The sequence below is a fragment of the Labrus mixtus genome, chromosome 18 (genome assembly GCF_963584025.1).
Source record: "Labrus mixtus chromosome 18, fLabMix1.1, whole genome shotgun sequence".
NCBI lineage: Eukaryota > Metazoa > Chordata > Actinopteri > Labriformes > Labridae > Labrus > Labrus mixtus.
Window position 1 is genome coordinate 19,923,001 of NC_083629.1, and position 144,179 is coordinate 20,067,179.

Sequence of the window (144,179 nt, forward strand, 5' to 3'; positions counted from 1 at the left end):
TGCTGTTCAGCAAACAGTTTGGTTTTCTTTAGTGAGTGATTTATCGATGTAATGAATTATTATTGTTTATTGTTCTTTATATCTGTTAAAAAACATTAGAATTTAGAGTTGCAAAAATAACGTAACCAAAGAAAAACATTGTAATTACGACTAAAAGCCTTCATTGTATCACAGAATAGGAGTAAAGCCTAAATTAAGTGTTAATAGCCAGACCTATTTTAAACACCAGACAAATAAGGACTAAACAGGAAGACCGGTTGAGGTTAGTGGTTACCATTAGAAAAGAATTCAAACTAAAATGTCAAGCTTTATACTTTATTTTGAATTAAAACGATTTCATTGAGATAAGTCACACAAGAAGGAGCGGAGAGAACGTGTCGATAACACATCTATGACCAAATATAGCTGCATCCACCCTCAGTTTATGATGTAAGGTAGAAAAAGGTCACAGAGAGAGCAGCTCTAATCAGAAATGATCCTGTTCACCCCCCTGCAGGGCGACTCAGAGGGCACTGAGTGACGCAGGTGAGAGTCAGCTGTCCACTCGGCCTGCGGACCGCACCTCTCTTATCTGCCGACGGAGCGGAGGAGGAAGGAGTGACAAAGGCCAGGGCTTTGGGTGTGATAAGGAAGGCCTCTATGTCCTGCTTTGGCCCCGGCTCTCACCCTGGCTGTCCGCAGCGAGGGGGCCATCCAGGGGCCAAGAGCTGACCGCGACCAGGAAAGGCTGCGGGGGGGCGGGGGGGGGGTGTTTTCTTTGCACACAGGTATGAATCTGAGCCTGTGCTGTCAGATATACAGCAGCGCCGGTGTGTATTTGCATGCGGTGGCTTTGAGGCAGTGAAAAGAGAGAGAGGGAGGATGAACAGACACAGACAGAGGGTCAGGTGGAGTTCAGGGCAGATCTTTTGCCGGGAGTCTCACTCTGCAGGAAAGGCAAATTGCTTCCGGATCTCGGTATCCACCCTTGTTCTTACCCTCCCCACCTCCTTGCCTTCCTCTCTCTTTCCTGCCATGTTCAACGTTTTTTTTCCCCTCACTCTTTTTGTCTTTACTCTGACTCCTGTGGCGGTGGGTCCGGCTGGGCAGCATGGCACAGGGTGACAATGTCTGTAGGGAAGCGGTCTTTGAGCAGGATACCTCTGTCTCTCTGGCAGTCCAGCTCTCCTATGAAACCGTACCAGTAGATCACAAGGCCTGGACCGAACCTGAGGAGCAGAACAAAAGACACAAAGTGGAGCCTTTGTTAGTACATCATCACTGTCATCCAAAATGAGTTCTTAGGTAGCTATGACTGAGTTACCTGGTGCTTTTTAAAATCGCCTACAGCTGTTGACTTTGGATTTGAAAGGCAAAACAAAAAGCAAGAAGAAGTGAAGAGATGGGATGATGGGACAGAAGTGTGATTGATCTGTGAGAGATAAGGTCGCGTAGGTATTTTCCTTTGATCACAGTCCAGGAAACATGTGCAGAATCAAAAAAAAAAAAAAAAGCCGCCGGGAAGATTAAGATCTGTCTGACAGGGTGATACACACTCGATCACATTACAATGGCAGTGAAATAACAATAATCTGTGAAATAACAAAGCTCTAAACCAAAGCCTCGGCATCCTGTCATTGGAAGCCTTTGGCACATCACCGAGTTCAACAAAAAGTCTGAGACTAAACACTCTGCATCTGGTGGTTGATGTTAGCCAATGCTGCAGCGTCCAGCTGTTTCTTTCTCTTTAAAAGCTAAAGCAACTTCGCCTTAGTTGGCAGACACCGCAGCTCCTAAAATCTATAAATAATAGAGTGCCAAGGATGTCTGTTACCCAGTTCAGGCCATTTAAATAAAGAGATATTTTTTTTTTTTTATCTTTTGTTCTCTCCCTTTGCTCATTTTTCTGCTATTGTGTTTTATAGACTGTAGCTACTGTACACCTCGAGGTCTGCTGGAAGGTGCAGAAACTATTTAAAAGAAAGGAGCTCTTCACGGGGAATATGCTACGTTTCGTTCCTTCCCCTCTCCAAGACGATAAATCATCTTTCCAGCTATTTATTATGCCCCAAAGAGCCACCGGTGGCCCCTCTCTGCCTCATATAGATCATACCTATTCTTTGAACATTAGCTGCCATGCATAAAGACATGTCACAGTTGAACTCTGAACGAAGAGCACCGAAAGCCCCCACATGCGAGACCAGATTCGAGGGGGGTTTGACGGCGCTCCGGTCCCAGACACTCTATATCCTCAGACAGTTAACAATGTTGTGGGGGGCCTCCAGGGACCCAGACAGGAAGCCAGCCAAAGGGCCACGGCGAGCTTCAGAAGTTCAGCGCCAAGGTAAAGTGCATAAACTGCTGAACCTGTGATCAATCATTTCACATTCAAATATGGACTCAAACACATGAAGGTGTTATTTTAATTACAATTATGGAAATCTTTAGTCTTCTTTTTATGAGCATCATTTATGGGTTTGTACCTAGATTGACGACCTTACAAGTTTGACAAGGTATTCTAACCACATAAATTATGAAGTGCAAGAATGAGCTGTCGTGACATCGCCGGCTATATGTGTCTTCTGTGCTGTGTTGATTAGGCCTTGAGGCAGTGCATGTTCTACATATAGAACCTGTAAGGTTCACACACATGCACAAAATCATGTGTATCTACACACACAGACACACACGCCCCTCCCTCTCTCTGTGAGAGGCCCTTGCAGCCGTACATGCTTCTGCACCCCATCCGCGCATTCTGCGTTTTACAGTGTGTGATTTACGGTGCTGTATCTGTGAGCAAACAGGCCAAAGCTAACAGCCCTGGAGAAAGCCCGCAGATGCACGCTGAAAGTTCACCGCAAAGTCACACACACACAGCTCAGTCTTCGTCGCTGCTCAAGCCCCCCCAAAGTCTCATCGTTTCCACGGTCCACTGCTGCACACAGCCGCCAATTCTTAATATGGAAATGTTATGGAAACAAAACCTAAACATTTACATTAGATGACTTTGGAAAAGGGGGTTATGCGCTTCTTTTTATTCAGCCGCAGAGCTGTATGTATTTCCTGTGCTGTGCAAGGGGGCTGAAAAGGGATGAAGTAAAAAAAACAAAAAAAACTTGTCTGCACAGAGTGGAGAGAGGCAACCTTCTGAAAAAGGTTAAAACTGTACATCAACAGATAAGGCGGCGGTGCACGATACATCATGTCTCGGGGTCTGTCTGGGGAGGCCAAGCACAAATTGAAACAAGCAAAATTATAAACACAGGGGAGCCATGTCACCAAGGTCTTTCCATACCGTAAAGAAAATAAATGGACTTTGAATCCTACTCAGAATTAATACAAGTCAATAGTACAGGGACCTTGAGCTAAAAATCCGAGACTGGGAACAATAACAGTGAGGGGGGGAGGGAGCGGTCAGGGGGCCAAGACTGAGCCTACAGTGGAGATTCTGAAGAGAAGTAAAAATATACAGTATATGACCCCTTATATTGCACCATGCAGTCACTCTGAAGTTTAAACACCGGAGGAGGCGAATGGAAGTTCATTTTCAAATTTGTAGCCAAATTATGGTTTATTATGTGGGCTGGCTCATCTTAACCTGGCGTGTGCGCTAACAACACACATAACCTCAACGAGCCGGAGTCAGCCATCTTCCAATAAACACCTAACAACGTAACGAGTCGGTGAAATTGTTTGTGAAATGTAGCTAATTTCAGCCAAGAGGCCACTTGACGAGCCTGGGCGTGGATCGCGGCTGCCAGCCACGCTTTCGTTAGCGTTAATGAGCGGTTGGTGGTCGCGTTTTTTTTTAAAGCAGGTGCCAAGCAGCTCGCAACGGCGGCTTAATGAGAGCAAGGCACTCAGCTGCACACAAAAAAAAAAAACCTCGAATGGAGAAGAGGGAGTGTTATTAGTGTCTGCCTGCACTGCACACACACACACACACACACACACACACACACACACACACACACACACACACACACACACACACACACACACACACACACACACACACACACACGCACACACACACACACAGAGTGCTGCAGCCGAGTGAGTCACAATTTAAACAAATGCAGAACACAAGGGAAGAAAATGGACTGCAAAAGCTAATAAAAACACAATAAAGCACACAGGGTGAATGTAGTTTTTTCTGTGTGTCTCTCTGATTTGCTGAGAATTCTGAGGTTGCTGAAGGTCACACAGCACCCCCCCCCCTACCCCCCCCCCCCCCCCCCACACACCCCACAAAAAAAGTCAGCATTTTACCTTTGTACCGAACACACACATCAAGGCTAATTTGATCTGCCACATTTGGTGAGAAAAAGCTTAAGGAAAACTGGGGGCCGCGCACTTCTGCCAAAACACATTACACTACATGATGGATTATCAATAAAATCAAGACAAATTTACGCTCCACCCTTAAAACACCGTCACTTCATTTTTACATAGCAACGCTGGCCCGTTTTAAACAAACGCTCGGGCAATGATTTAGACAGCATAAGCCTCTACCTGAGGGTGAACTCTGTGTCTCCGAGGTCTCCCTACAAAGACCTCTTTGTTTCCAGCATCCATACATCAGGTCACAAGGTAGGAACACTGAAGCACTGCCAACATTAGCTCCAGTCAGTCTTTTCTCTGCGCTCCGAAATGCAGGTATGGAATCTGCTCAACTTCTTTTTTTTGTTTGTTTTTTGACAGAAAGTATCCAGAGTGATCCGGGCGAGAGGTACAGTGGGATAAAAAGTGTCTGTGTTATACAAAAAAAAGGTTTGTACACAGCCAATAGTCGTTCTCTGCAAAAATCAATTTTTTTTTTTTTTTGGTATGTTGCAACCAAAACGCATGATCAGCTCAAAACAACACAACGCATACTGTGATGTTTAGTGGCTTTTTGGTAATGAATTTGCCTACTGTGAAAACAATTGGAATGGTGGAGTGTTCTTAGTAACATTACCAAAAAGGTCGCTAGTTTACAAACTCTTCTCTTACAAAATACACTTTGAGAAAAGATAAAGAAGTGCACATGTGAGCTATTCTTCAACAGCATCATCTTTTTGAAGCTACAAAATGCCCTGATGAGAATCTACAGTACGTATAATTACTAAAATGACATCTGCTAGTTATCGACGGCTGCTTTGCTAATGTACAACTTTTGATCAAAGAACGGGGGTGATTTAAGTCTAGCTGCGAAATGCCTCAGTGCTGTCACACACATCAGTACCAGAGCCTCTGATTGGTCATAGGGACTCAATAAAAGGCCATCATGGGATGACTAACATTTTCCAAAACATTGATGAATGGATTAGAAAGTCCCTGAAGAGAGCTGATCTTATAGAACTCGTTAGAGCAGAACAGCTCCCTGCTTCACCTCCCAAACAATGAAAGCCTCTAGCATGCACGTTACAAAGACATCACAAATACAGTAAATGATTCACTATGATACTTTCTTAGAAAATCACACAATCTAAAAGGATTATTGAGAGAGAGAGTTGAACAGTGTAAATGACGACACATGCCGTGTCAATGGGTTGATCGGTCAAACTGGTGGAACAGTTGCGTTGACTTGAAAAAACTCCAATGTCAGAGATGTTCTGAAGGCACTGACGAGTTTATTTACAGGCTCAGATAATGGTAGTGTGATGGGATTGTACATGTGTTTAAAAAGAGGGGTGGGCAATGACAGAAAGCCTGCATGCTAAGTGATACAGCGCTGCAGCTAATCACTGTGCAACCAGCTTTTATTTTTTATTTTAGTGGCATTGCAGGAGCAGCCACCCTGATAACAAAGACACCCTGACAGCACAAGCTTCAACACAACACAAACGGTATCTTTAAAGTCGGACTGTCTGGTGGGACGCCGATGAACAGGGAGGTAAATCCAAACTGTACACCCTCCTGTCCTTATTTAAAAAAGGAGCTGAATGAAAGAGTTCACCTCCCACAAGTTATTAACATGACTAGAGCTAAGAATAGAACACCGCCGTTTCTCTTCTTGCCTTTGTCTTTGTGGGCACGGTAAAGTTAAATTCTGCTCAGGTATGTAAAACACAAATACAAGGCAGACGTAGCATCATAATTAAGGTTGAATAGAGGGCAATAAAAATCAAACAACATCTTCCGCCAGCTGTAATTCACCCTGACGTTTTTATGTTTTCTGTGGCTGAGGTATGGAACTGGAACGTGGCGGGGATGTAGTTCGTCTTTGTTTCTGTTTGATGTAGAGAGAGTGTTTTTTCTTCTTCTCATGTGTACGTCTGTTTGTGTAGTGTAGTGGACGGTTTAACGTAGAGGTGTGGAGATGTAATGTGTGTGTATGAAGGGTGTGGGAGGTCAGGTCGAGTCGCCGCGCCGCGAGTCTCATGTTGCACTAGGAGCTAATTTGCGCTCACTGATGCGAGATAACAGATAGCAGAGCAGAGACTACGGGATCCCATTGCTTTATCTGGTAACCATAGCAACTACGCATACCCTCTGTGGCAGGACAAGCCCTCGGCTCTCTGACCTCCCAGAAAAAAAAAAGAAGAAGTGAACGCTCAACAGAGTAGGAACACTGATACACACACACACACACATACAGCACCTTACATATCTGCACGAGGAGACAGAAGACATGTTTTATGCAACAGTAGGGATGATTTATTTTTAATTTAAATATGACAGAAAAAAAGTGCGCGTTACATCGACAAAATGTCGTTCAGAATGATCTATTTTTTTTGTGCATCTTTAAGTTAAAAAGATTTGTGATCTGACAATCAGTGTTTTCATGTTTAAAAAGTGAAACTGAAAAGATAAATCAGTTGGATTTGTTGAAAAATAAAAGTATTAAATGTTACGCACACTTCCCTATTACAGTCAAATGATTTCACAAACCTGAATGCCTTGAAAAATCTAAATTTGAAATTGTTGTTACTTCAACTTATTATTGGTATTTCTATCTAGTGTCAAATGATGAGTCATTTGGGGCTAGGACCAGTACATTAGCCAACACATAAATTACTTATTATTCCCATGAACTTTGTGTTTAAGAGCAGCACTCCATATTTATTTAAAGATCAGTACATTTTTTAATCCACTTTATCTGACGCCATTCTTCCTCACAACCCCCTTATCACCTTGGTCAACTTCTCACATTAACCTAGCCTTATCACCTTTCTCACACACACACACACACTCTGAGCAACTCTATACCTCATCAACTGATTGATAAAAGGGCTAACACCTGATTGGGTGAACGAATAAGCATCAGCCTTATTCCTATTTTAGCGGCGTCATGTACAGGATATAGAAACCAGAGACCTCCCGATGCCATTTGGTCCTGGTTAGGATCTTTTTGTTCAAGTATCATGCTTCCCAAACGTCCTCCATCTGAAGAAAGACGTTACAATCAGTGTGTTGGAACACACCGAGTCCCTAAGCTGAGCATGTGGCACACCACATTAGCAACACGTATCTGAGGGACACGTGTGTTTTTTTGCGCCGGTCCCCTCTCAGATCTGCGTGGTCACGGTCGAACGCGCAGTGACACACTCTGGTCTGCTTCGGGTGTAGAGTGAAACCAAACTAAAAGGTATGGGTCTGTCTTTGTCTGGTTCGCTGTTCAGAAGTTCTTCCAAACTGCATCGAGGACACTGCATGTGACAGGACAGCTAATGCGCTCTATGATGACATCTTTGTTGAAAGTAGATTTCAGCTGGATGGCATATATCTAAAACAGAAAAAGAAGGTTCTCTGAGTCAGTCTTCGTTTACAAAGCGTATCCCTTTTGAATGTGGCCTTTGTCATAGAAACGTTATAATAAGATCTGCTCTGTGTGTTTCTCTCCGGCTGTGTGAGGGTTAACATTCAGACGGTCAGAGCTCACCTGATCTCCTCTCAGATATCGACTCCCCATCCTCCCATAATGACCCTCTACATCATGAGAACGGCCTGATCTCTTCAGTTATGACACTCTGAGTGGGTATTCATTAACACTTGATGCGGATATTATTAAATTCTATTATGGCAATGGCTGCAAATTATGTCTCCTAGTTCTGTGCAAGTACTGTCCTGAAATCACGAGTCGGCAATAACGGTATCAGTGACTCTGGATGTGTGTGAATACATTTTAAAAAAGGCACACACTGGGCCAGGATTGAGATGACCTTTACTAAATCTGATACAGAAAGTAAAAAAAATCATAATACAAGATAAATCTTTTTTGAGCTTGTCGCTGTTTTGAGATTAATCCCATTAGTCTCCAAAGACAAACGTCAGCCAAAGGCCTCATTTAGAGACGTGTCCAGAGAGTCCCTCCGGCCTTTGACGAGTCCCTGTGTTTACAAGATCTGCTTGAAGACAGGAAGCGCCCCGTGGTGGCGGGCAAGCAAGCTCGGGGGCCGGGAGTCTGTGCAGACCGAGAAGACCACAGCGTCAGGGGGATACATGCTCCTTTAACCTGTTATTGTGAACTCCCAGCAGCCCTGGCCGATAATTGCCGCGCGTCTCTGGGGAAGCGCAGTCACGGGCAGGCAGAGGGACAGCCATTTTGTGTCTGTCGCTGGCTCCTCGCCTCACACACCGCCCTGGTCCTAGTCCTGCCCTTAAACCCTGGCGGCTAATGTGTTTTCAATTTAGGATGATCCCCCCCCCCCCCCACCACCCCCACCACCCCACTACAGGCGCAGCCCTAATCAACAACAGTTTGTACTGTAACCCTATCTGCCCCCGCGAGGGCAGCGTCAGCCTGACCCGGCGCCTGCAAACCTGGTGTGTCCAGCGGAGGAACGGTGTTATGTGTGTGTATATGTATGGATGATATCATGTTTATACGTGAGGTCATGGGATGTGAGCTTGATACCTGACTGTTTTTCTTAATTATCTTGTTTATGCTATTGCAACAAACCTACCTTCATGTCTACAAACAGTGGTCTTCAGTCGACACACAACAAGAGGCCTTGAGTCACCTCCAAGGCTAAACATGCCTTTAATGATGAAAGAACACACACACAATGAAAGTCTGTTCTCCACTAAAACATAAATGGTTTGAGGGAAATCTTACTCAATGGCAACAGAAGAATGGAAATATTCTGTTGGCTATAATTTTTTTCAGGTGGCTTTCTTAAAAACATGACTTATGCGTCCAATGTGTCTCTATTTTTGCAAAGGAAATATCCACTAGGTCATCCTTGCATCACGTTCAGAAATAATTCTTAAATCCTACTTCATTGACGGCGTAATCAGAAGTAAGCCATGGAAAGGCAGGTGTGAATGTTTGTTCCTGGCCTTAGCGTCCACGAGTAAGAACGCCGGCCCAAAATTAGAGTGTGGCCTCTAATGTCTCCCTGGGAGGAAAAAAAAACGAGGCCTGGCTTTCGTCCAAGTCAGCACCTTTTGGAAGTGCAGTCGTGTTACCACCACTAAATCAACATGTCAGCGCCCGGCCCGGTGAACTTCTTCACCCAGACTCCATCGCTTACAGCTACCCCGCACACCTAATGAATTGGTGTGAATGCCCATCTGTCCGCCACAATGAAAAAGGAGAAAGGAGACACGGGGAGAAATAAGAAAACATTTTAGCTTTTCGGCTGTTGCATAAAACATTTGAAGCCGTTCAGTCTGGAGATAATCACCAGACACAAAATTCACTTTAGAAGTTCTGTTACACTTCTGGAAAAAAAAGGCCAAAGAAGCCAAAGCCAGGTTAATGTTTTCTCGCCATCAACCTTGGCCTCTGAGTCCAAAATGGAACTGTCCCACTTTTTTGAGGGGGGGGGGGGGACTTGGGCGAGAAGGCCACAGAAAGCCGTGTGCTTACTCGGCAGTCTGTTTACATTCCTAAGGGTAATTTTAGCCCTGGGGGGGGGGGGGGAGAGAGCAGAGCAGGGGGGTCAAAATGTCGTTGGGGCTTGTCAGTGGTCGACGGGCCAGCCAGCGCAGTGGCGGCACCTGGACATGTGGGTGGTACATAAAAACACACACAGTCATGGACCTCCAGCACACAAGTCACTGGGACTGTGATTTTGCTAATCAATGATTCAGCAGGATTGGTGGGTAGAGATGTAAAAAAAAAAAAAAAAGCCAAATAACATCTTCAAACTAATATCAATAGCTACTCTGTCCAAGACTGGATAAAAGACTGAGTCATGAGGAGGCCTAGATCCACAGAAGTGAGGGGGAAGTCTTGCTACTGAGGCCCACTACTGAGAAGCATTAGCTTTGGACAACACAGGATATCCCCAGTGTTTTCACTGATGATCTGGGGTGCAAATCTAATTTCATTGTAGTTTTTAAAATTTGCTATGCAAACAAAACAATAATCCTAGCTCAAGAATCGCCCAAGGGCTCCTGTGTGCGTGTTGGGATTTGTCTTTTTATTACTCCCAGCCCAGAGTGTCCCTTCAAAAGGCAAGAAAACCAAAATGTCCATGTGTGTTTAGCTGTGTGTGTGTGTGTGTGTGTGTGTGTGTGTGTGTGTCAGGGCACATGTAAGAGAGAAGGAGAGCGAGATAGAGAGGGAAGAAGGGAAGGGAGAGAGAGAGAGAGAGAGAGAGAGACTGCAAGCTTATCGAAACTAATTAGGCGAGGGATCAGGATGGAAGTTAAATACTGGGCTACATGTAATGAAAGAAGCAAGAGTGGGGGACATCCAGGGGTCAGGCCCACACCAAACAGTGGTCCTCGGGCAATCTGGTATTGATTTTCACTCGTTTGGGGATGAAGGTGGACAAGGGGGAGGGAGAGAGAGAGCGAGAGAGATGGGGAGCAGCAGTAGTGCAGAGTCTAAGGGTCTTGCGAGTTGTCAACTTGACAGTTTAACCCCTTTTGGAGGCGAACAAACAAACAGAGGGATCTCCTGGGCTGACAGCGTTGATCTGTCATGGCGATGACACTGCAAAGCCCCACACAATGCCCACACGGGAGAGGAGAGCGGGGCGGGAAGAGGAGGGAGGTTAGATACAGATATGCAGAGGCACATTCCTTAAGCCGTGGAAGATAGGAGTGTGCTCTGCTTAAGATCTGGTAAGCCTGATGTATGAATACCTGCACCTTAAACCAATAAGTAATCAGACTTTATTTCCACTTGAGTTGTTCTGACACTGACCTCAGGATTGGTACCGGGGCTGTTCTGAGACTCGTATCTGTATCAGTACCAGCGTTGTTACGACACGGATACCAGCAACGATTCAAGCGCTGTCCCGATATCAGAGTCCATATCGATACCCGGGTCGTTCTGATGCCAATACCTGTATTAATACTTGGGATGTACCAAGACAAACATCCATATCGATTCTAATGTTGTTTTCCGTAAGGACACAGGTATTGATACCAGAGATTCCCCATTAGCGACGATACGCTACAAGTGTCGCTAAACCTCGTAGCTAGCTTTTAAGATGAGTTTACCATTATCGACTTTTGACTTTTACTAATACCCGCTCGGATACCAGAGTTATTCTGATACCAATACCAGTATCAATAGCACTATTGCTCTTTTTCGTTACCTGTTTGGACATTAGTTACTTCCATTAATTTGTTATTGGATATCGTTTAGTATGCCGGTTGATGCATTAATCAGAATGTTAGTGAAAGTCAGCAAAATGTTGATATCACTCGGCTGTTTTTCCAATAATATTATGTACGTTTCTGTATCAAACTAGTATCAGTGGGGTCCTTCGTATCGGCCAAACTCAAGTCTAGCAGAATCCAATAAAGAATGTTATCGGAAAATTACTTATTCCACCGAAAATGAAGAAAAAACATGGACCAGATATGACAACAGTATGCGTATGACCTTTTTGATCATGTTATTCTGTAACTGTCTTGAATGCCAATTTTTGAACTCCACTAAAGAGGTCAACCAATCATATATGTTTTGGTATTTCCCCCCATGTCCAAAAAGTTTTGATCGTCTTTGGTGATGCGGCGTGGCTGACTGTCCACGCAGACACACAGATGTCAGCGCTCTCCTCTTGTCACTCAATCTGTGAAGACCCCCCCCCCCCCCCCCCCCCCCCCCCCGAGCGCCTTCCCTCTCATGTCCTTAAACACTTGAAGACCCCCTTTTCACTTTTCCCCTCAGACTGCCTCATCGCTTTGTCACATTGCCAAAGGGGACTCCATTAGCCTGGCCATGCACAGAGCCCCCCCAGCTCTCACTTAAACTTCAGACACACACAGACACACAGCCAAACACTCATGGAGGGAGGGAGTCTGATCCGCGCCGTTGAGGCTGTCCACATCAAATTAGAGTGGCCCCTATTGTCCCTATTACGACCTGGGAATGCGCCATCATGACGGATGCTACGGGGTCCCTCACTTGTCAGGAGTTGTCAGACAGATCTGGAGTCTGGATACACACAGCTGACAGGTAATCTTAATGTCTTCAATTAGCCCAATTAGGCCTGTCATAAACAATTCGATAAGTGCTCGACCAACACAAACAGATAAACGCACGCACGGGCTCGCACGGGCTCACACACTCTCACCGCGAGGTATTAATGAGAAGGGTAATGGGTATATCAGCGGACGCTTGACTTGTCTTTTGTTTCAAGCAGGGGTGTGTGTGTGTGTGTGTGTGTGTGTGTCCCCACCCCTTGCTCTCAGCTGTGCACCGCTGCCTGCTACCTGGTCACTTCAAATTGTACTATCTCCTTTCATTAGCGCATCGCCGGCTGAGAATCTGAAAGGCCGTGACAAAATTCATTTGAGACGAGGGGGAGCAGATTGCCTGAAGCAGGTGCTATAAGGGAGATAAAACAAAAAAGCAGCACCTCTGAGAAGCTCTCTGTGTGTGTGCATGCCTGTGTGTCTTTTCTACCCGTGTGTGTGTGTGTGTGTGTGTGTGTGTGTGTGTGCAGGAGAGGCATTTTATCCTGGTCTTCACATTCTGTTCTCTTCCCTGCTATGGTAAATCGGTAATGACACGAAAGTGCTTTGGAAAAAAAAAAAAAGAAAAAGACAGAAAGACAGAACAGGGACCAGGGAGGACTCAGCCCGGTGCACACTTGGAGCGCTCACAAAGCCGTGGCGAAATCTAAATATTGTTTCTAGCGTGACTAAACAGGCCAACACCTTCTCTGTGCAGAGAATGTGTGATAGCTAACAATGTTTGATTTTGTCCGTCCTTTATTATCTTATCGCATGGCAACTGCGACACCCACACTACATCTCCTTCTTTTGTCCTCTTAACTGTTTCTTAAAATCTGTTATTTGCATCCGTTATCAATTTTTTTTTTGGGTGTGTCAGGTATGCAAAGCACGTTTCAGCAACCCTGAAGCACCAGCTAATGGTTAAAGCAGAGATTGCACAGTTTGCAAACACACCTACGACCTAAGCAAGTTAGCATCAATATTTGAACAAGAACTTCACCTCACCGCTGCTATCTTATGCACAGAGGCCCCTTAAATGCCCCTGCATTAAGAAACAATGCTGACAATGTCAATGTGAGGCTTATACACTCGTCTCCGGGCATGAGAAATGCACACACATACTAGGAAAAAGCAACAACAATCAAATAAGAGTAATTCAGTTAAAAAAAAAAACTAAGGCAATGTGATGACTAGTGAAATATATTTTCATTCAAGGAATCCCCAGAAAAGAGAAGAAGCGACTGATATCAGCCAGATCTGTGATGGACATCTAACACTCCCTCTGATCTTTACCTCAAGTGACGGCTGGAATGCCATCTGAGGAAGGGGGGGGGGGGAAGGAAAGAAAGAGAAAAGCCGTCACCGGGAAGTTGTAATAGGAAATTGCTCTTGGCAACTATTTGTTCAAGCACCAGATTTTTTTCATCTTTATGCCAACCCAGCGAGCCCCCATTGGAAAACAGGGCAGGTCCCCCTAATGAGTAATCTATTTCAAAGCAGTCGTGTCTGGGCATGACAGTTTACTGAGAGGCTTGAAGAACTGGTAATTACCAGTGTTACGGGGCAATTAATGCATATTACACTGCGGCACTCATGGCGGTGACTGTCAGCTCCCCAATAAAAATGAGCACTCTTCAGCTAAAGGGTGACATTAATTGGGCCCTTAATGACTATGCAGAGGAACCAAGCCAAATAGGAACAAAACAGGGGACTCGCTCCGACTCCAGCAGAGGGCTGGAAATTGGACTAAAAATGAGATTAATTGCTGTTTGGGAAAAAAAAAGAAGGGAAAAAATGTGGTGAGGGGAAGGGAGGGGGGGGGGGGAGAGGTCGGAATTATAGGGTGCAGAGAGCAAGAGCTGCTCATACAAATGACAATTCAATTAAATATTTCATACTGTATTTTCTATACCTTAAAGAGCGCAGACAGGTCTCAGGGCCGTTTTGAGTTCTTTGTCTGAGTATGAACATGTACGAGCGCCCACACACAGCTTCATGATCTTCTTAATGAATACATCTAAAGTGAAAAGAAGCTTTCCCACTAAATGCAAAGTAGGTATAAATATAGCATTAATGTATGTAAAGGAGATCAGGTAATAAGGTCTCCATAATGTGCAGGAGAGGAAATGATCTTTCAAAGCCGTTATTGAGAGTTTCTGGGTTACACACTCTCTCTCTGAAGCCTGAGGCCTTGAATATGTCTTTCCACTTGAAACAGCCTATAGAAAAAGAAAAAAAAAATGAAGCAAAGCTTAGAAGTAAATCTGCCAAATTGCAGGCCTTCCACCCCCAGAAATGTTTGTTTATAGGGAGATCAAGGTTGTGCAGAAGATATGAAGTAATTCTGCTTAATGTTGCTAAAGCTAGGCACGGATGCTGAACACCACCTGAATATGCAAGACCCCCAATCACAAAAATATCAGCATGCGAAACATGCCGTCATTTGCATATATTTTTGATTTTGGATTTCCGTCCTATTTAAATATGCAGTTAGAAATAGTCCAGCACTGCCTCTTGCGCTGTCACGCTGCACACTCACACTGTCATTGGGCCTGATAGAACTCTTCCGCTTCAAAGGGAGCTTTGCAATGGAGAGGAGAATGAGCAAATATTTGAATTGCAAAAACGCATCATCTTGCAAGGGGAGAGAATTCAAGACAACTTTTTAGAGTTAAAGACACCCCCAACCCCCGACGAGCTAACCCTCTGCACACAGCACAAAAAAAAAAGAAAAAAAAAGAAAGTCAACATATTCATAGCAGTAAGTAGGCTCCCCGCTAATTTACCATATCCACATTTGTGTAATGGGATATGACACATTTTAGAGGGGATTGCGGAAAGAAACTTTAATTTGAAGAGAGAACCATAAAATGTTTAAGCTGTCCCTGTATTTAACTGGAATCTAGCACACAAATCCAGGTTCTCAGACAGCCTGACATGGGTTTGATTACAGACTGAAGTGTAATTAGCTACTTAAGTTATCCTCCGGTAGCTGGGAGTGAGCAGTACCACCATTGGAGCTCGCTTTTTCAGCATAACTAAAAGAGACCTTTATATTCCACAGGAATACCGCTCCCCTCAGGATGCAGCACAGCCAGTTTACAGTCATTTACATGCAATCAATCAGGGAGAATCTCTGACAGCCTACAGCTTTTGCAGAAGTTGGTGAAAAATAAGTGCAATAAATTTCCTTCCTGACAGATCAATAATATGACTCATAGCGTATTTGAAAGAAGGAGCTCCCAAATTTGATGCCAGGATAAATAGACCCTTTAAGCCAACAGTCTAGCCACGAAGGCCATGAACAACATGAACAGCAATAAATACCCATCTTCAGACATCTGAGAAAATACCCCTGCACAAGGGGAAAACTGTGTTTATGATTGTACATTTATTTACCGCTGGCCGAGAAAGCACCTTGAATTTTAAACCGTGGAAAAAGTGAGCGTCTCGAACACACGCCGAATGTCTAGAATATGTGGAGAATTACGGTGATTTGCAAAATAAACAGTGGGAAGACGGGCAATCAGCTACTGGTGGAAAAAACAAGAATCGAGGCTTAATTATTCACGGGCATGTCAAAGCTTTAAACGCAAGACAAATAGTTTGTGGATTTTGTACGGTAATTAGAGGATCACATTAAGTCTTATTCTAAATCTTTCTCAATGAGAGTTAACCTGTAAAAACAGCTCAATACTCGTATTCTCTGAACACACACAGAGAGCATTATGAAGCCAGAGCTCCTCAGTACACCGTCCAAGCCTCCTGCGGCCTCTCCTCCATGTGACTCGCCTACGTGTAGACAACCTGGAGACAGGTCTGAGCAGAAATCAAACCTGAATGATGGATGGCTTTACTGCACAATGACCTCTGTCACTGGGTTCTTGCCCTAAATCAATGCTAGCGATAAGGGGCCCTGCGCCAGCGCTTACCTTGGTATGTTCACCGGCAGACCTTATCTATGGCAGGAGGAAGTGTGAGTAATAACTAAAGACAAGCCACGACAAAACCACTAACCCCACCTTGTCAAACATAATTTACTATGTATATCCCTCGAACCCCACCCCCCCCCCCCCCCCGCCCCCATTGCTGCTGTTAAAAAAAGTAATTATGAGAACCCGAAGAGATTTGGGTGTTATGTAAGATTTACCTGTTGTAGAAAGAATGGAGAGTTTTTCAAGGAAATGTTTCCCCTAGTCGTGTTCACAACTTATTCACAAAAACTACAGTTTGGCCATAAGGAGACCAAACTTAGTCAGAAGTAGAAGCAAAGACTTCATGAGGAACTTTCAGTAGTTTTCTGGTTTTGTCTGTGTGTGTGTGTGTGTGTGTGTGTGTGTGTGTGTGTGTGTGTGTGTGTGTGTGTGTGTGTGTGTGTGTGTGTGTGTGTGTGAGATACCAGAGAGACACTTAAGAGTCGAGCGAGAGAGAGCGAACACGCTTCACATCAGACTGGAGAGAGAGACCAAACATGACATCAAACGTTGCAATTAGTTGACCCCTTTCTCCCAGAGTCACAGTTTGCCTTTAAAACCCTGATTAAAATATGTTTGCTTTCTCATTCAAAATGACATTTGACAAGGTTAGTAATATTTCAACTAACTGCGAAAACATTCTTGTGGCCGTAATCCTTGTTTTTTTCCACCACTTTGCAGGGGCGCAGGTAACCTCGGAGTGAGTTTCCCATGAACTCGGCGCTACAATTTGCAAACAAAACGGCTGAGAGGAGGGGGTGGGTGGGGTGGGGTGGGGGGGGGGGGGGGGGAAGAAAAAGGGAAGAGTAGTTCAAAGTTTCACTTGAGCGGGTTTAGTTTCAGCCGGGGCAGCTGAAGCTAAAAGTTTCAGGATCATTATTGAGAGAATTGATCCCATTTCGGATTCAAACCACAGAGAATATTTCAAACAGAGGCGGTAGTCTTTCCTTAAACCACAACCTCCGTCCTCAGCAGGGACTCAGGGGGGCTGAGGACTGTCAGCAGCTCTGCGGATAGAGTTCCTCAAAGTGTTAAACCCCCTCATCACCAAATTAGGGAAGGTGTAGTCTGTAGTCAAATGACTTTCCAATCCAAACTCAGAATAAAAAGTCAAGTAAGATGTTTTTTTCATGGTGTATCACATTAAGAACATGTAATTATATATTTTTGAAGGGAGTCGTCCAGTATAAAGTTTGTTTTAAAACGAGCTGAGTCCAAGTTTGAAGAACAAGTCTTCAAAGAGAGTCAAACAAACTTGAATAACCAAAATGTAAATGGTGTCCGAGACGGTCTTTGTCAGCGTGTATTCCTGACACAACAAGCCGCAGATAAGCTACGAAGGAGGGGACGAGAGATCAGAACTCGTCAGGCTAAAACTCGCTCTAAAGTGAACAGTTTTCACATCTTTTCCAGAAGCAGGAGAAGAGAATGCGACGTGTCGGGGGGCCCGGACAGCGAGCCCGGCACCGGGTTCAGCTGCAGCTGTGCTCAAATTGAAGTGGCACTTTCTATCAAGAGGCCTTTTTCGCCAGACAGCTCCACTCTGCCCTTTCACTTGTAACCTCCATGACACACAAGACACCCATTACAAAAAAATAAGAGTGGTCATTTTAAAAACAGAGCCGTCATTGAAGAGACAGATTCCAGGGTTTAACATGGAGCAGCGGGTGGAGGAAGAGATACATGGCGCGAACGTGCCAGCTGATAGAGATATCAGTCAAAATGAGGAATACATTTTACGACGTTTCCGTGGCGGAGGTTCAAAGGGTGGGGGCGGCGGCGGCTCTAAGCCCCAAACTCTGCGCAGAGTTTATATTTCACTTGTAGGAAATGTACGCCGCTGTTATCTCGCATCAGTCCGAGGAAGAAGGGCCGGGTATCGCGTGTTTCAACTTCCCGCCTATGATGAAACGTTACGTCGACAGCGGACGGAGTTGGAATTTGGATCATATCATAACCCCGCTAACTCTGAGAGCCCCTTGATAAAAAAGTTGGTTTATAGCACTCATTGAAAATACACAAAGAACAAAGAAAACATATTAGCATCATTAGCACAAAGGGAGTGGAAAGGATGTATTAGATGTCACATTGAGTGCACATTTGTTCGGAGAAGTTTTAATAGGGTTCAGCGGCCAAATGCTTTTTTTTCCCCGTAATCATTTACAGACCTGACAGAGCTCGCAGAGACAAATCTTTTGACCCGATAGATCCTCGTACATTAACCCCCAGAATTGATGAGCAAAATCAGAAGGTCACCGCTTGGACACGGGCTCCTCATGTGTCTTTGATTACACACTCGGGCTCAGGGATAGGCAGGCAGAGATGTTTAAGCTATCAGGCAATCAGACCGCCGCGAGACGTGAAACTCAAACCAGAGGGGAGAGAGGGCTGCCTGGGAACAAAGATGGAGGGGGGAAAAGAGGGTCCCGATGAAGTTCTTTAACAAATGCCAGGCCGGTGAGGAGAGGCTTAGATGGGCTTGTATCTCTCTCAGTGTTTTTTTTTTCTTCTGGCAACAATGCGATGAAGTGAATTAATAGTGAAACTTAAAGTAAAGTTCCTAAAAACAAATGCCTCTTCATCTGGTGTTTAACCTCAGCTCATTACGGAACATCAGTCAAAATGACTGCTGTGAGGTGCAATCAGATATAAGTCTTACATAGTGAAACAAACAATTCAGACCACATATACATGTTCTTTTGGGAGATGGATGAGGTCACATGGTGAAAGGAAAAATCACTTTTTAACAAAATGGAGAGTGATGGGTGCAAATGAGGAACAGAGAATCTGCTTCAGACGTCATTTGTTGTGGATGGGATACAGAAGCTGATTGGTGTTTTTGTTAATGCCTGACCGATTTGGTATTTTAGGGCCGATACCGATATTTAGGAGCAAAAATGCAGATCCCGATACATCGACCGATATATTTATTACATCTTGATCTTTAGAGATTGATTGATATATATAGAAACACACACACATATTGCTATGATCCCTCAAAGGCTGTTATCAAACACAAGCTTTTAAGACAAGATTGTTTTTTTTTTTTCAATTGAACAAAAGCCTTTGTTGGCCAGAACATTGCACTGAAACACTTTTTTAGAATTTGACAAATTTAAAATATAAATGATAAACCTAGTTATATCTGCACATATCCGAGAGAAAAATAGCCACTAGGATAATCTCAAGATATGTTAATATCGGCTGATATTATCGGCCGGCCGATTCATTTGTCGGGATCTAGGTGTGAGTGTGTGTGTGTAGACGTGTAGCTGTACCTGCAGTAGTTCATCACTGTTCTTAATGATCACATATTTATGGTTTTAGTTATTAAATATTTCTCACCGGGACAATAAAGTTCATTTTATGTCCCTATCATGTGTATGATCATTTTAATATTTATATTATCCTTTATAAGTCCTTTACATAATGTAAATGTATTCACTTTAAATACACATAGCGTGTGTTTTAATTAGATTTTTAAATAATTAAGTGGCTCAGCTATATCATATTTTATTTGTAAAGGGACTACTGACAAAATCAAACATAAATGTTGCCATTTGATGCGTTGTACCAGAGTTAGCTTTGAGCTAGTTTACATCTCGGCAGATCGAAATGATACGTTACTTTTTGTTGTGTTCCAGTTGTTGTCTCTCTTTATACCTTACACTGCATTTCATATCACTGTATGAACCACTGCACTCTTTGTATGTTATAAAATCTTAAACGAAGTTGTTCAAAAAAATTGTTCAACTTTGTTTTTTCTTTAGTGAATACACAGAGGTCATGAAGTTTAAGGATGGAAATGAAAACAACATTAGCACAAGTTTAAGTGCATGTGCTTATTAAATGTGTCAATCTCTTCAGTATTGTTTTTTCCCATTCTATACAAAGAAATTAATTTAGTACTTGTTAGGATTTACAAGACAAGGGAAGGTGTTACTGTGCTGAGATGGTAAACAAGAAGGTGAAATCACTGGAAAAGAAGGAGGAAAGTAAGCAGGGGCGGTATGAAAAACACAACAACAAGGTTATGTGAGGGACAGTGGGCCTATAAAAAGAAGCCTACTGTCTAGATTATCTATAAGGAACCACTTATCACGAGCGACCAGCCCCACACAGTGACTGATGGGCCTCCACAGACCATGAGTACCAGCACATTATCTGGTGCACACAGAGCTGCTCTTTAAACACAGAGGCAGAAATATGAAGCATTGTTTCCTTGGCTGTCATTGGGGCAACAAAAAAAAAAAAAATCTATTTATTTTGGGTCTGAAATAGAAAGAGGGTATACTACCAGCCTTTGTGCACAGAAATCCACGAGACAATGCTGACGGACATATAAATAAAAACAAGGATACGATCAGCTTAACTAAATCATGAATCATGTAATCAAGCTCTGATATAAAGCCAAGCAGCCGGCTCAATCTTCAAATACATCTTGAAGTAGACTTTTAAAACGAAGCACATGTAAACTACATCATACACGGAACATTGCAACTTACAGTGAGGTAAGTCTGCGTCTGTCTAGACCATGCAGATCACCAGCATGAAGATTTTTTACTTTTCCTTTAAGCACTCTCTATACTCTGCATTTGTCCCAATTCTATGCTTTACTTTGCACAAATTGCTATTTTAAGACAAGAGAAGCATTTTTTTCTATTCTTTTCTATTTCTATATTTATGTATTGCTTTGTTTTGTTGGTTAATGCAGCAACATGATCAATGTACATACAGTATGAATATGTAGAGTAATATCATATTTCATATTGCTAAAATTTAAATAAAAAAACAAAACAGTGAGGTAAGTCAACCACACAAAAATAATCGACCAAGAAATAGGGAGGAGAATCTTATCCCTACAAAAAGCTGCTTAGTACTTGCCATGTCATGCAGGCATACACCTGAACTGAAATATGCATTTCTCCTCCATCCATACAAAGTCTGATGCCTCAATACCTAATGCCATTCCTTAAAACACAACGACAGGACGGCGTTGGTTGACGATGACGCACAAACAAATGAAGAATCAGAACAAATCAGAATTTTCAATCGACTTGGATTTTACATGTATATGTTTCTTTGATCTCCTTGGAAACGCCACAGAAGGATTCATTAATGCCCCTCGGCCTCCCTCATCCCCCTCGTCGAAGAGGTTAAGATGAATGTAAGCCCTTTAGCTGGTCAGTGTTCAGAAGTGTTTAAAGCAGCTGTGGAGGTGCATGAAATAAAATACTTAAGAAGGCATCAAGAATCAAAGGTCCTTGAAAGCATTAAATATTAGTGTTGGAGCTTTGGGTCTACTAAGCTCTAATGTGTGTGTATATAGGGAGAGAATCTGTTTTTTTAGAAGCATTTTAAACTCCATTTAGTCAGCCATATATTCCAGATTCAGATACATTTAAAATGCACAACCTTTATGTGATAACAAACATATCTATAATAATCTTCTTTTCTTGTTCCTGCTCTGTAAATGTCTGCAGATGTGAAGATATCCAGCAGCATTTCTGTAGGTGAGCACACAGGATTCTATGTAATACAAAGTACAGCACCATCTATTGTGGGGGCTAGGTCCATCTGCCAAGGCTAGCTTCAGAAAGGAAAATATGACTGCATGTTTTGAAACACTGGTTGTAATAAAGACCTGAAGATTTTAGGGGTCAGGGTACCATCAAAGATTGACTTTTACAAAGTGCCGTTCTAAGCCTTGCCCCTTACTCACTGTGCTTTTGACAAATACTGCTGACTTCTTCCCTGAATGAAACCCAGGAGGTCACTGTGTAGGAAAAAAAAAACACAGAGGAAGAAAACGCCAGCGAGAGCAAGAAAATGAGGAAAAAAAATGTGTCCATGTTGTTTTGACGACATACACCGTGAAAGCTGACAAAGAATGTACGTAAATCTTTTTCAAAAAGTTCCGTGGCAGAACAGGAATTCATGGGGAAGACATGCTTGCACCTCATTTGACTCGAGGCTTCCTTCTCCATCTCACGGTGTCACATGTAAACGGGACGACAGGAGGAGGGACACGAATCGCTGGGGTGCCGCTTTCTGTCCCGCTCCTCGTTTATGCACACAGCGGCCGTGTCAAAGCGGCTCTCACACTCAATGGCAAATGACAAATTTGGATAATGCACACATACAAACCCCGCGAAAAAATAAATAGGAGACATGGAGGCTTAACCCGAGCTAAATCCTGAGGCTGCTGCAGACCTGAGAGTGAGGATTACACCCCTGACGCCTTAAACAATGCGCCCAAATGTGCATCCTTAAAAGCATGAAATCCTTGAAGCATCAGAGACGACGTGTCATTCGCCATTAATATTCCAAGGTGCTCGCGCTTTGGGGGCCTGCATTGCACTTCTGTGTGCTGATGTGCCCTAAAACAAACACTTGCAAAGCCCTAAAGGCACCGCCATTGTGGGTAGCTATTTTTCTAGCTGTGGAATATTCTGCGAGAGGATGTCATAACAAAGGAAACAATAAAAGAGGCCACGTTCCTGCACCGCATGGGGTATCCATGACTATAAATAGGAAGGAGGCGATGTCAGAGGCGCTTGTGCTTAACCAGGAAAGCTGATTTTTTTTTGCTCTTAAAAAAAAAAAAAAGAGGAAATTCATCCTTAGCTAGAATTTTCCATGCAGGTATAGTAAATATAACTCCACACCTGTTAAACCCAGCAAAGCCACTTAAACTGCATCACAAAAAAACATGAGAAACCCTGCTGAAAGGAGTTGCAGCTCTGCATATATCGGCTCACTCTTTTTTTTTTTTTTTTTTTTTTTTTACTGTTCCTTTCCTTCCTCTTTTGTTGTGCACATCTCTGACAGGAAGGTAGGTAAAGCTTGGCAGGGCACAGGTCTGTGGAGGTGTCACATTGTCACCCCAGAAGCGCCAGCACCTGTCCTCAGGGATGGCCCTGTAATGTCCAGCTTCATTGGATCAGCAGCAGCGACGACCTGCGGGCGCCCTCTCTCAGGTGACATCCCCTATCTGCTCTGGCTTTATGATGGCCCTGCTGCGGCTGCTGAGGCTTGTATTACTCAACGGGACACTGTGTATGCACAAGCAAGCATTTCTTAAATGCGTGTCTTCTTAGATAACCAGTCATTTATAAATATATTTCTTTAAAAAGGACTATCTAGATGCACATTTAGATCCAGCATCAAATGCATCTTAAAGATAAAGGTATCATCAGCTCAAACCAATAAGGGCTGTCTGTGACACGTTAATTACACTGCTCTAATTAAGAATTCCTGTCTTTAAGAAAATTAATGGACATGTCATGAAAAAGTAAGCCAACGCACAATATCCTGACTCAAAAATTCATTTCATGCCGCAGATTGGTTGACGTTTCTGAGAAAGAAAAAAAACCACACAATCACCACGTGATTGTAAACTCTATAGCATACTGATCCAGACACACAAAGTTCACAAAAGGCCTCGAGACGTCTAATTGCAGCTGTGTCAACGAATATATAACATCACATAAATCAGGTTTTTGTCTTTTCATTAGCCAACATGTCAGCGATTAGTTTAGTGACGATGCTAGAGGAAGAGTCTGGTGTGACTCTTCAGAGTTACGACTTTTCACTAATTGTAGTTCGCTTTCCATTATGTGCATCAAAGACGTGTTACAACAAAGCACAAGCTCTAATCTAATTTGTGCAGAAATAAATGGAATGGACATCAGCATGCACTGTTGGATCATGGGAATATCCTGTTGGTAATTATGGGAGGACGTAAATTATCCACACAACAAGGCACAGCTTTCAGAATTACTGCAACAAAAGAGCCAGAAGAAAACATAATGCATGTGTGTGCATTGGAGTCACAACAAATTTCTAAGTGGTCAAGCCAGATGATGTATTACGGCAAACCCAAAAGTCTTAACCCCCAATCCATACGAGGGAGAAATGAGGCATACTGTCCCATTATGTTGCCATAAATCATTTTTTTTTGTGTGTGGACGGCTGACAGCTTTTTATCAGATCTAACCTTTTCAAGCCTCCATTAAGAGAGCTAACATTTTCAACTCTGACACATTTGCAGTTTACGAATCTCACAGCTGATTTGCCGTGGGAGGGGGGGCGCGGTGGCGTTTCCACACAGGCTGTCCATTGTGTTGGACGTAGGGGGGGGGAATGGGGGAGGGAAATCGGACAGACTCAGAATCTTTTTCCAAATGTTACATTTTCGGTTTTAATCTGGTGTATTGTAGATCAAAGTCATTGTAATGCTGTAAATCTAGTATTTGGCAGGATATACTGCATGTTCTGATTTGCTCTATTGATTCTCTCATTGAGCACAATGGATGCATGGACGGAAAAACAATTCTTTATCATCTACTAAATGAATAGTGGACTTACTCAAAAGAACAGATGCAGTCTAGATTAGACAAATAAAAACACAAAACAAGGTATTAAATCAATTCTAGAGGAGCCATGTCGTCTGAAGTTTGCTTTGATGTTGAAATGTTTTGACTGATTTTGGTTGAGTATTTTTTGTCCAAACCATAGAAAAGACTCTACAGACAATAAAGACCTGCCATTGGTCCAAATAAAATAGAAAAAATAGAAATAGAAAAAAGTCTTCTTTTGTATGTAGAGGCAGAAATTTGTCTTTGACTTGCATGTGCAAATGTACGCCATTAAAAACAAGGTAAATACTGAAGGGGTGTTAATATTATACAACATGGCTGTGTTAAATACTCGATTCTGATTGGCTAATTTGGCATAGCAACAGTGCTATTTCTTGCGAAACTGTTGCTAAGAAGAACAAACCGTTACTAGGAAAAGCAGACGGTTGCAAGGAACGCAGCGTCTGAACCACTAAGAAGGAAAGAGTCTGAAGGACTAACTGTGATAATAATGTGCAGGAAGAATTCCAGATCATTTGACGCTGGTCTTTTTACTCTGGGTACAGAAGAAAGGAGACGAAAAACAGCGGCCGAAAGCGGTTAAAAGATGCTAAAACTGAAGGAGAAATCTGCTAAACTGAAGACAGATAGATCTTTATTATCATTGTATACAAGGACACAACGACACTTTGTTAGCAGCAATCTTCAACAGCAGCGTTTACAAAAACAACAAAAATATATTTGTGGTGATATGAGAGAGAAGTATGCAAAAAGTGGCCAGAGCAATTGCTGTTCAGTGAATGAATGATAATAATAAATAAATAAATAGACAGTTGTGGTGACTGAAAGAATATATACAGTTATTATTTTGTAGTGACTGATTAATTAAACAAATTTCAATATAGAGATATAGTGCAAATAAGTGAAGTTATAGTGCAGTGAAAGAGTATATACAGTTATTATTGTGCAGTGACTGAATGAATGAATAATAAATAGAAAGTTAAAGTGCAGTGACTGAGTAAATAAATAGACAATTTAAAGCAGTGAGTTACAAAGTTATTAACAAGTAATATTGAACAGTCAGCAGCAGTTAGGTAATTATTGCACATTGTATGCAATCTACACATTGTAGATGGCACTCGAAGTAAACACATCATGCAATGTGGTTTACGACATGGTGGTGGATGAAGTGGTGTTTTAAAGACTGCTGCACGGAAATGAAAATTTCAACGGACTCAGACAGAAACAAGTCAGGAAAAAAAAAAATCATGCAGGTGCTCCTCTTATTCATGCGGACTTGTTCACCTTGTCTCACTTTACCATTGTTTGAAATGTTCAGTTAAAATCTGAGTAATAACAGCTAGCTGAGCTCATTTAAAAAAAAAAAAAAAAAGGCTACAAAGTTAACCATTGCTATGGACGTATTAGATTCCAACGCGGTTTGTTTAGCAGGGAAAATATATAATTTCTAAATCAATAAAACCATATACAAATCAATCATTTGTATCAAATTATGGGTTTCCACTCTGCTACCTGCTACTATACGTTCTCTCTTACATAATAATAAGATAAAGTCCAAAATGTTGGCACATGCATCAGAATTATGAAGTCGTTCCTATCAGGAAGTAACTACAGTGTCTGATGTTTTCTGAAATAAGTATTCAATAAAACACACTAATTAGATAAGTAGAAGGGCAGTACTTGGCTTGCTGCAAAGGGAGTTGTGGGGAGAACTTTGCCAACCATAATTGATTTAAAAACACCGTAATCAAGGAGGGGCAGTTAAGGTGGCACCACATATCTCATTACATGCTGTGTTTAACCTTACCCACTCCTCCTAAAACACACAAGAGGCTCATTATGTGTTTAATATTCACCAGCAGGTGAATAATTTTTATGCAACTCTGATAGTTGGGCGAGATGGATAACTCAATTATGTGAACATCCGTCAGAGCAGAGGGCTCGCTGCCTCTGGAACGCCACCAGCTAAGATTGATGGCTGGAAGACGCCAATAGCTGCTGCTTCACCATCTCATCCAGGCACCGGGCCTGAACACGCCGTTTGATTCTGCACAAGACCGTTTTTCTTCCCATTTTCCCCCCCCCCTTGCTTTTTTCTTGGGAGCATTGTAGGTGAAGCGTCATTACCCCTCACTCCACTGAAGAGAGGTTCATTATGGGGTTAGCGTGTTGGCAAGACTATTGTTTGGATGATAGATGCAGTTGGTGAGGGCGTCGGAGGGAAAATTAGTTATGTTTTTTCTTCTCGTCTACTAAAAAGAATGTGTCCCCATAGCTCGCTCCGCAGCGCTTGAGGGCAAAACCCCGAACAATTAACACAAGCAATGGGGGAAGCAGCTCAGTTAAAGCAAAGAGGGAATTCATGAAAAATAAGCAAATCACTGCAAATGTCAATCAGGGGCGATGAAGTAATTACAACCATTGCTTTGTGATTCCAAGGGCAGGCAGAGGGAACCGAAAGATTTGGAGTCAAGCGCTGCAATGTGAGTTTGAGGAATGAAGGAATGGACAAACATCCTAAAAATCAGCGCTTTAGGGCTCGTCTCAGGAACCGACTCCGCCTAATGAGAAGTGAAAGCAGGGTGATGTCACCCCATCACTCTCTTGTCCCCCATTTCTCTCTCGGTTTATGTTTTTGGGACTACAAAGCACTGACCCCAAATTCACTCCCTTCACTTAACGAACACACACACACAAACACGCTCACGAGCGCACACACACACACACGTGTACCTCAGACGATAAAGAGAAAAGATGAGGTGCATTTTCAAATGTCAGCAGTAAATGTCAATTAAAAATTACAGGGGTGCTGGAAAAGGTAGCGTCTGAAGGGACTGACATTTTGTCTTTTTTGACACAACAATGTTTATCTGACCGGGCTTCTGGCTGACATGATGGGATCTGCTTTGTCAGTTCCTTAATACACTCGGACATGGCCGCCCCAGTGAATATCAATGAAAGACAGCCGTGGGCAAATATGTGAGGCTCAATCTAACCCCAACTGTCCACTCAGCCTGTTAGTATTCAGATATTTTGACCTACTGTAAACTAATGCCACGAGCACCAAAGAGGGAGACATGGGACAGATCAATGCCACTGTCTTCAATCCAAACCAAGAAAGAACGTTGACTTACACGGTGAAATATTTATGAAGACGTCTGATGCCAGTTGTTAAAGTGAAATGAGCTTTTTTTTTATTATTATTTTAAGTCTCACTCTCTTAGACAGCAATCATTTAATGGTTCCTTATTAAACATCGTCTAGGAATGTTCTGGAGCTCCAGCAAAGCTTTTTTATTGTCACTAACTTTCTTAAGAGCGTTAAATGAGGCCTCTCAAAGATGGTTACCATCAAAGATGAGCTTTTTTTTTTTTTACAACCTGACAGCGCTTTCTTCTGGAGGCAAGGCCCTTTTCCAAATAAAACTGTTCCTCAAAGAAAATAAAACACACCATTGATTACGACCTTGACCTCATCTCCTGCTACTTTAATGGCTCGATGATATTGAAGGAGTCATCTGCACTCAAAATCTCACGATTGTTCTGCTGGCAGCTTTTTGAGTGGAATCAGGAGGTCAGTCTCTTAGCAGTGGTGACAGTTATTGAAGGTGAATCCATTCATTAAATGAGAGAAAATAATGTCTCTATATATAATTTTAAACTTTCTTACAAGTTATCGCCTAAAATACTAATTCTAAATGATTTGTAAAAAAAAAAAAAGTTTCTCAACTAACAACTACTTTTGTTTTTATCAAGAGAGCACCTGTTTTTGTTTTTTTTAAGATTTATTTTGGGCCTTTTATTGTAGAGATAGGACAGTGGATAGAGTAGGAAATCAGGGACAGAGATTGGGGAATTAAATTGAGGAAAGGAGCCACAGGTCGGATTCGAACCTTGTCAGCCTACTTGGAGGACTACAGCCTCTGTACATGGGGCGTGCGCGCTGTATCCACTTGAGAGAGCATGTGTTTAAATAAATACTTGTATTTTTAATCAAATCTGATTGTTTCTGAGGTTGTGGAACAACACCTTCAAAATTTTCCTGCGTTGTTAAAGCGAACAAAAAAAAAAAAAAAAGGGTTCTTGATGTGTTACTACAAGACCACCAAAACGGCAAAGAACCAAAGAGAGGAAGAGAGCCCGGCTGTGCCTGGGGGTCTGGAAACCTCCTGGCACTCCGGCAGAATGTCACAACATGTCAGCTGGCCGTCACAGCTGAGGGGGGCCGAGGCCGTAGCGGGGGGCGGAGGAGGCTGTGTGGGCGACTCTTCAAATTGGTGACTGGAACCTCTTGCCAAGGGAGGCGGGGATGTAAAGACCATGTGTGAGCGACCCGACCCCCCCCCCCCCCTACTCCATTCTGTGTGTGCCTAAACACAGAAGTCGATCTACCTGATGGATTTCGTTTGAAATTCAGCCTTTATATCAATTTATAGTGTGCTTTAAGTTTCTAGACAGCTGACTTTGTTTGACAAGTGATCATGCCCAATATGTACCGGTATTGGTGACATAAAACCGGGACACTATGGGGCATTTTTCAGCCTTTGAACTAAAAACTAGCATACTGATGACAAATACAAGAGCCATAATCTTAAAGCTCCCTCGTTAGCCTCTTATTTTTGAGTAAGAAGAGAAAAAAATATATATATTAGGTCATAGAAAATGTCCTCTAAAGTATGTTTTTTGAGGATCTTATTCATTGCTAGCATTGAAACAAATATCTAAATGTATGAACGCCTCAGTTTCCCCAAAGTCACACAAAAAGGTGACACATGACACAAACACATGTATTGGGATTAATCACCCATTTCCCAGTTTTCCTTCCAAAACAATATGAGCAGGAAAAACAATCCGGCTCGCTGGCAGACCCTTCAGGCTGTGAAAGGCTCCAGTGACATGAGTGGAAGTGGAAGTATTGTGTTGTATAGATACAGCAACTGTGACTGTAGGATAAGGGTGAACCATGTAACAGGGGAAGTTACAAAGAAATATTGGTTGCCTTTATTACACTGACAATGGTGATGGTGGTTAGTGGTCAAAAAGGAGAAGTTATAAACAAAATGCAAAGTAGTCAGAACGGAGTTTCAGCATTTTATGGCGAATTTCAGAGAAGGCCAAATAGAAGATGAAGAGGTGAGAATACAAAACTCACCTGTTCCAGTAGCTCCAGAACTGCTCGTTGAGATAGGTGCGATGACTGTGATCGTCTCCGAATGAGGCTTTGCTCTCTATCCAGTGCACAATGTGTCCTTCTACAGCTTTACACACACACACAGAAACATTCAGAAAACCAGAGACAAAAGGCCACACAGGCAAGATCCAGAGGGGACAAGTGACATTTTCTTAGGTTTTTTTTTTTTTGCTGTCAGTCTTCAGAAAAATCAAAGACGATCTGGCATTAATTTGACAAGGTTTTGACAATTGCACAATCCTGTTTGAAACAAGGTAGCTAAGGTTAAGAGGCAGTTATTTCAGATGAAATATTGACATTTGCAATGTGAGTACTAACCTATGGGAACCTCCAAGATGATGTCAGGTGTTTTGTCGTAGCCCATAGCTCTCAGTTGGTTTTCGTCTGCAGGAGATAAAGTGCAGAATTTTAACACCTGACTTTTACTTTGCTGTTAGTTTTACTCTTCACTGAAGTTCTGCCGCAGCAGGTAACCTAACAACCTTCACTGGTAACGGAACCATTTAGTGTTAGCAAAGCAGAAATAACAGTGGAGGACAGCAAGCGCAGTAAAACCATTAACTCCACCTGCCACATATTCGCTGTCGTGGCACAAAAACCTGTAAAACACAGTTACAGGGATTCTTTCCACTTTGCCAGAGCTTTATAAAATATACAGCAAGGGGACAAGGTTGGCATTATAGACTGTGTGAGCCTGACCCCTGCCTGCGCAAGCTGCAGCCATTGTCCTTGACTTCTGGTGCGCTTCGGCCATTATCCCTCCAACACCTGATTTCTCCATTAAATCTCAGGCTGACCAGGTCATTCAGTTCCAAGGGCCTGCCTCTTTGTCTCCAGCCAAGCTCAACTAATGGGGCATGGAGGGGAATTGAGGAGAGATGGAGGGTGGCGGTGTCAGTGGTGAAGAGGAGGTAGCATCAGCCAGGGGGGGGGGGGGGAGCCGAGGGAGGTCAGTGAGGCTGCCAGAGGCCTTTGGAACAGAGGGGCATCCTCGGTGTGGTAATGTGTGTGTGAACAGGAGCCTCTATTCATACCTACTGGACTGTTGACATTGTCATGTGGCTCTGATCGCCTTTTTTACATCACCTTTGATTAAAATTAATGGGCCATCCCCGCTGTTGGGTAGCTTATTTCCAATCCATTTATCAGACGGGGTGAGGCGGCCTCAGTGGCCCTAATGTCGCCCGAACTCTGACAGTTTTAGAACAGCCCTCTGTGCAGCTCGGAGGAAAGGTCAGCACTCCAGGTCCAAATAAATGATATGGTCTTAATGGCAGAGGGAATGACTTTTATCCTTCATCACTCATATGACCTAGGGGATGATGATGAGATGGGGGTCCAAGGTAGGAAGGGGGTGTTTGAATCTGTTTTTTACAATTTCACACCCGGGAACACTACCTTTTAATATCATAAGAACAAGATACTTCTGTAGATAGTAATAGAAGATTTTAAGAGAACAATCGATATCACTCATGATTGGTTAAAAATAGATACAGAAGTCACCCTCAAAGATCCTTTTTTTGTACTAACATTAGAGTTATGATCATGTAAATATAAAACTGAACTTTCTGATTCAATTTTGAAAAAAAAAAAGGACAGAAACCTTCCAATGAAACGTTAAAACCTTTTAAGGCTTCTGTTCTATAAATATGAACTGAACGGTGCATTTACATCCAAAGATATTTGATAGCAGCTCCTGTTGTTAGCAAATCAATACAAGATAACATCCAGTGCATCGCTCATGTCCAGGTCTCCCTTTACCTAGCTTTCCAAAAGGCCACAGTGCAGTGAACAGAGCGACTAAAGAAATGTGAGGAGAAGGTCAAAGGATGGCTTACCCAGAAAGGAAAGGTTCCTCTCCTGCAGTTTGTCACGAAGCAGCACCTCATGCTCCTGACCGATCGCGCTGAGAACACCGAGTCAAGGATTGCAACATTTATATTACACGTGCACTGAAACAAAGATCATTACAAGTGCAAAAAATGTACAATGACATAAAAATTCAGAACCACAAAATATTCTGCAAACGTGGGGATGTGAGCTCGACTGTGCATGCTCACTGTCTGGCAACACTTCCAGTTAATAATCTAGACTTTGGTCTCGCACTTCTCTTTTCAGCAATGAGTACGAGAGGACAGTCAGACTTTTCAGGTCAACTTTATTCTGCCTCCACTGGAAATCTCCAAAGTGCATTACCTAAATGAGGAACATGAAGCAAATGCCAATTCTGCAAAACGCACAGTCAGAGCGCCTGGACAAGTGGCTTCACTCATTTCCTCTAAAACCCTTTAAGAAAAAAGCTAGAAGAATAAATGCCCTATTGCATTAGGAAGTATTGTGCTTGATGCCACAGACAGGCATCCTGCATTTAAGGTCAAATGTCATATTTGATATTTGCCTTTTTTGATAGCGTTATACTGCCCTTAGCAAAAAGAACTGTAATGAACACATACGCATCCAAAATTCATTAAGAGCTTTACGTCTCATGTGAGGATGGAACACATGGTGATGGGGCGGTTACTATAAACTCAAGAGGGGAATCAAGTGACTTGAAGTTGACTCACACAAGAGGACAGCCAAAGAAAGTTAAAAAGGGGGGCTGAGGAAGGAGGGCGGGGTGGGACAGGGTTGACTGGCTATGAACAGAAGAACCCGGCCCCACCACACACACGAAAGCTCGGACGAATACAATAAGATGCAGATTGACACATGTCCACTCATTCAAATAAGGAAACACTCCCAAAGGAAACACTTGGCCTGCTAGCCAGCTGTTTGCCACTTAGCAGCCAGGTCTCAACTCTTGCCCCTTTAGAACAAGGCCAAGCCCTCTCCCTCAACGAGGAGATGGGGATATTAGAGGTGGGCAAAGAAGTAGATGGAACAGAAATGATAGAAATATAAGCAGTACCAATTAACGATGAGTTAATCAAACTTAAAGTGCAATTGAAATTTTGACATGTAAGAGCTCTCCATGGTGCTGAACATAATCAAATCTAATTCAAGATTTATTTAAATGTTATTTTCAGTTATAAACATTAAAATAAAAATCAAATGGGTTACATAAAGATCAGAGCGAATGACTGATTCTTTTCTTGTATTATAACATTGGGTCTAACCCGCTGTGTGCACAAGAAGATTCAGTTAGATCACCCATCCTCCTCCTCCTCCTCCGTCTCCTCCCTCCATCACCTTCCAGCCCCTGTATGGCTGGATGCTGGATATTCCAGGCAGGATGGAACACTTCCTCTGTGAAGCAGAACTTTTATGTCAGGTGAAGCCAGACACCATCTCATCCCCTTCAATAGCTCCTCGTCAATTTCAGGCTTAAAATTTTATGGGATAGGATACTGTTTGATGCAGTCTACCAGCGGTCCATAACAGCAGTCATTTATTGTGCACTGAAAAAGAGGGGGAAGAAATATTACGGCGTGAAAAAAAAAAGGGGGGGGGGGGGGTGACTGGGTGGAAAGGGAAAGCCCATACAGTGCAAGCAAAGGAGAAAACACAGGAGATGCCAGCAGATTGGCAGGCATGACCGCCGGCTCTCACGTGATCTCATCAGCAAACAGAGCGGCTGATGCCGTCTGTCTGCCAGGTGGTAGAAAAACACTTAAAAAACACGCTGTACAGACGCACATGATTTGTTAGACGGTTAAAGGCAGGGCAAAGATGTTAAAAAAATCATTTTAAGAAGTGAGAAAATATCTAATTTCATTACACCATCAATTGAAACGTATTCATTTAATAACTCGGTTTAAGCTCCTGTGAGAAATGTACAGTTTGTGTGGAATTTGGCGACCCCTGAGGAAAACGTGGTTCCTCTTTACTCTTTGCTGATATTGCCCTGTACATGTGTTAGCAGCGATGTTTTAAAGATAAATCAACTTCTTAGAGTCAAACGTATCACTCGTCGATAAGCTTTGCCATGGGATACCTAATAAAAAGCTGCTTTGGCGACTTCCTGTCAACCACTTTATCTGACGTCGACCCTGTGGCAGTGATTTTAGGCGTGACTGATAACCGTACAGAAATTGCAAATCGTTTTCCCCCGTTGGTCTTGTTTGCGTTTCATATGTCACATAGTGGCATCGATATTCATTTTAAGTCTCTTTCATAACCAGTATGAAACTCCTCACAGGAGCTTTAGAGTTGAAACACTCACTTGGTAGATATTTTTGGCCAAAATCTGGTCTGGAATTAGCGATGGCTCCTTCAGCATGCTGGTGAGGACAGTTTTAGAGGCTGGGGACAAAACACAGAGGCAAGAGAGGAAGAAAAAAAAAATACACATTAAAGGGGACATATTATGAAAAATCCACTTTTACAGTGTTTTGGAACATATATTTGTGTGACCTGAGTGTCTACCATCCCCCAAAATGTTAAATAAATTCATCCAGTCCTTTGTTTGTAGTCCGCATAAGTCTTACAACACCGAGAAAAATGCTCCATTTCAAATTTGCTGAACTTGTGATGTCACAAGTTGGATTCTGGTAAAGAAAAATCCCCTCCCCTCCCCTGATATCTCCACCCATGGACTCCACCTCTCAACCTAGAGCAAAACCTTTTTGCAGGTCTGCCATCTTTATTCTCGCTAGCGAAGTTGTGATGTCTACCGGGTAAACTCGGCGCATTTAAAGAGACACACACACCAAAACGGAGTGCTCTCAGAGAGCTGGTTTATACAGGGTCACAATCCTCCTCTGGTGCTTGATTCATGTTATATTTTGACCAAAGCACAGCACAGATGTTTCATTTCGACCACAGGGGGACTGTTTGAAAAGGTAGAAAAGGGGGTATAATATGTCCTCTTTAATACAATTATGCAAAACATATAAAGCAACAGCCTCCCTATCCTATAAGTATAAAAAAATATATTGTCTGATTGCTGCATTAACTTTAGAGCACACATCAAAAATAGACTGCACAGGCAAAAGAGACGTCTGACGTACTGTTTGTGCAGTATTTCCATGTGAGTCCATTAGATGGCTGTTTGGTGTCTACACAGATTTTCTCTAGATAAATGTTTCAGTCCACAGCACAGGAGCCCCATGTACTTTATCTATGTTATGAACGCTGACTATTCTGCATCTCTCATCCCCATTCTTGCTCAACCAACATTATAAATCAGGAACGGGAAGCCTGCTGGATTGATCGGCTGCTACCGCAACAGCAAAAAAAAAAAAAAAAAAAAAAAAAAAAAAATCCTTAAATCATTTCTTAAAAAGATTTGGATTCAATGGATTGTATCATTGTGTGACGAAATGGTCGAGGCACGCCATTTTAAGTGATGCATGGTCCTGACTGACTGGCAGCGTCACAGACGGCACGAGGGAATGTTTCTATTCACATTTCAGGCATGGATGGTGCTGCAGCAGCACTGCACAGAGAGAGCTGAGCCAATCTGGAGCAGGTAGAAACAACACATCTTGTATTAAATATGTGAGAATAGAAAAGGAAAATAATGAATGGGGGCGCCGGTTTAGAGCAGACGCCCCATATACAGAGACTATAGTCTTCAACGGATCAGCGGCAGGTTTGACTCCCGCCCACGACCATTTGATGCATGTCGACCCCCATTCTCTCCTCTCCACATTTCCTATCTCTCTCTCTCTCTCTCCAGGTGTCCTGTCCAATAAATGCAAAATACCCCAAAAATCATCTTAAAAGAATGAATTGAACAATACTTTGGTGTACATTTACAAAATCCAAAGGGATCATTAAGCGCCTGTTGAATGAATTCCATTAAAAGAGAGGCGTTCAGGAAATGTAAAACCCTAAAGACTGCTCTTTCTCTTTCTGTCTGCCCCCTTTACATTTCTTTCACGAGAATCACTCCTTGACAAAACTATCACAGAGAGGACTAACTGCACTGTGATCCCTCATCTACCTTATGATGAAATAAAGAGGGAGGAGGGTGGAGAAGAACAAAGCCCATTCTGCACTCCCTCTCTCCTCTCCTCTCTCTCTCTGTTTCTTCCTCTTTGTCTCCATCTTTCTCTGCCATCTTTTTTACCCCCCCCCCCTCCTTTCTTTCCTCTCTGTTTCAGTCTCTCCCAGCCACGGTACTCCCCCAGCCCAACCCATATAACCTCACACGCACTCCCTGTTAAGAGCTGCAAGGCACAGGGCTGTGCTTTATTTCTTTGCTCATTTTTCTCAGAGATTGGTACCTTCGCACGCAGATCCATACCCAGCTCGCTCCGTGTGCAGAGCAGCGCGGGCGGCGGTGAAGAAAGAGGGTTATATTTTCCCCTTGAGTTAGGACACCTCATGACAAATGATAATGGACAATCAATAAAGCGGGAAATATGAGGCAGCAAACTTTATGAAGCCAGGAGACATATTACTCCCCAACAACACTGGTTTCCCTTAACAAAGTCACTACTCGACTGTGCCTAATAATCTGAAGGAAAATCAAAGGACCCGCAACCACATCAGCAATATTGGCAACTTATTCCACTTTAATGGCATTTTGATTGATTTTTCCCCCTCTTCCTAATGGTCGTTTTATAGATTTGACGCTGCTTCTGCAAAACAGTAGTGTGTTATAAACCTCCCTGAAGGCAAACAGCAGCCATTAAAGCTCTTGTCTTACTAGCGCTCATAATTGGAGGTTGACCACCACCACATTTTGGTCTCTCACATAACACACACAAACACACACACACACACACACATGTCCAGGACTCTCTCTCCTTGTCTCCCCAGACCTTTGATGTTTTTTGGTGGATGGCCATAATAAGTGATAGGATCCCTTTTCTGCTGCTCCTTCTGAGCGATGGGGTTAAAAATAGCCATAAAGAGGTGACCTTGGCGCTGACATTGTGGAATTTCAGCCAAGCATTGACCTGATGAAAATGGAAGGCCGGGCGGCTAATAAATCAGGATGCTTTTAAAATGAGTTTACCCTAATGCCCATTCATCACAGGCTGTAATGCCATTTGCAGGCCCAGGATTCGCTGCCGTGCACAAACACAGCAGTAAATAACAACAGGGCCCTTGCATCCCTCGCATCGTTGCAGCCTCCAACATCAGCATACATTTATTAAAGACGCCCCCGCCTTGCACGGCAGCACTCCTCTGTGACACCCTGAGCTCCTCTCTGCCACACACACACACACACACCGCGCTTTTAAAAAAACACACACAGGAGGCACACACAGGCGCGCACATAAAACACATACGAGGAAAATAAAAAGCATAATCTGAAGAACACCAGACGCAGGGAACAAAGCCCTGCAGCGCGACTTTGCACCTTGTAAACATTCACCAAATTTACTGTAATTGTCGCATGTTGGTATAAATTCTGACTAAGGCGCCGTATCACACCGTCAACATCTGAACAGAGGAAGAACAGAGAGGAGGAGAATAAAAGATGTGAAACGCTACGCCTCCATTGGGATTTGCTAAAGAAAACAAGCAGTGTAAACAAATCACAAGCCTGTTTTCATATGCAACCCTGAAACAAGATAAACTCGAGAAAGCAAGGTAACAGCAATATAACCTTGATTTCTTATTGCTTACTTGTGTCATTTTGTAACCACTCTTCCTTCCACTAGGGTGAAAAAGTCATTATCTCAAACACAAAAAAAATGTCGAGAAACCTCATTAGATGGGAACATTCGTTGAGGGAGGACCGTAATAAACAATAACGGATGACGATTGTTATTGCGCCTGACACTGATGAGCTCCTCTGCAAGTTTGTTTATTAATTAAAAAGCCCACTTTTTCCTGTTTTGGGGAGGGGGCTCCTACCCATTTCCTCCTGCCCACACCCCCCTGCATCACACACTCCCCATGCACAAGCCATTGAGCTGTGGAGGGGCCCTCGTTCATCAAACTTCATGGAGCAAGGGAGAGACAGGTCCTGATAATGTGCGCCGCTAAAGCTGATTTTCCATGATGAATCTCGGAGCATATAAATTGGCTAATATCTGAAAACATTTACAGATACTAGAGGAATTGACTACTTGTGGGACATGATGGATGAGGCTCCGCCACGCTGGCCGACAGCTCTGCAAATCTCTGCGGCTGCCTAAAGCCCTCATTTGATTTTCCAATTTACTCCTTTTAAATTTATCCTCCCGTATTGAAAAAAAAAACAGAAGATGGGAAAGAGGGGAGAGAGAATAGGAGAGTAGAGAGAGTGGGAGATGAGAGGAAGGGAATAAATGTGTTTTTTTTTTTTTTTTTTTTTTTTAAGTATCTGTGGTGGTGTGTAGGTGCTAGTTGATGATATGAGGTGGTATCTCCTGTGCAGGAGGAGCCCAGTCCCTGAAGAGGTTACTGGGGCAGAACTGATCTGCTTCCACCTGATTCTCCCTGATAGCAGTGAGATGAGACTCTACATTGCTGTGTGTGTGTGTGTGTGTGTGTGTGTGTGTGTGTGTGTGTGTGTGTGTGTGTGTGTGTGTGTGTGTGTGTGTGTGTGTGTGTGTGTGTGTGTGTGTGTGTGTGTGTGTGTGTGTGTGTGTGTGTGTGTGTGTGTGTGTGTGTGTGTGTGTGTGTGTGTGTGTGTGTGTGTGTGGCTTTAGTAATAGTAGATCTGGGAGGCTCTGCTGTGGAGAGAGGCTTCCTAGGTCAGGCCATTAGACTGTGGCAGAGGCTGACTGGAGCTTCTCTACTGAAAAGGAGTAATTAGTATACTTGTCAAGTGAAGTGCCACGCTGCTGCTTACCTCCTTTTGCACCCACCCTTTGCATGCATACACACTCGTGCAAAGAAAAAAAAAAACACCCATCCTGCCTTTCCCTTCTAACTCCCTCCCTTCTCGCTAATGAAGTGTCCTGGCTCTCATTATCTGAAAAAAAGGCTGCAACACTGGAGAGGTGAGAGAAGAAGAAGAAGAGAGGTGCACTTGAAGACAAGAGAAGAGGAACCATAACAATCAGAGTGGAAGTGGAGTTTTTAGTGGATAAGAGTAGAATACAATATTCAGTTATCAACACGTCTGATCTGCAAAACACTGAAGCTATTATGAATTCTGTCAAAGAACCCAAGGATCGTAGTCGACGCTAACATTCTCACAGTGTTAACATCAAACGCGGGACATTTATAACCTCGCGTACAAGGCTTCTGTAAAGGAATGTGACAATAAATCTTAAAGGCGGTCGAATCACATAGTTACAAAACATGGAGCGGCAATCTAATCTGGAGCTGGGCCTTGGGAAAATGGAAAAGGTCAAATAGCTAGCAAAATTGCCTCCTCAAAAAAAAAAAGTATGTCTAAATCTAGAGGCACATCAAGTCCTGTCAAAGGAGGAATAGAGGAAAAGATGAAGAGATAGTAGCAGGAGGGGAAAAGGAAGAGCTGGAGCTCCCCCAATGTGCCTGCTAGAGACTTCCAAGAGGTAGCATCGGCCAACACTGAGCAGGAATGACAATAAGGATGTTTCATTTACAGAACCTCAAAGTGGGCTGAGACATTAAGATTTAATAAACAAGGAATCTAATTTAGAAGATATTTCAATATGGAAAAGATATGAAACAATTTTTAAATAATATTGCGTTGCAGTGGTTTATAAATCAATTGTCTGCTTCAATTAGGGATTTTATTGTGTTTTAGTCATTATTTACATTGTTTTTTTTTACTTTTCTATCGTTCATTTTTGGGCCTTTTAGTCTTTATTAGAAAGGACAACTGAAGAGAGACAGGAAATGTTGGGAGGAGAGCTGTCTTTGTTGTGTTTTCATAATTAACAGACAATGCACAACCTCATTAGTCAGACCTGGTGTTGTAGTACTCGAAATCGGTCTTGGTCGCAAGTCAAGACCGGTCTAGAGACCACTTTTTGAAGGTCTCGGAATCTAAAGCATTTCAACTTGGTCTCAGAAAGGGCGGACTCCGGATTTTAAATCAAGACCGGTCAAGACCACCAGTGATTGGCTATTTTTCCACATCATTGCTGTGAAAGAAGGAATAACTTCAATTCAGTTCAAGTCTGATTTTTATCCCCCGGTTACGGCCGCAACCTTCCCGGTGTTACGGTCAAAGTGAGATGAGGATTTTTCTGTGATATTTATGGTTTTGGACTTGACTCTGTCTCTGCCCTGCCTTTGTCTTGACTCGGTCTCGTTCCCTAAATGTCTTGGTCTTGTCTCGGTCTCCGAGCACTCTGGTCTCGTGTATGTCTCGGTTAGTGTGGTCTTGACTACAACACTAATCAGACCCCAATGTGGGACATCTACGAGACATAAGTCAAACATCAACAACCCTTAAAGGAACCCTGTCATACATTAACGCCTCCTCTTTTGGATCAGAATGCTTGATTCTTTTTTCCTAAGAGCATATCGTGTAGCTTTTTGTGACCTTAAAATGGTGAATATAAAGTGCCAAAGTGCACATGTGACCTTTCCTCCCTGACTGCCTGGTCAGTTTTCATGAGACGGGGAGCATTATGGATGTTGATATCATATTCAATACGTGATAAACCTGCTTTGAATGTATTGATTTATTTACAAGCGCCACCAGATAGTCTTTCATTCTGCTTGACTGATGCGCTCTCCAATACTTCTGGTGCAAAGAGGGAGGAAGGGAGGAGGGGGGGGGGGGGGCAGCTTGTTGTGTCGTCATATTGAGGTGTGTTTGTGGTGCTGGAGTGTGTAGCTAGTGAGAAGGAAGGAAGGAGAGAAGGGAAGGGGAGGAGGGGGGGGGGGGGGGAGAACAAGCGAGCAAAACAAAACAAGGAAGGGACAGAAAACAATTTAAAACTGTGTATTGATCCAGCACTAGTGATTGTACATATATTCCACAGTCCCAAAGGCCCCATTCCTGTGTCTCTTAAATGCAAAGGGAAAGAGAAGGGGAATAAAAAAACGATGGTGCGAGGCAAAGGCAAGCCACTCACCCAGTTGGGGGTAATGTCCCTTATATAGAAGTCTATTGATCTTTGCAGCTCGCCTGCCCGCCCTCCCTCTGGGGTCCGACAAAAACACACAAATACACACACACACACACATGCACACTGAAGCGCGCGTTCTGCTGCTGGAGGGGGGCATGACGGATTTGCCTGACAATAGCGCTGAACCAACCTGTTGGCTAATTGCCAGCGAAGACAATTATCCTTGCATTGTTTCATAATGGCAGCACATTACTGGAGTCGAATATACACAGAGGGAGATTGGAGGGTTTGACCGCGCAGTCCGTGTGGGCAGCAGTTCTTTTGAAAAGGCCGAGCGGGTCACGAGGAGACGGCAGAGGAGCTCTGTCAAAACAGGAGTCAACCTTGAAAGCGACCGACTCTACAGCTGGAAACAATGGAAAGGTAGCGTATGATGCCGTCGTTATTTACGTCGGAGTCATATAACAGGTAGCACTTTAAATAGTAGTTATAAATGTGAGCCTGTAAGAGTGTTCTTATCACGGCATTTAGGGGGATTTGGATCTATGATGATCTCCTTAAAGACATCTATATTCTGTTAAACTCTGTTAAATCAATTCATACAAGAAGAACAACAACTGCAGCATTACTCACTAGCATGCAAACGCCTTAATTCTGCATGCTTCCAACACAGTTCTTTGAAATTAAACAACAATCATCCTGGAAGTTTCATCTGCTACAAATCTATTCTGAGCAATAATAAAGCATGTTTGCACTGTAAGGAGATGGAGGGATGCAGGGTGCTATTATCTGAGACGGGAGTGCTTCTCCTGGATGAATGCCCTGTTCTACAAGCTGCTCAGACGACTATTTTGACAGGCAGTGGATAACGGCGGGTCCAAAGCAATCACATCTCTGACTTTGACAAATGGCTGTGCTGTGGAGAAGTTGAAAATAACACACATCCACTTTAATCTCTTTCTTGATTAAATTGGAAGCACGTCTTTTTGACATCGCGCGATTCACTCTCGGAGCACTGAATACCGCGCGGCTACATATGCACACGTACACAAAAAAAAAAATCCTCGGGAAAGACCTATTCAAAAGGAAATGGAATGAGGTGTGAGAGTGAGGTCGGGATTTTCAGATTGATGGCTTTTTGAATTAATTAACAAATGTAAGACGTAAAAAAAAAAAAGGCATAACCGCAAATCGTGCAAATATTTGTGCCAAAACTACCACTGAAAAAAAAAAGGCGAGAAGAAAGTCCAAGAGAGTAGGAAAATGGAAGACATTAAACAGAATCCGCATGCACAATTTCTGGACAATGTCTTTGACACTTTCAACAAAAATATTTGCATCTGGAATTTTTTTCCCCCCACAGCGTGTCCATCAGCGTAACCCCGAAATTGTTTGCTTTTTCTGCCACACTTTTCTTCAACTCGATTCCCCCCCCCCCCCCCCAATCGGTCTGGAGAAAGGGGAACGGGACGAGGAAAGAAGAGAAGGTATGGCGTAGATGGATGCATTGGGGGAATGAAGCAGGGTGAGGAAAGAAATCAAGGCTGATATAAATAACACTCATGAGGTGAGCTAGCATTGATCCACGCTGCAGTTGAGAGGTGGGTGGTCCTCCGAGTGCTTAATTGCCAGTCATGTGCCCTGGGATGCAGCTTCTTCTAAATGTGGTCTGTCTCTCATTAGGGCTCGGACAGGCTGGAAATGCAGCAGCTAGAATTGGAATTAGGACTCAAGCGGGAAAGGTATTCAAAAGACAAAGTGCTGCGATTAAGACTGATGGACGGGATGATGGAAGGATCCAAGTGGGAAATGCTACTCACGCATTTCGCCCTCAAGGTCCTGGAGGAACCTGTCCAGGATGATGCGAGCCATCAGTGCAGGAGACAGATCCACCTTTTTCACAGATTGAACAAAAACAGAGGGAGTGTGAGTTAATAAAGAACAGGCTACAGCAACAATGGCTAGTTGACTTCAAAATACGGCTGAACTGTTATTCCTCTCTGGGGAATCTTCCATTTGCAAACCTTTAGACTAAATCCCACATTTACAGTTTGATATGAGAGCGTATTTCAAAGAGCCCAAGAATAAGGACACTAAAATTACACAGCTGACGTCACAAAGGTAATAATGATTGTAATGGCTCTAAATTATATTATTGCATCTCAAAACCTTGACCTAACTTTCGACAGTCCCGGTGGCAAATTGCTCTTTGAAAGCCTTGCTTTGCAACAGCCTTTCCCACAGGTACAAGAAATCAGCTATTACGCAGCCAAGTTACCGAGCTGAATTGCCTTCACCTCTGTCAAACGGACAACTCGTAGCGTCTCATCTCGTGGTGAAAAAAGCAGCCCCGCACTATGCCCAGGCTTTGAGACAATGGCGAGCTTTAATCATAGGATGACCACCAAGGCAAAACTGAACGAGCTAACGGCACACACTGCAGGGACTGAGGGAATGCAGTCCGTAACAAGAAGAATAGAACCTGTGGCTGCAGCACTCCTTGAATCAAAAGACACCAAGAAAGGTGTGCAATGTTTTTGGTTTCGGCGCAGGAGGAAGCCCCTGACGGGTACAGAAGCATAAATGACGAATCCTACAGGCGTCAACTGATCACATTCGAGGCAGAAAGATGAAAATGTCCAAACATTATAGATATATCACCATTAAATAATTGGAAATGTGTCTTCAAATTGGGCTTAAATGGCGGGTCCAAAAATGTTCTTGCATTTGCCCTGGGTTTAAACAATACACGCTGCAAATACGATGAAACATGAAGTCTTTCACTACTAAATTTCACAGATTTTTTTTTACTATAGCGGGAATTAAAACATTGCTTGAAGTGATCTTAGCCAGCTCGTTATGAAACACAGTTTGGCCAGCCATATATCCTAAATTTTCTTGCCAGCATAATTGGAGAGCAAAAGAGAATTTGCCCTCAGCCTACACCGAGACTTGTGTGTTTCATCTTCCTCTGATGCTTCCTGCTAACGCTGGGAGCAGAGACGCCTCTGTCTAAACAATGTCTTCTTACCCTGAGTAGTATTTGTTAACATCTCCATAACATTGCTCTAAGAAGGCGGCTTGTGAAAAAGAAAAAAGCCAAACATGCCTATTATAATTAAGGCCAGACGAAAAGTTTATATCTTCATTAAGACCCTTGGTAGCATATTGGAGTTAGCATTTTTTTTTTTAGCTCTCTTTAAGTAGCCCTCTTTTCCTCTCCTTTTTGTTTTCCTTCTCAATCTTCTCCTCTTGGTGCTTATTTGTCTGCTCTCTCATAAAATCTCTGGATAACAAGAGAGCATCAGAGTCCTGGTAACCTGCCTCAGAGCTGACACATGAGAAATGGCAACATTACCAACCCTGGCCCCAGCCTGAATAAAAAACACCTGATTAGTTCAGGTACTTGGGTCTCCCTAATTTTCATATTAATCATGAGTCCATCTCCATTCACAAGTCAGCACTTCACAAGTTGAACATGTGACTAAGATTCACAGAAGCTTGAATTCCTGCAACAAAAAAAACAAAACCCAGTTATCGGTTAGTAAAACTCTGATTTTATTAGCCCCAGATGCTAATGGCTGTTACATACAGTTCAACTGTAATACACCTTGTATGTTTGAGTAACCTTTACATAAAACTCCATATAAAGCATGCAAAAAAAACAGCAAATGTGGAGCTTAAGGCCCTCATTCATGGAACACTTCTGGGGGCAAAAGAAAAAAGGAATCCATGAATACTTTTCATCATTGTTAATCATTTCCCTCTGTTGGAGATATATTGTCTCATAAAGGGATGAAACTACATCAATTAGCGGTCTGGGAGACCATGAGTGCTTGGTTTAAATGTTAAGTAGCATATTAAAATGACAGTTAAATGGTTCATAGACAGTTATCTCGGAGCTGGATTTAATCCTTTAGAGGAAAAAAAAAAAATCATGTGTCAATTAAATGGAGAATGAATAATGGCAGTTAGCTTTGAGGTGCCACTGATGCATGTGAGCTACTCTGGTTTTTAGATGAAGAAACCCTTGAATCTGGTTGCCTGCTGTTAACCACCAATAAAAATTTAAATGTGCATTTACATATTTTAAAAAGGTTAGACGGCATATTCTAACAACCAAAATAAGAGGGAACTAACAATAAAGACTAACATTATAACCAAGTGGACAATAAATTAATAAACACACACGTCTGAGCTTCCCAAAATCTGCTGAAATGCTGTTCAAAATATCGTAACAATCTAAAATGTATTCCATTAAATACGGTAAATCTGCCTTTTAGCTGTGTTTCTGTCTAAGTAGAAATTTCTGGTAGATTTGTTGTTACTACAATAATGATAATAAACAGACTATGTGCAATGCTTAAAGAACACGAGGGCCAATTAGAATATCAATGTTCACTTGTGTGAAATGTAGAAACTTTGCCAAGTGAATAAAGAAGCTATCCCACAACACACAAACAAACATCAACCACTCTTTATTCACATTTATTTTGAAATTGTATTTAAGTCAACATAAAACTCTATGTCTTCACCCTGCAAAGTACAGATGCTACGCTGGCCTCCTGCAGCGGACAAGTGACGCAGTGATGAAGAGAAGAATTCACCACTGACCCTGCCCTCACCTGTCCGCAGTTTGCTGCAACTCTGCTTGAAGTGCAATTTGGAAAATGACAAAATAAAACACCCAAAAAGTATTTTCACATCTGCCTAATGGAGGCGAGAGCTAATTACATTAAATAATTGATAATGGAGGAGACCATTTTACCAATTTGGATAATGGCAAACAGACGAGGCAGGGAGCTGAACCTGCAGCAAAGTCGTACCACTTCATTTTTTTTTTTTTTTTTTTAGAAAAAGTGACCAACAGTTGAGGAGTTTTTGTTTTGTTTTTGTTTGATGATAAGAAAATAGAAAAAGGGAGAAAAAGAAAATGAAAAAAGGTTTTGCCATTACCTCTATGGCCAGCTCCAGCAGGACATGAGCAGAGGGATGGGCCTTGGCCTGGCTCAGATACCTTCATTATAACAAAGAACAACAACAGCAATGAAAAAAAAGAAAAACATGGGCCACCAAAGGCAGACAGAAGGGTAGAGGGGAGTAGACCAGGCTAGCCAAGACATGCTAATGTCCCTGATGACTTTGCCCTCGGTGGCATATGGCAGGCTCGGTGTGGTTAAAGCAGCACTGCTTGAAGGGCTTCAAATTTCCTTGAAGCCAGACAAGCATATGATAGTTAGTTAACCCCTGCCGCCCAAAAAGCCTTTTTTCCCTCGCCAGCTAATACTGCAGCTCCCCACAGATCTTCCCCAGATCATCTCTGAGGTTTGTTGTTGTAAGTGGATTAGAAGTGCATTATCCGGCCTTGTTTTCCCCAGAACAATGGTCTAATAAGCTAGATAAAGCCTAATTGCAATATGCAAAGAGGCTTTTCACCCTACAGCCTGTTTCTCCTTCTTTCTTTTTTTAATTCATCCCTTTTCATTGAATTACCGATAATCATCCCATCATAAGCCCGTGTAAGGCAAATGTCCAATGGCTGGTTTTATTTATTTATTTTTCTGCTTTCAATTTGACATGGAGAACAGAGCTTGGGCTTAGCAGGTGCAAGTGGAGGTCTGGAATGAATCCTGAGGGTGGTGATTTGTTTGGGGGAGATTATATCTGTCATGGTGGCCCACCTACTCTCCGGGCTGAGGAAGGGACTTTGGCAAGTCAGAGAACGAGGGGAGACAAAGAGAGAACACAGGAGTGGGAGACGGGATAACAACAAATACAGAAAAAAAAAAAAAAAAACAGGGATAGAGATGAGAGGAAGATATACAGAGAGTGTGAGACAGAAGAGTAATAAAGTAATACAGCACCTTTGATAGTGGCTTTCAATAACATCTGGTGCATGGTGTCTGGAGATGGTTCTTTTGGTTCTTTTCTGTCACATAGAGAACACAAATGTCATTATAACAGTTTTTCTTTTATTCATAAAAATGCAATGTATAAAAATGATGTTAATAGTGATAATAATAGAGGTGTTTTATTTAAAAAAAAACAACAATTTGCATTACATTTTCCCGGCTTTTGCTCCCCTTTTTCCTCTATTGTATATAAACAATCGAAGGAATCTTGTCTCGCCGTAATTCAATTTTAATAAGTTTGCTCAGGGTCAAAGTGTGCACAGGCAACCTTGTTCAACCCCCCAGCCCCCCCGCCCCCCCGCCCACACCCTCGCTCAAGCCTTGTATTCATTTCCCCTTTTTTCGATCAAACAATTGCCTTTTTCCACATTCCACTTCCCTGACATATCCATGCAATTCAATTGCCGAAAAAAGGAGGAGGATAGGGGATAAAAGAGGAAGAGCATTGGTTAAAAAACAACTTATTTAAAAACTACTACACACTGAAAAAAAAATGTAATTCCACTGGGACAGGCAGTGTGACTGACACCTGTCAGGGGGATGATAAATGACTCCATTTTCTGCCTGTGCTGCCTTCTGCCACTGGCGGCAGTGGCCATTTATCATCATCCGCTGTCAGCCGTGGAAAGCAGCAGTGACAGTGCGAGTCAGCAAACATTTAGCACACGCAGCCGCACTACACGGGGAAATTATTATTGTCAGAATAATAATGGTTTAGCATAATTTATTACAGGTCCACCAAATAAGCAGGGGCTAGATGTTATTAGACAGATGGATGGGAAGGCTTGGCAGACATCCACCGAGGCTCAGGCAGGCAAGGACCCTCAACATGAACGTGAGGATTGAAGGAGGGGTGGGGGGGGGGGGAGGTATGGTGGTGGTGGTGGTGGTAGTGGTGGGGGGGCATTCTCCAAACCAATCAGAGAGCTGGCAGTTCAATTACAAAGAAATAAAGGGACATTCATCATTCAATTAGGCACCTGTCAGGGCTCACAAAGGAAGAAAACTTCTAACCTGGTACTCCAGGGAGAAGATGCTCAGAAGAGTGGACTGCGAGTGACTGGAACAAATAAAAGAAGGACAAAGTTAATTACCAGAGTGCATTGCACAGAGACAAAGGGAGAGGGGGAGCTTCAAAGCTGGGGCCAGCTGCCCTGTAATCTAAAAGAACATGAAAACAAGTGTGGCAAAGTTGTTCCAGATGAACACCTCTGACAAAGGATTCCTTCCACCATGGCGTGGGGGGTGGGGGGGGGGGGGGGGGGGGAGGAGAGAAAAGGGGAGGATGTGTGTGGTATGAGAAATGAGAAAATTACAGACCGACTTTTTTGCTCTCACTCATTCATACGTACATAATATATTCTTCAACCCCATTTCCCAGAGATAGAGAGTGTAATCTAAATATTTCTTAATGCAAGTGTGTTTTCTGATGTTATTCAAATTACGTCAGGAACAAAACTATACATCACAAATTTGGTACGAGATACATAACCCGCATTGGTGTTTGCATTTCTTTGGTTGGTATATATTTTGAAAAAGGGCTTGACCACTGCGAGATATTTGTTTGTGTGAGCTACAAACACAGATGGGGGGGGGGGAAACTTCTCCTGCCTCACTGTCAGTGCTGGCATATGGGCCGTCCTGGAGCCCTCCCACCGCAACTGATGGGCTTTGAAAATGGAAACTTTCACTGTAGGAAGCTTGGATTCCCAGGAGTCGGTAAATTCCATGTGCTGCCATAAGTTACATTCATCTCCAGCTCCATTCAATGTCAAACACCTGGCAGAGAGGCAAACCTGGAAAACAGTCAGCTCCGAGGGGGGCTCCCAGGCTCCTTCCACACCACAATCCCAACCCCCACCGCATCCTTGGAGTCGAAGATATTTAAAGCGGTGACAGATATTATTCTAATTGGATCATACATGCCTCCACCCTCTGCATATCAAGAAAGAAAACCCACATGTGCAGCACAACCTCGCACCAGTGGACATCCCAATAGGAACTGCTCTGTGCTGTCTCCAGTGGTTTTCTGTCTCCGCCAACTGCTCTGGGTACATTTGATTGTTGGATTTAATGGACCTTTCGCTTCTACTCACCTGAGAGTGGTATGTAAATGCTGAATTATTGAGTCCGCACAGGCCTGTGACATCAATCACCATAAACCATGAAATGACCATGTGACATGTAAACAAAACCACAGAAATCTCAAACATTGATTTCTGTGTGGAGTGTGTGACCATATTTTAATAAAAGCAAGTCAACCGCTGGATTAGTTTAGCAGTTTACGTCAACTTACCCCACCAAAGACGTCATCCCGGGTTCTCCAGATGCCACTTTTAAAAACTGTTTTACTGTTCTCTCTCTGCCTGGGGAACAGCTAATTCTCAACTTTTTAAACTCTATGGGGTTTCGATCCATCGCACGGAAGAGTCTCTTCCACCACAAAGTCACAAGAGTGAAGGAACAGAATGTTTGAAGTGAAGGAGAAGAGGCAGGAACTGTGAAAAAACACTGCCGCCTCAGCATTAATTTACAATGATGCTTGGGGATAAAGGGGCCACTGCAATTAAGTGGGCCATTAAATGGTCAACTGTCAACATGTGGACACTTAAGGGAGGGGGGGGGGAGAAAGTCTTCCACACTTCAACCTTGCACCTGAACATTTCACCAACATTACTGCCTTATTGTTGGCATGGGACCATCACGGTCGCCCTGTAGGAACAGACATCTGTTAGGTTTTAAATGGATTACTCTTCATAATGAGCATGATTACCGCCTAATTGCTAAATCTATACCCTGTTAACTTTAAAGGGACATAAACTGCTCTTAATATCTGGGAAAACATATCTGTCTCTAAAAACATTAAGAACGTTGGGGACTCTTGTTTTTCTTTTTACCTCAGTTTGTTTTTGCCCACATCAAAACTAGACAGAAGCAACAGAAACACAGACAAGTAACTAAATCAAAAAAAGACCTAAAACTGCAAGAGATTTAAAAAATAAAATAAAAGTAGAGAGCGATGTAAAGACATGCGAGAAGGTACCTGGATCCAAACCAAGAGTTGTCTGCGTTTTATAGAGTCGGTCAAGTTTTACACTGCACTCATATTGTATAATGTCTTTTCCCCCATTTAAGCGACATTAATAGTAAGTTATTGCCGGGTTTACATTAATGCATATCCAACCTGTGCTCTCGTGGGGACAGTATGCTTACTTTATGCTAATGTATGGAGCCAAGAGCAGTCTGACAATGGGGATCACATCTGCCTCCTGCACAGTGGCAATACATTTTTACTGCAATACATCTGAGTTAAGCATCATAATACCTGCAGTGGCCGGACTCAGCCCTTTTCAAGAGGTTATAAAATGAATACAGTTATACTGAAAATATTCAGTTTTTGTCTGCTTTGGTACTGCTCTTATGTAATAAAGCGTTTAAATTATTTAGTTGTTTGAATTAGTAATTCTTATTAGACTGTGCTAAGACATCAGTACAACTATCTTAATGTATCCAGTATTCTGTAGAAAAAGAAGACATACTTTATTAATCCTGCAAGGGGAAATTCAATTTTACACTCTGTTGATGAATATGCTTCACACACAGGCTGAAATACATACAAACAGGATCCTATGGACATGCATTAATGGAGAGATGTTAGAGTGAGGGGGCTGCCTACAGCGAGCGCTCCTGGGCTGGTCCTGGTGGGGTCGGTGCCTTGCTCAAGGGCAACTCAGCAGTAATCAGGATGTGAGTTCAGACCTCTCCAGCTACCAGACCAACTTCCAAACTTAGTCCGAACGGGGGACTTGAATCCACGACCCTCCAGTTTCTAACACAAGCCCCTACAGACTGCTGCTCCAATGTACTGCTACCAAAGTAATCACAGTAGCTTAAACTCAAGGATAGGTCTACTACATAAAAAGTTTCTATTTTACTGTACTAAGGTCAAAAAGTTCTATTTACCTTATTTTTTAAGGTTAATTTGAATTATTTATTCAGTAAATTTTACAGTGTAGACTTTATTTTATTTTAGCTTTTGTTGAACTTGACAATTATCTTTCTAGAGTTTATCATGAAAAAAAAAAACAGACTATCACCTTATGGGGAGCCTGGACTCTGTAAACTCATTATATTAAAATAAAAAAATAATAATCTTAATCCTTAATATAATTCTGACAAAGCTTACATTACTGTGCTGCAAAATAAGACTGGGATTTACTCATTTGTGTTCCAAACCAACATTTTTTTTTTTACATGTATTAAAGCAAACCATGAAGATATTTTAAGAATCATTTCAGAAACAGTCTGTGACATCACAGCACATCTTTACTTTGACCTTTATGGGAGCAGAGAAAATAAACCTCCTTCCCTCTTGGATATAATTTAGAAACATGGAGAAACAGAAGGTTGGGAGACAGAAGAGTGGTTAGGGAATCATTCACTCTCAACCTAATTACCCTTCCTTACAACACAAGACAGAGCATTAATATGCACTGGCACCCAAAATAGTAAAGCAGCAGATTAAATTAAAAACAATTAGGGACTTTCACTTTGTCACTGAGCTGGTATGCCTGTCTGGTCAGAGCTTTAGGCTCTATTAAGTCAGGCTATCCACTGGTTATGAATCTGACAAATCCACGTTTGAGTGTTGAATTGCCTTATCTTCTGGTGCATTCAGAGTGGATCAGCGTCTAAGGCGTACCGGCGAAAAAACAGCCGCAAAAAGGCGAGAAAATCCCATCAACCTAATTAATAGGAGATGGGGGAAATTCAAGCTATCAATTATATTAGAAAATCTTTCTATTTACAAATAATTAATTATAAACAATAGCTGTAATTTAGGTAATGAAAGCCACCTGGCTAATGGCATTGGTATCATATGCTGCGACAGTACTTAGCATTTGGTGGATCTGCATGCAGAGAGTGTTGCATGGTGTGACTCTTCAGGGCATGGATCTGGCTAATTGAGGCATAGCACATATTTTTCTAATGGATATGAAGTTATTTAAAAAAAAAGGGGGATGACAAGCATCGAATGATTTACTCTTACAAAGTGCCTGGAAATATTTCATAGCTTTATTACCTTGTTTAATTCCCACCCACACCAACAGTATGTTGCTAGATCTTTGTATTAGATCTTAGGATTTCACTCCAGCAGGATGATTGTTTACAATAATATGTTAAGCATCTACTGCCATGCAGATCAATATTTTATAAAGTGAAAAAAGCAGCTAAGTGAACACTCTGGATATGCAAATGCTGCTAATTGCACATGCTGATAGGCAAAATGCTAACATCTGTTTCTCAGCTAAGCCTACCGTCATCAGCAGCAAAACAAATGTGTACCAAAACAAAAAATTCTTTATGCATTGATGTATAAATGTGATGTATTTTGACAAGCACATAGAAACAAACACAAGTCTCAGTGTGTCATGCAGCTTCAAACAAATACTTGCACAATTGCACACACACGTGTTTGTTGCGTAAATTAGTTCAATTTTTGTTTTTTTTTGCAAAACTGTCTTCTTCCCAGGCAAGCCTTCTTTTCATTGCGATCAATGCAACATCAGTTTTATATGCAATGTGAGAGAATTACAGTGATGTCTTATTATTTATTATAATTTCATGAATGTTTTTGCAGAGACAAATAAGCAGCTTTATATATTTTTAAAAACTGACTCAGTGCACATTCCTCTGCATTTACTGATAGTGACCCCCACCCTCCACCATCTCTCTGTGGAAGGCCATACAATCCTACAAGCCTGTGGGGGACTACGGACTAGAAATGGCTTTAGCAGAAGCACAACAGGACATCTCACTGCCTACTGTTGTCCTAATAGACGGAAAATATGACCCCTGCACAGCCCCCTTCACTTTATTACAATCTTTTACATTTCTGTCTGCTTAGGTTCCCCCGAGATGTCAGAACTGTTATACAACGGTGGCAAAAAAGAGCAGGAGAGATCCCGCCATCACCCCGCTAATTGTGATTCCTCCTGAAAGCTTTGAATCTTCTAACTCTGTGCGTGACAAAACACATTAGAACCATTACGACGCGTTGCCATTGTTATAGTGTAATTATTGTCATTGCTGCTTCCGCAAACTCGCGTGGAGATTGAAAATGAGGTCCGTGCTATCCGTCAAGTGGCGAGCGTCCACTGGTCTGGCAAAGAAACACATTACGCTGACCAATTGCCTACTTCCCCGAAGCGTGGCTGGGGAACTTGTACCATTCTGGGCAATTTGTTTCATTCTTCTTTTTGCAATTGATCCCAGTATGCAGAGAGATCCCGGGGCAAAGGACTCTGCCATGGCTGCCCCGCTGAACTGTGGTGCGCTATGCTGTAGGTTTCCCTCTGTGTGTGTGTGTGTGGCTTTGGGAGCTGAAGGAGAACACTGATGCATTCACAGAGCACGTTAGGAGGTGGAAAAAAATATATATACATATATTAAAAATAAGCCATTTATTGTTGTCCTGATTCGTATGTAACAATTATTGAATCGCTAAAGGCAAATATTGATATTTAAAAAATATAACACAGTGCTCGAAACATCTTTCTGCAAATGTTCAATCACCAAGCCCCTACTTCATGTCTCCTCACAGCTGCAGCAGCGCTTATTGGACATAAATGTGGGTAACATGAACAGAAGTTAATTGGCCAAAGAGGAAGTTGACAGAGGGGAAAAAAGCAGAAGAAGAAAGCGGGATAATGTCAGACCGATGGGTAAGAGGTGAAACTGACACCAGATTCAGGTGAACAAATACATTCATCCTGCAATCTACCTTTTTACAGGTATTTAATATTCTTCGATTAATCCAATATCATGATGATCATTGAATGATCGTCTTGCATTATATCAATGATCACAGACTCCTTAGTGATAATTGTGATGTTATCATTACCGTGGGCCACGGGCCACATGTCACCCATCCTATCCTATCATATCGTATTGCATCATTATGCATCGTATCAAGTGTTATCCACAGTACCACCAGTGACTGGATGTTAAAGACAGATCATTGCTCCGCTTCGTTTTAGGGTCAGCAAACACGATGAAGTCATGAAGAAGAAATGCTGACGTAATCATGACTCCCAACGCTTGGACTCAACAGATTTTTTCCGTTTTTTGTCTTGTCCCTTTAATGGAAGACTTGCCTCTGAAGAAATCATAAACATCTCAACACATGACTCATGATGTTTGAAACACCTTTGTTAATGCATTAACTAATCTATGTAGATACTGTTATGTTCATTACTGATATTTCATACATACATTTATGATGATTTGTGGACCCTTATCTAAAGCGTTACCGCCTCACTTTGACATGACATGTTGAACCTCAGTCTGTGCATTAAGGGGAGGGACCTACAGTCAGCAGACTTCTATCTCTCTCTCTCCTCATATCTATCTCACATTCAGCGATTTTATTTATACATTTAAACAACATTTATATACTTGGGCGGCCCGTCCGAGTACCATCTGTGTATCATACAGTATATTATCATGTGTTACCTTGTGATTCCCACCCTAAAGAGGACAGCTCAATTTGTGTGTATAATTATTTTATCAATTAGTTGCCTCCATAAGACAAAGAAAAAACGATCTTAATTTGTTTAGCCATCCAAAAACTACCATTTTAATCCTTCAACAAAGTGTCCCTAATCACTACACCATACTTGAGCAACAGGCAGCTTACCTCAGTGTTTTTAGCCCAATGAGCCGAAAAGGCTTTACAATCTATAGAGTGTGCTTGGACAACATCCCTAAGATATGAAGAGGAAGTAGTCATTCCGGTGCTTCCTAATCAAGTAATTGATTGCATCTATTATTCATGAACTCCTTAGCCCTGACATGAAGTTGTGAAGTCAGCACAGCTTCTCTTCTTTCTCCAGCTCTCCCCTCTCTGCTTACACTTCATTCATCCCTTCACCCTTCCAGTGCTCATCTAACCGCATGAAGCTGTGGAATTAGTTTGCCAGCCTCGCAGCCTTCAAGAGCTGTACCCTAAAGCCCCAACTGCCAGTTTGTGTTTTGTTCACTACGGGCAGCCTGAAGTGCGATGCGGTGCACCGGGGGCCATCGGGGGGCTGCCCCCACAGGCTCCGCACTAGATCAGTCTCTGGGTAATGTCATTGCCATTTTCCAGGCTAGAGAAAAATCTGCTGAGTTCTACCTTAACAGGAGCTACTGGCAACTCAGTTGATTCCACTGAGATAACATAGTGGAAATCAGTTGAATTTAGAAACACTCCAAGTGTGACATCTAGCCCCAGAAGTGGTTATTAATTATACATATTTAAGACTTATAAAGAGGTCATTATTTACATTTAAAGAGCCAAATCCAGACAATCTGTATTAAAGTTAAGAGAACTGAAAACATTCATTTGATTTTTTACAGGGAACATAATGAGTCACTTTGACTATGACTGTACATTGTTAGATATTTTAATGAAGGCCAGCACATGTTCTGACTACTTGACCATATAATAAGCCATAAACCAAAATGAATCTTATAAAAGCCAACAGTGCTTAAGGGAATCCTGGTCATGGGCAACTGTGAGTCATATAAAGGTAAACTATTTTGATCGATAGATAGGCTTTGCAATGGGTTTCACACCTATGCCATGCATGATGGGATAGCAGAAATAGATAGATTACAAAAATAAACATTATCAGGTTGTTTGATTAACTCACTACAAAAGCAGGGCTGCAGCTAGTGTTTGTCATCAGTGATCATATTTCCAAAATGTGTCAATTAGTTTTTTGGTCTAATACATTTGAAAGATGTGGTTAGGGTTATCCCTAACCCTAAAAAAAAAAAATGTCACACATCCATTTCATAAGACAAGTACGTAGTAGAGCATTTGGCCATTTCCTGAGCTTTCGATCTGCTTCAGCGTTTCTGATTTTGTGTTTGGATTTTGGTTTGCCTTTTGGGGTCTTTATTTTCCACTGAACTGAAAATTGTGTATTGAGAAAATATTTAGAGTTTCCTCTTCGGGCAGTTATTTTTTCTAGACTTTTTTGTGTATGTGTGCTCTCAACCGAGAAGCTGATGTCTATTTGTTTATTCATTTGATGATTCAGAGCTGATGTCATAATGATGATTGGTTGCAGGCTTGTAGCCAATGTCATGCCCATTTTGGCGTACTTTTTATCTGATGAAAGTCTAGTACCGAAACGTTGCCAATAAATGAATAAAAGTCCCAAAATATGTTGTTTTGTCCGAGAAACCAAAGATATTCTGTTTACTGCCAAAAAGGAAGGTAAGAAATCTAAACATTTTTAAAGTATGAGTAGTTAAAAACTTCTAGCTGAAATTTCAAATTTATATCTTAAATTTAACAATAATAAATAATACATTTAATTCATATCAATTAATAATTGTGTTGGCAACAATGTCATAGTCAACAACCTCTTGGTAGTTTGAATATATGTTGCAGCTCTACCGTTAAGTTGAGCTAACTGTAAATAGATTGCCGATTGAATGCCTCGTGCCTGTTACCAAATCCCTAGGTTTTAACCAACGCTTTAAAAAGAAATAGATAAACACTACACCCACAATAAATAATCAATGAGCAGGTCCCTAAGCTTCATCCTGAGCCGAGATATTACCATCAAAAACAAAGTGTCTGCAGCCAAGAAATCACCATATCAATGGCACATGCCACAACAACCCTGTCCCTCGCTTACTCTCCAAAGATCATGCTAGATAAACCCCAAATAACAGAGAAATTAACAAATGCTTGACATTTGCTCAACATCCATTATTCTGACACTTCTTCAGAATTTCAAAGGGCTGAACGCATGCTTAATCAACATTCATATTCCCCGAGCGCGCCCCGGCACCATATTGCAGCCCGCCTCAGTGCTGATGAAAACGGCACATTAGGGCCCGATTCGAAAAACGTTCAGGGACTCCTCACCAGGGAGCTCTGTGCATGTGTGTGCATGTGTGTGTGCGTGTGTGTGTGTGTGTGTGTGTGTGTGTGTAAGTAAGTGTGTGTCTAGAGGGGAGGGATGCTTCACACTTTACTTTTTTAAGCATTTTTAAAACTGAGGCATCTGCCCCCTTTTCTGCACACCCTCCTACATTCATGACTGTGAAAGGCATATGAGTGAGTGAGCTGAATGGCATTTTAAAGAGAGGGGGGGGTGGGGGGGTGGGAGTAATCATTACATCCAAATTCATTCATAATACAGCACAGAAGGACACAGAGGACTCTCACTTTCCCTCCCTCTTTTTCTCGCCCCTCTTACACAGACTCTCTCTGGGGACAAAGGGTGGAAGGACTGGGGTCCCCTCTAGACCCAAGGGAAGCCGGGCAAGGCCTCAGAGAGCAGCCCATCATTTCCAATTCTAATACGTGGCAAGAGAAGGACGTGATGGGACTGATGTCACATTTCCCCCGCAAACTGGCCTGCGATGAGTCCCCCCCCGACCCCTCCCATTGACTAGCCGCGGTCCAGATACAAGGCAGGACAGCACGGCTGGCTAAGAGGAGGGCAAGGAAGAGAGGGCAAGAATGGGGGTTGATATTTGCATGTCCCTCCATTGTGAGTGGGGGTAAAAAGTGACAGCACCGTGTCCAATTCTTTTCCCCCTAGAGCAGCTCGGGCCCGGCGAGAGAGGCCAGGCTGACAGATGACTCCCAACATCTGTGTTATGCAGCCGTTACAGATGAGGGACTCCACATCGCAATCGGTCTCTCTCTGTCTGTCTATGGGACACTCCCCCTCTCCTCCCACTGCTCATACTACAACAGAGAGACTGACAGACCGTCCGTGGAAATTACCTTGAAATGGCCAATAACAATCTTATTGTTCGGAAGTTTAAATTTTCCTCCCTTTAAGTCTATAATCAAAAGCAATGATTACAAATGAGATTTGAACTAAATGAAGCATTCAGAGAGTGAAGAACTATGGCTTTTCCTGTGAATCTGCATCTCAAATGTTCTGTTTGTTTGGAGAAAAAGAAATAGCATCATTAAATCTCTTTACTACTCAATATGTGTTCTGCTGACATTGAAAACTTCGGAGAAACTATAAAAATATTTTTCATGAACTGAATATTGTGATGCATTAAACATTTTGTTTTCCTGCATGACAGACTTTGCATGCACTTTTTTTAATTACAGTATTACTTTTTTAATAGCATAATTTTTGCTCAGGAACATGAATGTAATCAGTTACATTTTGCACGACTTTTGTCATGAATAAAGTCGACAACACATTAGCATGTTACCATCACAATATGATTTTACTTAATGTAAATAACAGATAATACAAATTAGAGTCCATCCCTACATGATATTAGAATGCATTTCTTAAATAATTAAACATTTATTATTCTGGTGGATGTTTGTATTCATAAGTAAGCATAGGAATAAGACACAATATTTTCTATATATGTTAAATGTATAAAGTAACACTGTAATAGTCATGTTGTCTGCAAGAAAACAGGCCATATACTAGTAAACAATCAGCTCCCTCAACTTTGCTTCTTTTGGAAACCCTCGCTGTGTAATATTAAATGATTTTAGATCCAGCTACCTGTCTTTTCTATCTGTCTGACTATCATAACCCAACCAGTCTTTCGCCCAGCCCCTCAGTGAAAGCTTGTCCACAACAAAACCCCTGCCACCCCCACCCGCCCCCCGCCTGCCAGCCCCAGCCTGGCCAATATTTACGCAGTGGCAGGGCTCCCACACAGTCTGAGGGGACAGGAGGGTGTGGGGCGGGGGTGGCTGACTGCCGTGCCTGAGCGCATGCTAAGAGATGATGGATGGCCTAGTCGATATGTTATGTCTTAAGAGCCTGATTTCCTGCCAGTCCAATCACTAACCCTCCAGAGCCCAGCTCAGCTGATTGGACAACCAGAATAATTTCGCAGGCTGTGAAAACACTGCTGCCGCGCCTGTCTGTCAGGCCCAGTGACGAGACTCAGGGATTTTAAAGAGCAAGGGCCTCCCCAAGATTGGTTATGGTGAACGAAATAATAACAATAACCAGCAAGACTAAACAAAAAAGCCAGCACCTCTGGGAGAGAGATCATGTAGAATTATTGGAATGAAAGACCTCAAATGTTTTCTTTTAATTATTACACCCAACACACAGTACTACTTTTTGAAAACTGGAATTTAGTATGTTTGTTAAAGACAGTTTGGATAAAGAAACCAAAGGGAGAAAGGAAACTCAAAATAAACACGAGAAGGACCTCCTGGTGGTGGTTGCCCAAACATACAGGATATTGGATGAACTTTATACGCATGACATATTCTGTAAAAAGCTGATGCCGAGAACAAAGGCAAGCTCAAGCTTTGCCGTGTTCTCTTTGGGGACCTGATACCTTCTTCTAGATTGGTGATTAGGGCACAATGGAAGTAGGAAGCTCCAAATGCATACGACTTTGTAAGTGACCTCGACGGGATCAGCCGTGGTGTCCCGGTGGCCTTCGGGGATTACACGTGTTACGTTCAATAAAGTGAGGGCCCTCAGTGTCAAGGAGAAAGGCAAACACAACCATTAACCTCTCGCTTCGATTCCTGGATGTGCACCCTCCCGCTGCATGGCAAAACATTGGCTAACGCTGTGCTTGGTGGAAGCATTTACAGAATACCGCGTGGAGTTAATTAGTGGTCATAAAATGTGGATTAAATTTGGATTTAAATAATAAATAAATTAGGATAAAAAAAAGAACCACAAGGATAAATAGTGCTGCAAGCGGGGCGGTATATTCCATCACATAATTTACAACAAATGCATACATACGTGTCGTGGCGATATCTATAGTCTATAAATAACAAAAATTCCAAACAAATTATAAACTTAACACAAACTCATAATAAAGTCACTGAGGCACCTAGAGGGCGAATCTCACGCAGGATATATTAATAAGTGTCCAGATGATGCTTGAAGGTTTTAGGGCGGTTTATTTTACCCAGAGACATCAAGCAGGCAACAAACAACAAAAAAACGCTGCTGTCTCTCTTGCCCTGTCATCCTGCCATTGCGTCCTGGCTTCCTGGTTAAAAAAAAAAACATTAACCCATTAGGTGCCTACCTGAGTCTCACCTGGCTACCTGGCTATATAGACACACCCATGTACGACAGACTCCACCCTTTATGCCCCAAGTAGCAAACATAAACGAATGGAAATAACTCGTAAACAATAATAATCAACATAATCTAATATTCAAATGTATCCCCAAAAATAAGAATATAGACTTTCACTTAATTTAGGAACAGTGAATAGCTGTAATAATGTGCATTTTGTATTTCAGGCTTTAAACAACGACTAACAATTTACAAGAAAATAAAAGGATACTCATGCAGAGGAATTATGCAATTTCATCATCATTCCATACATGAACACACACACACACACACACTACAACCGCGCATGTGCGGAAGCAGAGATCAATTGTAGTCCTTTATGTCTAATCACTTACTTTGTAAATCTGTCCTTCAGCAGCTTCATACACTGACGGGTTGGTCTTAGTTGCTCTGTCCATCTTGCTATCTCTTTATATTCAGCTCGGGGTATTTTCATCGTCCTTTTCTTTTACCTGCTGTGTCAGAGAGTGAGCATGTTAAACAACGGACACTCTCAGGTGACTGGCAGCTTGTCAAAAAAAAAAACACCTGTACCTGCACTGCTATCCATACGTAGCTTTAAGTTATCGCTTCACACTTTGCAGAATAACACGTGTTTTTCTTACCCTTGAAGGATTATCGAGTGACTAATGCATGCAAACATTCTCAATTATGTGTTCAGAACGATAAATATCATGTCAAATGTGTTTGTTTACCTTTTATTCCTGCTGCCTGTGGTTAGTTCCCGTTAGCCGCTTCCCGCTAGGAAGTTGAAGAAGTGACTTTAGTGTGAGCGGTGCGCCGATTGGTCGATTCAACCTGGAGCGCTGAGTATGCAAGCAGGTGATTGGCTACATCGCAGTACAGAGGCGGTGTCAAGCGTGGACATGCTGCCGCTGCTCAGTCACTCCCTGCATCTCAGAAGCGTCACAGGATTGTCGTCAAATGAAAGCGATACAGAGGCAGGTATTTTGACTTTTAAATACATAAGCTCTCTCATAAGCCACGTAGCCTACCCTAAAGTCCAATACACTCCGACAGCGTATGTTACAGCTGAAGTAAAATGGACGGAGAAATGCACAAAAGCACAGAGAGTAGAGGGAGGAATGTGTATGTTTATGAATACAGCCTTCCACAATTTCTGAAAATAATATCACATTGTTTGACAACAGCTTTCCGTTTTCTTGCACTGATGGTGCAGGTTAATAATAAATAATTAAACAATTTTTTAATAATACATTTGCAAAAACAGTTTTTACCACTGGTTTTCCTTTGAATTTAGTCACCCAGGCTGCTTTAAATTCAAGAATAAGTATTTAGCTTTTACTTAAATTTAAACTTCACTTTTAAAACATATATATGCTATTATGACTACCATAGATAAATATGACATTTTAAACTGCTCTTAAAACTGACTCAGTCATAAGTAACACAATTCCAGACAGGAACTCCACGGCCCTGAGAGAATACTGGTCCAGGCTTTTCTTAATGATTTCCTACAACCTACAGGAATCTGGAGGGGCCATCTGCAGCTGGTGGTGCCCCCAGAATCATCAACACCTTTTACATCACCAGTGAAGGTAGTGCTTTAAATGCCTCTGGCAAATTATGTAAATTGGACCAAGGATGATGATGATGTACTGTAAAGAAGACTCAGAAGGTTTGTTAAACATTACAAATATGATGTTAAGCAATAAGAATGTTTGCTCTGACGGCTATTTGTTTGCATAAACTAGTTGGATTCCAGTAGAATTTAAATGCAGAATGGTTTTTGAGTGAAAATATTTGAAGGTTGATTATTTAGTTCCCCCCCCCCCCCCCCCCCCGTGAGCTAAATGATTGCTTCAGCCCAGTGTTGATTATAGGAAACACTATGATAGGACTAAAATCTTTAAGACCTAATTTGTCAAATACATCCCTTGAGATCTATATAATTTTACAATGGCGTTGTTGTGTAATTAGTCTCTGAACAGCGCTAAACCTTAACCCTAATAGATTTTCTCTTAAACCTTCCCTCTTTACAGACATATGGAGAGAAGACTCTGCGTCGTTTTATGGTGAGTGTTGCAGTCCTATGTTTGTGTGTGTGTTTTATATTTTGAAAAAATGATAAAAAAAAAAAATTCAAATAATTAGCCTTAAAGTGTGCAAACATCTCTGGCTCTGTTGTGTGCCTGTGACAAAATAACTCTGCGGGTCCATTCTTTTGACAAACACATTGCTTGTGTCCTCTGTTGTGGATGAACAATGCACTGCCGAATACAGACAGGCTCTATCTGACCTGTGGTGCATCAGAAAATAGAGCTCATTGTTGTTGGGCAGTGTAGTATGATGTCTGAGATGAGCTGAGGTCTCGGGCTGTGTGTTCACCGGCACAGTCTCTGGCTCTGAAAGGGCTCAGTGCTCTGTGGTGGCTACAAAAGGGAGCTGTGTAGTGGGATTGGTATGGCCAGATAAGATCGGGGCCTCTGAGGAAGTCTGGTCTGATTGCTACAAAGGGCTGAGGTCAGGGGCAGGAGGAGCAGTTTACTCATCTAGGTATCAGAAGATCAGGCGGGGTTTTGCTGGGGAGCCGCGTGTGTAATAGGTATAAAAGGATCAGTGTAATGTGATGGTATAAAAAGATAAAAATCCGAGGAGGGGTTGGAAGGCGGTGCACTGTAATGGCCCCAAAATCGAGGGGATTAGAGAATTTGTTATGTGTGTAGGTGTCTCCGCTTTCTTTTTTTTTTTTTTACTCATGTGCTTGTGTGCATCTTTGATGGCTGTGAAAAAGAGACGGGGATTGAGAGCGGGAGAAGAGGATGCAGGGGGATACTCGAGTGTTTTGAAGGCTACATGTAAACAGGGCAGTGGTACACACGGTGCCGTTAACCAGCTGTGAAGCCTGCTCACAGTGGGGGATGAATTTACAAAAGGATGTCTCCCTCTGATATCCAGGAGATGCCGCACTGATCTCTGCTCCACTGCTCTCGGCACACCATTGTAGTGCTAAGCACCGTTCCACTAATGGCACTTATATTCCGTAATGCCTGGAAAACATTTTCATTTTACTTGCAGCAGAGGGAAAGTGGCAGCATGTACAGGGGAGAGAAATCGTTTTTTTATCGACAGAATCTTCAGTTGATGAATGTAAGATTTGTGATGTTCTGTAATTTCCTTTACTCATAGCACAGTTTAAGGAAATTGCAAGTCCTCCCATGTCTCGCACGTTAGTACCTCCTCACCATATCCAGTGATATTACTCACTGTACAAAGAGAGCATTTTGTAACACTAGACTGTCAGCATTACTGTCATAATGTTTCTTAATTTTTTTTTTTTTCCATTTCTAAAGTCAGTGACTTCACTCCTCTGCACCACAGAATTGCTCTCCAATCTTCAGGGAGTCTGGGATCTCTGCTCTAAAATTCACAGTTTAAACATGAGGCAAGCCATAACCAGGAAATGCCTGTAGTATTAGCAAGGTATCGGATTCATGCGTTCCCCCCCTGAACAGCATGACTGCCCCTGAAAATCCCACATCCATATTTTACATCAGGGCAGACAAGGCACATGTGTTTCAGCCCAGCTTTCAAAGCTGTTTCTTCCATTTATTTTATTATCCTTTAATGAATTTAATTAGAGGACATGTAATTAAATGCAATTGTGCTCAACCCCCCCCCCCCCAAACATACACGTGCATTTGTACACACATGAACATATTTGGCTGAGAATTGCCCAAAACAACATGTGCAATGTGAGCGAATTGCCTGGATTAATAGGGGATTGATAATATTTTGGGATTGTATTTCACTCTAAACGGCTGCACGAGGAAACAAAGGCTGCAGCCCAGGCTCATTAATCATAGTCAACGGGCTGCCCGGGTGCAATTTGCATGTCCGAGGTGGCTGCACATGCTGCCGTTCGGACTAGGTTGCTGGATCTGCCTCGATTTGGCCGGCCTGTTAACGCTGCGTCAATCAAGAATAACCCAATAAGAGTATGACAGAGGAAGAGGGGGGAGAGAAAAAAAAAAAATCTCCTCATTACCGAACAATCCTTCCCTCCCCTCCCTTACTCCCCTGTCTGTGCAACTTCTTATTTTAGTTAACACTAATTACACCGGCCTGGTTTTCAAATGAATCCATTCTGTGACATTTATTCCCTGACATTTTTGTTAAAGTAATACTTAATTATTTTCTTTTTTTTTTTAATATTTGAATCATGAAAACATTCAATTCTAAAAAAATATATATACTTTTTAGACAAATTAATTTAATCCTAAAATTATTGTCTCACCTTTTAGCTATTTAGACAATTTAGGAAATGATCACTTTTATCTACAGTATAAAGAGAAGTTTTTGTATTTGCTCTGTATTTTTGTCAATCACAGTTAGGGGCCTCACTAAGCCATTTTAACTCCAGATAATTGGGTTGAGGCGTGATGCAGCGAACTTCAAAATGTAGCACTGCTCCACAAAGCTGTAATCTCACCACCGACTCCGTACACTGAATTCTAATTATCTCATCATGAACTTTAAAAAAAATAGTAACTGTTTTTAATGGCTTTTTAACTCCATAAGAGGCGTGGATGTGCATGAGATGCATGTGTGGCTTTTTTTTTTGTGTGTCACACACAGACACACACACACACACACACACAGACACCCACCAAAGCCACACACAGACATGTGAATGCGGCTTGTGTCTGGTCTGGCCTCTCTACCTAGCTCTGCTGCCGAGGCTCACGCTGTGCCCCCCCCTCTCACCATCCCCTAATATCCTGGAGGCATTTTTCTCATTATCAAATATTGTTTGATGTCTTTGTTTCTTGATGATTAACCATGGTCACCAAACACTGGTCTGGATTGTTTAAAATTTAATTTTGGGGCTCTGAAGTACCTGCAGAGGGGCTGACTGGTGGGGACACGCGTATTTTATGTATGCTATTTTTCACGCTGAAATGCAAGAGGACACACACTGAAAAACACAATAAATCCTGGAGGAGAATCATTAGTGGGATACTAGTGCTTTTTATGACCATTGTTATTCAACGCTGTATTGAGATGCTGTAAATTATTCTGTTTATTACGGCTTTATGGATTCAGTCCCATTTTCAGAATAATTATGTTTCTTATTCTGCATAGATAAAAACCTACACCCTCCATGTGTGTGTTCAAGTAGAAAAGTAATACTACAAATATACACTGTAAACATCTATTTTTCATGCATAACAAATTTATCTTTCAAAATGATTTTATTTGTGAATCCTTTTTTATTTTTTTAACGTTTTTTTGATTTCCAAGGATGGTGTTTATATTTCTGAGGTAATTTGAACATCATAAAGACAAACATCTTGCCTAAGGAATCCAAGATTTATGACTGAATCGACACTGTAAGCAAACAAATATCGAAACAACGCTCTCCCCTAATGTCAGCATGTCAAAACTATATTGAATACTTGAAATATCTGTGTATCTGAGGCTGAATAGCAGCCATTGTATTGGTCTAATGATATTATCCTCTGAAAATTTGGAGAGAAAGAAAAATGGCAGAAATGAGCGGCACCATTGTCTGCCCCGGTTTTTATTTAAACAAATTGCACGAGCAGAGAGACACAGACTGAGGGAAAGAACGCGCAAGGGAGAGAGAGAGAGAGAGAAAGTGCTCTGTAAATGAAAGGTTATGCGTCGTCCCATGTGTTTGTATTGTCAATAACTGGAGAAGGCTGTCAAGAAAGTGGGGAGATAAAGGTCAATAACTCAGGCAAATGTGTTTGTATTTGTACACTCCTGCTGATAGCACAGCAAACGTCAGGGCCGCCGTGTGTGTGACACCCCACAACAATAACACAAATAGTGGGGCTAGAGAGCCGGAATAGTCATTATTATTGTCGGTGCTGAAAATGAGAGGGAACCTCGGCACATGGCTGTGACAGGCGGCAAAGTGTCACTCAAACGTCACTCCATAATGAAACACGCCAGAGATCAGAAAAGGCGATGAGAAAGTGTAAACACAAAGAGATCATTGCTGCTTGAGGATTTGGATATTTGCCTTATTTTCTACTTTACTCTGAATAAATACGATCATTTCCACACTTGTTTTGAAAAGGACTTGAGAGCAATGTAAATATTGGCATAATTTAATCTGTGATTTTTTATTTATATAAAGTTGAACATTTTTTTCACAATTTGATGATCTTTGCTTTTTCACACAGTTCTGCTAAATTGGCATACATATTTTTAACGATATTATAAGCCTACAATAAAAAACTTTTTGTATACGTTTAGCCCCTTTTCTCCAAATTAAATGATTGCTTAAGAATTTGTACATTTGCCTCCAAAAGAGAAACAGTAAATGAAATTTGAACACAAGGTTAAGCTGTAATCTTAAAGCGTAATTTATTTCTATATACGTGTTAAAGTGTTATTTTATTCCATTTAGTGTATCTCTCCGTGGCCTTGAGTGTAATAAACGTGCAATTAACAGACTTAACTAATTCATGAGGAACACTGTGAAACTAACGAAGGGCATAACTACTGTACAGACGCTGCTGTCATTGCTGAATATTGTTATTGTTCTGTTTTTAATTGCTGTAGGAGGAGACGCTGGAGGAGGAGGAGGAGGAGGAGGAGGAGGAGGCAGCAGCATGTTTTGAATATACGTCCTCAGTTACCATAGCAAAAACACTGGCTCCCTCCTGACACCTATGTCTTAACGTCAGAGGTACGTGGAGGTGTTAACTCCTCTGGTTGAACCAGTTATCAAACAGATGACCCATTTTAACAAACGGCACAAAGAGATCATATAGAAGTAGTAATGCCTGAAGTAAGGGCGTTAAATCTTGATCTGTGGTCAGAGGAAAGCTCCCTGTATTTTTGTGTCTCATTAACACACACACATTTTTTATTTTTTTTTACAATGGACATCATTTCTGCTAGTTTCACTCTGGAATCAGCATGAAATTGTGTGCTCCTGTCCTTAGGAAAATGCAAATAATTAAAGCTGTGAATCATTTTAAGTAGTTAGAAAAATGCTTCTTTGAATTTCTTAGCTTGAAGTAAATTTCGGTGTAAACCAGAGAAGCTTATTTCCTTTTTAAATCATCAGCACACAAGCTTATAAAATTTGCAAACATTGATGTTGTCGTGAGCACATGAAGCAGAATGTACTTTAAGGGTATAAGTACATAAAGTCCATAGGGGGGGGGGGGGGGGGATAGATGCTCCCTTTTCTCTCACTCCTGTTGGTTTGTTTGTTGGTTTGTGCAGCTTGGTCGTGGTTTACATTACACATGATTATGTAAATGTGGAGCCGTTCCTGTGCATTATGGGCCATCGCATTGTCAAGATCCTTTCTAAAGCAGTCAAGTAGCTATTTCTGAATTCTTTTATTATCTGTGAGTGCAACAAAGAAAGTCTTTTGTTCACTCTTGTGCCGCACACACACTCAATTGCATACACAAACACACACACACACACACACACACACACACACACACACACACACATATACACAGATACACGCGCACTGCTCAGGCTGCTGTCCATGACTTACTACTGTCCCCTAGTGGCGCTCGCCTCCAAAGTCACTTCCTTACTCTCCCCTTCCATCAACTTCTCACTCTTCCATTCACCTGACCCCCCCCCCTTCCCCCCCCTGCTGCCTCACCCCTTGTCTTCACCCCCCCCCCCTAACTCCCCCTCTGCGTGCCCTCCTCTCTGCCTTATCATGCTCAAACATTTAAAGGGCCTGATTTGTCGTATTGTATGACAGAGAGCTCCAATTATGCATTGCTGTGTCCACAGTGGTTTTTTGGCTTCAATGGAGGGCTCAAACCGTGTCAACAAAAACAGGAACCCTGATGTTTTGTGCCTATTGTGAGGCCCGGGCTCGTGTCAATAAGGTATTGTTAAGTCCGAGTGCCACACCGAAACTGCAGCGAGAATGTTATCAGACCTGTGGAAAGAGGGCGTGCACATAATGGTGCTTAAATGTAAGTATGATTGTTTGAACAAGTCGACACAAATGCACACAGAGACCAGCTTCGGAGCACCTCCTTAAACTTTTATTTTACTTTTTAAACTACATGAACATATGAAACATAGACTTTGTTCCCTTTTGAGACTTTTTAAACCTGTTCTCTATTTTTCTATCTCCATTATCTACCTTTTTAAGATTGTTTCAAACACGGTCAAAGAGTCCTCTCTCTTACTCATTTTACAAGTCAGCTGATCTACGCTCCTACTTGCATGCTTTTTTTTTTTTTTTTTTTATACTTTTTGCGTTTTCCCTTCCCGATCCCTGCTATTGCAGCTCTAATTGGTGTGAGAACCCGGAACAGTGCTTAAAAACAACAGGGTAAAAGGGTCAGTTTCCATTGGGCGGTTGCACGGACACACACAGTCAAGTCAGTCATGTCAAATGACCAATTACACAGGTTATAGAGGATGGCACCTCCGTCTCCTGTGCCCCGTCCCTCCTGGGATCGCTCTCCAACCAGAGGGCTATCACTCAAACCCAAACCACATTCATTCATTAGCCTGTTAAGATGGGGCATCAATTATTCATTAAGAAGGTGGCCAGTGGATTATATCTGTCAGCACATGGCTTATTGTATCAAAGGTTCATTATGGCCCTGTTGAGCTAAGATGCATTATTGTATCTATGAACAGTCCAAGAATATATATAAATATTAGTTCTTTCTCATCACCGCAGTTAGTTTAAAAGTTTTCTGGTCGCATTGATCTGACTTCAAGCATCATTTTGTCATCACTCAAGCAAGACTCAACCAAGCTGACTTATCGTACAGTACGGTGTCTTCTTCTTGATTTACGACTAAATCATGTTCCCCATCTTGCCTTTTATTATTCCTGTCCATCTCTAACAATCTTGTTGCTCACCTCTTTTTTCTTTTTCTTTTTTTTTTTTCTCTCTCCATGGCATCATCCTAAAAAATTCACACTCACTCCACTCTGTAAAATCTTTTTTATTAGAATGTTAAAAAGTCCTGCGGGGATCTTTTCTTTAGGAGAAACTCTCACAGAGAGGAACTAGTAAAAGTAGCTGTGTTAAACTGCCCTGTCTGGGACTGCAAGGATGGATTAATACAGTCCATTGTGTCCTATGTGTGAGCAGCTCCATTGATGGTAGACTTCAAGATTTTTGAAAAAATAATGATATATTTCTTCTACTTTTTATGTTAATTTTACTAGAAAGTCAGTGAGATTTTTGAGCTTTTAAAGTATTTCCATCATAGTGTTTTCCCCTAACTCAAACATACAAGTGGCTGTCTATATTTTTTAGGATTGCCCACTTTCTTTTTAAAGAAATGTTTTTTTTTACTGGTCAAAGAAACCCTATAATTATCTAGGCTTTTCCCCACCTTTGACCCTCCGTATATCTTCTGGAGAACACTGGAGATTAGAGTGCCATTTTTTAGCAAACAGGTTGTGTGTGAGGCGATGTTTGAGCAAAGAGAGACGGAGTGTTTGGGAGAGATTAGCATCGTGTTACAACACATAGCCAAACCTCTCAGTGTCATGTTTGCAGGGGTTTTTTTTTCTTTCACAAACGTCACCTCAGACTTGAGGAAAGTTGAAGATAGCATTCAGCAGAGCAGATCTGATATGTAAATATACACCATATAAGGGCTGTCCTAATACTAGGATTTTGAACTTTGATACCTAATGAAAATCAAATGACATGTTTTGATACCACGGCAACAAAAATAATACTCCTAGGCAACTCTGGTTAAATTCTTGTTTTCATTACCAGACACACAAACTCCTTCACACTGTCTAAACTGCACACTTACATTGTTAACGAATCGGCACCAAAACGTTCAAATGTACAGTATTTGATTTTCTCCGATCACTGTCCATTTCTAAGAGACATAAATGTAACTTGTGCATCTTAATGGTACCAACAATGTTACAGGGCAGCACGCCAATATCTTAAATATCCTCTTTTATTGCCGCACAGGCGTTTTGGGCAAAGCCCTTCTTCAGTGGCTTCTTAATGGTACAGCATCAATAATTAATACTCTAATTAATACACAAATGACTCGGAGAAACAGAAGTATTGAGAATGTGAAAGGACTACAGCTGTGGTCTCTCTCTCTCTCTCTCTCTGTCCCTCTCTCTCTCTCTCTCTCTCTCTCAAAGCGACTTTGGCTTAAAGACTTGACTGGAGATCTATCGTTCATAAAGCTTTGGTGCTTTTAAAAAATAAAACATTTAAGAGGTTATCATTCTTAAAACTTATGGTGTTGAAGAGTATCAAAAACTTTAATAATTTTTTAATTTTCATTCTAAAATTTGTTGAGCCTTGCTCTCTCTCTCTCTCTGCCACCTCAATTTCTGACTCTATCAACTGTCCTAACTCTAAAAAAAGGCATAAAAGCCCCAAAATAAACCTTTATAATATATATTTTTAAATGTACATTAGCGTTAAAAAAAATTCCACTTATTGTCTTGCTATTTTTTAACGTAATGTACTCACACAGGCCTAAATCATGCAGTGTGTACTTGGCCTACACACAGACGACACACACAGACGCAGTGACAACGTTTATGTGGTCAGACCATTTGATCAGTCCTTGGGTCTATTTTCCCTCCAACCTCTTCTCCTTTCACCAACCACGGCAAGTGTTAAAACAATATCCAGGTGTCATGTTGTCGCACGATGTCACCACTTCATGGGTTAGAAAAATTCACAGAAAAGGGGGGGGGGGGAAAAAAAAAGTCTGGGGTGTGTCGCTGTTTTCAAAGTCGTAACGGAGGATAAACATTGTGACGAGGTGACAGAGCGCAGACCTTGGACTTTGAGCCACAGCAGACACATTCACATGATGCAATGACAGCTCTGTGAGATGGTGGGAAAATTATTTCTCGCTCGGTGTAAAGAAACTATTCATAACTGCTTTTTTTTGGTGAGAAAACATTCACAATTTTTCAGATGGATCAAAGTGGCCATCTGGTTACATTCACAGAGGCTATACCTTATTCCTGCACCTCCTTTAGAGCTCTCAGTGGGTTTGCTTAATTTTCTAGTCTTCCCTTTTCTTCCCCTCAGGTTTGTGCAGCACTTGCAGAGTAAGGCTCTCTCAAGAATGTGTCTAATTTAGTGGCTAAGAGGCAGATTTATACCTGTGCTAGTTATGTAGAAGGTTGCTCCCCGGAGAGGCCCAATGACTGTTTACGGGCGGCCCGACAATGCCTTAGCAGATGATGAAGCACCTGCCAGACTTCCCCCTTGTCTGCTCCATCCCTTTCTGTCTGTCTGCTAGCTTCCCTTTTCCCTCCTCTCTTTCTCCGCCTCACTCCTTCCTGTCTTCTACCCTTTCTCTCGCTTTGTGTCTTTTTCGCAGCCGAGCCACATCTCCTTCAGTTTCCATGGAGTCGTGCATTTTTACAACCGTTCCCGCTGCTCTCTCCCAAGAGTGAACTACCATCCACATACTTCGTCTACCTCGGAGAAAAGGGAATCTTTGTCCCCCTTCACACACATGCTGGAAAGACAAATCAACAGCAAAGCACACACACACACACAAACACATACACATGAACAGAACTGTGGTCAGGTTTTCTTTATGACAGGGAAAGGCAATATCGAGATTGTTTCAGAGTAGTGTCATCACATGAAATGTATCACTGTCGGGAGTGTGTTTTATGCGCCCTGGGACATCGGCTGAAGCCATTTTGGGAAACAGAAATATCATATCATATGACCTCCTCTGGTATAAAAGTAAACTATCAGCTGTAAATCCGATACACAACTACAGCAGTGTGTGTGTGACAGCGAAGGGATGTGAGTTCTTTATGACCTGGAGCTCGCTTTCAAAATAAAGGTCAACTGTTTCTAGCTTTAGAAAATGTAATTTAGATGTAAGAAGTAAATCTGTGTATATGTGTATCTTATGTATATGAAAGTAGAAATGTCATATATTTTGTTCTTTATAAAGTGAAAGATGTTTTATTTTGAAGGAGCTTTAGGATAGTTTCTGATACTTTAGTGTATCATGAGATTTTGCCGATAAACTTTTCTTGCTTTTTCAACGGTCACTTCAAAAGTTATGGGAGAAAAATATCGCCCATGCCAGTTTCAAATATTTTTAACTCAGAATGTCTTTCACTTAAAGCTCCTGTGAGGGATTGCGTTGTTTCTGGCGCCCCCTGTTGACAAAGCAGTACCTCTTATCTCTTTGCTGATTTCGTCCTCTGCACGTGTAAGAAGTATTTTCTTACCAAAAATCTCATCCTGCGGTCTTACAAATAAACACATCACTCAATGTGAATCATTGCAGTGGAAAATGTAAATGTCTGCATGACACCTACCCGGCGGCAGTGATTACCGGCATTAAAAACTATTATAAAGGAATATGCAATGCTGTCGCTGGTGGTCTGAATTGTTCTTGTAACTCATATAGAGGACTTTGCATACATTTCAGTCCGTTTCATAACCAGATAAAAACTCCTCACAGGAGCTTTAAAAATTTAAAAAAGGCAGAGAAATTTGAAACGTAGAGAAGTGTGCAGATTCTGTGGTAAATGTTCAGAACTCTATACACAAACTGTCCTCAGAGGACCTGTAACACTGTTAGAAGATAAAATTCTTCATGAGAAGTTATGGTAGGGGGCACGCAACAGTGAAACCATAACTCTCCTGGTAGCTTTTTAGCTCCAAACAGTGTTCAAGGATGCATTTTTCCTTTGAGTAAAGTTGGTGTATTCAGTTCAGAAAATATAGCATAGAATTGTTTCACTTCTCCAACTTTGAAATTTCAACTCCAAAGCTCCATAGTGCACCTTTAAATAAATCTCCAAACACTTTATCTTTGCATCTCTCCTGATGGCGTTTGACTGTTAAGTCATTTTGGACCATGTCAAGGCTACAGAGCTTTAATTCCCGTCCTTCTTTCACTTAAATATCCAGACTGCATTATACCCAATGGGCCGTATCTCATTAATGTATGTGGTATGATTCTGCACCTGTAATTAAGTGTCAGTTTATAAACACACAAACACTAATAACACCCAGAGCTTTTTCTAGGAGGGCCCGGTGGTGGCAATAGCCCATCCATCAATGTCCCTAATGAGCCTCCGTACAGACAAGTCAGTGGAGGCTTCCTGGACCTATCAGTCCTATTTTTCATGCTCACTATGATAACTACCCAAATCCCTGGCAACATGAAATCAGCAGACGATAGTGACGATGTTGGTGTATGTTTGTGTGCATACATTCAGCTTGTGTATGTATGTGTGTGTATGTGTGTGTGTGTGTGTGTGTGTGTGTAATAAGGGGTCTTGAGAAAGTTCTCATTAACCTCACTGTCATTTTAGTGTTGTAGATGTTAATCAAAACCAACACCATTAGGGGTGAGGTGCTTAATATGGCGTCTGCTCTTAATGTCGCCATTAATAATATGATGGAGAGAGAGGCCAGCGCAAGAAGCTAATGAGGTGTCACAGGTCACTTAGACCAATCAGAAGCCACCACAGGACGTACGCTAAACAAAGGCCTTGGCTCTGTCTAGAGGACAACATGGCAAGAGTAGAAACAGTAGCTATTATAATAAGGGTGGGAATCACAGGGGAACTTACGATTCAATGTGTTACCATACAGAACAGTACGGCACAATACTGGATATGTGGCCCATTATAGCATCAAGATGCAGCCATAATACAATAAGTGATATATTGAGATTTTCACAAAATGAACGTCTTGTAAAAATGCAGCTAAAAGGTAAAGGGCAGGACACATTTCGCATCATTTTAATCTCTCATCATGCTTCATCTCTTAACTTCTTTTCATTGCTCTCAGACATTATCCCTCTGTCTTCTTCTTCTTCTTTTATTCAGCTGTCAAATTCTTGTTTCGCCCCTGTTAGGAACCAGGAAGTAGTGACGCGGTGATTCAAATTGGCAGGGAAAAGTGTTTAGAGTATCGTGTGTCACATGGGTCAAAGTGACAACATATCGCCACACTGATGTTTTGTCACACACCTAACCCTTTTAAGGGGAGTTCTTGTCTTCTGTTTGTTGAGCTCTTGCTTATGTAAGTTCTCAGCAAACCCAACCCTGAAGATCTTCTGCAGCTTATGAGTGATAATCCTCTTCCTGTTTATTTGAATTAAACATCTCTCCGTGTCTCTCTCTCTCTCTCTCTCTCTCTCTCTCTCTCTCTCTCTCTCTCTCTCACACTCTCTCTCTCTCTCTCTCTTTAGGCTGCAGAAGCAAACAGCACAGAATGTGGTCGACATGTTTAGATAACAGACGGATCTACGGTTTCAGAAGCCGAGGCCCCCGCGCTGCAGGGAATGGATTTCATGCTCCGGGATTGTCACCAGGAAAGGACTGAGACAAGGTTTGGGACTGGGCCTGGGATCAAGCTGGGATGAAGGGAGCTTTTTACAAAATATTTACAGAGTCATCGTGAGTGCTGATGGCACTTTGATGGACTTGTAATAGTAGAAGCCGGTGTTTCTTTATAGTTAAAGTGGCAATAAACAGTGGCCCTTCTTTGGCTTCAAATGTATCAGGTACTTTGGAGCAAAGGGAGAAGACGTTTAGGATTTTCTTCCCAGCATAAAACTAAAGTGAGCAGGTTCTGTCAGGAACTTTCAGTCTGAAAGAAAAGTTTTTTGTTTTGAAAAAAAGTATTTAGAGCATCCTCTTTTTTGTCTTAGTCTGTTCATCAAAGGCCAATCATATATTTTTGAAGCACAATATAATGTTCATAAACCCAAAACGAAGAAAGAGCTGAATTAGAATTTAAAAAAAGCTCACCCGTGATGTTTGACATTTTTCTCTTCTAAGACCAAATAATCACATTCACCTAGTGATTAGTGTGCATAATGTAATAATAAGCATAGACCTCTCTCCAAACACTTTCAGACTTCTTGATAATGTTTCTGCACGTCAGTCTGAAAGCAGCAAGCAGTCAGCGTGTCAGCAGGTAATCACAGAGGAAGTGACGTCTGACGACTCCGGTCTGCCGCCCGCGATCGCTTCTTTAAGAGCAAAAGGAGGTGGCTGGCGTTTCAAAGCTAATTGAGGAGGAGAAAATGGCCATGTCAGTCCTGTCAATGTATTATGTTTTAAACCTAGACAGTTGTTGTCGCTCTCACAGGGCCATAATTTTATGCCATTAAAAGTGCAGAGGGGGGGGAAAGAGTGAGGGAGGGAGGGAGGAAGGAAGCGAAGGAGGGAGGGTGGAAGGACCTCTTGTTCCCTTCATACTTGATTCCCTGCCACTTTTGTGTTGGAAACTTTTGGCATTTCTTGAAAGCATAAAGACTAGTTGGGACTTTCAAGTGATCATAAAGTCAATCATGTTGGCTTGAATTACCCGGCAATCTCTGTCAGTCTGTGCCCCTTTCAGTCGCTATGCCATAAAATGTGCGTGGGAGTGGGGTGTAGATGTGTGTGAGTGTGTGTGTGTGTGATCCCCTCGTGTACATTAATGCACATACTGTTAGTGTGTGTGACACAAAAGAGGTAGAAGACTTGAAATGGTAGAAAAATGCTTTTTTCATACCTAACTGACATAAGTCAGATAAAATAGGTTGATTTGTTTGTCACAAAAAATAAATAAATAAATAAAAAACTTTGTATTCTTGGATTAAATTATATGCATGGAACACTTTTAAAAGCAGAAATAAAAAAAATAATAATTGTAATGCCCTGCAGGTCCGGGCAACTCTGACACTTCTCTGTGAATTGCCACTAATCGAAAAATGTTGGCGGGAATTACTGTCACTTGTTCAGATTTGTATGCATGACAACCTTTTTTTTTTTTTTTTTTTTTTTTTTTCATCTCAAAGAATACCAGACCCCACAAGGTCTTTACATTATGGGCAAACATTTGCAATTATGATGAACTCCAGCAGCTTATCTCAAAAGGAACAGGTCCTTACTGATGGACAAGTCGACGTTTTAATGAAATAAACTGCTTTGAGCTGATGAAATAAAGATTGCTCCACCTCGGGGCACACTCAAATTAAATTATCAAGATGGCTACATGCATGCCGCTCAGGTACAGCCTAATCAAACGCCGCTTGTTCCATGGAGTTTTTTGTGAAGACACTTCTGTATAAAGTGGATAATGCTCGCTTAGATTATTACTATTATTTTTGCCTGTTTCTCAGCGCTCCCCTGTGACGGCTTAAGGCCTTGCAGATTCTCTTTGAGTCCATTCAGAGGGATGAACTAATGTCGAAACCATGTGTCGTCCCCAGAGGCGAGGGCGAGTAGACACTGTGATGCGTGCAGTTTTATGCGTGCAGATAAACATGGGCCCGATGGCTTGTCAGGAGCCTGTGGAAGGAGCCCAGAGTCCTCTGCCTTAAAACAATGTTGGTGTTGGTGCGAGAGGGACTGACTGGCAATGGGAAACACCTGTGCTGGGGTGAGCAGCCGGGCAGTATGCTGAGGAGGAGGGGGGGGGGGGGGGGGGGGGCTTATTGAGGGGGTTACCACTGTTAAAAGAGGAAGGGACGGCAAGAGGGAGACATAAAGGCCGCTACTTCCTCACTGTTTGCTGCTGAGACGTGAAGTTCTTAGGAAACTAGTTACAGTAATGTCTTCACTTTTGCACCTTTAACACACAGTTCCCAGACTTCAGGCTAGATATGTTCAAGCAAATAACACACGTTCATGAACTGAGGCAATCAGATATGTTGGAATGGTAGAGAATACACTGTGGAGTTCAGAAATATGACTGCAATATTCAACTATGTCTCCCAACAGTACTTTTTTTTCTGCCGATATGATCAATCCTCTGACATTCTCTGATGGCAGACATTTAAACAAAGGCATTCTTTTTCCATATCGTAATATCTGAGTGAAGGTTTGGCTCTGCTGTGGCAATCGTAAGACTTATTTTTGGATATAGCATAAAGCAGGAGGTCTCTACAGCCACACAGAAAACCTTCAACTCCTTTGGCAACCAGATGCAGCATCGGGGCAGCATGTCAGACAATCTCAGCGAGGAGTAATGTCATTTTTCTTCCCCCCCTCAGCTGATGTGCTTTCAAACCTTTTGCTAGCCTGCATGGCTTTAAGGTTGTTGTTTAAGTTTTCAGGCCTTTTTTTTTTTTTTGCCTTTTTTTAGACAGGACAGCTGAAGAGACACAGGAAATGTTGGGATGAGAGAGAGAGGGGGATGACATGCAGCAAGGGGCCGAGGCCGGATCCGAAACCAAAGGCTGCTGCGACGAGGACTACAGCCTCCATACTGTACGTGGGGGCACTCGACATAACCGCTAGGCCATCCAGTGCCCCGCTTTAAGGTATTTTGATGAGATTTGTAACCTTTTAGAAATCCCAATTGCTCTGTTTTTCAAAAAGTTTATCAAAAAGTTACCCTGCATGTCAAAATGCTTTTAAGTTATTCTCGATAAATATGTAGAATCAATACAAAAATCCTTCAAACATTCATTTTTTAGAAAAAAATAAATATTTTTAGAGGCAAACCATGAAGGTATGTCAGATTTATTGTTTTTTAAATCATGCCTAGCTATAAAAAAAAACAAAAAAAAAACCATGCACACACAGTATAAACATGGAAATCCCAACAGAAAAACACAGAGCACATCACACAGTCTTACAGCCACACATCTTACCCTGCTGTACATCCATCAGACGCTCCTCGGCGGCCCGGGCGCTCCACCCTCCAGTCAGGTTGATCATTCCTTCTCCTGCTTCTCTATCCTGAGGTGCCTGCTGTCAATTTATCCGACTTCTCCTTTTAATTTCATACTTTCCACAGTGTAAGCATCCATCTCGGCTGTCTGCTGCAGCAGCGTTCGAGGGTTCAGAGGAGGCTCGTGTGTAGTCCACGACTGACAGGAGGAAGCTGGTTTACAATGGAGTAATGATCTCGTGGAAAGAAAGCCGTGTATTGTACACACAGTTTGCAGTCCTCGCTGTAATTTTTCCTCATTCTAGTCCATTATTAATTGTTTTCTTTATGTAGTGGATAATATGCTGCAGGACTTGCTGTGCTTCTGGGACATTATTATGATGCTGATAATACTGTGTCATAATGTGCTTTACTTAAGGTCAGAACTATTCAGGTTGCAACTGGTGGGCGCAATGTGACCCTTAAACAATCTCGTACTGGCCCTTAGACATTGATTCAAAAAAAACGAAATCCAAAAGGTTAAGGATTTAAAAAATAAAGTAAACATCGGATAATTCATTAGCACATTGGTGGTTATGGGAAGGTCATCATTTTGTAAGAAGGATATCTAGCCTATATGAATGAATGTTTTATTCTGGTGTCTGGTCATTTAAACGACCCAAATGTTACAGAATTGTCATATAGGTAATTACACAACATCCAAGTATCAACACAGCGCCGCCCCCCCCCCCAGTCAGTAAATTTGCTTTGTGTGTTGTTAGGCAAAGAAATATATAATTTATTTAAAAAGATTTTCAAACTGTTTAAGCAGAAGGGACATGAAAGGGACCAACTTGACTTTTGAAATAAGTGCAAAGAGTTTCTATTGAAACGACAATTTACTTCCCCTCTACTGAACATGTTGATTATGAACACATTAAAGTGTTTAGCTTTTTTGGTTCCGCATAGGAAATGTAAAGATTGGAACAGTTGACAGCAGTTTCCAAAAACTGACTGTGAAGCATCCAAAAATGTTCCATACTTTTTCAACAGAAGTGTCCGAAATTTTGCCAAAAAAGGTTTAAAACTCTGACATTTTTTTTACAAATCCTGCCTTTTAAAAAGCAAATGAATGGGCCTGTGTTCGAATAATAACATGCTGTTTACTAAAAAGTTGCAAAAAAAACCCTGAAGTGACGAACATGGCTTCTAAAATAGACTAAACTTCTGAATACAAGACTGTCTGTTTTTATGAACTGACACTCACAGCGTCAGCCGAATCTGGCATTCCTACAGTATTATAATCTCAAGTATTCATATCGATAAATGAAAAATCAGTTGTATTCTATGAATCAGGCTCGCAATCAGTCGATCATATTCATGTTAAACCCCATTAGCTTCATTGCTTTCCCTCTGACACATCTGGAATTTTAGAATAAAGCACTTTTCCTCAAGCTTTGACACGTGAAATATCGTTAAGTTTAATCTTAATTTAGGACTCCCCAACCTACTTCCCATAGTCCTCTTCTCCCCGTCTCCCATTTCCTTATCCTTCTCTCCCTCCCTCTCTCTCTCTCTCTCTCTCTATACGTCTCACAAAATTAATTACTGTATGTTTTATTTTATGAAGGTGTCAGGCAGAAATGATGAATGGCTTGTAATATCAAAAGATTAAAGACACAATGCAATGAAGGACGCGGCTGCTTACACTGTGGTAGCACTTACATGCAGACACATGTACACACACACACACACACACACACACACAAAGCATGCGCACACAGTCTCTGGGGCCACTGATATCTGGTTTCATATCTGATATTAACTTACTTGGGGGAGCAAGTATGGCCACAATATCATTACCAGTGGTGCAGGGGCATAATAGAAGTGAACTTTTCAGAAAAAGGTCCCTGTAATTGCAGCTGGGGCCTTTCTTGATAAAATTCCATATTGATATGAACACTGGTCCGCCTCATTACGGCCGCAGATGAAAAAGAGCATTTCAGTGTTCTTTAATGAGCGCTGTACCAGTGAAGGTCATCTTAATGGGGTTCAACTTGCTGTTGGGAGCCAGAGGTAATATTCTAATGAGAATGAGAGCCACTACACCACTCGAGTAATTCTGTAATTGCACCCATGGATGCCATTTTATTGTTGCTCGTGCGGTGCTGTTGAAGTCCTTTGTTGTCATTTGCAACATTGCTTGTCCTCCCTGGTCTGGCTTGGTGGTCCAGCTGAAGCTCAACGTGTGAGCAGGACAGACACACACACACACACACACGAACACACACTCTCTCATTACCATATTTCAAATCCACTTCACAGACAATGTTGTGTTTATTGGAAGCTACAGTTTATTCATTGCTTACTTATGGGTGGAGGGACATCAGAAGCACCTAGCAGACAGAATGAGTTTTAACCTCAGTACACAGCAGCGTGGCAGAGCAAGGACAGAGGGGATGTTTGTGCGTGTGCCGGCTGGGTTTGTCCGTGCGTGTGTTGATTCTGAGTTTCCGTGAGTGCATGTGTGTGCAAAAAAGAAAACATGAATGCCTGAAGCTGTTTATCCTGCGTCTTTTTACGTTTTCCTTTGAATCACACAACATTTTACTTCACACAGATTCACAGTGTGCTTATGTATATATTTTTTTACCTATGATTTGTTTTATTTGATTATTTATTTATTCATTCATTTTTCTTTTAATTTAAAACAGAAAAAAGTAAAAGAGTAAATCAAGGAAACAAAACAGTAACAAAAATAAGATTCTTTTCTGTAACAATTTTATTTGTAAGTTGTTTCTGTTACATAAGGGTTTAAGGTAGGGGCACAGAAGGCCTAGCTGTTTGGTTGCCCCCTATGTAGGAGGCTATATTTCGCCAAGCGGGCGGCCCTGGTTCAAGTCCGGCCTACGTATCATAACCCACTTTCTCAACTGTCCAATCAAATGAATGCAAAAAGCCCCAAAATTAATCTTTAAAAAATAAAGGGTATAAGGTGACGTAAAACAAACACATCTTGTATAATATCAAGTAGGGGTGTAACACAGATCACAATTCTATTTGTAACTTAATTTGTTGGCTCGCAGTTTGGTGCAAGTTCTGTAAGTGTATTGTAAGCTTTGAATAGCAGAAGAGGTGAGGTGTAAATTTTGTGACTCTGTCAGCCAGAGCCCTTCTTAGGTTCAGATTACCAGCGCAAAATTTCAGCGCCTGTTGCAGGAGTATTTTGACTTCAGTTTGGAACAATCCAAGGACATGGAGACGTGTTGTCCATATTTATATACAGTCCATTGATTCCACACATATATAGACTTACAGTAGCTTTAGCTCCAATAGTGAAGTCTGTTTTTCTTAAAAGCATCTTGAGGAGGCATCTTTATAACTGTTGATTGTAACATACATATGGCCTCCAGGAAAAATAGATAAAAATGGTTGAACCTAAACTAAGACATCCTGTATGATATCTCCCTCCTTCTTCCTCTCTGCACCATCATTCCCTCCTTTGTAGGTAACATAAGCTCAAACAAACATTTCCACCATGACTTCTGTGCACATTGGAAATACACAGCAGTACTAGAGGTTAAACGTCACACAGCTTTTTTTCCCCTTTTGGACCTAAAAATAATTTCCAGAGTCAGAAATCATTACCATTCGTCTTCCTTTCCAAAAGTATTTTAATGCGAGACAGTGATGAAAAAGATGTCACCTAAACTTATAGAGGAGAAGCTTAGGGGCATGTACTCTTGTGGGAATTAAAAATGAGCAATTTGTCAAATTTAATTCAAAGTGAAGTGGAGATGAATTCCTCTGTCTCCTCCGTCTTTGACTGACTGATAGAGCAGACTGACTCTTGCTCCGTATGATTCAGGTGTCTGTGTGTAAGTACGAGGGAGTTTTAAAGGTGATAAAAAAAAATAAAACAGGCAAGGCAGTGAATATCATCTTGTAGATAAGACAGCCACCCTGCTTTTCCACGGGCTACATCCGTTTTATCGCATCTGGCAGCGAATTAAGGCACGTGCGAGAAGAGGGAGGGGGGGGTGGGTGGCGGGGGGGGGGAGGACGGGACGATTGAAAATGAAACCCGGGGCTAAGACCGCATTCAGCCTGACTGCTTTCTTCCCTCGACGCCGACATTAGGCTTTGATTCTCACATGAGATCCTCTGATGATGATGATGAACCATAAAAAATGATATAGCTCAATAAAAGTACAAAAAGGCGCGAGTTCATAAAGAGGACCTGAGGGCCGTGTTAGGTTTGGTCCGTGCCGATGCATTCCTTCTCCCTCTGCTGGCTTTTAGAGATGATTACCTCGGATATTTATGGGGGAAACATTTTTTTTGATTCGAGAGGAGTTAGTGTGGCGGGATATTTGAGTCTATAATGCTGCGCGTATCCAACACAGCAGGTTTTTCTCTTGCCATTATGGAAGATCTATGACCTGTTATGTGTTAAAAACTGGGATAACGTAGTGTTCTTGTCATCACTGTCATCGTAAATAGCCCCCGGAAAAGAAAAAATCTTGGACTATATCGGCGATGACAGAATTGGAAAACCGACTGTTATTGACACTCCGCTTTAAAGGACAAATGAGACGCTTGCTGAAGTTTTCTTGGTCACCTTGAAAGTCCGAAAAAAAATCAAAAACATACAAATGGGACCCATGCCTCCATATATCATTATGAGACCCTGCCGATACATTGGGTTTCGTGTCAATACGTTGTGGAAAATCAGCAGCCGTTCTGCAGCCAAGAAGTGTCAGCAACATATCGGACCTCTCCTCTCCCCTCCTCTCGTCTCCTCATTGATTCTTTCATCCTCTCTCTCTCTCTCTCTCTCTCTCTCTCTCTCTCTCTCTCTCTCCCCTCTATTGAAGGAGTTGCAGACTGGAGAAGGCAGGCTCCGCCGAGCAGCAGCTCCCTCCTCTTCAGGCAGCGTGTGATGTGACTTGAGCCGTGTGATCTCCACCAGAGAAAAACCCTGATGCATACAGGAAATAATCAGGGCAACACAGGCAGGGTTCAGAGGAATGCAAATATTTTCAGAGTGCTTAAAAAACAATACCACACACACACACACACATGTGCCCGCCGCCAAATACTAACCCACCCCCCCAACACACACACACACATTTAACCACAATACATACCCACACATACATCACACAACAGAGGAACCAAAAAAAAAACAACAACCAGCCCCCTGACAAAACTCTCCCCAAGTGCATTTGCATAAAACATTAAGCTTAACAAAATGATTACACCTGACAAGTTGAGTTGGAGGAAGAACATCGCCGGTGGCAGCCAGTTACTTGCAGATCCTGCAATCATTCTCTCGTCAAGCAACTGTTTCATGGCCGCCTTTGTAGGCACTGTCACGCCGCTGCATCGTGATTAATCCGTCCCTTTTGTTTTTCTTTTCTCCCTTCCACCCCTCTCAGTCCCTCCCACAAATCCAATAAGTTGCCCTTAAATCAGGTTACCCTGCACCTTGCAGATAGGAGCATTGTGATGGATATGCCAAAACGCATGCCAGGCGGCGTGTTTTTGTGCGGAAGCACTGTGAAATTGCACCGCTGTGATTCTGCATTATGGTGCTAAGTGTTTGTCTTGTAATGCAATTAAATGTGCATGTAAGCCGCCCCCACACTCCCCAAACTATTGTGTGCTGTATTTAATAATTTTATATACGCTCTTTTGTGACATTGCCATTTAACCCGAGGTGAAATAGAATAATTTAGAGGAGTATTAAAAGAATAACTTTAGAGTGTTTGCCATAGAGAACACAAGCCGGATCATTTCAGAAAAAAAAAAAAGAAAAAGAGATGACTATCAAAACATTAATATCCTTCTCACTCATATAAGCCGGCTGCAAATTCCTAGCTCTGAGTTCTTTGCTGAAGGATAGCTCGCAGATAAAGAAAGAGAGAGATTATTGCCTCCTTTCATTTCTGCCCCCCTGGCAGCGGTAGGTATGGTAATATGGTTTTTGAATATTTGCAAGCATAAACTTAAGAAATGAGTGCTGATAAGGAGTGACAGCAACAGAGGCAGCAGAGATCTTCAGCATGACAGGTGATGTCAAAAACCCCGGTGACGCTGTCACTGTGACAAACTTTTCAAAAGAACAATGCACACACACACACACGCACACACACACACACACACACACGCACACACACCCTTATTGAAGTGAGCTGCTGCAAGTCTCTGACAGTGTTGTCCCAGCAGTTAAAAAATGGAAACATCACCTAATTATGCACAGCGTATTTCTTCTCTGAATACTTGCGCTTACAAACTTTCAACGTATGTCAATATGCGCTGCAGTGCGTCGGGCGAACAGGCACATGGGAAGATCTTTACGGGCCCCACAGTCATGGCTGTGAAAAATAATTATTGTGTAAGTGTCAATTTAGAGATTCTTTTATATGAAAGGACAAAAAATATGATTTTATCCCGAGCCTGAACCCGAACCATACATTAGCTTCTCCGAGAGCAGGTGTCAGTTTAACGCGACGGTTCTGTTTTTTAAGCTTTCTCCTCTTTTTTATCTTCACTGTTCTTTTATTAGTAACTCTGCAGACCTGTCCGCGAGGAGCGGTGAGGATCATTACTTTCAAAAAGAACCAGCTGGCCCATTGTTTAGGCTCTGCCAGCTGTGTCTATTTCCATAACCCATTTTCCTTTTGTTCTGCTACACCTCCCTATAAAAGTACAGAGACAGGAAGGCTGAGTTGTATTTCACCAGTTTCATGAACTCTTACCCTTACAGTATGATAGCCTAATGCGCTGCCGGCGTGTGCGCCTGCATGCCCGCGTGTCAGCGTGCATGTGAGAGCGACCGCGAGGAGGAAGGCAGGCTCTGTAATCACCTAATCCAAACATACACTCGGGGAATCTCATTACTGGACCTAACAGTTCCATTTGAACCTTATCTGGTTTCAATCAGCCGCCCCTCGTTTGGAGCAAGGTGCAGAAACTTGATTCCTTTTGTCTAGGAGTCGCCGCTATCAGGCGCTCTCCTGTTTGCCTTGTCTATCAACATCTTTTACAGCTAACCGTATTTTAAATTCCCCATCAGACGTCCGGAGAGCAGTTTTCAAAAAGGCTGCATCTCGTCATCAAGCTTGCAAGTAGCGCCTTGTGACATCAGGAGGGTCTGAATGCGAGAGTGGACGGCTGCCATGGGGAACTCCCGCTCACCCCACACCCTTCCATGCTAACCCCAGTCGCCCCCCCCCCCCCCCCCCCCCCATCCACATGCAAACGGACATTAAAACGAAACCTGACCCTGGCCCTGGAATCTGTAAGGTACTGTTTTTTTCTCCCTTTCTTTTTCCCTAAACTGGGAATCCTGCAGCTTGTGGGAGTATGTGTGTGTGTATGTGTGTGTGTGTGTGTGTTTGAGTAGTCAAGAGGGGGGTCAGCGAAAGGTAACCAAGGAGCGACGTCAACCACTCTGAAGTGAACTGTCTCAGGAATCCCCAGATTAAAAAACCCCAGAAGGTTAAGAGAGTCTGAGATAATCACAGGATCTGGAATTCACAATAACAAACTGGCCATATATCTACCTGTCTCCGGCTTTCCTCCCTGAGACGGCCACAGGGTCAACCAAATGGCTGCATTCCATCAACAGCTTTTTTTTCTCCTGCGGGGCTTCCAATGAAGTGTCTGGAAGGATCAAATATGGCCTCTGACGCTGAACTTCTCTCTCCCTGTCTCTCTCAGCCTTCCTAACCAGCATTTTCCCATCTGACACGTTTATGTATTCCGGTCAATCAATCAGTTAATTTTGTAATTATACTGCACCAAATAACAACAAAAGCCACTTCATGTCCTCCTTTACACACAGAGCAGGTCTACGCCATAATCTCAGATATATCCATTTAAAGAGACACACCATTAGTCTGAAAACAGGAAAGCACTTTGCAACAAAGAAACAGGCAGAATCCTCGAGCAGAGCCAGACTCACTGGTGCAGCCGTATCTGCCATGACTGGATTTCCTGGATAGAGGCGAGAAAGAGTGAGATTGATAAAGACAAGCAAACAGAACGACAGCAAAGTCTTGTGCTTTTTTGCGAGTCAGAGTTACTATGACAGCCTCACTTAATCACACTGTGCTCTCCGTTTTTAAAAGGGACCAAAACTGAGACTGAAGGCTGGATCTTGGACCCATGATTAATGTTGGACTTTAACATAAATGCTCCTAAGACGCAACCGACAGCCTTGCAACTGTGACTTCAGCTAAAGGCCGGGGGGGAGCTGCAGCGTAGGAGCTGAGGTTAGGGGTCTACAGCTCTGTGGCTGGGGTTAGAGAGCTTCCTCTGAGATTTAGATTTGGAGCCATGGGCTCTGTGGCTGCGGCCATTCCTGGGTTGAATTAACAGTTGAGCAGGGGAGCTGTGAGCAGTGTCTGGAGGGGGCTGTTCGGGTCTGGCAGAGGGTCTAGTAGGGCAGGTATGATTTACATAGCTGTGAGAGAGTCCAGGATCTCAGTCTGCCCGGACCTTTCCCCGGGGAATCTTGTCGAAGGAGGTGCTGCATTATGATACTTGTGTGATTTATGTTCCCCGTGTGCTCTTCCTTCCATTTCTTGACAACTTCATTATTTATTTTCGGTTTGTTGTGATTATTTGCTCTAGCGCGGCGCCAGATACAGTATATTGCGTACACTTTGTGTAAACCTTGAGCTGCAGCCTGGAGATTTGACTGTGTGCCTGTCTTTGCTTCAGATCTGCTCTCTGTAGAGGTGAGCCTTTGTTGTTGCCCGTGTACCCGTCTAGACACTGAGGATAATTTGTCCCTTTGCTTCCTCCCCGGGTTGCTCCGTTTTCAGCGAGGGAAATTACCTTACAAAAAGGGCAAGGGTTGCCGATTGAAAGTAAGTTATTTCGTCAGCGTAAAGTGTAGTAAATAGCCCGAGGTTAGGAGAAAATAATGATATACACTCCTGTCCAGAGGGAGACTACAGCATGAGACACAATCAGAGCCTCACAGAAAACTTTCTGAAATGTTTTCTGAGGATGTATTTCATCATGTGAGATTACCACTGTGGATAGCAGCACGACTGGATGGTTATATCATATTCATATCCTGGTGCGGAGTCTAGCAGCAACATTCCTGGAGCGTATAGTGCTCAGGGTTTAGGACTGCAGGGTATATCTAAATTCAGCTATTGATTAATGCTGCAGGAGAAAAAAAAACAAAAAGCGAAAGCCCCTTTAAAGACATCAGCGTCTGCAGTTACACAGCAGACTGTTTAATTCCCCCCTCGCTGCTGCATTCAAATTATTTGCTTTCACAGTCGAAAATCGAAGGGTTGTAAAAATTGACTTCCTGTACGGGCAGAGAGAAATAAATTTCAGCAGTATTGACAGCAGCAAAACAGAAAAGCTATTGCCCAGCATTTAATTATTGAAGACATTGATCAACAAAGTGATTTATTTGCTGTGGTTCGGTTAAAAGGCCTAATTGAGTCGCAGTGCTCTGTAAGAGGCTTTTATTTGTTCATTTGGCCCCGGATGAGAGTGCATGGTAACCTGGCGTCAGAAAGCAGGACTTTTGTTTAGTTTGGAGGAATACGTTGTAATGAAATCCTCGGGAAGGCACGTTAACAAAGAAGTCAAAATGACAGGCTTGTTGATTGATTATGATGAGAAGACGAAACAGAGCAGGCCTCAGAAATAGAGTAGAAACAAATGTCCAGATGACTTTAACAAAAATTTCTCTGTGCCCAAGATGAACATTTTATCTCGGTTTATCCTTTTTTAATAGAATAATGTCTACAGTCAGCCCTCACTAGAAAATCTCTCTCATCTGTACCATTAACCCTCAACTCAAGCCCTGCAAGAGTTCATTTGTACAATAGAGAGGGGACCTTCAGTCTCCAGAAACAATACTGCAAATCTCCCCCTCTGATCACGTCCTCACCGATAAGCAGATCGTCTGCTCTATACCACACCTCGGCTGCTTTTCATTGTCCCTCGTCCTCTGGAGGAGGCAGAAGAGATCAGGCTGATTACATCCCTTACTGTCATGATTTACGTTCTATCTTTAAGGTACGTATAGGTAGATGGCTGTTCACCAATAACTCTGGTTCTGCTCGAGGTTTCTGCCTGTGAAAAGGACGTCTTCCCTTGCCACTGTTGCCAAGTTCTTTCTCATTTTGAGGTAAATCGTTGAAGCTCTGTAAATCAAGGCAAGTTCGTTTTTTTTTCAATTTCACATTTAAGCAACAAGGAAATTCAAAGTGCTTCACACAGGACTTCAAAAGCATCATGACAAAAAGAAAAAGACACTTTAGAATATGAACAATTTAAAATCACTAAAACAAACCAAACAAAGTAATATTAGATTTTGTTCGAGACCCTGTACATGTAAAATGTGACGACTTTGTTGTTTTTGCGGTAAAGCAATCAAACTTGATTGATTTATTGACAGATGATGGGTAAAAAATGTTGACTTTGAAACTGGGAGAACATACAGATTCTCTTTATGTTTCCCATCTCTTGATTTAAAAAAAAAAAAAGTGATGCACCAAATGGTGGAAATAAAACACCCAAAGGGTTTTTGAGGCATCCATTGTTTTTTTAAACTGCAGCTTTATTCTTCTTTTTTAAAATCTATTTAACATATGATGACTTGTAATCAAGTTACGAACCATGCAGTGGAATCATTAGGGACGTTCATAGATCAAAAAGTAGTGTCTCCCTTTTATGTTTTCCAGTTGTAGTCGGAGTAGCTTTCTCTGTGGATGTTTGGTGAGTATTGAAACGTGGTTTTCCGAGCAGACTACACCTTCTTTCTCCCGCCTCTTTGTTCATCCTAAACCTCTGGCTCAGAACTGCAACATAAGGAGGCAGAAGAGAGGAGGAGCAGGCAGCAGGATGTTTTCATCACAATGTGTCTCTTAACTCCACAGCCGCTGAGCGGTCTAATGATCTCACTTTAGACGGAGATGGGAATGTCTGGATTAATGGCATTCCAAGAGGAAGGCTGCAGCTCCAGGTTGTGTCCCTGGCGCAGTTTGAGACTGGAGGGAAGAGTCAGACGGCAGGACTGGAAGAAATTATGAGATAAAGAGAATTGAAAGAGAGAGAGAGAGGGAGAGAAAGGTGAAGGAGGGGTGGTGTCAGAGAAAGGAACCACAGGGGGAAAAAAGTGGGTTGCTCATTTTCTGGATAGATAGATCAGATGGAATGGAACCATGCGTCAGAATGAAGGCAGCTGCGCTTTTGGCAAGGACTTCCTCGGTGCACACATGAACACACATATTCTCCTCATACACACACACACATGCACTGCACACATGGAGGTAGAGGGGTCTTCATGGACAGGTGAGGGTTAGCTTTGGTATTAGCTCTGTGCTGCAGGCCTGGATGAGCTCAGCATCTGATTTCTCCTTCATTCTTCCTCTCGGGGGCTGTAGCTGAGGGAGCAGTGTTTAGCAGGCCCTCAAGGCATGGAGTCATCTAAGCAGCACTAAGTCCTGGAACTGCATCACGCTTCCTGCTGTGTTTTCTGCCAGATAGTGCTCTGTGCCTGTGTCTGTGTGTGATTGTATGTTTGTGTGCACGCTGTATATCAACTGCAGGTTTGCTACGACTGATTTCATTATCAGATTAGTTAGAAATGCAAAGAATTTCTGCAACACGTGCACTTTGTTGGTTTTCATTCCACTGTATATGCACCCCAGGTTACCAGTGCAGCTCATTCACAAGCATAGATTAAATAGATATTACCTCTATTGGTATCAGGTCATGCATGTTAACATATCGATTTAAATGATGCTAAAGGAAGAATATGCGATATTCAAGTCCCGCCAACTGTAGGCTACTGTTGTTGGAGCCATGTTTACATGGACGGGACGGCCCTGCATATAAAACTGTTTTAGTCAAGGACTAGAGAGAAGAAGAAGAACATACTCACTGCTTCTTTGGATGCCATGTAAGTGTCTTTAGATCACCGTCATTCCGTGTCTATTTATGTACAATATCTAGCTGTGAGTGTGCTAACATTAGCTGCTAACACAACAATGCAGGACAATTTTGTCCACCGCTTGGGCTTAATGATGCTTAATTATGGTGCTTTCTTAACCGTAACTCCTTCGTGCAACTCAAGGGGATAGGGGTTGGAGGTGTGTCCCTGGAGGAGAGCGGAGGCTTCAGAACAGCCGATGTGTCGCCAAACAGCAGTTTGTTTTGGTTTCATGCTCGTACTCAAGTGCGACATCAACCGGATGAAAAAGTTGCACATTCTTCCTTTAACATAGCAAATGTAATCTCATTAGCCTTAGAAGCAGCGGATGCCAAAGTGTTAGACATGACCTCCTAATTTAAAATAAGAATTAAAAAAAAATATATGTATATTTTTTAATTTGTTTATAATTTAATTCATTTATATTTAGTTTTTTTGGATGTGTGTAGATGCTTATTATTATTTTTGGACTGATTTGCCCTTGGCCTAGTTTTTTTAAATATAATTTTTCTATTAGTTAAATCAATATTGGGAAATATTTCATCATAGTCTCAGGCATTGATGAGAGTTGTGTGAGTATTATTTGGAGAGGCAGCAGAATACATTTGGAATATATATATATATATTTTTTATCTTAAATTGTGTGGCACAATCCTCAGATTGGAGAAGAGATATCCTAGAGCCTGTTGATGCAAAACCCTGGACAAATTAAATAAAAATGATGATTTTTGCAATGTACTTGAATTTCCATCTCATAATCAGTATTTCATACTGATAATATCTATTTCATAAACAGTAGGATTTTTTTGTTCAGTGTTACAAAGAGCACAGTGCAGTCCAGCCTTCCCTGGAGCGAAAAATAAACTGTTATCCTTGGAAGTGTCTTTACTGTACTTAGTCACACATGCATTTATCATGAGGTTATAAATCTTTATGAGTGAAACCTGTTAATGACTCCGAGAGACAGTGGTGGAAGTGCTCTGTCTCTTCTGTTAGACGGCTTATGATTCCAGTTGCAGGAGACAGATCTGTAGCTGGGATAGTACTTTACCTGGCCTCAGGACTCCCCTGGGCTCACTATAGTGGAAGGCTCTGCAGGGCTGGGGGCCTTGGCCTCATGCTGGGCCTGTCTGCACGCAGCAGTTTATGGAGACACCGCATATAGACTGACACTGACAGTTTGATGTCTGCCCGCCGCCTCTTGTGCTTTCCTGTTTCACAGTATAGCTTTCTTTATTTGTTTAACTCTTTATCCTTACCTCTAACCCCCACTTTCTTTATCACTTCTTTGTGTTATTTTGTATAAATAGACACTTAAAAGAGCTGGATCTGCACCTTTTGGCCAAAGTGTGCTTCCTGGGTCTGCAGGATTTTTTAGTCAGGAAACTCTCGTCACAGAAATATCAATGTGTGGTGGGGTTGTTTAATATTTCCTTTCCTCTGTAGATATGGACATGAGGGAAATATCCATCTCCTGGGATCCTGACCCCATAGGAACTATCTGTACCCCAGACGGAACTCAAACAATCATGTTGGGACTTGGCAGGGGGGCTATTTGTAGCGCTGGATCACCACCAAGGCATAAGCCTCAACCTTTCAGGGCCTCAGTCCATTTTTAGTGGCGAGTGCAGTGAAAATAAGCACCAGCAGCAGTTTGTCTTTTTACTGCCTTGCATCATTTCCTGCCTCCCCCTCGCCTTTGATCATCCTCTCCTCCCCCCCCCCCCCCCCCCCCCCCCACCCCATTCTGCTAGAACACACACTCATACGCAAACAAACTTGCACCATCCTCTGACTCCTCCGTCTTTCCTCTGTCCTTATGGCCCTAATGAGTCTTTCAGCCGAGCAATGATGGACTTGTATTTATTCTCCAGGATGATCATTTTTAGGGAGTGAATATCTCGCCTCTCACTGCCTGGGGCCCATGCCAGGGACAGATCAGCCCCAGCCTCAGGCACTGAAAGGAATGGGGAAATTGTTTTTTTTTTTTTTTCCTTCCACATGTTCCTACCCAATTTTTTTCTTTACTGTAAATATACACACCATGAATAAGTGTTACTTCATTCTCCCGCCGGCATTGTCACTACTTGAATTGTTCCCAAAATGATTTACCCTCAACATACCCTCCAAAGAAAACACACACAGCTAATCCTTTTAGCTCCTAACGCACCGACAATGGACTAACTCCAAGCTTAAGCCCGAGGCTACTACTTCCTACCTCCCCAGCTCAGTAAACAAGGAAAAATGTAACCAAAAAAAAACCCATATAAATGTTTCTGCCTGTCACAGAGACAGGTTCACTTGGCCCAGCGGTTATTTGGGTTTTTAAGTAAACTTCAAAGTCATCAGCGTATAGCTTTATGTTCAGGTGAGAACAAGTCTGGGGAGAGAGAGCAGCACTGTGAGATAAATCTAAAAAAAACTGCACATTAATTCAGCGTGTGGGACCGTGTGGATGAAAGCGGGAGGGCCTAACCAAACATTGTCCGTCAGCAGCAGGGCTCTGAGCACTCTGACGCACTCTCTATTTACTGTAGGCCTGTGTTTGGGCTTGTGCCATGTAGCTCTTTGACCCAGGGAGAGGAGATTGTTGAGACTTGTATCCAAGAAGGGAAACAGTGCGGTATTGTGAGTCTCAGCACAGCGGGGTTTGGTTTTGGTGGGCTTCATCATTTTCTCAGCTTACTGACACGTGTGATTGGTAGTCTCTCTAAATCTTTCTGCTGTTTTCCTGAATGAGCCTCCTGCATTATTTAACATGTTACATTGTAACTTCAGACACTTGTGTTTTTAAGATAGAGACTCAAAACCAAAAACATTTAACTTGATGAATAAGCACTGTAAAAACATGAAATGTCCTTAAGTTGACCTGGAAGTTTTTAGAGTCAAACTTAATAAAATACATGTTAAATACAAAATTATACATATTGAGACAAAAAACTTTGACATTTATATTATAGGCTTTTACACTTGATTTTGAAAAGACCATTTTGCTATGCTTCTTTGTAGCCCATTCATCTGTTACGTCTATTTTTAAGCAGTGGGAATTAAGCTGAAGCAAGTGGATGAAAACGAGTCATACGTATTATTAATAAAAAAGGAAATTTTTCCAAAATCTATTGTTATTGTTATGTCAATGTCTTGATTTATTGCTAAATACGAGTTAAAATCCCGTCCAGACTGTATACTAAAGTTATTTTCAATTCAGGACATCAGATATGATTAAAGAGGTGTATTTAAGTTTATTGTACAAAATGCAAAAAAAAAAAAAAAAATGTTTCAAAATGAGATGTGTTTCAATTGTTGGGGTTAAATTATCAAATGATGCACATATACATTTAAAAACCTGTCATTCACTTTTGGTTTTCAAAAAATGTTTCGTACTGTAAATATATTTTTGAAGCTTCTAAATGTGAATATAGAGCTCATGTTTTTCTTCATTCTTATGGAAGCTGGTATTTTAATCTGATAAGAATGTAGGTTAGGCTTTGATAAGTGCTGGGCGAACCTGAGGAAGCTACAGGCGAAACACGTTGTTCTCTCACAATAAAGTGACAGTAAAGTAATTTTCAGAGTGGCACAGATTTTTTTATTTATTTTTCACTTTATAGGCTTTTAGAAGCAGTTTGCTTCTGTCTAATGCCTTTTCAGTCACTACTTAATACATGACTGTTGACTTTGTCTTAACTGTCTATATCGTTTAAAACGATTGTATCATGTACAGTTATCAAAACCAAAACAACCACATAAAGTTTGAAATGTACTTTTATAAGCACATTTAAATGCCTCTCTTGACAGATATGTAATACTTTGCTCTTTTTTTTAATGTGGCCTGTTTATAAAAGTAGTTAAATGGGCGTGTCCACAGAATATTCATTTTCTCCTTTTGCATTGAGCAAACTGCCGCCTTTTTGGCTCACACGCCTCATACCTCTGACTCAATACTTTAGATTCCACCGTTGCTCCCAAACTTCCCCTCGGTGTTGACACTGGATCCAGAGGATCAGTGTCTCCCCGAGGCAGATGGTCTTTGGGGAGGGGAAGCACGGCTCCTGTGGATGCCTGGATTTGTGCTGGAACATGCAGGACGAATCAGAGCACCTGTGTTCGTTTGGACATAGCCCTGCACATCACATGATCTGTCCGGGAGCAGAGGGGGGCCACAGCTAGGGCTCATAGGAGTCCAGAAATCCTCAGACCGAGCTTGTGTCGACAAAGGAAAAGATGAATCCTGCCTCCGTTAACATCTAAGAAGACACCATTTAAAGATGTTTTCGATTGAATCTCTTGAGTGATATTTTACATAACTTTCATTGTCTCCATTCTGACTTTTTCAAACCTGGCAACGTGTGATAGGCTCGGGCTGCAGGGGGGTGAACAAGCTCAGTAATATTAACCCAGGCATCTTCATAACTCTCTCATACATCCACAGGACAAATTCAAGTCTAATGTTTTGATGATATCAGCATCTTGCAACTCTTCATTCAGTAATACTAAAAGCTGCAGCTTTTCTTTACGTCTGGGAGATATTATTTTTAGGACACAGCTTTTTACACTCCAAAGTAGAGCCATATTGTACCGAATGCAGGGCATAATGTGGAACAGAGATGCAATGCTGAGATTTTGTCCAGCACATTAACCCCAATCAGTTTACAGACAGTATCCTAGAGGAAAAGAGGGGTTAGTGGAGCACATCTGTCTTTTTTAAAATCTGATTGCCTTTTATATTTTATTAATTCTCTGAAATTCCTTGCAATTATTTAACCTCAAAGGAGAAAAGCTTTTTTTTTTTTTTTTTTTTTTTTTTACATTTTTCCTCCTCCAGACTCGTTCTAATTTGTTTTTCTTGTGAGTTTTGTGATGTTTCTATTTGCCCAAATGTCTTTAAAGTTTGAGACAACTGATCTTCCTTAAGTATATGAATTGTTAAAAAAATCACATTTGAATAAGTCGCATGTTAAACTAAGTGAAGTGCAAACGTGATAGTGGTGCATTTAAATTTCATTAGATCCCCCAGCCACTCAAAGCCTTTAAAACCATCCTGTCCAGTAGACGTGATGTGTGGTTGTCCTCTCTGCCTTGTTCATCCCCACTGTCACAGCGGATGACAGGTAAATGACCTCTGAAAGTGCAAATGCTGTCACTCCACTGTCATAAATGCCTCTCTGCAGCACAAAGCAACATGCATATTTATGGTGTTGCATAAACACTGCCCTTACGTCACACCAGCAGCCAAATGTGTACCTCCTCATGCCACTCATCTCCCACCCTCCAGAGCCCCGACGGCACCGAGCACCAAATGAAGGGACGTCAAAGAGAGTGCCAGCCTTTGTCAAACTCTACATGCTGATTTCCATCAAGGCGAAAAGCTGAAAAAACATCCTTTAATCTGCCCATGAGGGAATCATTTCCCAACACTCCAGAGATAGTAGTGTGGCCATTTCATCCTGTTTTGATGAGATCTAAAGAGCATGTCGAGGCAGTGGGGCCTGCTGCTGTGATGTATCAGTCATCCTAACCTGTCAGAGGTGAGAGACTTTTATAAACTCTGATGATTAGTGGACGAGGAGTCCAGACATGTCGCTGACTGACAGCTGCGCCGCTCTGCCAAAACCTTAATCCAGGAGTGGAATGGTGGGAGGCGATTAATCCTCTGAGTGTTAGCTTAATGACAACAGAAACGCTATTCAGTGTTTTTACAAAAGCATTCAAGGCAATTATGATTTTCATTTAAGTATTAGCTTCATATTACAGTAAATAGAGGAAGTCTGCAGGCTGCTCTCACTCAAAAGTTATGAAAGGCAACAGCTTGGTTATGACCAGTCGCATCAAAATATGAGTCTGTATGTATACCCCTCGGGAGTCAGGTCTGGATGCTGCCCTGCATGCTTTGAGTTCGATTGCCATTGAAAACAAGTTTGTGAAAGTTGTGAAAGAGTGGACGTCTTTTTAAGTTATGTAACTTCCTTGAGTCATGTCAAATGGAGTGTTAGTTGGGTAATATTTATTGGTTCATAATTCATGGTTCATATCTTGTATTGGTTTATCTTAATTATAAGGATTCATTTGAATCTTATCGTAAACCTGACCAAGTAGTTTGTTTTTTGTTTTTTTGTTGTTTTTTTTTGGGGGGGGGGGGGGGGAGTATATACATCGCTGTTAGTAGTCCCTTGTCTTGTGACGTCACTGGAACATGTCTTAAAAACTGCATGTCCCTGATCGGTGTAAGACTCCCACACTGTTGACCTTCTCTTTCATGTTCGACCATGAAGACAGATCAGAGTTTGTCCAACAAGTGACTTTGTCTACCCGTTAAAAAAAAACTCTTAGTTAGTTCGGTATACAGTATAGGCTTGCCGGCATTAAATTGATGAAACACAAACTTGAGACACATCGGCTACTGACATCGCTTCATGCCACATTATTTGCCGTTGGCTCGATGTCTGTCAACAGGGCTGATATCAGTGCATCCCTAATAAAAAAGGATGCCGCAGAAGTCACACTATAATGTTTACAAAACATACAAGATGGAAAAGAAGCAACGAAGTCTGACACTATGATGACAGGAGTTATGTGAATACATGTTATTGAACATATGCACAGCACACAACAGAGGGAAAGAACATACAGGCGTGCAGAAAGGAGTATGAATCAGCTTCAATATGTGTAACCCGACTTCCTGCAGACTTTTTACTTGGGGTCCGGCAGAAAAAAAGTTGTTTTCATACATGCACTCCTTCTTGGAAATTTGCAGAAGTGAAGTGCATGTGTGAAAGGGGCTTTGGCTCACTATCCAAGTTGTGTATTTCACCAATTTGGAGTGAGGAAGTGTTGTACTTTCACACTCACTGCCAGTGAGGTGGAGTTCTTCACAACTGGGGGTGAGTTCTGGGATAAGCAGAAACAATTGTCCACAACTGGTGTGAAATCCTCTCTGGTCCCCCGTGAGGTGCTCCGACTACTCCACCTCACTTCGGCCCAGCTTTCCTCTCAGCGGGGTGCCCTTAAAACGCCTCCGGTTTCCCCTGGCAAAGCAGCCAGACTTCCTGTATTTCTCAGTCATGAGATATTGCATACAGAATTTGTTGGCTGAGAAAGAGTCCAGTTAACAAATCTGCAATGAATTTAAACACACTGTTAACTGGTTTATGTCCTTTTTGTTTCCTTTTGGCTACCGTAGTTAATCTCACTTAACATCCTATGCGTCTGTGCAAGACAGAGAGCTGTTATACATTGAGGAGATAATAGTCTTTTTGTTGGACTGAAACCCTCTAGAACACATTCAAAGGCACAAGTGGAACGAGAGTGATAAAAGCTGGTGTAACAAAAAGTCAGCGCCCCCTGACCTACGCCCTTCCTAAACGCTGCCATCCTACCTTGAACACTGGGTGAAACTCATTCAACCCCATCTGCACAGGTCAGCTAATAACGGAGACAGTTGTGAAAGATACTTCCCCAAAATTAATCTATTGAAAAATGTGTTTCCTCCTTCCCTTACATTTCACATGACCTCCTCTGTTATAATGACACGGACAAAACTCGGACACATGAACAAGGCCGCCCGGAGTAAGAATCCACCTGTGAGGAAAAGTCGGACTAGTCGGAGAGTAGACGAGGAGGACGGACGTGTGAACATCAGACGCAGCTGGCTGAAGCTTTTAAAAGTCCACGTTGAGTGAGTGAAACCCTAAAGGCAAACAGATAGTCAAGACTTTCTTCACAGTTGTTCTTTAAGTCTTTACAAGTCTTTCTCATCCCAAAACTCAAATATGCAGACAACTGTGTGGGTCAGTTTGTCAGTTTTGTTAACTTTTGCACGCCGCAATGTCAGCTTTGATGCAAGAACAAGAAAAAAGCAAAAACAAACAAAAATAAAACATTTTCCTGATGTAACTTCAACAGAACTCATTGTGCCACTTCTTTAAAAGCACCGCCTCAGCAGACGGGTATTTATCCTTGTAGGTGTGAGTTGATTGACAGGTGCTTTGGAATGTTGCGTGAAGCCGTTTCACAGTTCAGTGTCAAGGTTATGGTGCATCACACAAATCCGCGCTAATCGTAGCCCCTAGTAAGCTCCACCTGACAGCGGGGGAAAAAAACTCCACAGACGATGAATTGTTGACATGTTTTCCCCAAACCAGCATGCCCAGCACATTATTTTTTTTCCCCCCCTTAAGCCTATTCACAGTTACGGGGAGCGCTGAAAGGATTTTGATTGTCTGCTAAAGTATTTAATGCACAGCAAATATTTTAGACACTGTTCATGGTGCGGAAACAATACACACAATTTCCAGCATTCTTGGTTAATCAAGCAGAACTAAACAAACCAAGCCAGTGGGAAGAACGGAGAAAAAAAAGGAGGACTTTTTTGGCATGTGTGGGGTGACCTGATTCGCAAAGAACTTCTACTATTATTGTACTTTTTTTCAGAAAGTTGACCACATTGTTACTATTTAGTTTGAGAATATTAACCTTTTTCAATCAGCCTTGTAATAAATGAGTGATATAAAACAATAGAAGTCATTCCTTCGTGAAATTTTACAGCCTTGCTCTGAAACGAACCGCACGTCTGACGTCTCTGCCTTGCAGTGTTTGAAAGGATTACTGGGAGAGAAAAAAAAAAACACAATATCTTCTTTGTCAGCACTTAAGGTCTATATAGCCGTGCCTCAGGATATCCCTTTCCCGAAAGGAAGGATTGCCCCATTTTTTTATTAAATTTTTTTTCAACTCTCAAGCTGCTCATCACATTAACACCTCTGCAAAGCAGAAACTCCCTCTCATAATGGGATTAGTCAGAGCAAAGTTGCTAATGGAGCGTAAAGTGCCTTTAAGACATGATAAAAAATGGACATTTTGTCTTTTTTTGATCATGTTGACTGAGGGCAAAAAACGGACGTGAAAAGACACATTCTGCTTTTTTTTTTCTCTTGGCCTGTAGCTTACATTTGAAACAGTTGTCTTACAGAACTCGTACCCCTTCTTTCCTGTAGATTTCACAGGATTATGCACGGTCCTATCACCGTCCTTGTATCGTCTAACACCCGAGGCCCTTCACTAAACCCCTTCCTCACTGTCCCCTTCCAGATGTTCCCTTTTTTTTTTTTAACTTTCTCTCCATCTGCCGTTCTCCCTCCGACTAAATCGATAGTAAGTCCATTTGCCGTATCACACTGAAGCGTCTCCTCAAACTCCGGATGGTAATGATGCGATGATAACCCAGGGGTGAGGCGCGGAGGGGAGAATTTTAGACTGATCAATACGGCTGGTGTACAGTATGACAAGGTTTGTGTAAAGATGTGCTTTTCTTCTGCTAAATAATGACATTATGTATCATGCCATATCATCATTTTGATATATGTTATATAAAAATGTGATTACAGAAGGGAAAGTTTTGGTAGGAAAGTTGTATCTTTTGCTCTTTGTGATGTTTGTCCTTCATCTTTAGCGGGTTTTAGGGTCAGATCGTGGGTCACAGACTTGAATTCTCTCCCCCCTCCACCTGTCCCTGGACAGTAGCAGTGATATGAGCCACCATGACATCACTCCATTAATGTGCTCCGCAGCCAAAGGGAGAGTCAGAGTGGCCCTTCCTATGAGGGGGGGGATTTCAGCAAGGGTCTTTTTGTGCTGTGAGCTGCGCCAACAAACCCCACTTAAAGCCAGCCTCCTGCTTCCTAAACATGGATTTAATACCCTCATTAATGATATATGACAGGGGGAGATCAATGCAGACTGCCAGTTAGAGCCCCGGATCAGTGTGTTTGTATCCATGTGTGTATACATGTGTGTTTATGTGTGCGTGCACTGGCTCATGCACTGCCTTTAATGGATACATGCTGTTGAACATCATAGAGAGTGGACCGCCTCTGGATATGTTACACCTCATGGAAGAAAGGATTGGAATCGCAGGTTGTGATGCCTTCAGAGGTCACAGCAGCTAACTCTACCAGTTTAAGACACAGTGAAGGCTTGATAACCTTATAGTCTGCTCTTGGTTGTTTTTCTCTAAATCCCAATTATGAACTAGGACAGATTTTTTCACTCCTGTGTTGCATTTAATCCAAGCGGCAACCTCTGTTGTTGATGCTGAAGCGCAAAATCCCGCAGTCTGTCGAGGGTCTGCTTAAGGCTGGCTGCAGAAGTCACATAAACACCAGCCAATTTTTACATCTGAAATGAACATGATTACAGCCTGGTTCAAAAACAAAATAGGTCTGATGTCTCACACACTGTACAGGGGGTGAATTTTTTGATAACTCATCCGTTTTGATTTTACAAAGGACAAACGTTATATACAGTAAGGCGTGTAGCTGACTGGATTGACAGGCAGTTTGTAACGGTTTGTCAAGAGGCTTAAAACCCGCCTCAGCTCCAGCTCTTAACCTGTCGTTGGGTTGACTGAGAGTTTGGCTGAGACAGCATTTCCAGCATGGGGACAAGTCCCACTGCAGTAACAGATGGGTGACGTCACTCAGACTTCGTTCATTAATATTTACATCAGATCATTTGACAGTGTGAGGATTCAGAGCGTCAGTCATATGTTCATCTATTGGACATTGAGACTTTAAGATGCTTCTGTAGCTATTAGCTTTAACAGAGTAACAATTGTGTTTTATAGACATACAGATTTGAATATATCTATAAATGTAATGAGTTTGGTTTTTCTGATAAAAAAATGTTTTTCATATTCAGTATAACAGAAAAAAAAGTCTTTAGCCTTTGGGCAACGACCCCGGGTTCCACTCCAACCATCGACCATTTATGGCATATCATCCCTCACTCATCCCTGTTTTTGACTATCTACTGTTTTTGTATTTGTAAACAGTTTTAAAATGGGTCTGAAGCTAAATATCCCCACACAGTTTGTATCTTTTTGGATTTCTGTACAGTTTTAATATTTATGTACAAAAGGCCTTGTCTTGGTTTCTTCCATAGTTTTTTTTTTTCCCCGATTATTTATTGGGCTTCTCATTTATGGAGAAGACAGGACAGATAGAGTCAGACACAGGGATGAGAGAGCGAGGGGGTGACGTGCCGTAAATGGTCGATGGCGGGAGTGGAACCTGGGGTAGTTGCTCAAGGGCCAAAGCCTCTTAACGTGGGACACGTGATTTAACCACCGAGCTGAACCAGCAGTGCAGGTTTTTCAATAATTTGTTAATTTTTATAAAGATGAAAATATTCTTTCAACAACTGACAAAAACAATGACATTTGCAGGAAGTGTTTTCTGTGGACAAAAACAATCAAATAAATCCTAACATCATCTCTATATGACTTTATCTTTGTATTTAATGCCATTTTTTGTCCAATGTAGTTGGGTATCTTGTATTTGAAAGCGGATATTTAGTTCAAAAAGATTCTTGGCTGCAGGCTTTGTATCAGTCTTTGAAGGTTTTTTTTTTATCTGGCTCTGCATACAACATAAAGTTCCCCTGTAGAGGCAGACTGCCAGAAACATCCAAATAATATTTAACGCCGGGATTGAATTTTTACAGTTTACAGAGCATCAAGGTTAAAGCCTGAGTTTTAAAAAGCAAAACTGAAGCACCATCTACTTGACCCTGTGACATTCTATTTGAAGGGAACCCATAGCTGAGGTGATAGCTTGTAATAAAGCCCCAAGATCAAAGTTTGGATTTGATTTCCAGCCAGCACGGCCCGCTGAACAAGCCCATCCAACAGCCGTATAGCAACCATCCAGCGCTTTATTTTCTTATTAGATTGCTCTCCCAGAATTCCATTTTTATCCACACAGATCTGGCCAGTGAATCACCATTAAAGGGCCCATCAAGCTGTCAGGCCATCCGGAGTGCAGGTGCAAGCGGGCCCGCTCCACTGTAAACAAGCAGCACAGAACCCTGAATAATGGAAGGCCCGGACTGTTTTATGTTGTTCAAGGGGACTTAAAGAGATTCATCTCCTGCTGCTTTTTTTTTTTTTGCCAAGTTTGCTTCTCCACTCCAGGCTGAGCTGCTGAACGTTACAGTCTCTTATGAGGAGAAAAAAAAGGTTGCGAAAGGAGGGGAAGGAAATGGAAATCTTTCCCAATTGTCTGTGGGCCTGAACCGGAGAGCTTTGTTTCTGGAAAAAGGGGTCTAAATGGAGCATTTTATGCCTGGCTGAGCAGTGACACTAAAAAGCTGAGTCTTCTTCATATCTGACAGATTCTCTTTCATTATCTTTCCTCCATAATTTCTTCAGTAGTTAGAGGGGGCTGCCGTTCTTTGTAGAGCAGCGAAATGTCTGACTTAACTGTTCGAGACACCAGATAATTGCCCGCCGGTCGTTCTCCCCCCATCCCCAAGGTCAGAGGGAGAGAATGGAAGAGCCCAAGAAAAACAAATGCAGACCATAGTGTAGTTGTCACACGCTCCACTAACACATGTGAAGGCTGGCTCGCTTTTTTATTTTTTTTGTTCTCAAATAAATTGCCCTGAAGAAGTGCTCACACATAAATGTGTCCTGCATAAGCTGAGGTACGAGCGGCGGTTTTTCATGATTTGAGAAAATGGTCCTCGGAGTTTATCTCATGTCGTTGAGTTTGAGTGACATCAGCCCTCCATTAGATTATTACACACTCAAGACCAGAAGTGGGCTGTTTTCTAGAAATGGAATGGAAGACTTGGAAGACAAGCTGAACATATAAAAAGGATCTTCTTTACTCCGGGGGAGAAAAGAAAAAGGGGAATTCAAAGCGTTTCTAATAGTTGAATTTTTTTTTTTTTCCCCCAGGCAAGAAACGGAATCTGAGAAAACCTTCAATTTGAAAAACGTCAGCAAGCAAATGTGCGCTACATTCAGCTCTGCGGGGTTGTTAGCGCCTTAGTGCCCTGTCTTTGAGGGTGTCTGGTTGTCATTAGGGGTGATGGCCAACAGTACAGGCAGGTGGGGCTTTGCACTTTAGGTCCGCTGACAGTTTTGCGAAACTGTAAAAAGATATTATCCGAGGGGAATGAAAACAGCACTCAGCGGGTCTGTCAGAGAAGACGGACAAGTTAAAACAGATGATGCACATCCCGGTGCACTGCCCCATCCTTTTAGTGCCCTCTCCACACACATGCAGCTGCAAAGAAACCCTGGGTCGACACATCTGGCCTCGAGGCTGAAGGCTGAAGGGCCTGAGGGGAAAGACAGTTATGACTAGAAAAGACTTGTCGGAACAGACCAAACAAAGCATGCTGGCTGCTCACAGAGGACCCGAGACGTGCGTGCTTTTTTGCTCGCTGTTTTACCACCAAAGTGACACCCCACAGGGAGGTGGGTAACTTTTATTTACTGTATGTGGCTAGCTTCTGTTTACTCTGGCTGAGGGTACCCATGCGATGATGCCTCTGAGACGCCTAAAGGGGAGTAGTACACACATCTTTTGAAGGTGATGTAATAATTTGAAATCTGCTACGGTAACTTTGCTTCATTGAGATAAGAATTTAATGCATTTCAGAGTAAACTTGTCTGACACTCGGTCTCGAAATGAAACTAAAACAAACAACCTACATCAGGATAATAACATCAAAACAAACACAATCTTTTGGATTTCCCCACCTCTAATTGCCTGCAACAAAAAAAAACACACCATTGTGATACTGCAAAGCGTTACACATCATTGAGATTACATAAACGTTAAATTTGTCAGAGGAGGATGTTTCCAGCCCATCAAACGGGCTATGATTGTCTCCCTCTCTCTGTAGAGGCATGCAGCGCTCGGGGCTTTTGGAAGGAGAAGAGGCCCAGGCCAGAGAGGGCGCAGGGCAACACGGGGTGAGTGAAGGACACAGTGTGAGGTCACACTGGGGCTCTTCCTGCTCTGTGTGCTGCATGCCCCGGTGCTCTGAAAAGGCCAGAGCCTGATTACTGCGCTGGGATCCAGCCGCAGAGCGTTTTCATTAGGGAAAGGGCCAAGATCATCCAGGAAGGTTCCGGCCCATTAATACATTTGAAACGGCGAATGAAAGGAGGGGGGGAAAAAAAGGGGGGGAGGTTGGGTGATTTTGAAAGGGGAGAACCCTGTGGAACGACCATGAGAGCCTTAGTGAATAAATGCCCTGTGGATCATCTTAACCTCATTCTACTGTGCTGTGGACTCCCCACCCCCCCCCCCCCCCCCCCCCCACCCCCCCTCCCTGTCTGTCCTCTCGCTCTCTTTCTCTCTAAGATCTGCAGCCAATTTTCCTGCAATTTAGGAGAAATTGTTTGTGAAATCCATGTCGATCCTTCCACTGGGAATCCATTCACAAAAGTTAGAGAGCGGCTGCAGCGCGAGGGGGAAACAATGTATGGAGAATCTGGTTAATGACATCATCTGCTTCCTGTTTCAGACTTATGCTTTTCATACACGCTATAGAGAAACAGACTTTGCATTCAGACTCGGGGATGCTTGTAGTGATCAAAGAAACTTTATTCTTGTAAATTCATACGATCTGATACTGACAGATGTTTGCGCAAAGTTGAGGTTTGTATTACTTATTGGTTTCCTGCTCAAAACTATCTCTCTGAGCTGGACTGCTGGATCGTACAAGAAAAGCGTTTTGTGGTGATTTTTTTAAAGTTCTCTTTGGTGAATGTGATATTTCCCCTGTTAGCAGTTGCAGCACTGTAGGTGTTTATTACCAATTATCATATCAAGACTTTATCGCTGCAGGAAAAGAAAATCTCCTCAGGTCAGTTTTCATACTAGTTAATATTTTATCCTGCAGCAGTGTAATGACTGCTATTGATTTTTCATCATCTCTTATTAATGCAGTCTGGAGCCATGGCTAAATGCTAATCATACATTACTCCTACTCTCTATATTTATATGGGAACTTGTTTAATTACTGTTATTTAAAGCACGACTCAATTCAAAACCTGTCAGTGGTATTTCACAAGTCTGCCGTGATGTCTCTCCCAGCCGGGTGTTTATTTTACGTCTTTTTTCAACCTCATTTTTTATTTCCTTTTAAGCTGTTTGAAACTTCAGTCAGATGTTCAAAAATATACCAAAGACTTATATGTTTGTTTGTTTTTTAAAGGCAGTCGGTTACTTTTCGGCCTCCTTCATATATTCTTGCATAGTTCCCTCATTCCAACAGGAATGAGTTAGAGTTGAGGCATTTGCCACAAACACAGATAGGAAAAAATAAATAGACTTAACATTAAAAAAAAAAAAAGGGATGAGAAAAGCTGGGAGGTAACATGAAATGTTGCTGAACAAATAAGGAAAGAGGGAACGGTTGTGGGAAATAGCTGAATTAACAAATCAATCAAATTAAAACCAAGATAGATAGATACATAGATACATACTTTATTGATCCTGAGGGAAATTCAACGAAGTAAAGTAGAAATATTTTAAATAAAAAAATAAAAAAAACAATAAAAAGGAGAAAAACAATTCTATCAAAGATTTTGAAATCTCAGTTTTCATTCTTTAAATAAAATTGTGACAGAGCTCACATCTGCCTGTATATGTTAACATACAGAATGCAGACCATTGCACACTAAACTGGCTCAGCGCACACCTCAGACAGTGACCCCGGTAATAACACAAAAGCCGGCGTAGTGGGGGCAGGGGGGGGCCTGAGGAGCCGCAGCAAAGTGAGCTGTTAAAGCCTGACGTGTGTTTTGTCACTGAAGCACGACAGGGAAGAGGTTGACGGTAAGCACTGAGCAGTGCTCGGGGAGCAACAGGGGTAAAAGAGGCTCTGCGACTTGGCAGCGAGGATCGCAGTCAGTGCCAGCACAGCTGTCCGGCAGGCGTCTCATTCAGAGCTGCTCCCAACGTGAGAGCGACCGACGATCTATCAGTACAGCAGCCGGGCACACAAGGACACAAAGGTGTGAAAGCAGCTCGCGCTTACAGAGCTTTACACATCACGATCTGTCCTCATAGGCTTGTGCTGAAGTGATTAAATTGTCTTGTCTATCTTAGCGGTATCAACAGAGTGTTTTGATGTCTTAATTAAATGCATTATGATTTCTGGCCGGATTCCCAACAGCACCGTCGCTGCATGTCTTCCAAACAAAGTGCTTCTTGTTTACTCAGCCCTTACATGGACATCTCAGCTAAGTTTTAATACTTACGTTTGTAATCCAGTCAACTGGTAATAACTCGCAGGGCGCCAGACCTGTGGAATCTCTTTTGTGAGAAGAATAGTGAGAGAGGAGGTTTTATGAGCAGGCGTTCCTCTCTTGTGCCAGGCTTTTGTTTACGCCTTCATTATATCTCCACTGTATTATCTGATGCCTGCATCCTGAGTCCAATCTCGTGCTGAGGTTTTAATCTCCTGACGCACTCAGCTCACTGTCCTGTGCCACACAGGGAACCGGAGAGGGGTTATATTACAGCACATGAATCAAGGCAAAATGAAATGCACTCCAGACGCTTTCAGATGGTTTTAATTTATGGCAGAGGCCTGCGGATACAAAAAAAAAAAAGAAATGCATTAAATGTAATCTGATCACTTTATTCGACGGTGGATTTATGAGCAATCGGACGTTGGTTGTCTGGCTGACGGACTGATTTTTTAAAAATAGACTGTGATAGAGTGCAGATCTTTAACCTAAAAATATGTTGATAATAGCTTTAACAAAAAGAGTAATTATGATTATATTTAGAGATGGCATTTCATGTGTAGTATTCCAACAAAAACATTTTAAACAGGGAACACATTTTTCGGTATGGGCTCCAGATTTTCAAGGATTTATTTAATTTATTAAGCAAATCTGCACACTCGTAAAGATTCAGATAAAAGGAGTCCAGAGACTCTCAGAATCAGCCACTTGAGTTACATGTGTGAATTTTCCAGTGCCAGTGAAATGGATTGCCTTTCTCCATCTCCTCTGTTGTGGTCTACATTCCATTGATGTCTCAATTGTAAAAATCATCTCTCATTCGGTGTCCTCGGAGATCAAATCAATTTATGAGTGCTGGATATCTGTCGTTGGACCAAATCCATTACGGTCAATCCAACCCAGCGAGGCGTTTGGCTTGCACATTAAGAGGTCCACAGGCATTTACAGTGAAGTGAGGAGACGCATCAAGTTTTAATGCTCAAAGCCACAGAAACCAAGGAGGAATTAGCCTGACTCATTACTTGACAGTAATGCCTTGTGGCGTTTAAAGAGAAGTGCAAAATGCTGTCGAACAAATATTTTTTTTCTTCAAAACACAAGTGATTGGAGGTTGTTTTTAATCTTTTGCTCTGCTGAGCAGATAATGCATGGCCACGAGGAAGAACATTAGCATACAATCACACCATTTGTTCCAGCTTGTGTGTGGATGCAAAGAAGACGGAGGAAGTGCATCCATCAGCAGTTTCAGGCCTGTGCTGAAAAACAAAACTGCCTCTTCCTTCCTTCAACTCTGACCCCCAGTGCAACCAGTGACACCTGGTAAGTGAGGATGTTCCAGTGAATGCAGAAGGATGTGTCTCCTTCTGTGTATTTGAGGGGGGGGGGGGGGGGGGGGGGGTGGAAAGCACAGTATGTGTGCTATGGTGGTGTTCTCAGGCTTGGACAGAGTGTCTTCGTTAAGGGGAGATGTTGATGTTCTTCTGACGGCAGCTTGTGAACATCTGTGTTGAAGCTTTTTCTCGCTTCCCCACCACCAACCACTGTGAAATCAAGATCAACTTCAAACCCATTTCTTGTGCCCATCTGCCTGCTCCCTCACTGCGCTGCATGGATGCATTCCTTCCTCCTCTCATCCCGAGATACTTAAAGATAATTTTCAACATGCTTTGTTTGCAGCATGACTTGAGGGAACAGAAATACCGGCCAGTCCGTCAACCTTCGCTCCATACTGAAATGCGCATCTATTGGATGGGTTTGCATGAAGAAATTCTTTATCCCGAGAAGATGAACTCCACTGACTTTGATGATCCTGACTTTTCCTCTAGCACCACCAACAGGTTGAAGACTGTTTGTGAAGTCTACCGACGATGTTTGGTTGGATATCTTTGTGCCCAAAGGATCGGTCATTGAAACGTTGAATTTGGGGTTGATATTTTGTTTTTCTAATAATTATCTCCACAACTTGTGGATTGAAAACTATGATTATCAGAACATGTGGTTATAGACCAATCAGGAGGATTGATTTTTTTGATTTCTTTGATGATCCTCACATTTCTATATGAACAAAAAAAGGCATCTTTACAGCTCTTTAGAATACCTTAACTTATGAAGGATAAGAGTTATGCATAATTAGGGGCTTGAGATATCTCACTGTTGTAGCTGTTGTAAGAGGCTTGTCTCAGCTGCAACTCTTGGCCTGTTACTAGGTTGACCAAAAGTTTGGTTGAGATAGCTTTTTCTTTTTCTTTCTTTGTTTTTTTGGGGCGACCGCCATCGATGGGCTTCAAAAGTGCACTTCAGAAACCAGTGGTTGACATCACTGATACTACTATACGTCCATGTTCTATACAGTCTTTGTGTTTAACTTTTCGTAGTTCCCTTCATCTTCACCATAAATGCCTACCTAACAGATGTGGAGAAGCAGACAAATAAAAAATAAAAATCTGATACCACAGTGGTAAAAGTGCATATCTGCAAATCTTCATTCACAGATGATGCACAAAGCCTGTAAATAAAAAGGCCAAGAATGAGGCAATGAAACTGTAAAGAATACATGTGATACATCTTTTCATACTGTTGTTTCTCCAGCTGTCCAGCACCTAACTCCGAGTAATTGGGACAATGGTTCTCTCAAACTGGACTCATAAAAGGCCTGTCTGAACATAAACAAAGTGCAGCGAACAGCAGTGGAAAATCACAAGCAGCCATGTTTTGACAAGTGCGTGATGAGTGTCCACACACTTGTGCGCTCGTTTTCTATTAGATAAGCTTTAGTCTTACCCACAATGCCTTTCAGCGTCTTCCAGCCTGCCTCTCTCTCTCTCTCTCTTTGTGCCTGACTGCTCACATAGGCTCGTCTTTTAATGTTGAGTTCTGAGCCCAGTTTTGCAAACTTTCTTCAGTTAAACAAAGACAGACTACTACTGTATTCCATCTCTTTGCTTTCTCCATTGCAAGTGTTGAAATAGTTACAAGGACTTGATGGTTGGTTCTGTAAAGATAGTCTGGAGGAAGAAAAAAAAAAGAAAAGACTTTTGGATCTTGCAGAAATTATTCACGGCTGTAGTTCAGAGGAGTGCTCATATGATGGGCTGTGACAAGTGTACCGCTCTAAGCACGTCCCTGCCAGCCTGGCACTCGGTGCTGCATGCCTTCCACAGACACCATTAGCGCTCTGAACTGGGAGAACGACTCGTCATCACACCCTCACAGAGGAACAGGGGAGCCGTATAACGTTTCTGAGATTTGGGCGGCAGTGAAGTTTGTTTTGAAGGCTCGCCAAAGTGCTACATATCATCTGAGATTTGCTTCAAGTCTGAAATAGTCTGTCGAAATCTTCTCAATGATCTTCTCCTGTTTGTAGCTGAGGGGGCAATGAAAACAATTTTGGCTGCTTTTAACTAAGACTTTGTTTAACCTTCAACTCCTGATTCGTATTCAGTTTTTCATTTAAGGTGCTTGAAATATACACATCTATATATTTTAGTAATTTCATCATCTGCGAATGGATTTTTTTTTCCAACAAATAAATGCCGGCTAATCTGTATCTACACTTTGAAGCAAACTGAAAAAGATGAATCAAATAATTCTTGCACAAATGACTTCAAGACGCCCTGGTGTTTTGTCTGTAATTGCCCTGTCCTCTACTTTGAGGTCCAGACAAGAGAGGTTTATGCATTCAGTGACGATAACAAAGGGACTTCGCTTTAGGCCGAGTGCGAGGACAATGACATGTCACCCTTGTACACACACATCAGAGAAAGTGATGGGACTGGGGCAATCCCGGACCACCATAACGACCCCGCACTTTCCTCCCCAATGCATGTATTGAGATATGCCTGCCTTTGTACCTTTGGTCTATTATCTGTCTGGTACTTGGCCTGCAGCTATCAAGATGAGTCGCAGAGCCGAAGTTGCGTTGGGCTGCAGACCTAGCGCTGTCTGACGAGGATAGAGAGAGAGAGAGAGAGAGAGAGAAAGGGTTCAAACAAACCAAGCCTGTGAATTATGGAGTACAGCTTGCTCAGAGCATTGTGTAAATTAGTCTTGTTACATATGCACAGGCCTGAGGTCATAAACCAACCTAAAGACAATGGTGACATCTTTCAGACAGTTCCAGCTTTTGCTCGGACAATAGAATTAACACAGAAACATATCTAAAGAGGGCATCTTTTGATTTATTCATGTATTCCTTATTTTCTGTTCTTGTACCGATGACGGGAGAATTCCCCAACAACTTCTCTGTCCAGCTACTTTTTTGTTATTTCCCTTTTCCATTTATCTTCTTGTAACTTGTCAGACACCAACTCACCTCCATCGCTAAATGAGAGGGAGCAGCTGCCTCCTCCTGACAGGTTATTATTGATGCCTTTCAATGTGCTGTCGAGAGTTAGATCTGCCAAATTGTCTTTGGGTGTTGTCTATGCATCCAGGAGCTATGAGGCAGGTCACCAGATGACCCGTCAAACATCTGTTGTAAAGGGCATTCGATTTCTGACAGTGACAGGAGGAGATCACAGACAGAAACAGGTCTGTCGGTCAAGACTGTAACAAGAGTGAGGAATCGTTTCTGCCCAATTAGTCACTCAACAACACAGAGAGCAGAGATTTTAATTTTTATCCCAGAAAAGAAAAGAATCTATGGAGACCCTACGTTAATTTGGAATAGGCAATCAATCAAACCAGTAGACGCAAGGCTTATAGAACTAAAACAACAGCAAGCTAAAATCTGTTAAATCTGCTAACCTACCAGCAGCTCTTACATTCTTAAGCTAGCTCTTCAAAGCTTTTGTTAATCTGTACCAAAATGTGTTAAATGACATGTTGTAGTTGACAGGAATTCATGCTTACATAAGCTAGCAATCTCTTGGCTGTACTTTCAAAAGTAAAGGGCACTCCACCATTTGTATTACTTAGATTTTGTTAACAGAGCATTACAGACTACTGAGTATGTAAAAAAAAAAGTTTTATGAAACCTTTTGAGGCTCCAGATGTAGCTTTATAAAGTCAGATAAACTCCCCCCTTTGTGTCATAGAAGTCGTGTCAGTTTGGCATGACGACTACCTGTTAAAGATGAAATTTGAGAGGGTAAGAGAAAAAAAAAGAAGTGAGTTTACCAGACCTTTGTAGTCTGCTCCTTATCTTTGCTTGAGGCTAGCAGCCTGAGGCTATGTTAGCCGCTACTAGCAAAAAAAAGTTTTGTTTCCACAAGGAGGGAAAAATGCATGGAATAAAAATGTAAAAACAATATATTTTCAGAGGCTTGTATCAATGCATTTTGTAATGATCAACATTGTGATGTTGTTTGAGAAAATTCTAAACTTTTGGACCTCCAGATAAGAGCATGGTATTAGAACACCAATGATACTCTTACCAACAATCCCTTTGCATTACTTTTACATTTCTGTTCTGGTAAAGATACTGTTCTCTTGTTTTTGACTGATCTCTTTTTTGTCCTGAATAGCCCCAAACTTTTATGACCTTATATTCAGTGGGCTACACAACAGCAATTCTTTCTTGTAGCTTTGAATTTGAATGTCTTCCATTACTGTTAAAAACAAACATACCTGATTTCTCGGTCTGCCAACAATATGTCATCAGTCGATGGTATTGCATGGTCGTAATGAAAGGATAAGATTATGATTTTTATGTTGCATTACTATAAAAGCATTTGCTTTCAATGCATTATTGTTAAAGGTGTATGCAAATAATGAGCATAACTCAAATGTTTTACCTTATGTTGAGGTGACCCCTCATGCTCCTGCGTGTTTCATGTTTACAGTTGTGTTGTGAATGTACTTGTGACCTATTGTTTATAATGAGAGGAGCTCATCTAAAGACGGGGTTCAGACGAGCTGCCTGTGTTGTCTGCCCGTGCAGAACTTCATGAACCGGTGAACCTGCAAACCTTGAAATGCAGATCTGAGGCCTGCTGAGGAGTGATGACAGCTGTCATAGCTCTGTGCAAAAGTCAAACAAAAGGGAGCGGAGAAAAAGAGAGGGGGGGGGGGGGGGGGAGAGAAGAAGCAGCAACTTCAACACTTTTGTGCTGAAGACACAGGAGGAATTTTTTTTTTTTTTTTAGAAGAAGGGGTGGTGTTGTGTGCTGAATTCTGCTACTCAGCATAAAAAGTGTTGGATTGAGAAATAAATAAAGGCTGTGAGTGACCACTTGAAACGCTGCTGCGCTGCAGGGGATTCTGCTTCCTTTGTTTAGATGCTAATATGCTGCTGTGATAGCAATATAGAAGGAAGGGGTCCTCCTCTGCCTTTGATACACATTATCCCTCTGCATCTTTTTTTACTAGCCTGGCACAACAAGAATAGCATCCCTTGGAGAGTAAATGAGGCCCTTTTGTTGGAGGCTGACCTGCAGGCACTGAGCAACCATTAACATAAGCATGGGTAATATCTAGCATTGCAGCCTTCTGCTTTTGTGTACAAGAGATAATGATGCCTCAGTAATGTGGCTTTGTTGTACGTACAGTACTGTGCACTACTCGAGGGGGGATTACAGTGTGGCCTTAGATGGTCAAAGAATGATTCCAAGTTAGCTTTCAATGTCTTCATGCATCCATATTTAATGTAATGCAGATATTATCCTCACACAGGCTCAAACTATTTGTGACCTGGGTTGTGTCCTCACTTTTCTGTGTAAATTGAGCCAACATGCCACACACAGGGTCATTTGACTGGATCACTTTGTTAGCGGCTACGTTAAGTGTGTGTGTGTGTGTGTGTGGGCAAACTTAAGTGAAACCCTGAGCAGGAAATGGACAGGAGGGGATCAAAATGAGTGATGGAGAGACAGAGTTCGACTGGGAAAAAAGAAAAAACACCAAACTAAGAGCAGGGACCTGCTCAAGTTTCATTTTAATAGCACAGGGTCATTTTTCTCCCTTTACGCTAAGCACAGGCCTGGCCATTAGGGCCTCTCTGTAGAATGTGTAAACCTCCTGCTATTAAAACCACAATTTGCACTGTCAGCTCCTATGAGCCAAATCTATGACCACACTACTGCTCCTCCCCCCTCAGCACGACTCAAACCCCCTTTTTTTCCCCTTTTGTAACAACTTTCAGGCCACAATAACCATCATCAGTTAAAGGCGGCGGGTCCATTACACTTCCCCCTGTTCACACAGCCCTGCATTAAGCTAATATTATCTATTCCCAGAGTGGCTCAGCCCTTCACACACCCCATCAATTATTAATCTCCATGCTCACAGCTAATGTTTGTTCTGAATTATTTAAACCTATCTTCATTTATCAATAAACATAAATGTTAAACAAAGAATGCTGATGACCGTGAATTACACTGTAAAAAAAAGTTTATGAGATTATTTGGATGGGTGGTGATTTATGGATGTGATATTCACCGGTAATGTTGCAAAGGAAGCTCAGAGGATTATAAAGGCAGGGAGAGAAAGGGAGGGGGGGGAGACATTCTCACCACAGGGCTGGTCACTCTGTTTGTGGTTGATATTGTTTGCACTTTAGCAGTCAAAAGGAAAACACCATTTTCAAACCACATTTCAAAAATGCTCACTTGGTTTTCATTGTCATATGTTTTAAAGCCACAGAAAGTGTGGCTTGAAGTTGTGAAAATATATCAAATATATAATCATCAAGTAGTTTCTTGAAGCATCCCAAAAACACGTGTGTTTGGAAACCATTGTTAGCAGTTAGAATACATAAGAAAAGTTATCCGAGGGGACCTTATTTGTTCTCAAACCATTATATGCAACGATATATGTTAGCTGTATGACGTTAGCTAGTGCCATATTACCACATACATGAATATCCCCAGCCAGCTTTACGCCACAGCAAAAAACACATCACCCAGGCCTCGAATTAAACTCAATTGTTTTATTGTCTTTTCACACAACACAGCCTTAAGGCCCTGACACACTAAACTGACGGCAAAGAACTAGTGGCGACGAAGGCCGTCTGTGGCGTTGCCTCACGTCTTGGCCAAAAAGTTGCACTAGAACACATCGCAAAGACTAGAGCCGACGGCCAACCACCGCGTACGTTCTGCTCACCGACGGTCCAACTAGGACGATGGTCGACGGTCTCCTTGGTGTGTCAGGGCCTTTACTGAAATCAGTGTGTCATCTGAAAAGTATTCATTTCCATTGGTCACTGAGTTACATACAAATTGGCTAACCTTATCATTGTTTTGCGTTAGTATACACATAGCTTAGCCGAGATGTCGTTATTTGTTCTCAAAGCAATACATGCAATGCTAAATGATACCGCTGTGATATTAGATAGTGTTCAAATTTTATGTAGCTAATCTATTCCCGGCCCAAAACTAAAAAATCTGCACCTCAAACTAAACTCAGGCCAGCTGAAATGGACAACTTGGGTCCACACTCAACTCCCACTTTGCGCTAGGCTAAAGGTAATGCCGCTAAAGTAATATCTGATACTAAAAATGTTAATAAAGATACCATGAGGCCTTATATAAGCATTCAATCCAAATGTGTGTACCCAATATGTGCTGTTGTTGATATATCAGTCCAGCTCTCCTTAGAAGGCCATTATTGGTCCATAGTTCGGATGTAAACACAAGCTCTCCGCTCTCATAAATTATGAACTATCCCGCCACAGCCTTTCAATAAATGATGCAAAACAGACAGGCGTTGCATTTTCTCACCAAGCTAACACATTGGGATAATCTGTATAACCATAGAAGTCCTAAGGGGTGTGAAGGAGCTCAGGCTTGGGGGTAGCAGTTGTCACCCAAGACGTCTGTGCTACCTTCAGTGTGGAATGCTGGGAATTCATCTGCCATCTTGCCCTGTAGCAGAAAATATGTCTTGAAATATAGGAGGGAATATAAACAGCCTTTTACATATATGTCTGTATTATGTTAGACAAAGAAAGAGACTTCTGGGTGTACATGTGCTCAAAGAGGATATGGGTAGAGTGGGTGGGATTGGTTCTATTCCAAAATACCCAAGACCCTCATATCCAATCCACCTGTTCTTATTCAAACAGTCTGAATCGACAGATTACATTTCACAGAGGACAAAGAGTCGCAGTCTGCAATCACAGAGATAGGAGAAAGAGCAGCCTCACATTTATAGTGACACCCAGGGGTGTAATTCTTCAAGTGATTTTCGATCACTCACTGACACTTTCCTTCCATCCTCATAGTCCAAATTTGATGGCCCCCCAATGCAGTGCCACACCATAGCACCTAAATCCACCCACCCTCCCCACCTCCACCGCCGCTGTCTCCGGTGTTGGGTAAACAAGGCGGAACCCTCGTCAGCGTGGTTAAGCTGGCGGCTCGTGACAGAACGCTGAATGAGTGATTTAAGGTTTCAAGTGAGCAGCTTTCACAGTTAATTAACCTGCTGATGGCTGTGCATGTGTGGAGACGAGCGAGGGATTCAGGGAGAGGGAAACCCTCTTCGGTTGCTCCGCCATTTCAGGTTAAGACAGCCACGCGCATTACTGTGACACACACGGAGGCTCAAATGTTCCAGAGGAGCAGTCAGTCATTAGTTTCTCTAGAAGGTGCTGGTTCTGCAGGTTCAGCTTTGTCGTCTTTCTTCACCTTCAAACACATGAAAAGGTTTTGGGGCAAGAATGTGGACTCTTAACTCTGAACCTTTAGGGTGTGGATGGACAAGAGAAAGAAAAAAGAATATAAAGTATATTATTCCTGAATTTCAGACCACGGCATGTTTTAGTGCTGGAATGGTGGACAAGATTTCAAGTGGATTTTTACGTGTTAGTTCACCTTGAAATTTGAGTTCTTAATTGGTAATTACAGGAACCTTAAGCTACTCACTCAGGAAGACTTGCTACCACTGGGATGTCCCTGCTGTAAATTTCCGAAACCATTCATGCTGGGAGGTCAGGGACTCAGGGGGTTGATGTGATCTGCTGCAGGCCATTTCAATTTCAGAAAAACACATCAGCACACACATGCTCACACACTTCCAACTCGTAACATTAACAGTCATCAATGCTCTCCAACTCTCGCCAGGTTTCTCCGGAAACTCGATCCGTGGTGTGCTGAAAGCTGGTTCTTCACCTGTTAGCACAACACCCACCAGTCTCCGGAGGTCACTGTGTGTTTTTCTCTGGTTTTGCCACCCAGGCAGGAATGCACGGCAATCTTAGAATGGGAGGATAGTGTGTGTGATTCATGCCCTGATAATTACAGTGTGTGTCCTCTCATTTTTAGCAGCTGACTATTCAAACAGATGCTTTCGAGATATGCCCTGACAGGGGATTTGTGTGTTCCTTTAGATGTACTCTGCAATTTAACTGAGGCGTCAATTTTCCTGAAGATGAGTGAGATATTTTAATGGCATTTTATGGAACAATACTTGTAAAGATAATCTTGATTTCCATCAACAATGCATTTTAAAGTTCGCTATAACCAATTAATCCGAGTGTAAATGGGTGCTGAGATGACAATCTACATAAATAGTATAATTGTCCTCCACGTTGGAGCGCTGGCATATTCATCTGCATGGCAGTCTGGGCTAATTTACATCATCCTTGAGGCAGTGCAGCAAAACAATTTCCCAGTGAGGGCGAAAGCATTGACAAAAAGCAAATAAGAACATGTAAGTCATTATTGACTCTTAGCCTCTTTTAACTACTCTCCTAAGGACACTATAATTGTCTCTCCATGTATATGAGTAGCTCCAGGTTGTTTCAGATTGTTCTTTGATGAGTTCATGTATGTTGTCCCTGCAAATTGTACAATCAAGGTTTGTACTGGTATGGATTGGAGGGTGATTGCAGAATCATATATCTGACTTCTCTTTTTTTTTTCCTTGTTAAAGATTTTTATTTATTTCTTAAAGCTCCTGTTGAGGAGATTTTCACTGGTAATGAAACAGACTGAAATAAAGACATCTGCATGACCAACAAGAGCAAACCAGACCATTACAAGAAGATTGATCATTTCTATAAAGTCATTTTAATGCTTATAACCAATGCCGCCAGGTGGGCGTCAGATAAAGTGAGCGGCAGCATGCAGCACAAACACCCTCTGTTGACATTTTAAACGTACTGGGGGCGGATGGCCTAGCGGATAGGTTGCATCCCAAGCGGGTGGCCCTGGTTTGTGTCTGGCCTGTGGCTTCTTTCATCCGTCCCCACTCTGTCTCCCACTCTATCTGCTGTCCTACCCAATAAAGCAAAAAAGAAAAAACAGATTTTTTAAAACATTTTTTTAAAGAAAACACAGAAAGCGAGAGATAAGAGGTACCGTTTTGTCTGCAGTGGGAACAAAATTGAACCCAAACTAAACGTTTTTAAAGATGCATAAAAGGGAGAATCAGATGTATACAATATGTTCGATTTATAAGACGACAACTATAGCAACTAGATGCAGAGAAATCTATTTTTTATACAGCTGTGTAATAAAAAATGTAAAGGCATTCTAAGAACATTCATTCTTTGTTTTAATCATGTCTACAAAACAAAATATTTTATTTTGGCATCGTATATATACCATTTAATCCATGTCTTTACGCCATATATTCATATTAAAGACATTTACAAAATCCAACCCAGACTTTATTTTAAAACTCAGACAAACATACTTGTAAAAATGCTGAAATGTTGCAGGCATAATATGTGTATGCAAACATTCTATTTTCTCTAAGGGGAAATGGGAGTGTAGGAAAATAAATGCTGCACCACTGATCTATGGGACGCAATGATGCAGCGCTCTCCCAAGGCACTCTGGGATGCATTTAGGACATGCATGGAGAAAAAAATGGCGGGTGTATTACCAGAAAAGATAAATCTATCTCATTAATCCCTTCTTCTTCCAGGCTGGGAGGCACATCTAAGGGAACATGCAGGAGCAGTATTGTAGGCTAGGATCTTTCACACAGATGGGCAGAGAAGAGAAGAGGAAAGGAGGAGGGGCCACGGTGTCAATCTGTGCACCATTAGACAGTGCAGCGATGACAAGAGGAAGAGAGGGATTAACTTGATGTGGCTCTCACAACAAAATGATCGATGATGGCTTTGTCTTGTCATAGAAAAGATGCTTTTTCTTTGAAGCCTTGCATTAAAAACGAGTCACATGAAATTAAGAGATCCATAAAATATGGTAATATTACAAAGAGCTCAACCAAATAATGTTTCTCAATATTCTTGCCATTTTCTTCATAGGTTCAACCATAGTACTTATTGACAGTGAAGAAATTTCTCAGTCAGACAGTCATTTTCCAACCCACAATTCCCTTGTCCCCTTATTCGCCTGCACGTTCAAATTACCACCAGTAAATTCCATTGATTTCAGTCAAAAAAGACATTGATTTTTACCCATCTGAAATGGCCGGGGACTCCATAAAACAGATAAATAGGTCATAACCATTTTACCAGCCTGTAGAATCCCACAGAAAGATTTAAGGGGTCATGAAAGTCTGATGGTTAAAAATGAGGCCTGTAGAGCATTCTGTGAACGGCCAAAATGCCAAGGAAGGAGCATTACAAAAAGCTTTGTCTATGAATTAGAAAGTGTTGATGGCTGATGCCTTTGATACCAGATGCTAAGATGAAATTTGTCTTATTAAGGCCAGAAAAGTTTGGACTTTAAACCAATTGAGACTCTGGTCATAGAGTAGAATTTTCCTGGACACATTTTTTTCCCCGTTACTTTTGATAGTGTTACAAAGAACACAAATGTATTTGGACTTTCAAGGCTGAAACCGAAGTTGATTGCAAATTCAATTAGCCAAATTCCTTTGCTAATTTCAGAGGCTGCTTGATATCTGATACACCTGTAGCTGGGAGATTTCCCAAAGGATAAGGCCTCTAAATGAAAGGCCCTTTGCTTTAAATGGTGGTATGCCAATATAAATCCCTCCACTGTGCAGTTAGCTGCTGCTTCTAGTTACCTGCATCACTTGAATATGAAACCTTGTAGATGGAGGCAGTGAATACATGATATCTATTCTGATGTTTGAAAATGTTCCAAAGACTGTTGCCTTTCTTTAGGGCATCTAAACTGGAGGTAGACAAACTTTAGCTGAGGCTAAAAATCGATCAATCTCCCTTTAAATGTATTTTTATTGATTACATTTTTGGCTTTTTTACGAGGACAGTGGATAGATAGGAAACTGCAATGAGAGAGTGGTGTATGAAATGTGGCAAAAACGCAGAGGGTCAGAGACAAACCCCGGCCGTCCACTTAAAAAAAAATTAAATGGTAACATTTTTAAGAACACAAGAAAAAAAGAGGAAAGGGACACATTTAGAAACTGAGACTCAAAGTTAAAGCTCACAATTTCAAACCTCCCAGTATTAAAAATGTACACAACTATAAATGTTATAGCATTATATGCTCTCTATCCCTCTTCCTGCATCTTATCCCATCTCTCCCCCTATCCCTTTCCAAGCCCGGCGCAGTCTAGGCCTGTGAAGACTGTTTCATCATGAGCCGGGGATCCGGCCGAAGATTTCTGCCTTTTAATAAGGCAGTTTTTTCTTACCACTGTAACTTTTGCTGCTTTGCTAAAGTGCTCATGATGGATAGGCCGGATCTTTGTAACATAACAATGAGTAAGGTCTTTTTACCTGCTTTTTGTAACATAACAATGAGTAAGGTCTTTTTACCTGCTCTTTTGTAATGTTAACAGACAAAGAGTAAGGTATTTTACCTGCTTCTTGTAAAGTGTCTCGAGATAACACTTGTTATGAGTTGACGCTATACAAATAAAAGTTGATTGATTGATTGATTGATTATGATTAATCAATTCATTATTTAGTCTGTTTAAGTCAGAAAGTTGTCCACATTTTTTGCCACAATTATAGCTCAAAGTGACATCTTCTAACTGTTTCTTCTGGCAAACTAAAAGATGTCAACCCCAATGTTTTTATACCAAGATAACACAAAACAGCACATTCAAACATGTAAGAAGTTAGGACCAGCATGGTTGACCAATTTTGCTTAAAATATCACCAAAATATAAAGTTTATAATCTCAATATTTGTTGATTCATTTCTTTTGATGGATAAATCATTGAATCTCTAAAAGCAAACACTCTTCTTCGACTTTTTGCTGCAAACCCCTGATTTTGAATCCTTTCCTTCCTAACTTTTAAACTGAAGCTAAATGTGTTTGAGCTCTACTCTCTGAGCAAACCAGTGGTCGATAGAAAGCAGTGCTGTGTTTTTGACAGGTGAAGCACCATTACTAATTTATTTCTCCCCTATCCCTTGTCTGGCCTAAGAGCTGAGAATCCTCCGTCTGGGGGGGCAATCTAGATTTCAGTCCCGTCAACCTTTTATTTCACCTGTCAGAACGGTGACGGACAGTCAAGTGCTTGTTTGCTCTTTCTGTCGTCTTCAGCCATATTGGAAGTGATGGAAGAAATACACTAAGTGCACATTTCAAGGACCCCACATGTCTTTATGGAATAGCTGCACTGTACTGGAGGTGGTGGGGTTTCAGCAGGGAGGCATCTTTTCCTCGTCTTCATCCTCTTGTGACATTGTTTACGACTAAAAAGAAAGTAAGTTAGATAGAGGTGGATTTTGGAGTTGGGGGCCTGTCCATATAAGCAAAAATGGATTGTTTAATCCTCATCAAGCAAGCAGAAAACCAATCCTAAAATCTGTATTTATATTTTTTTTCATAAAATCCTCTAAACTAGAAAATGTATCCTGTGGTGAAAACAACCACTCCTTTTGGTTGATCTTCTAGATCTATCTACGACAAGTTTAGATTTCACACATTTCCAGAAGGACCTGTGTGAAATCTAAACTTGTCAAAAAAGTCTTCAAATCAAAATATCTAGTGAGATATTTTAGTTTTGAGTTATGTATTACAGACATCCACTGATATCAGGCCCATAACGAATAAAAATCTGTCTTTTTGGGTACGGATTTCTGAAGCAACTGGCATTTCACTCAGATGTCGACATTCAGCTCAGCCAAATCCACATAATGACTTCAGATTATACCTCTCAAAACCATGAAAATAAATGTCTTTCAGCAGCCTTGGCTTTGAGGTTTGTGAGGTTCAAGGACCGCTGCTTTTCTGGATATCCATGAAAGGGTTTGTCTTTAGTTTCCTGATTTATCTGGAAGTATTGAGACTTCCACCCTGTTAAACCGCTGATGTTTTAATGATAGATTTGTAGAACAAGGAGAAGAAAGATTAGCTGGATCCACAGCACAACACTGTAACAGTCTCATGTGCTGACCTCTAAGACAGACTTCTTATTATGAGATACATATACATCAGCTGCAACACCAGATCAGGTTCAAATGAATATCAATGCTATCCATCCATCCATCCATCCATCCATCCATCCATCCATCCATTCATCCATCCATCCATCCATCCATCTATCCATCCATCCATCTATTCATCCATTCACCCATTCATCCATCCATCTATTCATCCATTCATCCATCTATCCATCCATCCATCCATCCATCCATCATCCATCCATTCATCCATCCATCCATCCATCCATCCAGCTATCCATCCATCCATCCATTCATTAATCCATCCATCCATCATCCATCCATCCATCATCCATCCATCATCCATCCATCCATTCATCCATCTATCCATATCCATCCATCTATCCATCCATCCATCCATCTATCCATCATCCATCCATTCATCCATCCATCTATCATCCATCATCCATCATCCATCATCCATCATCCATCTATCCATCCATCCATCCATCTATCCATCATCCATCCATTCATCCATCCATCTATCATCCATCATCCATCATCCATCATCCATCTATCCATCCATCCATCCATTTCTTCCCCTTATCAGGGGTCAGGTCACAGTGGCAGCAAGCTAAGCAAGTTGACCCAGACGTCCCACTCCCCAGAATCGTTTTCTGGCTACTACTGGGGGATCCTGAGGTATCCTCTCAGATGGACGGGCCTGGAAGACCTCCAAAGGAAGGCGAGATACTGATGGTAAAAACAGTTTTAGGAAAAAGAGCATAAATGGGACAAATGACTTAACGTAAGTTGTAATCTTCTTGCCATCTTTGCCTGCTGTTTGTTGCTGGGCAGGTGGTCGCCTGTACAGGACATTTCCTTATCCATCTTGATAAAAACAGCTACAAAAAACAGACTACAGAATTTTGTATTTACTCTCTGTTGGATTATCTACTGCAACTTTAACGCAAACGTTGATATGTCTGATATCAAGAATGAACCTAATAAGACTAAATTGGGCACAGTTTTTATCAAGACCTTAACCTTACCTACTGAACTATGAAATCATCCAGCAGCCACCTGCATGCATAGTATAAGACTATGATGTTGAAGAATTCTTGTGCATAAAGTATTTAGATGAATCAAATTAGAGAAACCCTGTGTTGCCTGTGATGTGTCCACTGGTAGAAATGAGTGTTGGCTGAGGGGTGGAGTCCATGTCTCTCCCTCTCTGTCAGCCGACGTGGAACCTGCACAGGGGAACTTTAGAACAAGCCTTTGTTTTGGCCGACTCTCCTCCTCTAGCTCCCCTGTCATCCTTTGATCATGTCAGACTTCTTCCTTCTCTACCTCAGTCTTTGTCTACCCTCATGGTTCTGATAAGAGGGAAGACAAGTTCAGGACTGTGCCGGGAGAGACAAAAGAATCCCATTCACCTTGTCCTTTTTCTTCCCTGCAGGGCCATTCTTACCATGACCCCTTCTCAAGATCCCCAGCAGGTAAGAAAACACTTCTGGTGTTTCCCAGATACCAGCAGAGACTGTTCTAGCAGGGGCCCGTATTAACACTCCTCTATGCACTGTCAATGGTGTTCCTCTATGCACCTGTGGATAGCACGCTATGCGACTGTAGAGGGATGTCAAAACGTGCCAATTTTCTATCAAGTGTTAGCCATTTTAGGAATGAGGAGTATTTCTAGTGTGTTGCTGTTGCATTACAGGTCCTCAGCATATCATCACCGACAGCTAAACCACCCAGGTGTTCACTTTTTGGTTGGATAAACTCAAAAAACTGTTGAATGTTTGCAAAGCTGTATTTTCATGCTACAAGCAACGAGGTGTCCAGATTTGTTTTATTTACTAGGAAGAAGGTACCTGTATATCAGGGGTTCACGGCCCCCCAAAATAATGGCGCAAGAGACTGGGGACCCTCCCAGGTGCACCACTGCTGTATGCAGTTAGCTGTGTTGCAACAGGCAGAAAGCAAATCATAGGGTTGGGGTGGCCAATTTGATGGGGGCAAATGCCACCCCAGACACCCACCTGGACATACCCGTGGCACCACTCCATCTCTTTGTTATGTACCTCTGTTTTGTTTTAGGTGGTGTATTGATTTTTGTATTTACCCTGGTTGTGCCCATACATCTCTCCCATCCCCTGCTCCTCCGAGGCTCGCTGTAACACCCTGATCCAAACGCAGGAAATGCCTGTCCTCTGCTGTGCATTCGGTGCTGCCGCCCAGCTTTAAATGCCCCCAAACTCTGTCAATAATATTGATGTAATCCACAGGCATTTTTGAGTGATCCTGCTGTCGCTGGGACATAATGACAGGCTGTGGAGGCCTGATTGGATCTGCACTACAGCGAGGTCGGCCGGCGCACAGCCAACACAGCCCGGCATTGATAAAGTGTCACAGACTTCAGAGCTTTGATTAGCCCTTCGACTAATGCCATGCTAAGCAGAAACATTACTCTGCCCCCGCTAGCTATACAGCCAGAGGAGGGGAGGGCCGGCTGAGGGAAAGGGAGAAAATATACTCTACAGGGAAATTAACCAATGCGGATGAAATGGTGTACCAAGGAAATTCTTGGATAAATTAACAACGCAATTACATTACATGACACGCTGCAAGATGGATGAGGAAAACTTGGCTGGTATTATGTTCTGTTTTCCAAATTGCAATTTATTTGAGGGCTCTAATGGATGCCGTATTAAAACATCTTGGGCTGCGGTCAGATTTCATTGTGTGTCACCCAGAAGTGATTGATGACCCTCTCTTCCACGCCCCCCCCCCCCCCCCCCCCCCCCCCCCCCCCACCTCCCACCCACGTCCTCTCTTGCAACCCCTTTACTTCACCCTCCTGCATTCTCTCCCCATGTTGCATTCTCTGCACATTTACTAGGGATTTTAAACATTAGCAACATTTATATGGATTCAGGAGTATGCGATTGATTTTCTTATCACTTAATTTCCTTGCCAGCTCCTGCAACCAGACGATAAATTCTGTGCTACTTGCACACCGAGAGCTGAGTCCATCTCTTCTCCTCTTCCTCCCCTTTCTCTCACCCCATAGTAAAATTCTATCAATAATGCTTTTTTATTTTTTTTCCTGGAATCCCACCCCTTTCGTCATCTCCCTCTGATCTTCCTTTTTGCCTTTTCATGTGCTTTTGTTCCACTTGCAATGATAGCTCCAGCTTAACTTGAAATGAAAATATAATCGAAAGTATTTTTATTGCTGTAGCAAATGCATTAGTGCACAAGGGACATCTGGAAATCATCCACAGCAAGCTCGCCCAGTTATGGCAATATCATAGTGACTTTATTTTACCATTCATAATTACTCACAGGACAGTGGAAACCACATGCTATCTGCTTTGAACTCGGGGGGGAAAGAAGGTTTGCCCAGATTGACCCGAACATACATGAAGCAACCCAATCCTTGATACACTTTTTCAATCATACACCCCCCCCCCCTACCTTTTTCCCTCTCTCTCTCTCTCTCTCTCTCTCTCTCTCGGAGGTGAGTGGAGCCTTCCGGGGAGGGAAAGGTTAATAACATTCAGAATAAATCAGTGTGCAGCACATCCCCTGGATGACATCAGCGAGTGCTCCTCCAACCCATAGGGCCATAAACAGCTTTGTTTTTTTTTCTCAGGTTTGTTTCAGATGTGAGCAAACGGATAAATAATGAATGAGCCGCACTGACGGGACACATATTTCACTTAGCGGAAATGGCTTTAATGCAGTCGGCCTGTATTACACTCCCAATCACTGAGGAGCTGCACGGGGAAAAAGGATGTTCAAACAACATTCAAAGAGTGTTGAGCTCAGGTGTATCGACAATGTAAATGACCTAGTTTTTAAACAAAACTCCAGAACCAGCTTTTTTCACCTGCTGTAACCAATGAAAAATGATGATACATAGGCAGTTTTTGAGTTAAATTGAAAATAAAAAAAATTGTATTCAAATTAGTAGTTGCATTTATGCAAGATAATCCTAGAAAAACAAAATGAATTCTATGAAAAGATGGCAGCTCTGAATGAAGCGAAACATCTGGGAAATGATGTAATGGGGACTATTTTTTTTAAATACTTTTCTTTTGGATGTAGCACTTTTCTGTCAAATCATTTCCCATACCACAGAGCTGCTTTGCTTATACATTCCCAGCATGTTAATCAAATGATTATTTTTCCTTTTCGGGGGGTGATACAAGAGGAAACTACTTCATATGCAGCCCCATGAATATCCACTTTATGGGCTTTGATTTCTGGTATGCAAAATGTCTGAGACATAACTGCACAATCTAATTCTAATTCACTATTTATTTACATATTCCCCACAGAAGTATTCTCTTTGTGGTTTTGTGGAAATTCAGCGTGACTTCTCCTTTTCCCAGGTCTCGACTGTTAAAAACAAAAGTGGGTCTGAAGTTTTTCTTGGCTGTCGCGCGGCTTTTAGAGGGTTTGTCTAAACAAAGTTTGGGGTTAGTAAATAACGAAGGTTATCTGACCATCGAGGCTTCCAGATGGCGGCTGAGTCAGACCACCTGCTATGGAAATGCCTTTGCTGTGAGGACTGGGTGGAAATATTCAGAGCCTGATTCTCTCTCTCTCTCTTAACACACTCTGTCTCTCTCTCCCATGCACACACACACATCTTAAAGTTAACATGGTCAGAACAGGGTTGAGAAAAAGCCCTCTGCTCATTTTCCACTTTGAGCGCTGCTCTTAACTCCCCTCCTCCTCCTCCTGCTCTTTCCCCTATATTGACCCCCCATTGCTCTCCTCAGCCTTTGCCCTCAGAAAACAGCTGGACAGGGAAGGGTGGGGGGGGGGGGGGGGGGGGGGGGGCGGTGGGGCTTTCCTGCAGGTCCAGACCTATCATGTAAAAAGATGACACATCTTTTGAAGAACGAGGGCAAAAGGGAGAGGAGGCAGTTTCGGGAGAGAAAACATAAACAAAGGTGTTTTAATATGACGGTCGCCAGTGGCACACAAAGAAAAGAGGGCAAGAGAAAAATTGCTTACAATACAAAGTCTTTGAATGACAGCCTGGAGACCTAAAGCATGAAACATACAGCTTGTTTTTTATTGCCTGGATGCTGAAAGAATGGATTTTGTGTTTGTCTAATAGTTTTTCTGCAAGAATCAAGATCCTAGTGAATGTATCTTTACTTCTTAGTGTCTTTTATCTGTTGTTTTTAATACTTTATAATCCAGTTTAAGCCTCCCTGATTTGTAGCTGAACCCTTCAGTAGATCAGAAAAAAATACTTTTTCTCTGTTCCTTTTGTCTTAGAGAGATCCAGACCCTCTTTAAAAAACCTGACGACACAAAACCCCTTCTCCTATTTTGTGATGACCAAACTACTCTGATACCACAACACCCAAATTTCTGTTTTGACACTTGACTTTGATCGATAGAGGTTCAGCATTGTGGTTGAACACACGCCCCCTTCCCCACAACCCTTTAAGAGGTCGTGAAAGCCCCCACTGTACATCAAAACAGCCAACACACTCCCCTCCCCATCATCCGACATGACACATGTGAGACACAACTGACCACAAAAATGGCTCAACCTCTTTGATTCTAAAATGCTTGAGTGTTTATTTACATCGGGCAGCCTCCTCGCCTGTCCATCAGTTGCGAGCGTGGCAGGCATCGGGTCTTTGAAGACGTCAGGGGCGCAGTGGTGATGCAGCGTCCCGCCCCAGGAAGTGTGAAGAGATGTTTGAAGCACTTGTTGTTGAAGACACATGGGAAGAATGAAACACAGATCTTAATTTGTAGAGGAGGATGAGTATGCAGCTGCAGAGTGTTTTTTTTATTATTCCTCCAATGCAAAATGGTGCACAGATATTTGACAAAGTGTTGTTTAACACATATAACAGTATCAGAATCGTCCAACAATACAGCATAAAAACTGTATCTGGTATCAGCAAGTAGACAATACAGATAAATTAATTCCATTTCATAGTGTTATATCACACCAAAAGATCAACTAGTTTCAGTATGATAGTGCCATCAGATACTGAAATGTTAATCACAGCTAGAAAATGTTAGCAATTTGTATTAGCCACAAATAATATGCTGACTTTCCTTCATTGGTGTCTGAAGTATTTTCCGTGTCTGCTGATAGTAAAGTCTAGTTATTACAATCTGAAGAAGGAATGACTCAGCACAACTTGCATTAGGAGTGTGCTTAGGATAAAAAATACTGTATGGACTGTATGAGTAACAATTTTTGTTGACAGGAAATTACAGGAAATTTGAGTAAGAATGTCCTGGTGTATATATTTGCTTATTGACTCACACTGGACCACTCTCTGGACCGCTATTCAGTCAAGTTCATCTACAGTCCTAAAGTGTAAAACTCATTAACCTTGAAACATGTCTAGGGTCAAGATATCATTTTGAATTGGAAGTTTAACCATTCCTAAATATGTGTTTAAAGTTCAGTCACTACAGGCAGAGAGTTCAGTTGACAGCTTAAAAGGAAAATGTTTAGATACAGACATCATTTTGCTATTTCAAAGTAATACCAGAAATGATTTATACTAACTTATACCAAGAAAACCTAATATATGTCAATGATGTGGATTCGAGATACACATAATTTTGATGGATCACTCATAAACAACACTATGTCATCTGCATATAATGAAATCTGATACGGACATTTACTTAGTCACACTAGCATTTGGTATACAAGAACTGTAGAAGAGCAGTACTTCCACAGATCTGCAAACAGGCGCCAACCTCCACCCTCCACCGTCCACCCCAGCCCCCCCTACTTTATCCCACAGTGTTAATTAAACCTGAAAGGTTACAAAAGGTGGGAGCCAATAACAAGGCCACATATTACATTTTAAGTTGCTTCTTTTTCTTACACCCTCTCAATAATTCATGCTATCAGAGTGTCTACAAGGAAGTGAATCTTCTCTTCCTCCCAAGAAGCCTCAGACGAGGATCATCTATCCTCTGCACTCATTGTAAGTAAGGAAGTGTGGGCAACAATACATACCAAGCCAACCCCAGCCTCATAAATAAATATGGTGATTGTTAATGGGGTTTAAAATTACTCATCCTCTGCTCCCCAGCCGACTACTAGTGTGACCACCGTGGCATACAAGCACATGGAGGCTACATGTCCCTGCAGATAGAATGTCTGGCACCAGTGATACCACAAAATGGCCCCGATGCCTCCACTTCCACTTCGCCCTTGTCGTCATTCTTATCCCATGGTGCATCAGCTTTCTCACCTTTACGCTTTTTTCAAGGTGGATGTTTTTCTCTGTCCTTGTTTCGAGGTGGCTGTTTTTTTTCATCTGAATTCTGCTTTCTCTTCCCGAACTGTGTTTGTCTTTACCCAGAGCTGTTTTTCATTTTGATGCACCGGGGTGTTTACCGATTTCTATCAGTATTTGAATGTCATTACACCTGCAGTCATTCTGGGGGTGTATTTTGTTTATCATTTCAGAATTGATTTCACTCTGTTCAAGCATATGCATACAGGGTCCAGATAGCCCCACTTGACTCTTGTCAGGGAAAATCTGATCTGGTATGTAAAGATATAGAAATATGCCTCGTGTGGACTCTTTGCTTTTTGTTTTAAATACCCTACTCTTGTAGATGCTGTTGTAACTTTTATAGAAATGTTTTCACAATTGGAATATAATACAGCCACAGTCTTCTATTTGAACCCACTTGTACTTGATGATGTATTTTTCTTCTAATACTGAGAGAGCACAGAACATGCTCTCTTATTGAAATGTAAACTGTCTGTGGTCCAGGTTTATACTAGCATTTATAAACATCATGAATTCAGGCAGCATCTGGTCTTAAGGACAGTGTTTATTTTTCTACTGTATGAGACAGATGATATATTTTTCTTTCTCAGAAGTGCTTTTGCTTATGTTGCAATATTCCTGTTTGTTTATTTTCAGCTCCTAATGGATCATTTGGCAAATACAGGATATGCTCACCGTACTGTTTTTTGTTAGGAAGGATTCAGAATGTATTATAGCCACTTCTTCCTAAAATTAAAACATACTGAGATTATTTTTTGTTTTGTAATAATACACATGAACTTTCCTTTTCTACTAAGGTGCAGATCATGTCTCCGTTCATTTCTCCACCATCCTGTGTTTCAGTGTTTCCTCGTGTTCCAGCTCGATTGCTTGCCTGTATCTCCCCCTCCAGGACAACATGCATTATAGTCCCATTCTCCCTCAGCATCAAGGCTGGAGAAGGCAATAGTTTGGGAGCCCCAGCTCCATCTCAATCCTCACATTTTGCAATCTGTCACTCATATCCCCGAGAGGGAGGGGAAAAAAAATTCCAAAATAAAATATCCAACAGCCAAATGATGCTCCGTTCTGAGACAAAATAGTTTGAGGAGGGACCCGGGCAATTTGCCTGAATTCTGTTATTCCCAGCCCTGTTCTCATCTGTGTTCCCTTTACTCCCCAGCGCCAGCCTGAGCTGATAACAAGTGAGTGCACTCCCTAGAATGATGGATGGGCCTTAGCCATGGGCTTGTCAGGAGAGGGTGCAGGGCCATATGGAAGTGGCATATGGAAGCTCATAGTAGAATATGGGGCAAAAGGAGGGGAGTGACAGAGATATACATTAAAGACACTGTTTTGCTCTTAAAAATGCAAGGTTCATCAGTTTAGTGGGGAATATCCGTCAGTGGTGCTTCCTTCCGTGGGACTGGAGGCAGACAAATACCGGCAGATGCAGGAGGTTGTCCTTTTTGATTCTTTTTCAAGTTATGGCTGCAGTAATTGCTTGCAGTTACTCCGAGTGTAAGAAAAGACAAATCATTTTTATAAAGAAAGAGTGAATCCGAAAGAGAATCAGCAGAAATAACTGCAGTTATATGGGACTTTTTATGTTCAGAGATATTATTTTAATTTGGATTCAGTGTGTGTTGTTGTCAGTCACATTTAATTTCCACTTTAATTCGAAGAGATGGCTGCACACAAGTTCACCTGTGCAGCCCTGTGAACAAGCATTAATTACGTCTTCAGATCAAGTCGTGATCGGTCTATTTTTACCTTTCTGTCTTTGTCTGTGTGCATGTGTGCGTGTCGTCGTGCTTGTGCACTATCAGGCATGGATATGTGTGTGTGCGTCCCTGTCTTCCTCAGTGCCCTGTGGAGTGCCTGCCGGCCCTGAGGAACTCTGTTTGATTGTTTAAAGCCCTTCTTAATTGGCGCTTTGTCTGCGCACTCCTAAATGAGGCGGGACACCCACGGCGGGGGTTCCTGCGGAGACCGTGGGCCGTTTGACAGCCCCCACGGTGGGGCCTGTCCCACAGCCCCTCAAACTGCCAGCCGCATGACAGCGGCCCATGCTGCACCACCCTGGCCAATTAAAACTCAGCTGTCAGGACCAGACATTATACCAACACTGGGTGACTGAGTGTGACTGTGAGGTAGCAGAAAGAGCCAGTGTGTGTGTGTGTGTGTGTGTGTGTGGGTGTAGTGCTTGTTGCAATCATTAGCTGATGAATAGACCCCCTCTCTACTTTGGTGCATTTGTTTGTATACAGTTTATATTCATTCCAGTGTCACAAGGTGCACATGAGGCTCTTATGCCAATGCATTTGTGATCAGATTGTGAGTGTATACGCGTGTGTGGAAGTGTTCTGCAGACAGGCTGTATTGTGTTACATGCAGACAGATTTGTAATTCGGAGTAATCACTTAGGACAAGCCCTTACACCATTTTATCTGGTCATGACTTTAGGCCAAAGTCAATACTCATAGTATAGTAATGAGTCGGGGCCAAGCGAGCACGTTTTATTAAAGCTCCAAGGAGTGAATCTGATGCCAACATGCTTCCCCTGGAAAATATCTCATTCTCTTTTCTGTCTCCCCTCTCACTCTGTCTACCTGCCGCAGCTTTCAGACCTAAGGCCGTGTGTTCATAGGTGGTAGCAGAGCCTCATCCTTTTTCGCTTTTATTGTCTAACAAACGTAAACAAACCCCTTCCAAACAGGATAAGGGGAATTATCAGGACAAACCAAGCTGGTCTGTCAAAAAAAAAAAAAAAAAAAAAAAAAAGGCAAGCCTCCGTGGAAAAAAATCTCATATTTATGTTTAAGACGTAAAATCACTGCAAAACAGGTATTATCTGAGGAGATTACTCTGGAATGACAAAGATGAGTTAAACCCCCCCTTGGCAGCATCCAGATTTGTAATCCGAGATTCCAGCTTTGGGCATAGATTCAGTTAAATCCCAGCTGAAGGCAAAATACAGTTATTGGAAACTTCTCACCTCGTCATAACCATGTTGGAGCAGCACATAAAAGCTCACCTCAGCAATATAAAATCCTCGGCATTCTGTTCCACAAAGGGGGATCGTCTTACCTTATGGTCTGCTTATTGAATCCTCTGCCTCTCTGTGGTAGATATGCTATATGTAGCGAACAATGTAACATTGTTGAGGAGGTGCACTAGCGCTCTACCCTTGGGCTAGTCTGTGAAGGAGCGTGATTTGATTGACAGACAGTTTCAATGGGGGTAAGTAATAAAGAGTCAGAAACAGTGCAGCTGCATATCCACCTTTCAACTGTTGTGTGGCTGAATCAAAAACTCTTTCAGGGTTTTTGTGGAGTAGAAATGCAATTTCTTTTTAGAAAAAGTAAAAATAAAATTAGGTTTTAAGATATATGACAAGTTTTAAAAGTAGGCGTCCATCTGCAGAAAACTTCACCTTTTTACTTGCTTCATTACAGATATGGACGTAGATTAGGCCCGACTACAAACGTGATACAGTAATGACATGCACATGGAAAAACAGACACACACACACACACACACTCTAATGCACAGATGCACTCATCCCATCCTCTCTGTTCTGCATCTGGAAGTTACTCCATGAAAAGTGGCTTCTTCCTGCTCTCACTGGAAACATTTTCCAACCAGTGGAAGGCTCTTTCTGGGAGCTGGCCCTCATCCAGGAACACTCAGGCTTCACAGCTGTCTAACAGCGTTTAAATGCAGCATATGGTACCCAAGTACCATTGTTTTCACCACTAAAGACCCTGTTTTTTCATCGAGCGAGATAGGCTATTTAATGTCAGTTTCGCTCTCAGGGAAGAACGAAGTTTTGAAAATAGGCTGTGAGAAAGCTTGATGTCGTTTTTTTTTTTTTTTCATTCTTTTCTCAGACCATCACTAATTTTGGCAGTGATGACATTTTGATTCTCAGCCTTGTGAGTTTGTGAAACAACACCATCTGTGTGCTTTCCTCTAATTAGGGTAATAGCCACAAATATTACGGCAACAGTTCCTCATGACAAGCTGTTACATGCCAATGTGTGAAGACTTTTCTTGGTTTGATAGGCAAGTTAGCAGTTGCCCTGATGTAAGTGAACAGCAAGCCTGCCTTTTTACTAACAATCAGAAAGTCTGGCATTTATCTTGGTTGGCATTGTTCCCATGTAATATATCACAGCTGCAATAGTGTAGATATTCTTTTAACATTATCGTTGTATTTCTAATTTTCTGTGTTTTAACAATCAGTCTTATGAGGTCAATACGTGTGAAATGGGAAAAAAAACCACATATTGTAATGTTTTCTAAAGACAATAGGACCTTTGTGCTGCATGTGATGAGAGCACGACTGCAATTACAGAGCGTCACCTGCTGTGCATTGCCCCTCACATTACCTCAAAAACAATATCATATTCATCACGAGAAGCTGCCAAAACATTTCATTTTAGGACACACGATACATCACATTATCTCCTCAATCTCCTCACTTCATTTTCTTCGGTACCATTTGAACCCAAAATCTGACATTAACAAATGGAAGTTAATTTGCCTCCCTCAGAACACGTTATAATCAGTCTAAAGGTTAATGTTTCTGCTAATTTATAAATGCAGGATTGCTGTCAGCATGAGGGGGAAATGGTTTTGAAAGGCCTGACATTGTAAATTAAGCCTGTCAGATCGTCTCTCTGTGCCGGCGGATCAGAAGATGCCGCAGTCTATGATGTCAGACAGGCAGGCAAACAGCCCTGGGGGACAGACCTTGCTCTCTCACTTCCAAACGCTGGAACGCAGGGAATCATGGGGCTTTTGGAAAGGTAGCTGGGCACCCAGACAGGAAGGCGGTGTGTCTCACCTTTAGGGCCTACACTCGCTGATCGAGACAGTGTGTGATGTTGATGGCTGATGAGATTTTAGCTAATTTAGGGAGACTCACAGGGGGGAGGATCAACTGAATGAAGATGTCATGCCTTGCCCATGCAGTGCATTGTGGGAACATGGCAGCCAGACTCTCAGACCATGGGTATGTGATTAAAATGGCACTGTACAGCTATGTGCAGATGGCATGTAAGGAGTAAACGTGTTTCTCAGAAAGACTATTTCTTTTTATTCAGATAGAGTCAGTGTTTCAGGATTTGGTTTTTGAAAGCTATTTGCGACTGAAAACATCGCAAAGTTCGTCAGAATCCTTTTTTAGCTTTCAGAAAAAATAACCTGACTTGCATTTTGATTTAGTTTGACCCATGTCCCCTCTATTAACATAAGCGAGGCAGGGTTTGAGACCTATACTCCAGCCAGTCAGCAGAGGGAGCTCTAAATCTTTTGGCTTCACTTGCGGCAAGGTATTCTGCTGTCCGTTTTTTTTTAACAGTCCATGGTTTCTACCAATAAATCTCAGCCAGTTTTCCGTAGTGTGTAAATAGTAGCTACAAAGCATTGTTAGAATAATTTCATCAAAGGCAATCAGTTTTGTTAACAGGAAGTGACTTTAGCATCACAAGTTAACATATCTGCTTGGGAATATTTCCTTATATTTTGCTAGGTGGCAATGTTTGCCAATTTCCACTGTATTTCTTATAACAGGTATAAAATGTTAAACATTAGCAAGCTAGAAAACAGCTCTGCCTCTGTTTATTAGCTAATGATTATATGCTAATGCAACCAGTTTGAATGGTGTAGGTATAGAAGCAGCTATCTTTTTGTGAAACAACTTATTGGAAAGAATTGTTTGGTGAAAATCTTTCCTAAACTCTTAAACTTTTTTTTTCTTGGCAAGATTTGAATTTACAAAGAGCACAACTGGTCAAAGTAGGCTATACCGTTTGTGCCAAATAACACGTTCTTCCAGTTTCTTCTTCTTCCCTTTGCTCCCTTTTATATTCAGATAAATCTTGCTTTGCAACAGAAGCAATGCCAAATTCACATGAACTATATTTCCTTGGGAATAGCACCATTCCTGCTAACTTCTACCGAGCCTTGTGGGATGGAAAGAATTACAGCCCTACAGTAGATCCTATAAGCCAATCAGACTCTGGGGGGGTTGTTTCAGGGGTACGGGGAAACAGCCGAGCTCTGACAAGCACCAATCTAGTCCTGCTGGTGAGATAATGAGGCCAAGAAGTAAGATGAAGATTATGTCAAACCTGTGGTAGAATCTCCCCAGCCCCCCCAAAAAAATGTATCCAGGCAAATTTCTTCCTCAGTTGGAGGAAATGGCAACCGACAGATTAGACATCTTCCACTATAATCTCTGTAAAGCTTTGAAATATATGTCAACTGAAGGCCAATTTTTTTTTCTGTCTCCCACTCTTTCTAATTCACATGTGCGCGCACACACAAACACACAGCACACACACACACACATATATAAAGTGACCAGAGGAGTTAGCTTCAGATAGAAAAAGGCCTGAAACAAACTGGACTCTTGTCCGTCAAGAGGCTGTAGGAGTTGCACAAGTGTATGTGTATGTGTGTGTAACAATGTTCACCACCTCCTCTACATTGGCCATCATTACTGCAGCCTGTCAGGACCCGGTCTAATGGTGTCTCACCTGACAGCCTCACAAGCTTGTACCAAACAAGCAGCACACTGTAGTGGGGGGGGGGGGGGGGGGGGGGGGGGGAGTATAAAGGCGAACACCAGGACTTCTTTATAGAAAGTACAATCAAAAGGAAAGTTGTACATTTTTTCTTCAACAAGATGACAAAGTATCGAAGTTGTATTTTAGATGTTTTTTTTGAAGAAAGAGATGTCCATACAGTGGAGACTATTATTGCATATGCAGCAAGTATGGTGCAGGTCATTTTTGCTGTCTGATTTTTCGCAGCAATTTGTTTTACTCCTCCAGCTCTGCAGGCATAACTCGTGTACTCCCTGAAGAATAAAGAGCAGGAGCAGTAGAGGAGGGACAAATGGGAATATTGCTGCACTGTGTGAATAGGGTGCAATTCCCAGGAGGATTTCCGTTGTCCGGTCTGTACCTTCCCGACTCTCTGCTAACTTTCAGAGACAAATGAGTAGGACAATGTGCAGGTGTGTTGCAGTTTCCAAAAAGAAAAGGAGCATGCTGAGAGATACAAATCTAGCTATATTTGCAGAACCATAAAAATTGTGATTTTTGCAGGATGTGCTGTCTGATTTAGCAGCATACATACAACACATCTGATTACTCTTTCCCTTTTTGCCATCATTAGAGCTATTTTCTCTTTTTTTTTCTTTTCCTAGAGCCTGTATATGTCCTGTTATGTCTTTCAGTTGACATTCCATGCTGTCTTTATGTCCCTGGGCTGTGATGACCACATGCTGGGGCTCCTGGGCCCTGCCAGAAGGGCCCGAGGTGCTCCACCAGGGTGACTTACATCTGCTCTGGTGAGAGACACTGTCATACACACAGACACACACACTCGTGCACTCTCATGCAGAGACACAAAAAAACATTCGCACAAGTGCATATAGGGCCAGACACACACGCATGCAATCTTTACAACAACCTAAGGAGTCTGCATACAGAATTGCACAAATTTGAGTTTTAATTCTGCGTAGTGTTTCAGTAAGTGGAACGGAGAGAGATCAAGGTTTCAAAATGTAATTATCACAACCTGAAACAACAGGAGGGGTATTTAAAAGCTGAACTCTGGCGCTAACGGCATACTCCCTTCATAAATCATTCTCCGCACAATCACAAAGCACACACACACACACATGCATACACACACCTGGCCGCGTCTTTCCTCACTCACTTCCTGCTGCTCCATAGCCCCACCCAGTGTAGAACAAGAAGTGCATGACGGTGCTCTCCTGGACATGAGGATTTAATAGGTGACCCTGGGCTGCATGCTGGGTCCCCCCGCTGCCTGGGCTCATCCAGCCGTAAAATGAGGCCCAGGCAGGACCCGGCTGGTAATAAGAACTGGCATTTTGCTCAGGATAACCTCGGGAAAATCGCTTCTATAAATACCTTCTATAAATAAAAAAGTCTACCTTGGCCCAGGACTGCGTAAGGGGCTTTCTCTGAAAAGGTCATCTGTTGCCCCGACTCCGCCACCACTCACTATGTTCTTGTTTTCCTCCTCCTCCTCCTCCTCTCCTCTCTGTCTGTCCGAGGTTTCCATCCCTCTTTATATTCCATCTTTCTTTCTTTCTTCTTTCGAAGGTATTTTTTGTTTTAACTGCAGAGAAACGTTATCATTCATGTCAGGTGACTCTGGGAGGGCTCATCCATCTTTCTCCTTGTGTAGCCTCTCTTCTAATGACTCTGTGCGGCCCTCACCTTGGTAGGACATCAGGTCACTCACCCTGGAGTGAAAGAAGATGAGATACATATAGGGAAAAAGAGAAATGCACAGATTCAGCATGAGTTGAAGAAAAGTTGCAGAGGAACAGGTTTTGAGGTTTGATTCCTTGGCCCTGTGTTAATTACCCCCTGAAGGATTGTGGGTGTGCTTGTGGGTGTGTGAGTGTGTGTGTGTGCACTACTTTTGTGCAGAAACCCACACACACCGTATGTGTCCTTCTTAAGACTTGCTGCCTAATCATACAGATGTTCTAAATCAGTTTTTAAGTTTGCATTGTCATCATCCAGTCTGTTATTTATCACCAACTTTTCAGATTTTTGATTTATTTATTAAGGTTTGTTATAGGATGAAGTCTTCCCACTCTTTGCCTTATAAACCACTGAGTCAATTAAGTTAAAAAAATGCATTTTGAAAGCATTATTTCATGTATTCAAGAGACAGGTTTCGTGGATTTAGCACAGGTAAGACTACAAATGAAACTGTAGCGTGCCAATGACTGTCACATGAATCCATTAAATGATCTGACACAATGAATAAAAATCCCGCTCTTCCTGCCTGCCTCTGTCTCAGTGGGAGCTTTCATAACACAGAGGAATCCAAGGACTCTCTCTGTAGGCCAGGTCACTTCTTAAACTTCGCTTAGCCCCCATTTTACTGCCTGCGGGCAGCTTAAACTGATTAGCCTCGACCTTACTAAGACTGGCTGACCTCCCAAACGCATCCAATACCACTTATTGATCAATATTCCTATTGATCTGGGCCCCACCATGCCGGATCAAGGGCGAATATTTCTATTGATTTGACCAGATTAGAGAAGACAAAAGGTTGCCAAATCAGTTTAGACGCAACCTGCCAACGGGATATGACAGCGAGCTGCACGGGGATTTCCAGCCGGGATTAGATTTGATGAGTGTTAACTGCGGAATTGATACAGCTGTAGGACTGTACCGATCGGTAGCTAATCAAGTAACACAGTATGTTAATGCAGTCGTGCTTGCCCTTTAAATGCATAAGGTTATAGCAATCGATTTACCTCGCTAAGCCAGCGTCAGATCCAATGCAGATGAAGGCGGTTTAAGTTATAGCCAGGTTTTGGAGTTTCAAACCTCACAATTTGTCTAGGATTATATGTGATTTTAATTTGCATGAAATTTATTTTGTAGAAGGAGACCGTGTTGTCCTTTAAAGACTCCAATGAGATTAATGTTTCTTCTCCAAAACAGGAAGAGGCCAGAGACATTTTTTATCGCTGCAGAATACACACTCACATATCCTTACACACTGTGCTTGTGTGTGTGTGTGTCTGTGTTTTATGCACACCATGTCCTTTTATGAAGCCATGGGAAAAAACATGCTTCCATCCCCATTAATAATGAATGTCCTTAGTGGGAGAAAATGAGTGAATAAGTCATGACACACTGACAACACAACACTCAAAGAAATAGAGAGCATATGGACATTTGCAACGTGTGATGTGTGAATGTAACCACAAGGAGGGAGAGTGTAATGGAGAGAGAGAGAGATAAATAATACAAGAGAAGCATTGTAACATCAGCGGTGGTCTGTCCAAATGAAGAAAAAAAAAACAATGTAAGAAAAAGGACAAAGGAAAATGTAGTCTTGATGTCATGTAGGCCTGTTGACACAGAATAGACTGCAGTTTGTTCCTTTAAAGCGGCTCCAGAGTGCTATGCTAATGTGATATTTTTTTACTAAAATAAAGAGGTTCTGTCTGAGCTTTTCCCTTGGCTATCCTTGTGTATACATTGGCAGATGATCATCTCTTGTGATTCGTTCTTTTCTTTTGGGGCCAAAACGTCAGTAGTCAAAAGATTGATGATCACAGTCTGACACAGCTGAAGAAATGGTCCCTTTTTTTCCTTCTGCTGTCCACAGTGGTCCCATTGGCGGGCATCACCTTTTTGGGTCAGTGAGTTAATCCCAAAAATACGTCCTGCCAGAACCTTGCCATTTATCTGGGTGGGGTTCTCTCTGTCAAGCTCGGCATGGCTAATTCTCTCAGGGACTCCCCTCTGCTATGGAAGACAGACCTGACTGGCAAACTCGCACATTATCGCCGCAGTCATCTGATCCGCCTTTCCTCTTCTGCTCCTCTCATCGCTCTGCTGGGGGAGATCTCCAGAGAGGCAGAGTGCCGGAAACACAGTAGGTTAGCCTTGTATGACAAAGAAAGGCTCAAGGTGTTGCAGGGTTACAAATATATAACGCTGAATGGAGAGAGCCTTGTGTCTTTAGGACAAACATTTGTACACTGGCTGTTCAAGGCTGGAATGCTGCAAAAGCCCAAAAGATTTTCATGAGGAGAAAAAGGCTGCAATTGCCAAACACATATCTTAAAATACTAAAAAAAAAAAAAAAAAGCTATGAATGCATGCATCAAATAAAAAATCGTGCTGCAGAAAAGCAGTGAACTCCCCCTACAGGCATGGAGCACATTTTTTGTAATGATTGATTTGCAGCATTTTTTATTTGTATTTTTTAATTTGTATTGTTTTTATTTTTAATTTGAAGTTTTTTTTCGTAAAGAAATCTTTGGCCTTTTCACATTCCTTGCCCTTGTCGGCCATTAAAATTTGATCTTTTTAGACCTTTGAATGGTTGTAGTGAACCATATCTGTCGTCATCAGTTAGATTTATCACACATCACGCAGTTATCATACAGTTGTTTTGGCGACTTCCCCCTTCTCCCACCATCAGTCCCAATTTCACCTTTTTTTCACCTCGTTTTGACATTGAAAGGAGAACTTACCATCACGCTGAAAACCATTTAAGTTGCACAAAGTCCAAACCCACTTACAGAATACTCCCCCCTAATTCGATGTGTGTGTTTTTCCACATCAGGCCCTTTCAGGAAGAAGAATTCATACAGTAGGCCTGTCAAGTGCCATACAGGGGTTGAATGTGGTCATTTATAAGAAGCCGAGCGGAGTACAAAAAAGAGCTCGAGAAGCCATTTCGGTGCTGTCAGAGAGGTTTTGTGGCTGTAAAAGGCGGCGGTGATGTGCTCTGACACACGGGGTCTTGTATGGTGCTTTTAAGAGCTCTGCGTGGGCACTCTCTGCATCACACACTGCAGAGCGAGACAAAAACATACCTGTCACTGGCAAACACTACGGCTGCACTTAAAGAGATTCCAAGCTGATTTCATGCCAGCGAAGGTCTGGAGGTGACTTTGGGACATTTTTGTTGTACAGTAAAGATTTTATTTTTCTCTATTGCTGCTGGACATTGATGCCATAGTTCTGCATGGGAGTTTGTTTTTATAGTTCCTCTAAAAAGAAAAAAAGTTGGAGTTGTTCTTGGGGTTGAGACTTTTATATAAAGCTTTGGATTAAAAAAGAAAAAGAAAAGAAATCTAAATTCATGTTTTGGCCCCTTTCATTCTGGCTTCTCTTGCACATGTGCTTTTTTTTGTTTAATAAAAAACAAACAAAAGAAATCTTACTTATTAGCTACTTCCGCCATAAAATATTTCTCTTTTTATTCTCTTTTAATTTGTCGCAATATTACGTTTTCAATGAATTTCACTTTCTTTTCGCCCAAAGATCTGTCCTTCACTGAATCCACTGGAAGGTCACAGTGTGCAAAACAAACACGTTAGAGGACAAAGGACAGACAATCCCCCTCACTTCCTTCCCCTCCCTTGCTTTCTCCTTCCCTCCATCCCCTGCTACCTTTATTTGCTGCCCTATTAACAACTGTTACTGCAGCTTTAATTACGCCCCTGTGATCTCCGAGAGTGGCGGGCACGTGTCATCTCCTTCCCAGGGGAGACTGGGTAATTACCAGCATCCATCCCAGGGCCGTTGCTCCTGTTCCTCGGTCGCCGTGGTGATAATCACAACGCCGCCACTAACATCTGTTCTGCGGTCTCGAAGTCCAAGCGGCCTAAGCCTGTCACACCATGCCTCCCCGTGTCAGGCTTGACCTCTGACCCCACCCATGGCTCCACAGGGCTAATTTGTTTACTCTCAGAGACAGAAAGGGACGGACCAAAATCCCGCCATATCTCAACACTTTGAGGTTTAAACATGGATATTCTGTTAATACACTGTTTTTTCAGAGCTGCATTTCTAGTCTTGCTCTCATTTCTTTGTACTTCCGGTTGATTATGATCAGGCTTTTTGGAGTTTATTGTTAAAATCATGCATTTCTGCAATTCACAATTCTACCCCAGACCTTCCAGTTTTCAGATTGGAATTTTTTAAAGAGAGTGAAAATGAAATAATCACCAATTACTAATGAACATAATGTTAATGAGGTACATTTAATTCTATGATGCCAAATAACATCTGGCAAAGAGACTGCCAATGAAAATGAGCCTTTCAGCCAATTCGATACATTTACATCTGTCTGAATGTTGATTAATGTACACTGTCCCTTTTCAAATAAAATTAAAAATGAATAAATAAAATGTTGAATTGCATCTGTAATGTAGAACATCGCAAGTCTGCATTTGGGTCCGCTCTCTTTGTGACACATGTGACAAGTTCAAGATGTACTAATTTAGTAACTTCTTATATCTTACATTAATGATTCATATTTCTATATAGAATTGATATACATCTATATTATGGCAAATATGCTAAATTGTATGGCCAAGAGGTTACCTCGCGCACAGCCTATATGTTCGGTTATATGCGCACGGTTGCAAGAACATACCATGAAAAATAAATGTGAGCAAACAACAAGCTTCGTCTGTACCTGAGCGAACCGGAGGAAGCTACAGGCGAAACAGGTTGTTTGCTCAAAATAAAATACAGTAAAGTTATTTTCAGTGTGCCACAGCGTTTAGAATTATTTTTCATGTTAAATTGTATCTAATTAAATTATAGTCATTTATTTATATATGTGCAGTTTTGTGGTTTTATGATACTGAACACTGTATATTTCATAACACTGTAAAGTCCCAAAAAGGGAAAATAGTTGAAAATTAGCTAAATAAATGAATAAATTGCATCATCCCTGTCAAACAAAATTAATTCAGTTGTATTCAAATATTGTATCAAATACTGTTTTTGTTTTTCATATAAAATCACAAAATTTCCCAGAATGTATTCATAGCAGATTACAGCTGAAGTCATCACTTGTTTCACATCGATCTTTTTATGGTTACTTTGGCAGCATGAAGACATCCCAACTAATTTATAACAACAATACAAGTCAAGAAGAAGAATATCTATCTGACCCTCGTGTCAGAACTGAGATTTTTTGTGTGGATTCTATCCTGCAAACTAAAGCACTACAACGTTTATGACTCAAACTGATGAGCATTTTCTGCAGGTAGCTGTCATGCCTTTCATTCGGTTCCAGCCTTTTGCCGTTGTAAAATGCTTAAGTCAGATTTGCCAGTCTTAAAGGTGGAGTATTCTCTATGCTGACCTTCTCATCTCTTTCTCGCAGGATGCATCAGAACTGTCAATAAGATAAATACAAATAATTAAACTGTTTCAGAGTTCTCGGTCAGTAAAAACACAATTTGAAATCAGCAAAAGCCTCGGAAAGTTACAGAATTAAATCTTACATTTTGGTAATGCTCTGTTGATTCTCTCTTTCAGGCTTTTGTAAGAGTCTGACAGATAGATCCCGGACTTAATAGCAAATCTATCTGATGGAACTATTTGCTCAAAGCAGAACTGAGATTTAACATCAGAGTAGGAGCTTGTCCACTTCCATACAAATCTCTTCAAAACTCTTCCTCTTCATGTGCAGAACTCTGCAGGCATTGGCCAAGTTTTCATGGGAAAAGAATGGCGCAGTTATAGAGCGGGAGTCAGAATTAGGGAGCAATCAGCATCCAAATCCTCAGAGACTATAAAGCCATTTCCCTCTTTCTCACTGATGAGACCCAGCAGCAAGTTTGGCCCAGCTTGCAAACTTTTCCCATAATGAGAGCACTTTAGATGTCTTTGACCACACTTAAGACACCAGGAAGAAAAAAAAAAGAGAGAGGCAGGATTAAGTGTGGGTACGGTGCATGAAGGGAGAGGTACTCTAAATAAAGATATATTGCATATTTGCAGCAGATGAGGTGGCAGAATATAAAGAAGCGTGGAGGCTTGAATAATGAAAAGCCGCCTGATCAAAGGGACAGGCAAAGCGGTGTATTTAAGCAGGTCAGAATCTTTAAAAGCTGTTTTATTTATGCGCTTTTTAAAAGAAAGTCATAGTCAATATTTGGCAGCTGTGACATTAACGAGCAACGTATTATAAGGGAGGGGGATTCATAAATATGCATAAAGATATTAGTGGGGTGTTAACAGTAAGCACCTGTCTACTTAACCGTGACAGGAACTCTGTGAGTGACTTTACAGAGACCCCCCCCCCCTCCACTCCCCCTCCTCACAGAGCCACATGTGTCCTTCTTTACTTAACGTCGCCTCTCCCTGCCAGTGACAGTGCAGCTGACAAGCAACGCTCGGAAAAAAAAGGGAACGTGTTTTCAGAGATGTCAACCAGCGGTGGTGAAAGCTCAAGGTTAGAGTTTCTTGTTGGCTGGCACATCCGCCTGCCTGCCTGCCTGCCTGTGTGCTCTTCCTTCACACTCTGTGAATATTGGCGATCCACATTGTGGAATTAATAATGCATTTTTCATATTTTTACCCCATCTCCCCCAAGTTTTCAGGAATAGTATAGCATCTGTCAAGTCGGCTTCTACACCCCGAACTGTCGAAAGTCAAAGGGGTTACAGTTTTTTTTTTTTATCCTTCTGTTTTGTCAACCAGAAGTGAGGCGCTGTCACGGTATTAACTTAGAAACGGAGCTCTTCTTTACACTTGGCATGTGCATAATTATGTTAGAAGTTCCATAAGAGGAGGTTAATCATCAGTCGGCTGTGGAATAGGATTTCTCCCAGTCAGGTATACTGTAGTGCAATATAACTGTTCATATTGTACATGAAGTTCCTGTGATAATACTTGCAAAAAAAGAAAAAAAAAACATTTTAAAAAGTGAACTCTGTGAAAAAAATGAGTCCTGACAGCTTATAATGAATTGTCAGTTTGTGTTGAGTTATACTTAATCGCAGCTGCATGCTTTGCACAAAAGCATCTTCTAAATGAAACTATATTATTGTAAATTGTGATAGTCGATTTTCCAATTTCATCGTATCTCTTTATGATAAAAGCATCAATCATTACTGTAATGCTTATCTTTGTGTTTACATTTATTCCATTCACATTAGAAGCAACATTTCTGCTGTGGAAAAAAAATGATTCGCTATCTAATTTCTCAAAGTCAGACAGATATGTCCTTTGTTGATGGAAGTTGGCAAATAGGAGTGAGAGTAAGAAAGAGGGAGAGTAAAAAGGAGAGGGGAGGAAAAAGTAACGGCCATCTGGGATGACTCAACACCCATGTCAGGGATTGCTGAGTGTACGGCATGCCTCAAACTGTCACTCGCCGTAGGATGCCAGGCTCAGACAGATGCAGGACAAAAGGTGCTGTTGTTTACCGCCATGTTCCCTCTCTCCTGCCCTCCCTTCATCCTCCATGTCCTCTGTCTGTTTGCCTCTACGGGTGGTTCGGACCCCCTTCCTGCTTCAGTCCAGCGTGGCTGATCTGATTGTGATGAGGGAGAAATAAAAAAAAAAAAAGGAGGACGGGCAGGTTTAGCGGTGGGTCAGAACCGAACAAGCTGTGCTGGGAGTCTCTCTCTCTCTCTCTCCTCCAAGCACCAGGTGGTGTGTTGCCTGCCCCCCCCACCTGCTCACCTGCAATGCCACTCTGCCTCTCCTGGACAATCACAACGCGACTTTACCATCCGACACGAGGCAAAGAGGGCAGCCGTGTGTGTGTGTAGGACATGGAGGTTGGCATATCTAAATTGCCACCTGCTCTTGTCACAGTTGACTCCTGCTCCCGCTTTGCCTTTAAAATAACTTTGAAGACTTTGAGGGTCCAGATGGTTATCTCCGGCCCAGGCAGATGCGGCAGATGGCTGTCCACCGACGAGACTGGTTCTTCTTGAGGTTTCTGCCTGTTTAAAAAGATGATTTTTCTTATCACTGTTGCAAAGTGTTTCCTCACT

At 42.0% G+C, this 144,179-nt stretch overlaps 1 protein-coding gene across 2 annotated transcripts; it reads right to left on the minus strand.

Moving 5' to 3' along the window:
- Positions 1 to 301: 301 nt before the first annotated feature.
- On the minus strand, positions 302 to 60,527 carry cdin1 (CDAN1 interacting nuclease 1). 2 transcript variants are annotated; one of them, XM_061062497.1, is made up of 12 exons: positions 60,442 to 60,525; positions 60,082 to 60,201; positions 47,643 to 47,688; positions 46,581 to 46,645; positions 45,673 to 45,733; positions 42,537 to 42,609; positions 34,038 to 34,117; positions 33,224 to 33,273; positions 31,714 to 31,781; positions 30,194 to 30,259; positions 29,837 to 29,942; positions 302 to 1,208 (listed from the first exon to the last, which is right to left on the minus strand). In XM_061062497.1, exons 2-12 carry the CDS (start codon positions 60,180 to 60,182, stop codon positions 1,052 to 1,054), a joined length of 873 nt encoding a protein of 290 aa, XP_060918480.1. In that variant the 5' UTR covers positions 60,183 to 60,201; positions 60,442 to 60,525; the 3' UTR covers positions 302 to 1,051. The 2 variants fall into 2 exon arrangements, with proteins under 2 accessions (XP_060918480.1, XP_060918481.1); XM_061062498.1 differs by lacking the exon at positions 47,643 to 47,688 and having other exon boundaries at positions 60,442 to 60,527.
- Between the last annotated feature and the right edge of the window lie 83,652 nt (positions 60,528 to 144,179).

Coding starts and splice junctions, on each gene's coding strand:
- cdin1 (XM_061062497.1), bottom strand. CDS start 60,182: ATGAAAATACCCCGAGCTGAATATAAAGAGATAGCAAGATGGACAGAG. Junction 33,274..34,037: donor TGGCCAAAAATATCTACCAA/GTGAGTGTTTCA, acceptor CCTCTTTTTCAG/TGCACAATAAATGACTGCTG. Junction 29,943..30,193: donor CATCTTGGAGGTTCCCATAG/GTTAGTACTCAC, acceptor GTGTGTGTAAAG/CTGTAGAAGGACACATTGTG.